At 44.8% G+C, this 126,958-nt stretch overlaps 1 protein-coding gene across 1 annotated transcript; it reads left to right on the forward strand.

Annotated features, from left to right (window-relative positions):
- Positions 1–14,761: 14,761 nt before the first annotated feature.
- LOC133346657 (A disintegrin and metalloproteinase with thrombospondin motifs 7-like) lies at positions 14,762–104,724 on the forward strand. Its single transcript, XM_061558397.1, is given in 26 exon segments — positions 14,762–15,523; positions 17,010–17,467; positions 31,700–31,856; positions 37,609–37,823; positions 40,997–41,080; positions 41,454–41,578; positions 46,271–46,420; positions 47,297–47,443; positions 49,244–49,394; positions 51,460–51,513; positions 51,515–51,553; positions 53,893–54,038; positions 55,193–55,362; positions 58,086–58,219; positions 60,885–61,005; positions 64,366–64,379; positions 64,381–64,611; positions 64,847–65,006; positions 77,914–78,040; positions 79,063–79,282; positions 80,976–82,607; positions 83,517–83,669; positions 84,593–84,772; positions 85,378–85,542; positions 86,406–86,562; positions 98,858–104,724. Coding segments are annotated over 26 exon segments (5,526 nt in total). The 5' UTR covers positions 14,762–15,372; the 3' UTR covers positions 99,043–104,724.
- The last annotated feature ends 22,234 nt before the right edge of the window (positions 104,725–126,958 follow it).

Genomic DNA, 126,958 nt, shown 5'->3' on the forward strand with positions numbered 1-126,958 from the left:
ACTTTACCGAAAGAACCAAGAAGCTCGGCTGAAGGTTGCTCGCGCTACGCGCGCGGGTAACGGGGTCACCCCTTTCTTTCATCAAGAGTGGAGGTGTGTGTGTGTGTATGGGTCTCGCTGAGATTTCGGCACCGCTTAGCTTTTCATTTTGCGGGAACATGGTGGTTGCGGGTTTGGATGACGGGGTGAACTCCCCTCTGGCTACGGATTTGTACAATGGTGCGCGAGCGTGCCGTGACAAAGACGATGAGAATTCTCGGGAACCGTTCGGGCACAAATGTCATTCGTGCTATCACACTCTCAACGCTCGCTCCCATCACTGCCTGCGTCCCTCGCTCCCTCTCCCAGGAATAGACGCAGATACCGATGCAAGTTTGGGTGAGCCCGAGGGACGGGTATTTGTGGATGTTGGCCGCTCTGGGGAGTGGTGCTGTAGCGGTTAGCGCTACGCTGCGCTATAAACCTGGCGACACGGGTTCGATTCCCGCTCACGGCCAACACCGGTGACGATTATCTGAACCGGTCCTGAGCCTCCCATAGGTCGACTCAGGCTCAAATTAGTACCTGGTGCGGTGTGTAAACATCGCCACTAGGGAGACAAAGGCGGTCGGACGTGGTGCTGGCCACCCACCCCCTCGTGTACCGTTCTGGCCTTCATATATGCTTGCTAACTGCACTTGTCCCTACAGTCTGTTAAGGCTATATGGGGGATCTCTGTCTTTGTTGACCGCTGCAGGAAAATTAATTTCTGTGTTTTAATGAGATAGCCAAGAGGTGGGTTTTTATGCAATGATGTTGGATAGAAGATGGCTTTGATGATCGTAAAAAAATTCTGATCCACAGTATTAAGTGATTTTATGAAGGTCTGCGGATTAATGTATACGCTGGTGCTCGCTAAACAGCGCTTGCCCCAACAGTCAGTTAAGGCTATACGGGGAATCTTTGTCTTGTTTTCGTATACGCTGGCTATCTAAGTCGGGAAAACCTTAACCGCTGGGTCTGTCCCATGACCCCCTGCTAACCAGAGAGCCTTCGACACTTCAAGCGGCCTGCAATGCACCTGCTGATTTGATTAATCATCGTGGTTCGGGGGTCACGATTCGATTTCATGATTATTTTATTTTTCTCAACATAAATACACATAATTTGTTACACACGGCATTTGATATGTGTATCATGGGCTTAAGAGTAGGTATACGTTTATGAAAAATGCATCGTTACACCTCTAGGACAGTACATTATATGCATTATATACTCCCGTACATTTCCGTGTATGCATTAATAACCAATTATCTTTATGTAATTCATTATTTCTTTAACACAAATCGAAGAAGAAAAACTTCCTTGATAATCTGGCCCACCACTGGCTATTTTACTAAACCCACCAAATCACGTGCATTTGTCTTTGTTAAGTAAAATAGTCGTGAGCGATAGTGTAGCGGTTAGCGCCCTGCGCTACGAACCCGGTGACCCGAGGTCGAATTTCGCTCACGGCCAACACCCAGTGACGATTATCTGCACCAGTCCTAGGCAGCCTCTAGGTCGACTCAGCCTCAAATTAGTACCTGGTGTGGTGTGTAAACATCACCTCTGGGGAGGTAAAAGTGGCCGGGCGTGTGCCATGCCGGCCTTCATAGGTGCTCGCTAACAGCGCTTGCCCCAACAGTCTGTTAAACAGTCTGTTAAGGCTATATGGGGATCATTGTCTTTGGTTAATAAAATCTACGCTTGGCTCAAACGACGTGAAATTGGTACAATGGGTAAATTGCGTGACCTTTCGAATGTTCTCTCATTCACGAACGCTTCAAGTGAAATTGTTTACCATAATCCCCACGGCCCAATCAGCCCACTCAAAACTGTTTGACGCACGCTGTTTATTAAAAGTGCCCCAGCAATTCGATTAGTGCGTGCATATCTCAAGATGCTTATAATGCCTGGTGTTTATCTCTTCCGTGGTCTGCAAGCTCGTCACGCGCCCATGTATGTTGAACTTTTTTCGCACCGTACGTAGCCAACCATGCTAATCGGATGTGCAGAGGTGTCAGACTGTAAGCGATTAGCGCGCTGCGCTACGAACCCGGCGATCCGAGTTCGAATCCCGCTCATGACCACCAGCACCAGTGTCGATCATCTGAACCGGTCCTGGGCCTAGCCCGAGATTGAGTACCTGGTGCGGTGTATAAACATCGCCACGAGGCAGACAAAGGCGGCCGGGCGTGGTACTAACCACCCATTCCGTTGTGTGCTGTGCCAGCCTCCATAGATGCATCGCTAACAGGACTTGCCCCAAAGTAGTTAAGGCTATACGGGGGGGGGGGGGGGGTCTTTGTCGTGGCTGAAGTTGCTGTGTGCCTCGTTGTTAACGTGCGATTTCGGTCTGGCTAATGTCTCGTTTAGACACTCTGAAGGTCCACCAAACGTCATTGAACACCCGCATTGGTGAAACGTTCGAACAAACGCAGCCGCATGTCTCGCCACCAGCAAAATACGCAGACAGGCCATGGCGCGTGATTGCGTCATTGTGTAATAGGTCAGCGACTAATTGACCGACGAGGTTTCCACCCCCACTCCCCCCTGCAAAATGCACCACCACCACCACCACGTCCGCCCAGCAATGGCTCAGCCTGGGTAATCACATTTGTAGGAGCAGCGGTGGAGGAGGATGTGAACCCAACGCGAAAGGGGCTCACAACCTCTCCCAATATCTCGTCGCAAAACACCGCCGCACCATATCTCCCGTGGCTTTGTGGGGGTTGTGGCGGGGTCGGGGGGTTTGGTGGTTGGGGGGAGGGTCTTGGACAGCAGGATAGTTTCCAGGTGGCCAAAGGGGAGAGGGGGGGGGCAGTCGATCACCGGGTCCCCACTGCAATGCCACCAGACGCGCGCTGCGCTAACCCTGTGACACCGCACGTCGGGAATGTGCGCGCTCCGTGCGTGCGTGTAGCGGCTGTTGGTCGGAGGGACGTGGGGTGAGGGATGGGGAGCGGTAGCTCAGGCGGGTTAGCTGCTACGCTGCGCTGCGAACCCGGCCACCCGAGTTAGATTCTCGCTCACGGCCACCAACACCAGTGATTATTATCGGAACCAGCCCTGGGCCTCCCCCGAGGTCGACCCAGCCTCAAATGAGCACCCGGTGTCAAGGGCGGTCGGGCGTGGTGCTGGACACCCACCCCCTCGTGTGCCGTGCCGGCCTTCACATGTGCTCGCAAACAGCACTTGCCCCGACAGTCTGTTAAGGCTAAACCGGGGGGGATTCTTTGTCTTTGCCTTTTGTTTTCTCTGGTGAAGTTATGACATTCGCGTGCGCAGGATTGCAATATGTCCCACGTGCCTGACCAGCAGGTGGCCTCCTGCGTTATGCACGCGATTCGAGCCTGCAAAGGGGCCCCTTTAAACTGAATGGACCGCCGTAGAGGAAGCCCCGTTGATATACATACACGCACGCATAATAATGATGTTGAGACGGTGCGCGTGGTGGACACTCTGGGACGCTTAACCAATGCAAGATAATGTTACGGGATGATTTTTTTCTCTCTCTTTCTCTCTCTCTCACGAAACAATACTATCGAGGGACGTCTCCCAGGAATGCCGGGATCGTTTGTTTCAAATGCAAGCCGATGAATGGGTTTAGGATGTCAGCCGTTATATCTCAATTTATCCCCATAATTGTAACCTTCACGATCAGCGTGCAGTAATGCAGTGGGGTCTAATGTGCGATGTAATAAATGGATACGGACACATTCGAGTCAGCTCGTATTGCGTTTTAAAGGACACGCACGATTCACAACGGCTTTCTCTCGCTCAGGTTTTTTCTAATATTTGTTCGCGAGAGACGAGTGCTGTGTGAACGCCTGTGCAGGTCCTTGGGCTGCTGCCTTAGTATCGGTGACAGACACGCCGCTAAGCTACTAACACGGTGATTACATTGCGGAATATTAATATTTGCCGTACATTTGTAACACTCAGGGGTTGTTTGTTCAATCAATCGGTGTCCTTGTATTTGGTACAGTGGTCTGCGTAGGGTCAGTGCTATGAATTAGGCAACCGGCTTGCCAAGTTAACCTACGGCAAAAAAATATTACAATGAATGCACCGCAAAACAATTAAGCCACCAGGGGTTGTCGATGCAGCGACGTGTCATCCGTAGCGAATGTCAGGCATTTGTCAGTAGACCCAAATGAAAAATGGAGCATCAAGGTGTGGCACTCCGAGGTAGTCTGGAGGCTCAGGGGGACAAAACTTTGTCCGGAGCACTCTGAGCTGGTACCACTGAAATCCCGAGTTCAAATGTGAGGTTTCAGTCGCTCATGACTAAACCAGGTTCTCCGGTGTAGCCCGTTGATGGAATCAGTCCAAATCACCAATTATTGCACGAAAAAATAACCCATCCCGCTAAATGTGGTATCTTACTTAACGCGGCTGTGATGGAGCGGTAGTCCAGTGGTTTGTGCACCGCGCTATGAATCTGCAAAGCTGATTTCCATTCCCGGCCTCGGCTAACACCAGTAGCGAGTGATATCAAAATCGGTCATGCACTCCGCCTTCACCAACCTTGCATTGAAGTACGAGCAATATCCCCTACGACTGGCAGTGTGCATGGAGAGGCCCTTCATCGAGAGGTGCATTGACGAAAAGGCAGCGGATCATTATTTATTTATTCGTCTTCGTCCCTTAAGCGCAGCGGCCTTGGGGAGGTCACTGTCAACTCTCAACTCCTTCACAGCCTTTGTCAGGTGTTGCGCTGGCTTATCAATTCATGTCATCACATTTGTCATCCAATTGATCTTGGGTCATCCTCTCTTTTTTTTTCCTTCTTCCCATGCCCTGTAAGATCGTGTTGGATATTCCCTCCTTTTTGCGTCATGTGTCCAAAACCATTGCAGAAGTCCTTTTTTTTCACCAACGATGCTGATCTCCCATCATCCGTGACGGCCGCCCCCATTGCATCGTCTGCACACCTGCACAGGTGTGCGTTTCCAGCTTCTCCTATTATCGTCAACTTGCTCTCTTGTGCGCGTATTTCCGGATCGTGAGATGCCGCCGTCCTTTTGAAATCTTTTACGATTGCTCTGCTCGTTCTTCCCCTATTCTTTGATGTGCTATGAAGAAGGTTCAGTGCCCGAAACGTTGCCTATTATATTTTATATTCAAGGCCATAGTGCTAGTGAATAATGTGTTGAGTTTTTGTTGTTAGTCAGTTTATATGCATGCTAATACACGACACCATGCAGAACGATTGTGTTTGTCATTACAGTCCTTGAGTTTGAGTTGCGCGTTCTCATTATTTCCCGTAGCCCCTTACCGCTAAGCAGGATCAAAGGCTTACTTGCAGTCAACGACGTTACGTTGTAATTATTTTTCGGTGGTCTCTGTATATCTATCGCATGTTAACCAACAGTTGAAGCAATGTTTGGTCGTGCTTTGCCCTCCTCCAAAATACTCTGTGTTCTTCAGCGCAAGTGCATCGTAGCTTTGAGGTCAGCCCTGCTCAAGAGGCTTGCGTAGCAGCCCCCTTGTGCTCGGGTGACGAACGAGACATTGGGCTCGCATAATGCGCATGCATAATGTACATTGATTCATTAATCCCCCTGCCGCCGCCCCACTTTGCACAAGAAGAGAGCACAAGTGTTGTCATCACATCCAGGCCTCTATATAAGGAACGAAACAGGTGGACTTCTCCATAAATCTGGCTGTCGCCTGATGAAGCTAGTTGTAATTACTGGCGAAACGTCGAACTCAGATTGTAAATGTTGTGGCTTGGCTCACCAACACACCGGTGTGCTGTACTAGTGACGAGTTGGCATGTTCTGTTAACGTGACAACACTTACTAGTTGGCTGTGTCGGGTGGTGGTGGGTTTAACGACACATTTATATATTTACGCGATATAATCTAAAGAAACGCTATTATAGACACCACTTCGTTGGCCATTGTCCTGTGTGCCAAATTATTGTTGCCTACTTTGTATCATTAATGTGGCTAAGTGCCAACTCTGAGGACTACAACGTATATCAGTTTGACTACCACACAATGCACATCCCAATGGTGGGATATGTGAAGAAGTCAGAAACGTGTGGCTGAGAGGCAATTGAAGGAATCTGAGAAGTAAGTTGTTCAACGTGAAGCCCTCTTAGACCTCTCTTTAACGTGGGGTGATGCTTCCTCTCCGAGTTACGCATGGAAACGTTTCCATTATGTGATGCTAATGAGCACAATTGGGAAATATTCAGGAAAAAAAGCGTAACTTATTGGAAGAAAAAAAAAAGGGTCCTTCGAAAAATTAGTAAACCGAGACGGGTCAAATCACTTCGAAATACTCTGGGGGTCTGGACATCACGTGGGGGGTTTGCATTGCCCTTCACAGCAACTGCATCTCAGAGCTACACAGTTGTCAACTGTGTAGTGTCACCTATATCTTTTAAATGTTAGTATTCTTGAAGGCTTTGTGCAAACAAAAAAATGTCCAGTCTACCATCGGTGATTCGCAAATACGGTGATGGGGGCGGGGTGGGCGGGGGGGTTGCGTGTTGACCGAGTCATCGACGAGCTCTGATTGCGGAGCTACTTAAGCGGATCGATCAGCGAGGAACTGACATCTGACTTTGCTGCGACGCCAAAATCAGGACGAGTGGTGTTGTTTTTAAATGCCCGCCACGCTGACTTTGTTTTTTTCTTTGCACGAAAACCTCCACAAAATCCGTAACCAATTTACACGCGTTCGTCGTTTTTTGGTTTACTTGCCTGTGACGGCGGCGATGAAAGCTTGGGAGGTACGGGTTGCGATCAATGGCTTAACGCCTAAAGCTCCCCGTCTCTGTTAATCTTGTGTAGCGCTCACCTTTTCGGGATTGGCGGATTGAGACTCAGTGTAGGAGACATGAAGATTGGGCTTTGAGCAGCTTCCGTGGATCACGATGTGCGCTTGTTGTTGTTGTTGCTGCAGGTGGCCAGCAATTGAATCCAGATCGCAAGGAGTACAATGCAGTAGTCCATTAGCCAGGATTCTTCTGCCCGCACTGAGCGGCTCTTACGTGAACCTATCCTGGTCATCCCTGCGGCCAAGTGGTGGCGTCAGGGACGTTGGGTACGGGGCAGGCAGAGCCCCACCTGTCATACTCCAATGAAAATAGCTGTTACGAAAAAAATGATGAATTAAGATTCTTCCACTGGTCTCTGTTATAAATGTCATTTCTGTATGATTCCAATCATTGCAGAGAGATAGGAACAGGCACGCGTCTTTGTTGCCCGCGCTACATCCAGTGTCTGAGGGGTTGCGCAATCACAGGGGAGGCTGAGCACGCCGTTTCTGCCTCCTCGCCTCCCGTCTCTCCCTGCATCTGCAGCTCCGTGAATTCGGCGATTTTGACTATAATAAGTATAACCCGTAAAAACAAAGTTTTTCACTATAAATCCTTTATATGCGTGGCGGCTAGAGTCCTCTCGTCCTCTGGCTTGAGATGGCTGCCACCTATGGGTCAGATGATTGTGTGCCAGTATTAAGCAATTGGTAATTAAATATTAAAAAAATTTCCCCTAAACAGTGTAAAATTTTGGAGAAAAAGATTTCACGAACATTAATTGTCTCGCACAACGAGGTTGTGTGCAAAATGTCAGCTCGATTGGATCACGGGAAGTGGGTTAAAAAACGACCGAAAGATTTGCACGGTCGTAAGCAAGCACGCAAGCACGCAAGCAAGCAAGCAAGCGAACTTAATATAAAGGATTTAAAAATGATTGGAATCATACGTAAATGATATAACACAGATCAGTGGGAAGAAAAAAAATCTTTCTTTTTTTTCGTTACAGCTATGTTCATTGGAGTATGGCAGGTGAGGCTGTGCCTCCCCCGTGCCTCCCCTGACCACGTGTCCCTGGGTGATGTGTTTAAACTTCGGCGCTGAGGAGACCATGGCAGACGTGCTTACTGTCAACTTCTGAAAAATAAGTTAATACCTCAGTGGGCTTTACCTGGTAAGCTAAAAAAAAACAATAAATTTGTATTTTGTATATTTTAAAGTCATTTGTTCACCTTTCCTATACTTTGAACTCCTATCGTGTTTTTGTCCTGTTTGTTGCTGAAATGTTTCTACCCGCCCCTAACTGGACATCTGTGAAAAAGAGGAAATATACATATTCTGATTCTGACTTTGTGCTGTGCCAGCCTCGGCGGAATGCTCGACAAACAGCGCTGTCCCCAAACGTAGCAACAGTGCAACGTCCAAAGCCACACGCCGCGACTGAAGCCGTGGCTAGCATCACCCGATTGAAGATTGCAGAGTGATGGCTACTGTGATCAAACTTGGCACAGGTAATGGGACTCATTCCAAAGGGCTCATCGGAGTACATTGCGCATATGAATGCAATATTCACGACAACACTGACAGTGATGTATGGAGAGCAATTTCCAGCGGGCTCATAATATGCTCGCAAAGTGCCGGAGATTTCATACCGTCTTTGGCTTTTAAATACCACCTTAGTGGAACAGGGCACGGGTTAAGAATACCCTTTGAGAGATATAATGAAAACTATAAACAGTGGTTGAATCAGAATAATATATATATACTCATAGACGCGCATTCGTTTTTATTTTAATCAGTACCCTATGCAGTTAACCCATACTTTGGATGAGCAAATTTAATTATTAGACCAATTTCCATGTTCAGCGTGTCTTATGATTCTCACGTATTGAATTGTGCACTATCTGTTGGGCTGGTGCATTATATGCACAGCAGTAAGTATAATAATAGATTAATTAATATAAAAAACACAGTCTTGATTTGAAGCTTTCGTGACTGCAGGAATCCATACTCTTTGGTTCTTTTGGTAAAGTCACGTAGGTAGAAAAATAATCATAGATCACGACGTTTCGATCGCCACACAAGCAACCACCTGAAGACGTGACTTTACCGAAAGAACCAAATATATATATTTTTAAATTAACCCGTAAAAACAAAGTTTTTCACTATAAATCCTTTATATGCGTGGCATCGGTTTTATTTTATTATTCATTTCTGTTTTTCTTGAGTAAGAGTTTCATTTTTATCACATTGGTATTTTAAATTAAATATGAAAAAAATGTTTCCTAAAAAGTGGAAAATATTGCAAAAAAATTTTCACAAAATAAATTGTCACGCACAACGAGTCTGTGTGCAAAATGTCAGCTCGATTGGATCACGGGAAGTGGGTTAAAAAACGACCGAAATATTTGCACGGTCGTAAGCGCGCAAGCAAGCAAGCAAGTGAACTTAATATAAAGGATTTTAAAACAGGTTTGTTTTACTGACTGAGATCTCCTCTCAGTTAAAGTGTAAACCCCTATTATTCTTATTTTACCTGCTGTTTCATGTGTAAGTGGATCTCACAGAGTACCTCCATTTATTTTCAATACGTTTATTTGCAAGAAGTTACTGCATTTTAGTGTTTGGCAAATTCTATTAATGGGTATTTTGTGTGTGTGTGTGGATGGACGCCCGAGTAATCCCACACACACACACCAGAGTGGATAGCTCTCAAAGCTCCATACAGATTTATTCAATTATAATCAATTGCTGTCCATTGTAACCAATATATACCTCGCCTGGAATTCAGCTCCGTTTCTGAGTTAGTAGGGCTCCCAATCATGAGTCCGTGAGTTCATGTTCCATCCAGGCGCAGCTTGATCTATCATGTATGAACACTCACAAATTGACAAAAAACATCATTACATATAGGACTACAGAACTTGGGAAAATGTTGGCACTGGCTCGCACCACCTGGCCACTACTTTCTCGCTTGTTTGTGGTTCCCCAGCGATTGTGAGATGCAATTTTCGTGAACGACGCAATACCAATCTATCATAGCAATAATTATTATTCCTCCAAGACCAGTAATATGGACACCACCGTCTTAAGAGGCTGCCCCACTTGGAGGGAAGTCAATTACCTCTGTTAATCCAAGGGATTGACTGTTCTCAGCCAACAGAAATCAACTACGAGCCAACCTAATTTAAACACACCTTGCAATTAAGGAATAGGGATGCTAAGTGAGATGTCAACGTCACGCACCTCCGATTAGCACGGTTGGCTACGTGCGGTGCGAAAGAAGTTCGCGACATACACACAATACATAGGTCACATGGAACGGCGCAAAATAGCCTCGTCGCTCAAATCCTGTCTGGCTGGGCGTAACACTCAACCGGTTTCTGATACGCGAGGCGAACGTCGAAATAGCCAGGGCGAAGAGGTGAGCTCGCGATGTAACATCTTTCGAAAATTGGTCAACACTAAGCGGAGAGCAAATGCATCTGCACTCAGGTCACCTGCGCTGGCTCCCTGCTACTAAGCAGCAGGGTACGCGTGCACTGCACGGGAGAGGTCCGTACATGCAAAGAAAATCGACCCGGTGTTAAACGAAAGCTGCAGGAGCATTACCGGCTGTCTCAAGCCGACCAATGTAGACAGCCTTAACCCCTTGGCTGCTATCGGCATCCTCAAACAGCATAGGAACGGTCACCATCCATGCAGAACGGTCACGCCACTGCGGGATCACGATACCAGCATATGCACTTCCTGCTGTCAGTCGACACAAATCATCGAAGGGTTTTAGCAAACGCCACGGAACCTCTCAGCTCATCTCCGGAGAGCACGCGGCTCCAACTGTGGAACGCGCCACTGCGGGCAGGCAACATCGGCAGCTTCTCAGATGAGACCGCAAGTAGCGTAGACTTGTGAGTGGTGAAGACTGCCATTAGGTACAGAGGGACATACGTTGGTTGGGGCATAGCGAGCCGGAGGAAGTGCGGCTATGTCGATCGTGACCAGAACACGAACATCTGCGGTCAAGAGTAGATGATGCCTCACTCATCTGCTCCAATGTCAGCCGCAAGGGGACCGGTGCAGAGCTGATGATTTTAGCTCCATTATTATCCGTGCTCAGACCTGTTGTGGCCACGAATGGGCATCATTGATCTAAGTCGGTATGATGGATACGAAATAAATGAATGGAACCGTAGAACTGTGAAATTTAATACTGCTTGCTCAATTCAGGACCTTACTACCCAGGATACTGACTTTTCACTGAGTGGTCATCGGAAAGACTTCAATCTTGGCACGGCGGTTACGGAAATTGTGCTTTTAACTAAGGCCCGTACAATCTTGGAAATTACTGTAGACGCACATTGGATTCCAAACTTCCTTTATTTCCTTTAAATAAATTCCGTACGTTGCGGGGAAGGGTGCGGAGGGGGGGGGAATGGGGGGGGGGGCAAGGAGATGACCCCCCCCCCCCCCACACCGGTGAAAGGTTACTTGTATCCCGTACCTCGGCTGTGAATTCCACTAAATATCAACATTCCAAAATCGAATCGTAGCCCTCGTCATTGGCTATCGTCTACATCTATGCAGAATATATTGTTTTGCACTCGACCGTCCCGAGAGGCAGCCAGAAATGTCAGTACCCTAATAGGAGCGGAATTCCTCTCCAAAGGCCAGCCCGCAACTCACGGAATTCCAAGCGAAGGTTTGTGTAAATACAGTACAACAGGCAGCAACGGGGCACAAACGCACCCCTTGTGTCGGCATTCAAAAACAAAAACTGAATGGGAGTCATGTTCTTGGTTCGTTCGGTTAAGTCACGTAGAAGAGAAACAATGAAATAACAACACAAGCAATCATCATCAGGTGTGAAAAACACAGCAAGAAAATATTCTTGCTGTTTTTCACACCTGATGATGATTGCTTGTGTTGCAGTCGAAACGTCGTGAGCATTTTATTGTTTTATATTTTTATTATTTCATTGTTTCCCTTCTACGTGACTTTACCGAAAGAACCAAGAATATGAATCCCTGCAGTCACGAAAGCTTTAAATAAAAAAAAATTAATGGGAGTCGTTCGCGGGGGTTATCTGTGACACCGCTCGCCAGAGAAACCTCCACGGCTCCAGCGAGGTTAAAGTCCTCGGTGTCCACGGGGCCTGGATTCTGTTCCTGCCACTTAATCGGAGCTGTCATTGCAGAGACTCAATACCCGGGCAAAACCCCAATTAACGCTGATACGTTGTCAGTGTTTTACGTGTGCAACTGCCACATCTGGCGGCATTGATGAATCAATTTAATTCAGGATTTAGGTCAACTATCTTGGTGAGCAATTTCCTGATCCATCGATGTAAGAAATCGTTTTTCTCCTAAAAGTGCAACATTTTCTCGGAGCCATTTAATTTGTCAAGCAATGGCAGTCGTACGTCGATTTATGGAGACGTGTATCTGGAAGCTCAATTCGAAGTTAATACATTTTTCATATGAAGGACAGGGGTGATGCAGTAATAAGCACATCGTGCCGACAACATAGCGACACAAGTTTATCAACTGAAACTATAAATTACTTCTTATTTTACCAGGTAAGGCCTGCTGAGCTATGTATCCTCCTTTTCAGAAGCAACCTAGCCCCAATTGATCGCTCAACGAAGTGGCTTATCACAGAAATGTTTCGCAGCCAAATACTCTAAACGCATGTTTATTATAATGTAGAGGGAACAACGGGAGGACTCAGAGACAAATCCACACAACCACGGGGAGAGCATGCAAACTCCAAATATTCAGGTGTCAGAATTGGAATCGAACCCACGACCTGATGTATACCAGGCAAGGTAGTAATCGTCTCGCCATCATGGCACCCTTATTGTCAACCATGGCTAACATTTGTTGCGAGGGAAATCTTAATTGGCCATGGGCTTGCCTTCCATCCAACCCGTAATAATCTATTACTGACAGGGGCATGGAAATACCTTTATCCAGCAGTGCATTGACATAAGAGCTGTAAGTAATCGTTTATTTTTGCTAATATTCAGTTCCCTCCATGTCTAAGAGAATGTTATTTAAATAATAAGCATCATTATCATCAGGCATGATTTATCCATGGCTGAAAGAAAGCTGTCGCCATCACTCATGGTGGTGTTGCGATGCAGCAATCCATTTATCTCCTGCACATGAGCCGATCTCATCGCTCCGTCTCTCTGGTGCGCATTCTCTAAGGAACTGTACCCTCCTCCTTCGACTGCCGCTACCCTGGATGCCCTTGCAAATGATTTTCCACCTCGTGTGATTTTCCAGTTTAAATATGTAAATAAATAGAAAACTCCATTGTTCGTCGCAAACACTGGCTATTGTTTGTTTTAGCAACTGGTTCTATTTTTAAGCAGTCAGTATGATATATGCAACTGGTGTACGTTCTCTGTCTCTCAATGTAATCCCAAGCATGCATCTCTGCCAGAGGTCGCAACCGGGTACCCGATACCCGTACCCTACCCGATACCCGGCTACCCGTGGTACGGGTACGGGTACCCGTTTGCGACCCTGGTGCGGCCCGGTACGGGTACAGGTAGGCCGTGAGTCACTGGTGAGTAACTGTTTGTCACTCATTTCCCAACGTCTTGTCTCTTCTCACAATTCAAGTTCCTAGAATCAACCCACCCGCGCCTGCAACATGGCTTCATCCCAGAGGTCGCAATCAGGTATCCGATACCTGTACCTTAACCGTACCCGGCCGGGTACGGGTAGGGTACGGGTACGGCCGGGTACGGGTACCCGTTTGCGACCCTGGTGCGGCCGGGTACGGGTAAGGAATCAGAACCTGTTTGCGACCTCTGATCTTTGCACGCGCATTTCATATTTTTCAGCTTATGTTCCGATTTAGGTCTGTGAATGTCCATGTTTCTAAACCACGTCACACCAGGTAGTACGCACCGAATGAACACGTTCTTTGGCCACGTTGGGGTGCTGCGTTTCATTATCTGCAGTTTTCCAAAAGCACTCCAACTCTGTCCTCTGTACATCATCATTTTTTAAAATTCTAAGTTGCCTTAAGGAATTGCGCCAAGTATACATACTCTCATTTGTTTCCAGTTGTGTTCCTCCAACAGATATGTTAGATTGAACACTCATTTCTTTAGAACTGCTTTTTGTGTTTAGTTTGTTGTTCATCACCCGCACCTCCCATGAGCACGGTTGGCTACGTACGGTGAGAAAGACGTTCAACACACACACATATGTTCAGTTAAGAAAACTGTATACCAATATATCTGTATATATTCATCATTGTCGTCATCATCATCAGCCATGGTCAACCCACTGCTGCACGAAAACCTCCCCAAAGCCATGCAAATGTTTTGTTTATTAGTAAAAAAATAAACAGAAAAATTAGACCGTGTGCGCGCAAAGGAATTGCACTCATGGAAGACGCTTGTTGTTGTTGTATTCAGCAGTGGTAACAACCACGGAGCTTTGCTGCAAAGCAGCTCACGAGAAACGGAAAAAAATAACACTTGTGCTAAAAAAAAACACTCCAAAGGGAATGAAAATATTCAGATCGGATTCTGCCGCTGTGTTTTTTCTCGACCCCCAACTCCCATCCGTCGGTATTACATGACGTCTGGCTTGTTAAGTTGGGCCAACTCGAACCGCAGACTGCACACACACACACGCACAGCCAAAGCCCTTCCCCAAGCCCAGCCCTGTTCTTCCCTTCCAAACAAACACACACCAGCTGCGGATTGCTCCGTTTCACAAAGCGGCACATTGAGGCTCCGAGCCTCCCAAAACATGAAGGGCACGCAAACCCCTCTCCCCTACCTCCTTCCCTCCCACACAAACGGCCACGCAAGCTCAACCCACTCACAAACAGCGCTCGCTCTCTTGATTTGTCCAGCCGCAACTCTACTTTCGGCACACACCCCTTGGTCTTCTCCTCACCCCACCCCCGGGTCCCGACTGACTGACGCCCTTCAGACAGCCACACTTATTAAACTTTTACTCTGTGAGTCTCGGGGCGACGTGCATAACTGCTTTTCAGAGTCTCGCAGAGAGATAGAGAGAGAAAAAGCCACCATCCCCGACATTCACCACCCCACCTCCAAGCAAGTCTGGCTCGTCTGGGTTATTTCAAGTTCGCTGCGTGAAAAAATTGTGGTCTGGCAAGAGACCTGATTCACGGAGCTCGCTTAATTAGTCTGGGAGTTCGGTTTGGGGGTTGCGCCCGTCAAGCCTCTGTGTGTACAGACCGTCTCAAACAGGAGATTCATCAGAGCCGTCGGGAAGGCGGAGAAGAAGAGGCAACAGCAGCAGGAGCAGCAGCAGCCGTTGTTAAACTTTTGAAAACAAAGACTGCTCACGCCATCCACCACTCCGCTCCGCTCCGCAAACCCAGCCACCCGAAACCCCACACCACTGCTCATCTAACATAGCCCCCCCCCCCCCACACACACACTTTCCCTCGTTGCACCGAGAGACCGACCGGCGGCAGCTGTTTTGTTTCCGGGCCGACCGACCGAGCGGACGGACGGTCAATAGGAGAACCGTGACCGACGAAAGGACACCCGAGGGAGGGTCGCGCGACCCGCAGGCATGCGGCCCGCGGGCCCCCGAGCTCACGAGACCGTCATGCCGCTGGTCGTGGCCCTTGTGGTCGCCCTGGGTGTCGGGGCGTTCGCTGCAGATGACCTCTCCGACAGCCACCCCTGGGACTCGGCCGACGCGACCTCGAGCCCAGGAACAGGTGTGCCCGACCCCCCCTTTGACCCTCGCGGAAACTCCGTGTGCGTTCTGGATTGAGGTGCGTTGCGTGCGTGCGTTGCGTGCGAGCTGACCGCCTGCAGTATGTGTGGAGTTTGCGTGTCTTCTCTCCCCGTGGTCGCGTGGATTTTTTTTTCCTCCGGGTCCCACCGGTTTTTCCCCTCCGCACTTAGAATCAATTAGAGTGTCTTGCTACTGCTGTTAATGTCCACGTGATGAGCCCACTCCGTTGAGCTATCATTTGTGGCCAGGTCGCTTCTGAAAAAATAGCTGTGTAGCTCAGTGGGGGCCTTACTTGGTGAAATAACAAATATATATGCGTGCTTTTCTTGTACTGTGATAGCAGTTCCCTTGTTTCTCTGTTAGTTTTTACTTAGGATGTGGGAGCGACTTCTCCCGAGGCGGCTGTGGGGAGTTAGTAATGGGCTTGTCATGGCACTCCGATAGCACCGAGCATCACGTGCCACTGAGATGCTGGATATCTAATCCGGGCAGCCACCTGTGTGATTAGCCTGGCTCTCAAGTGCGTTGATAAGTCTCAGTGCTGCCACTGCAAAGAAAGCAGACGAATTTTTTCTGGCTCTGAGGGTAAAAGTTTACAAGGTGGATATGAACTTTGGAATGCCAAATCACCAGGTAGTACAGATTTACGTATATTTGCATTGCTCTATGTGTTTAGTTCTCTGCTGTGTATGTATTGTATTACTTACTGGTCAGTCATGGACATAGAGTGAAATATCTGTCACGTTTGTCAAGCGACAAGTCAAACTGTTAGATGTGGGAAAACGTTATATCAGGGGACTGCTGGAATTGTGTCAACGGGGAATGTTTTTGAGACTTTCAAATGTGGTTTTAAATATAGAAAAATGCTCGAGAGTGGGAATGTCATGAGGTTTCCTGTTATTGAGAACCAGCTATTTGAGACAACAACTACAAAACGCATGGAAACATAAATAACGTAGAGCCAACTCACGTAACCTTAACAATAAATCATGAAAACGAGAAAAAATAGTTTTTTATTATCTGTAAAATAGCCACTGCATACTTCAAATAATATAAAAACATTTTATCAACAAAATTAAAATAATTAAACAACATTGCAAGTATCCTCTATGGTTGCCAGAATTATTAATAGGCATTGGCCAGCACTGGTGCCGTGTTGCATCATGATATGTATGTTGAACTTCTTTCACACCGTACATAGCCAACCTCACTAATCGGAGGTACGGGGCAAGGTCAACAATCTAAACACAAAAAAGAGTTCTCAACAAATTAGTTTTTAATCTCGATTATTTAACAGTTCATAGCTCCAGTGGCTTCCTAATATCGGAAGAAACAGCGTTCCAGACGGCCGCAGAAGCGCATCTGAAAGTGCGCGATGCGGCGATCGTCTTTGTTCTTTGCCTGTTGTTGACATCGTTAATCACAGCGCAACATTTCCCCTTCGCCCGCTCTCATTTCTCCTTCAGCGGCGCTGGGCGACTACGAGATCGTCCACCCTGTCCGCGTTGCCGCCTCGGGCTCCTTCCTGTCCCGCCGCGTGAGCCACCACGCCCGGCCACCCCACAACCGCAGCCCGCAGCGCCGGCACGCGCCCTCCGGCGATCAGCCAGCCGGCACGGACCCCCCAAACCCGCCGAGCCTGCCGAAACCCCCGGAGCCTCCGTCGGTCTTCTACAACCTGAGCGTGGGCGGGCAGCACCTCCACTTGCGTCTGGAGCTCAACCAAGGCCTGCTTGCGCCCGGGTTCCTGCTGGAGCGCCGGCTGGACGGGAGAACGGGGGGTCCGGCTGGCGTCATGACGAACCGGTCTGCGAGGGTCAGCCTGGAGCGGCCCCGCAAGGGGAACACGTGCCACTTCCTAGGCCGGGTGCTGGAGGGAGGCAAGGATCTGGGCCACGCCGCCATCAGCACCTGCGCTGGCCTGGTAACGTGGCACGTTGAGTGCATACTTGAATCTGTATGTGCAGAGCAATTAATCCATAATAGAGGTTTTTTGGGTTAGATCGCGTAAATGTATAAATGTGTCGTTAAAACCCGCCACCACCCGACACAGCTAACTAGTAAGGGTTGTCACGTAAACAGAACGTGGCCAAATCGTCACTAGTACAGCACACCGGTGTGTTGGAGAGCCAAGCCACAACATTTACAATCTGGCTGTCGCCTGATGAAACTAGTTGTAATTACTGGTCTACGCGTTAGACAGAGCGTGGTGGGGGTTTGCTTTAGCTACTCCGGTTTCCTCCCATCATCATAATCAGCCATGATACAACTATCTACCTCGCTCCTGCACACAAGGCGATTTCATCGCTCCCTGCTTAAACAAATGCTGCTGGAAAACTTTTGTACGCAAGCTTCATTGTCCAATGGAGTTAAATGTTGTTTGATTAAATATTTACGTGGTAAAACACAGTATCGTTTATTCGTCCAATTGCATTAAATAGCCTTATGACTTATACATATTCTGCTAGCATAATGCCGCGGTTTTCTCTGACCTCGTTAGTTTTGTTCCACATGCAAAAAACATATTATCGTTTAGAAATCTGAAAACGGGACCCACTTGACAAAAACCCCTGGAAGGCTCCGTGAGTTTTTTCTGGATTAAGCAGTCATATTATTATCATCTCATCACTCCGTTAATGAATCCCCCGCCTCTGCGTGATGTTTATTCATTACCTTGTACAATATAGGTTAATCCAAGCAAACATATCAATGCTCTTTGATCCTTTATACTTAAAGTAGCTAAACGGTAAGCTCGGTCCCTTTATTTAATGCAAAACACACAACATAATTTCCATATGAATGATTTATTATTGAGTTATCAATGGGGAGAGGCTTGCCCAAGCTGGTATTTCACATGGCCAGCGATGCCTTCGAGCAGAGAAAATTCTAATTTGGCTCTAGACAGCGGATGAGTTTAATTGGTTTGCGGGGCCAGACAGCACAACGATCTGATCCGCAGACTGTAGCAGGGCACCACTCAATACACCGTGGATTTATAAAGAATCAAAGTGCAATTGCATCTCGAGGATGCTATGCGACAGAGAGCGGAGCAACAGGTCAAGGGGAGGTGGGTGACCGTGCGACCGGGAAAATGTAACAGATGTTCTCTTCACGTTAACGGGATGTGTAGAGCAGAGGGATTTTGTGTAAACGATGGTCAAAACACGTTGCTATGTAATCAGAATAACGTCAGCAACAACATAAATCCACAGCCCTTTGCAAATCTGCTGCAAAGTATGGATGTCCAACTTCTTTCGCACCGCGCGTAGCCAACCGTGCGAATCGGAGGTGCCGTGTTTGTCTTTGAAGTTTTTGGCCGTGCTTCACCAAGCTGGTCAGCGTGGGCTGGTGAAGGAAGGAGGAGGAGAGGTGACCAGAACCGATTCTGATATCTCCTGTCACCGTTAGTTGGAAATTGAGCTCAAAAAAGAGATTGGTTCCATGGGCGAGCATGTATATCAAACACTATTTATTGATCCCGGAAAGTTTCATTGAGTCTTAGGTGCACACTGAATTTTTATGCTTGGCCAATTCCATTTGTGAGTAATTGGTTTGTGGGAGGAAACCGGAGTACCCGGAGAAACATCACACATATTAGGAGGTAGCACTCAATGCCTTGCACAGATAGATTTAATAATCCATTGCTGCATCGCCTACTCCTGATTACTTATCCGCCCAAGGGTACGTACGAAACGTGGTATTCCCCGGGCAGTCGCCCACACACAAGTACTCACCAGGCCCTATAACCTGCTTAGCTTTCTAGATCCGATGAGTTCGGGCGCATTCACAGTGATTTAATTTTCAGCGACCAAAGTGGTTGGCACGACCGCCAATGGCTGAGTTAATAAGGGTTTTGAAGGGTGCAATTTACGCCTACGAATCAAAGCTTAAAAGACCGAGACCCCCCCGACTGAGGCGGAACTCTCTCAAGGATTAATTTTCGGCAGGAGTGGCATTTCCTCTCCTGGGTCGGTCTAAACAAGGGGCTACGGCACTCGTTTCATGTTCATCAGAAAGGAGGGGAGGGGGGGGGGAGTGACCGCCCACTGAGCCGAGGGCATCAGGAGGAGGTCTGTGTTGGTCTGGCAATAACGAGAGAGATGTAGAGGCACAGCCAACGTGTGCGGCCCTTTGGATCGAGGCTCAGAAATGAGGAGGGGCTTGTTTGACTTTGATTCCCGAACTTCAGATGTGTTCGCACGAGGAGTGGGCATCTTTTGACAGCAGGAATCACATTTTTCTCGTTTTGCTTCACATAGAACGTTTATTTATTTTGTATCTGTGCCTTTGTGTAGTTTGCTTCAATGGTTCCAGATATGCTCCACCCTGGCTATTGCTCCATTAACCTGATGGGCTTTGTGTATTGTCCACAAGCAGCATCTTGAAGCCTCCAGGAATGACGGAACAATCCAAAAGTGGGTTATTCTTACTCTGACTGGCCTGATACATAACAGAACGCTCCTTTTGCCAAGCACAGTGCGCTGCTGACTATTGACAGGTCCTGTTAATATATATAGGGCTGAAAGCGGAGTTTGAAATGAAACTTTTCTATTGCTTCCACATATCTGGAATGCATCTAATTTAAATTTGCATGTTATATATTCCTGAAGTGTGCCAGACCGTTTGACCAAAAGAAAAAAAACACGTATGATTGTTTTCCTCATGTTTATTTAAATGTCTTGAAAATGCAGTGCCACGGGGAGAATACAGATAGGCATTGTGCCAGAATGAACGAGGGGTGGGGGGGCGATCCATCTTTGTAGACCGCCACCCGTTCCTCACCCCCAACCTCACTGCCAAGCCGCAAATATCTGGGTCAATCCCTGATACAGCGTGTCAGCTGTGTTGGTCTGTATAGTGCCACATGTCTTGATCTCAGGCCTGGCTGTCTCAACAGCCACTATCCTGGTCCCAGGAGATCCTTTAGTTACATAGAGCAACTTTCCTCGGTCATGTTTAATGTCACTCTTGCTTTTCCCAGCAGAACGGGGCTTTCTATGTACGACACTTTTTGTTCACAGAAAGCCAAAACAGTCTTTGCTGATGTCCCAATGGGTCCTCGTTCAGATTGCTGCCCCTTGCTGCCCCTGTGTGGTTCTTCAAATCCAACACTTTCTCTAAATGATGAGAGAACCCATCACGACAGGAAACTGCATGCAGGATGGAAACAAATATATTTAACAACATGCACACAAACGTGTGCTGATAATAACAATATAGATACATCTTTAGTTTTTTTTTTATATCGCGTGAATCACTCCGGTGCATCTCATGGAGTGTATTCGCAAACGGCAAGGAGGCACAACTCCCATCATGCCTTGCATTCACGTTACGTGACCACCACATTGCAAGGGTGAGAGCACTGTACATGCAATTTTGGTGGTCACATGACGTGTGTTGTGGTTCTGGGTTTCTCAAAGCCAATGTGTCCAGAGCTTCCCGTTTGCCTCGTTTCCATGGCAATCTGGGAGCGAGCTCTATTGTCCCACGAAGAGCCCAGAAATGACGCAGAGCAACTTGGCCAAGGCCCGGGTCTCTACACTCGACACGGAAATGCACAGGCATGTAACAAATACATCGATTCATTGAGTGAAACGGTATCTTATGCTTCAATTACACAGCTCTTTGAAGCCACGGGCCACATTCACCACAGTCATAACATAAGTAATTGATTCTTGAATCAAATGGTGACCCTGAACCATGACAATTCAATCACGGGGGTGGAGAATCATTTAGAGATCGAGCAATGAGGCCCATTCCTTCTGTTCCATCACGTGCTCTTCATCCGTCCCTCTCCAAACCCTCCACGGTTGAGTCATGACTGTAAATCAATTCTAAACACACGGTTAATAACGTATTTATTCAGACCCCTATATTATGTCTCCACGTACAATATAAAATACTTTTGATTTAAAGCGTTCGTGACTGCAGGGATTCATATTCTTGGTTCTTTCGGTAAAGTCACGTAGAAGGGGAATAATAAAATAATACAAATATAAAACAATCAAAATTATCACGACGTTTCGACTGCAACACAAGCAATCATCATAAGGTGTGAAATCCACAGCAAAAAAATTTCAAATTTTTTTTTTCAAATTTACAAACATAAAACAATAAAAATTCTCACGACGTTTCGACTGCAACACAAGCAATCATCATCAGGTGTGAAATCCACAGCAAGAAATTTTTAAATGTATGTAATATACAATACGTTGTAGTCATCCGCTTAGTGGCTCTCTAGACAAACGCTATCCAGCAGCATCTGTTGAAGCAAGCAAACGCTGGACCAGTTTCAGCATTCAGGGTCTGATCATCAGGCTTGCTAAACAGATGGTGTTGGGTTTCAGGTGTTATTGACAAGAGCATTCAGTGTAATACGACGTGGCTCTGTTCAACGCCAAAAGCAATTTTGGATACAAACTCATTATGTGTTATTATGGTACATTATAGGTAAGCCAATAGGAAGTCAATAGGCCGATGGACTAAAACATTTAATTTGTATGTGGACATAGAATGGAGGTCTGTTTATACGTTATTACTCGTAATTCTCCATGGCGATGCATAATGAGCTGATCGACGAAAAAATTATCAATTGCACTTTCATCATAGGCATGAGTTCGATTATAAACTGCTGCATTTTAAGTTATTTATGAAAACTATTTTGTCCGTGTTTTTTTATGAACTCAGCTGGGAAGGCTGTCTTTCTTTTTGCACGGAGTTTGAAAAGCCACTTTTTTACTGAAATTCTAACTGTGTGAGTTTGAAGCCATTCAGCGATGTACGGGGTTGCCAGGTGGATTCCAATTCTACTGCCTGCAAAAGCGCGCACGCGCGTGTGAGTGTGTTGGCAATGTATAGGACAACGTTACGCTCTTCCCCGTTACGCACCCAAAAACCGTAACAAACGTCAAATCGGCGACGCTCTAAGTTTGCGGCGGTGTGCAATGCGGGTTTTTCCACGCCGCGTGATGTCGCAAACGGTTGCGGGCTGGCCCAGGTATAAAGGTGAGTGGTGGGGTTTCTACAATCCATCGTGATCCGTACTAGCCAGAAAGGGCTGCTATGTAGACCCAGTAGCTTCGCTGTTCCCATTGGTTATGGAAACCAAGGAGTTGGTGACAAGGCTGCAGTCCGCACTGTCTCGAGTTTTTTGCATCCCACACCAGTCGAGGCTAACGATGGAGTGCAAGTGAAGTGATGGGAACAGTTCGCAGCGCGTTCAAATGCGAGAAGAGAGATGGTGGAAGGCTTAGGGAGGCCTTCATCCAGCAGCGGATAGAACGTGGCTTACGATCATGAGTGGAGGTGGAGAGGGGGGGTGAAGAAAAGATTTCCAGGCGTGTGCAGCTGGCCACATCAGGCTCCCCTCTCCACCATCACTCACCACCACCATCACCGCCGCCACCACGACCGCCACGAACACCCTAGTCCTCATCCTGCCGCCATGCAGCCACCGTGTGTTTACGTTAAAGAGCACTTCTGTTTGGTCTCGCCTGTTTATATATTTCCAGAACAGGGAGGAAAGCATTTTTTCGCCTTTTTTTCCATGCAAACACGTTTCATTTTTAAACAACCGTGTCCGCGGGCTTAACAAAAATATGTATTTCCGTATTGTGCGAGTGTTCCAAAAAAGTTCTGCGGGAAATTATTCCACGTGATTTGTAGTTGAAAGAAAGAACACGTTTTAAGATCTGATGCGCATAGCACGATAACATCACTGTTACGAGAAGCACCCTAGGGCTGCTAGACAAAGAAATACTGTAGCATTTGCAACCGCACAATGATAAAAACACGCGAAAAATAATGATGATGATGATGATGCGTCTGGTTTATGACCCAGTTTTCTAGCCAAAGATTTTAGAGTATGGGCAGATTTTAAACAGCAAGCATTTGGGATATGTCTTACGACAACAATTAGCAATGTTTTCGGTTAATATTTTTCTCCAAAACTAAGTCCATACTTTTCTTTATGCATATACATGACCTAGCAAAAATATGAAGCGTTAAAGGTGCAGCCGTGAAATGTCTTGCTCGTACAACTGCTGACTGGAAGAGCCTCCACTCACGGAAGCCCCAGAGAGCCCCTCTAAACGTTATTCTGGCCTTCCCTTCCATGCTGATCAGATATCTTGAGGTGGGAGTCCACACAATTCACCCCACCACACGTGGCCTGCCCGATCATAGACTGACTGTGTCCCCATTTAAAGGGTGGCGAGATGTTAACTACCTCGACTGGTATACAGGAGGTCGTGGGTTTGTCCCGATCCTGACGCCTATATATTTGGAGTTTGCATGTCTCTTTCCCTGTGGTCGCGTGGATTTTTCTCCGGGTCCTCCGGGTTTTCCCTCCACGTTTAGAATCAACATGCTTTTTAGAGTATTTGAATGCTATACATTTCCACGTGATAAGCCACTTCGTTAAACTATCATTTTGCGACCAGGTCGCTTAAAAAGAGCTATATAGCTCAGTGAGCCTTACCTGGTCAAATAAATATAGTTTAGTTTAATACCGCTGGGTGGATATGAGCGGCAGGAGATCGGACGAGCAACAAGTATGGTGACCATCACACCACGGCAGGATCCCGCAGAATCAAAACAGGCGATGAATGCATTTTCGGGCCAGAAAAGCTCCTTCAGTTAACGCGTTTTGTCGTTCCCTCTTACAAATGATTAAACTTCGCACACGTTTCGAAACGGCGCTCCTGCACGCCGTTTCGTTCATTTTCCAGTGGCACAAAAGTGGCATTTTTATTTTCTCCAAACATTTTCTGGAGCAGGCCCATTTCCAAGCGAGAGGCAAGCAACCCCAGGGGGGAGGGGGGGGGGGATATAATAAAAACAAATTGACGTAGTCGCTCTTTTTACAACCTTTGCTGGTGAATTGGTCTTAGTGTACTGTGAGAGGCTACCGTTGACGATGGGCCCACAGGAGTGTAGCTACGAGATGGGTTGCAGTCTATAGCCGTGATCAACCCACAATAAATCCTGCACTGGTTGCAGATTTGGTAATATCCAAATTTGGGCAACGTGTTTCTTCTTTCTTCTTCTTCTTCCCCTTTGTTATGTTAAAGTATATTTCCTCCTAACCACGTGGACGCCTACTTGGGCCGGCGCCAAGGTTGCGGGGAGCAGCGGTTGAGCAAGCCGCCTTGCAACAAAGAGTTGTGCAATTTGCTTTTCAACACAAAGGTGGGACAACTAGCTGTGTGCACTCATGGTGAGGAGCGGTTAGCGCTACGCTGCGCTACGAACCCGGCGACCCAAGTTCGTTTCCCGCTCATGCCCAACACCAGGGACGATTATCTGAACCGGTCATGGGCATCTTGTAAGTCGACTCAGCCTTAAATCAGTACCCGGTGCGGTGTGTATACACATCGCCGCTCGGGAGACAAAGGCGGACGGGCGTGGTGCTGGCCGCCCACTCCGTCATGTGCCGTGGCAACCTTCATAGTTGCTCGCTAACAACACTTGTACCAAAAAAGTCGATTATCACGACTGTGAATCCGTTTGTTTTTAATTACTCAGGGACTCCTCTACTTACGAACGCGTTAGGTTCTGGAGGTCTGTTCGTAAGCCGATTTGTTCGTAAGTCCAACTTTACTTCTGTCGATTACAAACATGTTGTACGGCGTGTACACTAAACACGGGGAACGGCTTTAAAAGTTGTATAATCTCCTGTAGATGTAGATTCCACTACTTCTTCATGTTCTGCAGGTGTAGATGCCACTGCTTCTTCATGTTCTGCAGATGTAGATGCCAATGGTTCTTCATGTGGCATCTACATGACATACAAACAGGTTTGTTCGTAAGTTCGTAAGTCGAATAATCGTAAGTAGAGGAGTCACAGAGCGCTACTGGGGCACAAGACAAATAAACATACTTGTGTAACTCCAGGGCATCGCCTCTTAACAAGGGTAGAGCGCTGCAAAGATGACAATAAGAACAATTGCTTTGCAATAGACCTCTCTCATCCAGCACTGAAGAGTGAACTTTCACGCTCTATGAGAGAGTTCCGTGTTCCAATTCAGCTAATTGCTGCAATTCAGGGTTGTGATTCATAAAGAAAAATCACGATTTAAAGCTTTCGTGACTGCAGGGATTCATCTTCTTGGTTCTTTCGGTAAAGTCACGTAGAATGGAAACAATAAAAATAATAAAATAGAACATAATAAAATAATTCTCACGACGTTTCGGCCACAACGCAAGCAGCCGTCATCAGGTGAAGACCAGGTCTATTATGTTTTATTTTATTATTTTTATTGTTTCCATTCTACGTGACTTTACCGAAAGAACCAAGAAGAAAAAAGAAAAATCAGTTCATGTAGCAGCCTCTAGCGGCTGCAGGGGTGATGTAAACTCGATTGCATACCGTTTGATGTGCGTATCGTGAGGTTAGAGGGTCTGCGTTCATTAAGAATCAAAGCTCATTGCGCCCCACTCTCAATGAGGTCATTGTGTTGCCTTCGCGGGAACTAAAAGTTGAATGAGCGCGGGCCGCAGTTCCCTTTGAATTTTTTTTATGGCAGATACATTTTTGGAATGGCCCAAATGTTAAGCAAAACCATCTTCTTGCATTAGAGCTTTTACTTTGCATGTATGTACGTTGAACTTCTTTCGCGCCGCACGTAGCCAACCGTGCTAATCTTACGGAGTCTCCGTATATTGTTACCTACTTTTACAATTCAAGTAACCGGGGCAATGAGTGTTTTCTTTAAGCGCGACAAAAAGCACGACGATTAAAACACGTGACGCTTTAACATCGCACATATTTATAGCCATGTTTAGAGAAAGAAGAAAAACCAAAAAAACTACCACCGGCAAATCGTATACAATTTCCCACCCCCACCTCAACGAAACGGCCGCACTAAATGTTTGTGGCTCGCTGTTAACATGTTATGAACCTGAAGTTCCTTTTGCATTTTTTTTGTAGGCTTCTAAACACCCCACCCACCACACACACACATTGTTTAGACTACGGGGGGTACATACTTTTATTTCTCTTCCCAAAAGAAAAAAATCCGATTTTATTAGTTTTTGGAAAAATATATCCGACCGGTTTATTGTGCCGCGTGTGTTGTGCGTTTGCTGCGTTTCCCGTCGTTGTTCGTGATGAAGAGCACTTGGTACGCCACGGCAGCTGGCGGTTTTGCAGGACACCCCTTGGCCGTGGCAACGCTCGGCACTCGCGGAGTTTGGCTTTGCGGAAAATACTGCGGATAAAAATAGGCGCGTGTCAGATATGCGAAGCGCCCGCGGGCATATAAACCGCTACGGGAGACATTCCACTTTTGCCTCCCATTAATTTTAGGCCACAGTTGTTGGCACGCTATGCCAGGCGCGCGTTTACCCGCACCCCCGTCTGTGGGATATCGCTCTATTTTGGACCGAGCGCAAGAGTACAGCGGTTAGTGATAACGCAAACGATAGTAATACCGAGGGAAGCAAAGCTTCGGCCAAAGTGAATGAATATAGCAAATCTTCTTGGTTCTTTCGGTAAAGTCACGTAGAAGGGAAGTAATAAAATAATAAAACATAATAAAATAATTCTCACGACGTTTCGGCCACAACGCAAGCAGCCGTCCTCAGGTGAAGAATGAAACACCACCAAGCTTGGAGCGTATATTTAAGCTGGGTTGGAGGGGGGGAGGTGGGAAGAAGAGCGCCTTCTTCCCACCTCCAACCCAGCTTAAATATACGCTCCAAGCTTGGTGGTGTTGCATTCTTCACCTGAGGACGGCTGCTTGCGTTGTGGCCGAAACGTCGTGAGAATTATTTTATTGTTTTATTTTTATTATTTTATTAATTCCTATCTACGTGACTTTACCGAAAGAACCAAAAAGATGAATCCCTGCAGTCACGAAAGCTTTAAATCGGAATATAGCAAATTGTGTACGAAAACGATTAAAGATGTGCTTGTGTTCAATAAACGACACATGTCGCTATTTTAATACGTGAGATGTAACGTCGCCAACGTGTGTTTCCGCAAAGCTTATTTCAGACCGTGTGTGTGTGTGTGTTAGCTAAATGCGTTGCGGTGATCGTTGCGTGCGGTTGCCTTCGAAGCGATAATTACCGCAGTGGTGCGTGATAAACAAAGTCAAGGCAACTTACAAAGGTCCCCGGGTCACAGAGTCATGGATGTGAATGCTCTCTCATTGAGCTTCTGCAATAAATGCTTTTCCACCACCGTTGTACTGTAACCCCCTTTAACCATGTACACAAAGCTACCTTTGTCTCCCCATTACTAATGCTCATATACTGCAGCAGCAGGTACTAATTTTAGGCTGAGATGTCTCGGGGAAATTCCCAGGCTGGGTTTAATTGTCGATTTGCCAGTTGTGTTACGAATGAGTAGAAACTTAACCCTGGCTTCTGGAATCCCGAGTGCAGCGCACTCAATTGCCGCCATATCACTACCCCGCAAATGAAAAAAAGATTCAGATAAAGATTTCCTGTACGGTATTAGGAATTCAGATTGCTGGGGCAAATTCTGTGAGCACACGAGAGGGTAATGTGGCCAGCACTGTACTTGATGTTCATTCACATCCCGCACCAGATAGTTATGGTTAAGTCAACTTAGTGCAAGCCCAGGACTAATTATGATACCACCAGCTACTCGTGTTAGCCAAGGCTGTGAAAAACATTTCCAGATTGCTGTGTTCATAGTGCGGTGTGCTAACAACTACACTACTGCTTACCATTCATACACTCACAAAGGCAAATATTCCCCCCCTATAGCCTGAACAGATAATTGGGGCAAGTGTTTTTAACGTGTAGCACCTATGAAGGCCATCACGGCACATGCCCGGCCGCTGTTATCTCCCCAGTGATGATTTTCAACACTCCGCACTCGGTCTATATTTACTGCTGAGTTGACCTCGTTGAGGTCCAGGTTTGGTTCAGATATTCGTCACTGGTGTTAGTGGCCGTGAGCGGGGATCGAACTCAGGTGGTAGAGCAGCACGTTAGCCGCTACGCTACAGCAGCCCACGTCACACATTTTCAGGTGTGTTATGTAACTTATAACGAGGACTGCCTGTTCATCCTGAAAGTGGTTATAATGAAGGTTCTTAACATTCGCTAATCTGTGCAATTTGAAACAACAACAATGCACGTCTGCAACATGTAACTTGTTTTATGCGCAAAATGTTTTATTCACACAATGATTTATGTAGCCATTAAGTGAGGAATGATCACTATTATGCAGAACAGACGATGTTTTACATTAATGCGATAAATCGAATTTCATAATATGTTCAAACAAAATAAAGGGAAATGCAATTTATACAATGTTTATGTAACGTTTTATAACGAGGGACTATTAACAGTGTAAAGTTAATTGTCCCACTTATATAATTAAATTTCTTTCACGGGTCCACGCATTTCAAAGTACGAATTAACTTCAGTAAAGCTTGATAGTTGTTATCTAGGTAATGCAGGGGATGTTTGCGCGTATTTAATTTCACGCCGTAGAATGTCTGAGCGGGCCCTGTTTAGCAAGCCACCCATTAAGGTGTGAAAATCAGACACGAGGACACATTTTGTCCTCATGAGAATTCATTTGCTTTCAAAGCGATGGGCAATTTTAACAGCATCACTTCCCATGTGTATTTTTCTTCTTCGAGTTGTGCTGAATGTTGTTGGGCGCGTTGTCTGGATGTCTCTCTCGACGTGCGCGCAAACATCTTCGAGAACTTCGGGTACTGAAGCGAAACGTAGAACATCGTGCTGAACGACGTGCTGCACAGTACAACCGATAAGTTCGCTCAACCAATAGTGACATTGGCCAGGAGAAAATATCAATTTTCTCTGGAAGAAAAAACAAAACATGTGCGCATCACAAAACCGCATTTCCAAAATGATATGATATTAATGCTAACATTTTCCAAGCCCTGTGTTCCTCTAAATATATTAAGATGCTTTCAGCCAATGAATGAGTAATTATACATGTGGGAGGAGCACACGGAGAAAATCCACGCATGTGATGGGACAGCAATATTCCCCATTACAGAAGAGACAGATAATATGAAGCTATGTTTTTGTGACATGCTTGACTTTTGTCCACTTTGCACTCCTATAGTTTTTTGTATCGTTTGTTATTGTAACTTGCTGACCCGCCCCGAATGGACAACTATGAAAAAGAGCGTCATAGCTCGTTGGATTCCTCCTGGATAAATACAGATTCTGATTCTGATATTATTTCACGCTTTCGCTTCACCGAATTATTCTGGCAAGCAATGCAGGGTGCGGCATCTCTCCACCCACGGGAAGGGAGTTTCACAACATCTGTGCGATCCACCGACGCTTGCCTGCCCAGTGCGTAGCCACCAGAGGTGGGACAAAGTCATTGTTATGCAAGTCCAAGTCGAGTCTGAAGTCATCAAATTCATGACTCGAGTCTGACTCGAGTCCAAGTCACATGACTCGAGTCCACATCTCAGAGGTGGGACAAAGTCATTGTTATGCAAGTCCAAGTCGAGTCTGAAGTCATCAAATTCATGACTCGAGTCTGACTCGAGTCCAAGTCACATGACTCGAGTCCACATCTCAGAGGTGGGACAAAGTCATTGTTATGCAAGTCCAAGTCGAGTCTGAAGTCATCAAATTCATGACTCGAGTCTGACTCGAGTCCAAGTCACATGACTCGAGTCCACACCTCTGGTAGCCACTACCGCCACAGTAGCCACCACAGCTCAGCTGTTGTTTAAACCATGAACCTCATCTTAGACGAGGCACTGTAAACGCCATGCACATCATTTTTATACAGTCTTCAGTCGCAAACATCACATGCATTTCGGTGCAGTATAAATAACTGATGCACAGTGCGCTAAAGGCCACATGAAGCCTTTTAAAACTTGAAGAAGCATGTTTTGCACGCGATTTTTACTTTCATTTTTAAGTGAATAAATATTTCACATTTGCTTCAAAATGTAATTCCCCTTCGGCGATGAAGGCCTCTCCACACCGTGGTCATGTGACTCGTTTGACCATACTTCACCACGCCCGTCAATGTGGATTTTAGTGAATTGGGGAACGGGGAGGGGGTTGACCAGAATCTGTTCAAATAAGACTATCCAATTTTTTAAAATGCTGCCTCTCCACCAATCTCCTTCATTTCTCCACACGGTCTCCCAGCCGACTCCTTATTTCCACTTAGTTTTCCCTGACGACCAATCCGATTTGAATGTTCTCCACATTCAAATCCAATTGGCCATGCCCGACGTCGGCTCCACCTGTGATTGCTCGTCACCAATAAGAATCGAGCACGCTCTTTGAACTCACGAACCGTTAGACGCTTTGGGTGTACATTTATTTGTCACCTAATAGAGTTTGCCTCTCGGCATCCCTTACATAAGGATTAGCATGGTGGACTTTCAAACCATAGTTTAACACGAAGTAGGCTTTCGCGACCAATTTCATCCACAATATAGGTTTTTTGGGTTAGATCGCCTAAATATAACGAGACATTTATATTTAGCGATCTAACCCCAAAAAAATATTGTGGATTTCAATCCAAAGATCGCTGGTCCGATTCGATCTCTCCGTGAAGCAGTTAAAACACATATTCTTAGGTTTTTTCGGTAAAGTCACGTAGGTAAAACATAAAAATTAATAAAAAAATACCTGAAGACGGAAGCTTGTGTTGCCTCCGAAACGTCGTGATTTTTTTTTTATTAATTTTTATGTTTTACCTACGTGACTTTACCGAAAAAAAACCTAAGAATATGAATCCTTGCAGTCACGATAGCTTCAAATCTAGAGTTAAAACACAGTTTCTTAAATGCCCTCTCTCTGTCCACCCAGCAGTATAAATGGGTGCACCACAGTTCATCCATTGCATCTATGTTGAACTTCTTTCGCACCGTACGTAGCCAACCATGCTAATCGGAGGTACGGAGGAAGGACAACTAAACTAAGCACGTAGCGGTACAGTGTGGGTACTCTCACTTCTTCCAAGATGTCAAATACCCTCTAGAGGGGCTCTCCAGAGCTCCCTACAGTGGAGGCCTTTCTACCAGTGGTGGGGTGAACAAAAATGTGCGGCTCTGCACCTTTGCCTTTACCCAGCGCTTTGTTGGCATGCGTCGGGGCTTCTTAGCCACGCCACCCAGCTCTCCCCTGTCCCTTACATCCTCGTGCTGTTGTGCGCCACCAGACGGGGCTGATCCGGCTGCCTCGGGGCGACTACTTCATCGAGCCTCTCACGGAGCCTCCCGGCCAAGGGACCGGCCAAGGGCGGCCACACGCCGTCTACCGCCGGCACGCCGGGGCCAGCAGCCGCCCGCGCGCCAACGGGACGTGCGCCGTGCCAGGTGACATCCTAAATGTGGAGATTTGTACATCCACTGCACCGCAGCTGTAGCTGTTGTCATCGGGTGAGCTCCTCACACCGTGACCACCGCCGGCCATGCTGCTCCTCCGCTCGCGAGCTGCCCACACTGTTGTGGCAGGTGAGCCGTCATGTCACCGCATAACGGATGGGTTGTCAAAGCGCGCGCCAAGTGAGCTCTTGAGACGTGTGTCTGGTGGGCTGCCGTGGCACACGCCGCGTGATCTCGTCGCTCTGCGTAGCAGGCGAGACGCGGCATCGCCGGTTTACGCGCACAATCGTTGAACGACGGTTGTGTTGAGTTTTAGTTAATTGTGCTTATGCACCGCTGCCAACGCAGTATCAGAACAGTTTTTGTGTAATTTAGAAGCGATGTAACTTCTCACATGAACATGTTGAATAATGTTGTTGTTTACGCACATGTCTATTTTAGGATGATGAGCTTTGAATTTAGAAATTTTGTGTCCCAATCGTGTAAACTGCGGGGGTGTTTTTTTTTTACTCTCTTAAACATTTTGATTTTTTCCAGACATTGTTTTGTCAAGGGTTTTGCATCTTTCAGCATCGTTGTTTAATGATGTGGAGGAGTGTGAGGGTACTCCGTATCTCCGTTTAATAACCCAGGCGGCGCGTCAACAACTCCTAATCAGGACCGGGAGCCAACATCGCAGCCCACATGGGTGTCCGAGACAAAGAAACTAAAGCCCAGCAGCCACGGGACAAACACTGCTTGCCCTCGGAAAGGAAATTAATAAACATTCCTCGGCCAAGAGTAATGGTGACATTGACCCAGTGAATTACAGGAAGTTGCCGCTCAGGCTACGAGTGATCATTCTGTGTCCGGATTATGGTGGGAGTGGGCTAATAGAGAGACACACAAACACATAGATAACTTATAAAAATTGTCAAACAAACATACTCTACAAAGCCTCCCACAAACCACCCAATTTTGATATTTTATTTGATCACTGCCCATAGAGGATTTTTATTCTAAAGATGTGGAAATTTAAATCACCCAAATAATCGAAACGCACGGTTTTAAATGTGGAGGTAAAAAACTGGAGGAGAAAAATCCTCACAACCACGGGGAGAACATGCACACTCCAAATATACAGGCGTCATGGTTAGGATTGAACCCACGGCCTCCTGTATACCAAGCGACTTAGTTAACATCTCGCCACCGTTCGTGTCCTTTGGTTTGAGCAGCAGGATCGATTCCTGACCAGGGGATAGCACAACCCATCATCATCATCATTATCCCAAAGAAGTTGGTGATGTAGACTTCGGCTGTTAGGTGGCCATGAGATGGCAGTACAGCAATACATTCTTAAATCTATCTGTGCCGAGCATTGAACCTTATCCTTTCATATCCGTGACATTTCTTCAGTTATCTCATTTCACTCCGACATGCCAAAACTCTTACAAATGGAACTTGGCCAAACATCCCATTGCAAGACTCTCCTGAAACTGGGTCTTGAGAACCCAGTCTGGCCCTTGCTCATTAAAGGACATTCATATTGCTGTTATTGTTATGACAAAATGAGGAATGCCTGTTGAGGTCGCACCATTTGGGGCAGGGTAGCCAACAGTGGTTTGTCCTGTTATAACAGCCAAATACTCTCAGCGGAGAAAAATCCACACCACCATGGGGAGAGAGACATGCAAACTCCAAATATACAGGCGTTTTGGTAGAGATCGAACCCACGATCTCCTGTATTCCAGGCGAGGTAATGAACATTTCGCCACCGCGGCTGCTTCTGGTGACATCGTGCAGATTACAACCCGAGAAACACACGAGAGCGCTATTCAGCACGACCTCAAAAAAACCTCCGGCGAGTTGTATCCCATCGTGTTGCTCGATCGAGCAATCGTTTTGTGCTAGCGTTTTACTGAAAACAACAACAACAACAACCGCCGGTTGATACGATGTCACGCTCCCCAAAACACACTTGGCCCCACTGTAAACATCCGTCGGGTTGCCTAACGGGCACTACGTCACGTCACGTTATTAGATAAACATGTGGATCTGTAAGTGCATAAATAATCACCACAGCCATGCTAAACAGCACAGGATGTTCTTGTTAAGAGACATGTTTCATTTTGCGAGTCTCCGAAAACAATTGTCACAATTATGATTTGCTTCATATGAAACCCATCAGACACCCCGTATACGGTCTCATTATCTTTGTATAAACAGTGCTTATGAGTTGCTATCAATTGAGATAAAAATATAAGCCTCAGCTTCACAACGTTTTTTTTAATAAAAACACAAGGTTGTTATTTTGCCTGGAAAATATATTTTTTATATCGATCATCCAAGAAAGCTTTGTTGTGCGCTCCGGATAAATTATTTTTACATTGTATGGTCGAGTGTGAGGCACCATTGATAGGGTGTGTGTGGCTTTTTTAGTGTGACAATAATTTGCTTGTCAATATAAATTTGTTGTGTCACTATCACAATGTCTGGGCCCCATTCTCGTGAAATTGCAAACAAATTACTATTATCCATTGAATTCAAACTTGTTATGATTGGCTGAGAAAGAGCACTCGCTGTGCAAGCCTGTGTCCATTCATCGACGTTAAATGGGAAAACTTCTTTGTATTACGTACATGAGACATGGCTAGCGGTAGCTGCTTGTTGCAGAGGTTCACGTTCGAATCCAGTGGCTGTCCTGGTTATCACTGCGGCGTAATTAACTGTAGAAATACTATGCTCTGTCTGCTTCCCAGTGGACGTTAAACATCCCGTGACGTCCTTCGCCAAGTGTAGGCCATTGTGTGCCATCGTCATGTTCCAAATTTTCCAATTAAAAAAAATCACACAAATTACCAAGTAATAGCCGGCGGCGGCCACTGAATTTGAACCGTGAGCCTCTGCAACGTGAAACCCCGTGCGGTTTTCCTGGGTAAACAAGCATGAACGAATAAATGACAATGAAATAAGATCACACTCAGCTGTAAACCTGGTGACCTGATGTCAATCACGGGTAGAGAGTTCAATCTGAACCGGTGCCTCCAATGATTCACAAGAAAGGTCAAACAGAATTTCATGCCCAAACCAGCAGTGGATTTACAAAAGAGTCGTACATCATTATCGGTTGCTTTCAGATGCGCTTCTGCGGTGGCCTGGAACGCTCTTCCGATATTAGGAAGTCACTGGAGCTATGCGCTTTTAAATCATCATGTAGATTGAAAACTCATTTCTTAAGAACAGCTTTTGTGCTCAGTTTGTTGTCGTTCCCCCCGCACCTCCGATTAGCACGGTTAGCTACATACAGTGCGAAAGAAGTTCAACATACATACAGACCTTTTTAACAGTATACAATTGTACATGTACAGGCCCTGCACTGCTGTTTTCTGTTGCCAAGCATTTAAAATCAAACCTCGTGTGGATGAGAGGCCACCTTTATGAGATCTAGAAGTAGTTCTCTGATGTCTGCTTCCGTGGATCATTCTCTTAACGCGAGACAGATGAACTGCCCTGCGAGAGTGCCAAATGGGTTCTTTCTCGTATGACGCAATGGCGATATCACAATCGGGATGAAGTTTCTGGACAAACCAAAAATAACGTTGCATGTTTAGCCACGGATTTCATAACTGCCAAGCGGTGTTGTAAGCGTCACGCACTGTTGGTGTTCATATCTGCGGGCATCGTGTGTCGCCGGTCGACTTCCATGAAAACTGCGCCACTCAAAACAACACCGGAGATGTTAGCGTGGACTTCAATAACAATCAAGTAATTTCCCACTCACTTGTTGGGTGTATTAAAGTGGCCACTTTACCCAGGGGAATTAAAAAATAAAACCCGGTGGCTGTAATTGGGGTAATTTAAGTGGAATCTGATCAAGTCAGCTGTTGATCCCCCCCCCCCCCCCAACTTCCAGCCTCCTTTTGTCAGTTTCCTTCAGGTCCTGTGTTTATTTTGTGGCACGAAAGGCAACCCCCCCCCCCTCCACCTTATTGCTAATGTGCTGCACATAAACACAATTACAGAGGTCCTCCCACATTACCCATATACGCTGTTGAGGCAAGTGCTGTTCGCGAACACATATTGAGGCCATCACGTCCGCACGAGGCGGTGATGTGGCCAGCCAGTGCTGACGCTAACATACTGCACTATGCACCGCTCCAAGTACTCGTTGTCGGCTGAGTCAAGCTCGAGGGAAAGTCCAGGACAGGTCCTGATGCCACTCGCCACTGGATAGTAGCCACGTCTTGAAATTGAACGCAAGTCACCGGGTTCGTGACTCCACTTGTGCCACCATGCCACGCAGACACAGCGACGCGGGCTATAGAAGTTTAATATTGGCAGCAGCAACAACCAAAAAAAATTCGATTTAAAGCTTTCGTGACTGCAGGGATTCATCTTCTTGGTTCTTTCGGTAAAGTCACGTAGAAGGGAAGTAATAAAATAATAAAAATAAAACATAATAAAATAATTCTGTTTTATTTTTATTATTTTATTACTTCCCTTCTACGTGACTTTACCGAAAGAACCAAGAAGGAAAAAATACATGTTGGCGGGAAATCGAGCTTTCAGCTTGGTTCCTCCCATATCATCACCTGCGATACCAACTTACCATTTTGTAGGGGGAAAAGTATGGGGAGGGGGGGAGGGATGAGGAAGAGGAGGGGGTGTCAAGACCGAACATTGGAAACAGCCAGAGGTTGAGTGAGTTTCTGAAGAGATCAGATCTCCCCACGAGACAAGAACCACCGCTGGGAATCCCCGTCTGGTAATGACACCGTGGGACAAAAAAAATGTGCAAAATCAACACTTCTGTTGCTTTTTACCGATCTCTTATCTGCTTTCATACAGATTGATTACAGCAGCTGCCATATCGGTCTATATTTTGCAATCCGAAGCCATCTTCACCTTTGGATTAGTGTCATGGCCACACCACAATGCGACGCTGTGGAGGTTACGTCACCGGAGTAGATAGCTACAGACTTCATTTAAATACATCTCTATGGAAGTGAACGGTTTTCGCTTTTAATTGAGAAGATCTCTATGAGAGTAAATGGCATTCTCTTTAACGACAGTGAATGATAGTTACTTTAACAGAACTTATAATAGAAATAAGCAACTTAACGTGGCTTTCACTTTAAATGTATGTATTTTTAGTGAAAGTGAATGAATGTCGCTTTAAACAAAATATCTAAAGACGTGAACGGAGATGGATTAGGATGCATCAAAATGTTGTGCGTATGTAGATGTCTGTGTTTGACCAAATCATCTGATCAAACCTTGGAAGCTAAGCAGGTTTCAGCCTGGCTATTGTTTGGATGGTTGTCCACTATCCATAAAACATAACAACTGTAATACTGCATTGGCAATGGTACACAAGCACAAATAAGAAATCTCAGCACAATCTTCCACACTCAGGATTCGGGTGCAGCTATTAAAACTAAACTATTACAACTAAACATTTTTTTTTACTTTACCAGGTAATCCCTACTGAGATATGTAGCTCTTTTTCAGAAGCGACCTGGCCACAAATGATAGCTCAACAAAGTGGCTTATCACGTGTAATTTAGAGTGGCCACCTATTCTAAACAGACGTTGATTCTAAATGTGGAGGACCCGTAGAATAATCCACACGACCACGAGAAGAGAGAGAGAGACACGCAAACTCCAATTATACAGCAGGCGTCATGGATCTGGATCGAACCCACGAGCTCCTGCATACCAGGCGAGGGAGTTAACATCTCGCCACGTTGTCCTCGTCCGCCAGACTCACCTGTGGAGGCGAGCCGGGTGGAGCTGCAACGCGAGCGCTGGGAGGAGCGGCGGAGGCGGGCGACGGTGCCGGGCAGGAAGATCGTGGGGCGCTCGCGTGAGGTCAGCCACGAGCGCTGGGTGGAGGTCCTCGTCGTCGCCGACGACAAAATGGTGGACTACCACCGTAAGGGCAGCACCGAGGCCTACGTCTTCACCGTCATGAATATGGTGCGGCGCCAGGAGCAAGGGCAATGTTGATCTGAGTGTTTTGTTTTTGTTTGGCAAGCGGAGGTCACATTCGTGTGTCTTGTGTGTATGTGCGTGTGAGATACATCCGGGCAGATGAGGTTGCGTTATCTGGGTCATATGAACCGAATGCGCGATCTCCACATGCCCGAGCAATTTCTGGCTGGATAGAGGGGGCTAAATAGGCACGACATGGGCAGGGAACGAGATGGGCTGATGTAGTACAGGAGGATGTGGAGCTGGGTGGACTTGCTGACGATTGGTACCAGCGGTGTCAAGATAGGCCTCTGTGGAGGAGGCTTATAAATGACACTAGTGGCTAGTTAGAGGCAGCTGCCATTTTGCCCTAAATAAATGCTTACTCAGATAATTGCCCCAAGAGTCTATTAAGGTCTATAGGGATCTCTGTCTTTTTGTTTCATACACCACTCCCTTGTGTGCCATACTGCCTTAATAGGTGCTTTATAAGAGCACTTTCCCCTCCCCGTCTCTAAATGGGGCATCAGTTTTTTTTATATTTCCCTGCCTTTCATCACACTTCACTCCCTGCTTGAGAAGAATTGCCATTGTTGTTTTTATATTTTTTTATCACTGCTCTGCAGTTGTGCATAAGTTATGATGCGCTGCCAAATTCGACTTTGAGAAAGATTTCAAAGGATTTTTGCCAATTTAATGAGGAATTTACATTTAAGAGACAGAAAAACAGCAATAAACATGAACGCCGACATACATAAAAGCCTAATATTTTAGTTTTTACGAATGCGATGGAACAAGGGAATTGAATTTTTGGGCTCGCTACATTGTAAATAGATAAAGTATACGTAACATAAACTAACTCTCACCATGTTTTGATCGCTCCTCCACGTTTTCTCATAAGTCACGCAAAGTTTCATATGGGCGTGGAATGCATTCACTCAGTCAGCTGAGCAGGTGCTTTGGTGAATCAAAGGCGCTAACAACGAAAACTTAACTTGAATGTCAGGAGCCTTGGTCGAATGCTAAGACCATGTTTAAAAACCTCACCCGCAAGGAGTCGGGGTCAAAGGCAAATTTGTAAATAACGAAAGGTTTCCCTTATCTGCTGGTGCTATTTTTCTACGACAGAAGCAAACGGCGCCTGCAGGCTGATACTGTGCGAGAGAACATTGCAATGTTCGTGGGGAACGTCAACACGAACGTCAACACCACGTTGTGACGACAACCACACTAATACACAACTGAAACAATTGCCTGCCTTGCTAACATCACTCCGACTGGAGGCGTACACAAGGGATCTTGCTGCACTGTGGACAAAGTAGCCTTAGTTGTGTTTTTTTTAGGTGTGGAGTTAAGTGGTCCTTTTTGGGGGATTGCCAGACCAAACAGGTTGAGAACCACTGCTCTTAACCCTCACCTCAAGAAAAACTGATACACTCATCCCCCAGCATAACTCAAACCAATCACCGTAAAATATTAAGCCTCTGCATTTTGAAAGCATTTATTTTAAATCCCTGCTGGACCACTGATCGAATCTTAGTGATCCATAGCTCGCTCCGTGGGTGGCATCGTAGCGAAGGTTTGGTTCATTTCACAAGCACTTAAAACAACACAGGAAACACCACAGGCCTCGTGATTTACGCTGCACCTGTGCAAACATACAATGGGTCACACGTGGCGGTGCTTTGTTGCAAAAAAAAAGGTTTAAAAGGCTGTTTTTCCTCCCACTCTTTCATATACATTCTTTGAACGATTACGGGGTTCATGGAGTGCTCACAATAGGATCAACCCTGTGAGGAAAACCGCGAGAACATATTCCATGAATTTCATTAAAAGTTGCTCAAATCGTACTGAACAATGACCTTCATGGGTATATATAGTTCTGATGTGTTGTATTGCTCATAGAGAAAAACATCACATAGAGCCACCTGATGGTCAAGTGCCCAGCTTATTGTCAACCATGCAGAGAAAGCAACAGATTGCCTCGGATTGATGGAAACTGCCAGAGCAGAGGTTTGGATCCTGACAGAGTTGTTTAAATTGGCCAACGTTTCTACAGACTAACAGTTGTACAGCTTGAGGGGCAAGATGAACCACCCATTACATTCCGTCAACGGCCTGGTAAGAGCCCTTTGTAGGCTCAAGGGCAGAATTAATATCACTAGTCCTAATAGTAATTTTGGCTTAGTCCATAAACTGCACACTATTACTTGTTATTAAAACCTGATATGAACTTATCTTGCCATTCGATTCTATCAATTGAGGTATGTAAGGACCTTCAGGTGTTTTGTGGTTAAAATGCGGGCGTGAGTCTGGGGGGGGGGGGCGTGCCATCGAGGGGCAGCTCGAACACCATTGATGGAGTGAAGCCGCTGGAATGAAGGCGGTGAATCTGCAAGCGAGCAACCCTGATCGGAATTCTGAGATGGATTTTCAATTTTCATCAGTGCGCCGCAATCTGAATAAGATGGATTTAATTAAAATTCCGCTTTACGTGCCTTTTTTGGTTCTCGATATGGCAGAAATACTTTTTTTGCTGTACTGTTCATTTCATCGTTGCACTTTTAATTACGCGTTCATGGTCGCCGTTTGCGTGAAACTTTTTGGGTCATTGCCCTGGGCAAATCCATAGATGTCATATCTAAATCGCACCCCCAATTACACCGCCGTGAGTGAATGTTTCAAGTGCTATTTCCACCGATAGTATTAAACTGCAGTGGAGTGATTTAATAATCCTTTGAGGCACGACACTGAAGCGGTATTTTATATCAGCGACGCTTACAAAAAATTACAGACGCAGGGATTTCACTTAAATATTGGAGGATGCCAAAAAAATATTATTTAGTGTTATGATCTGTCGTCACCCCAGCTGATGCCTTTTGCTGCCAGTTTCAATCGCATATTTTACGACACGGTTTGAATCCCTACCTCACCTTAGCTGAGACTCCATCCCAGGGAACATGTCATTGTAAAAAATCATTTTAATCAAAGTCAATCCTTGAAATTTCAGCTGCCCTCAGAAATTGTGAATCCTTGAGAGCGTGTAGCAGAACCGCTCTCTTGCCATTTGTCTTCTGCCGGGTGTGCCTATAGTGACGGCTGGCATACGGCACGGGAGGAGAGAGAGAGAGAGTTTTAATGAGACCGGTGATTGAGCGGAGCTGGGGCTGCCCCCGCAGGTCGCCGGATTGTTTCGTGAACCGAGCATCGGGAACCTCATCAAGGTGGTCCTGGTGCGAGTGATCCTTCTTGAGCAAGAGGAGGTGAGGCCCGGACGCAGAGTGACCAGTGGAGGCAAGAGGAGGGGAAATATTCTTCTCTTCGCACCAAAGACGACGGCCACTCGGATTTCCCAGAGGAAATTCCACCCCCCATCCCTTTTTCTCTCTCTCTCTCGCCACCACCCAATTACAAGCTTTTATTTATTTAATTTCTTCCTGTTCCACCTTTGCAAATCTGAACGGACGTGAAAGTGGGCGCGTGCTCTGTATTAAAATAATAATAATTAATTGGCCACTCTTTAATTTATTATCATGCAGTTTGGTAATACCGGTTGAACAAAAAAATATGTATTTTACCGGTTGGTGTTTTTTTATCCCCCTGTATTTCCCATGCCTCTCGTTTGTGTGCAATTAGCAAGACCTGAAGATCGTCACGAATGCTGAGAAAACTCTGGCCAGCTTTTGCAAGTGGCAGAAAAACATTAATGTCGGAGATGATTCACACCCAAACCATCACGATGTGGCCATTCTTCTCACCAGGTACAAAGACAAATATTTCCCCATGTAGCCTTTAACACACTGTTGGAGCAAGCACTGCTTGCGACCACTTGTTAATGGCAGTATACTCACATACACACACAAGCCCAATATCCCCGGTACATTGCATCGATGAAGATGATTACTGTTTGCGAGCACCTATTAAGGGCTGCACGTTGCATGATGGAGTCATGTAACTATCGTCATGCCTGACCTGTGTTGCCAAATTGTTGCACCGGATACTTATTTAAAGCTGAATGGACCTAGGGGAGGCACACGACTGGTTTAGATATCCCTCAACACTGATGTTAGCCGACACTGAGAAATTGGTACTCGGTTTGCCGGGTTCATAGCGCAGTGGCACAAAGCATCGGGCCATCACTGCCCACGCATAAACACACGCTCGTGAGGGACTCGTAACAAAAACCCCCCAAAAATGTGGTCAGCGTGGGTCAATGTGACCGTCGTTGTTAGTTGACTATGCAGTGGCTATGGGACAAATTATTGCGTGAGCTCAAGTGTAGAGTATTGCAATATGTAAGCAATGAAACGAATTGTATACCGTGTTCTCGGAATTATAAGACACACTTCCCTCCACCTCCCTCGGTATTTTAAAGCAAAAGTTGGGGGAGTGTGCTTTATAATCCTGCGCGTGTGCGCGTGTGACGTACATATGCGCACATAAAAACAGGGTACACCAACATCAAAGACGTAGGTTGTTAGGTGCAAGGGTTGTTAACGATTATGATTTCACGAAGTTACAATCCTTGAAAATCCACTGCAGGATGACGGCCTCCCCATGCCACATCAGCCATTGGAGTTGCTTTAACTGTACTGACTACGCTGGTCAATACGGGTTGCTAAAATGCAGGACCATAGATCTATTCAGATATCACTCACCACTGATGTTAGCCAAGGCCTCGACACAAAAGTGTGGCTTTCTCTGTGTGCCTATGTTTGTTCTCTCTCTCTATGTATCTCTGTGATATCTGTCTGCTTATATGTCTGTCTATATGTCTCTAGTTCTGTGTTGTATCTCTCTCTCAAATTTAGCATTCTCAGGAAGAACGTAATCAACCAGGTAGGGTGTTGACTGTTATGTTATCCGACTCTGTTGTATTACATTACATTTCTAAGTATACTAGATTTGTGTTTCTATTTCATTTATACCTGATGATGATTGCTTGTGTTGCAATCGAAACGTCGTATGCTAGTATTTAATTTATTATTTTATCTTTATACGTGACTTTACAGAAAGAACCAAAGAGTAATCGAACTGAGGTTGCTGGGTTCACAGCTTGCAGCTCTACACACCATGCCACCGCTTCTCACCCACTGATACATATTTGATACGTGAAATACACACACATTGTATTTGAGTGCTGCATTCAGTTGGCAAGATTGTTATTCGACTAAGCGGAAACAATAACTATTGTCGCGTTCAATGCTTGTTCAACGTGCTAATGAATTTGTTTGGCTGTGTCGGGTGGAGGGTATCTAATGACACAGGTTTGGTCAGATCGTTTGCTTGGCCTAGGCCAAAGATCAGTTATGAACGAGAACTTGAAGAGAAGAGGACAGAAAGTGTACGGTTATGTTCAGACAGCTGTACGCACTGTGCCCGCTGAAACCAAAGTTATAGATGCGACCAAACTCCATCATTCAGCTCCGTGCAAAGAGGCGCCTCACGATTCATTCCCAATCCAAATAGTGTGTTCTTGCCCAGATTACCGCCGCAAACGTACTCCTTAAAAAAAAAGTGTTTTTTGAAAAGTGTTCTTCTTATAATATATGCGGCAAATTTCCTCATGCAACATATACATGTGGACGGGTTGTCAGGACCGTTCTGGATCAGATTACGGGTTGCAATGTTTGTTCTCTGACACCTTCATGCAGACCTATTTATTTGTACAAGTCACTCACTCCCATGGCAATGGGATTATTTGCAGTGAAGGGCACTGATGTCCCGGCAAGCAAATCAAGATATTTTTTTTTTGCTGGAGGTGCTTGACTTGAAATACTTGACTGGAGGTACAGTAAAACCTTGGATTGCGAGTAACTTGGTCTGCGAGTGTTTTGCAAGACGAGCAATAAAAAAAAATATTCATTTGATAAACGAGCGAGGTTTTGCAATACGAGTAGCACGTGTATACGCTTTGTCTGCCGAGCGTCACGTGATCACAACTGATATACGAGTGCTTTGGATTACAAACACGTTTCCGGAACGAATTATGCTCGCAATCCAAGGTTTTACTGTACTATAGTGCAGCTCATATATTGCGTAGCGGAGGCTGAGCAATGCCTGTTGTGCTGAGCGACATGGTACAAAAAACAACCTCACTGAACATTTCTTGCCTCTGTCACCCAGTGCTCATAATCGCGCACGCCACTGGATAAGGTACTCATTTTTGGCTGGGTGAACTCCTGAGAGGCCCAAGCAGGTTTCGTATCCACCTGTTACGTGGCAGGACCATGAGAGAATAGTGACCATTGGCGAGGTCTTCAACCAAGAATATTTGAGCACTGGTCGAGATGTTTGCATGCTCAGAAAACTGAACTGAACCCCACAGGATCATTGTGTGGATCTTCTCACTACCACACCAGAGATGCGTATGTGATAGCTTCTACACAGATGCACACGAGTACAAAGGCGGCAAAGAATCCTCTCATAGCCTACATTGAGTGTTGGCGCAAGTGTTCCTTTGCAAGGCCGGCATGGCGCTCGAAGATGGAGTGTGGCAAGTACTAGGACTGAACGTTTTGGGGAAGATATCTATACTCTTTGGTTCTTTCGGTAAAGTCACGTAGGTGAAAAAAATATAATTAAAATAAATAAATTAAATCACGACGTTTCGGGCGCAACACAAGCGCCCGTCATCAGGTGGGACAACCACAGCAAGAAACAATTGCTGAAATGGTCAAGAGAGCTGCTGCAAAACTAGAGGTTATATATGAGTTGGGGGGGGGGAGGCAGGGAGGGGAGGCAGAGGTGGGGGGGGATGGTGAGGCTGCTCGCGTACGGAGGAAAGGAGAACAAAGGGGGACGGGAGGGAGAACGGCAACTGCAGGAGTGGAGGTGGGGGCGGGGAAGCAAGCGGGGCTGGGAAGCTGATTTTCTGACAGATATTGCGATTGCGATTTGCGATTACATTTTTTTAAGTCAAGCTTCAGTTCAATATTCACTGTGTAATAGATTTAAAACATGTGATGGAGCATTACCACGTGATACTATCAAAATATGAACTGCTCTATATATGCTAATGCAAGGATGAGAACTTAAACGGTATGAATTGCTTCCAACGTGTATTTATTTAAATGTGTAATAGGGAATAAAACAATCAAAGATAGAACGATTGTTAAGTTAAATAAATAAAGTTATTAATATCAATTTTTTTTAACAATTCCAATAAAAAAGTAATAGGACTTTTCAAATCGCAAAAAATCTCAGCCTTCGCGATTTGCTAATCGCATTGTTTCAAATTGCGACTTCGATTTGAAATCGATTAATCATTCAGCCCTAGCAAGTACCACGCCTGGCCGGCCATTGCCTCCCCAGTGCGAATGTTTACGATGCCACACCAAGGAGGTTCAGGGGCAATTCGAATATCACTCGCTACGAATGTTAGCCGTGGCTGGGAATTGAACTCACATTGTTGGGTGCACAGTTCCGTTCCCCGGCCCACCCCGGCCACCGCCTTATTTGAAATGAGGACAATTGTTTATATGAAAGGAAAAATAAACAACGCATAATGGTAGATTAGAAGACGAACCTATTTTTCTTTGAAGTAAGTTTCCCTGCAGCATGTAAAGCACTTCAAAGCAAAGACACGAAAAATGCTGTAAAATGCATAATAATACCATTTCAAAGATGATAATGGTGGTGCACGGGTAGCTCTGGAAGCTATCATTTTGTATATAATCTCAAAGAAGTGAGCCAAGATCAGTAAAATCGTGGATATGAATCTGGTTTTCAGCCATCGGTGATTAACCTGGGTTCTGAAGTGTAGCCATTTGATGTTTCTTGGTCCAGTCACAAACTGCTGTCTTGATTTTAATTATTCTAGTTCTGAGATTTACACTTTCTGAGTTGACAGGCGTGCAGCGAACACTATTCCGGGCATGTAAAGGTATAGCCACAGTGCAGGATTATGTTAGTGACTCACAATTAGGTCTTTGCCATCATCTGTCTGGGTCATACTTTGACTCGTAGTTGTACACAGCTAGTTGTCAGAGTTTTGAACAGATAGTTATTGTATCATGATGATGACACTGATGATGACAGTACTAACAGTTATGATAATGTTCATAATAATTATGAAGACGTCAGTGATAATCACGCTGATGAAAATTATGATGAGACATATTATGATGCAACGATGATAATGATGTGTTTGATTGATGATGATGATGATGATGATTCAATGATGACTGTGATCAATTTGCTGATGATCATGACACTTATGATGATGATAATGATGATGCAAACAATAAAATGCTGCTATCTGATGCTGATGTTAATACAATTATGATATTGATAATTTTTTACAATGATGCCGCCGATGATGACAAAGAGGATTATGACAGTGATGATGATGATGATGACGACGACGATGATGATGCTAAGAACAACGATGATTATGATGACGACGACGATAATAACGATGGTGACATGCGGTGCCGATCTTTCGCCCCAAGGAGGGAGCTGTGCGCGGGACGGGGTGAACCGTGCGGGACCCTGGGTCTGTCGCACCTCTCGGGGATGTGCGTCCCGCAGCGCAGCTGCAACGTGAACCAGGACATGGGCCTGCCCCTCGTCTACACGGTGGCGCACGAGCTGGGGCACAAGTGAGAAACGCCGCGATCACCCACACGGTTCCACCGCGCCTCGACCTTGCACCACCGCATTTGCTTGCCGGGCTCAACCTACCACCCTCCGTCCTGCGCTCACCACCCGCCACTCATCGTCTTTACTTTGGTTTTCCAAAAGCACTCCAACCTCCTCCTGTCCTCTGTATGTCATCATTTGTATTCAACGTTGCCTTAAGGAACTGCGCCAAGTATACATACTCTGGTTTGTTTACAGTTGTGTTCCTCCAACAGAAATGTTAGATTGCAAAGTAATTTTTTTATAACTGCTTGTTTGTGTTTAGTTTGTTGTCCCCCGCCTCCCAGTACCCCCGATTAGCACGGTTGGCTACGTACGGCATGAAAGAAGGTCAACATACATACATTTGAAGTTCAACAACATACATCACCCAACATCATCCACCACTCACTGATGCTGGTGTTAGTGTTGTTGGTGATGCGAGTAACTCTGGTGGTGGTGGTGGTTATAGTGGTGGTGACTGCTGCTGCTAGTGGTTACAGTTGTGGAAGTTGTAGTGGTGGTGGTAGTAGTGGCGGTGCTTCTGGTGGCGGTGTTAGTTTAAGTGATCTTGTTGGTGTTGGTGGTGATTGTGATGATGATGATGATGCTGATATCGCAGATTCTGGCGGCGGTCGTGACAACTTTGATGCCGGTGGCCGTGTTTGATGCCATACCGATTCTGCCAGTAGCGGTCGGTGCTGATTCCGGTCTCGGTGACACTTGCTGGCGGTTGCAGTCGCAGGTGGCGGCAGCGGCACCGGCACCGTTTCCGGCGGTTGTTGCAGCTCGGATTCTGCTGCCAGTGCTAATATTGGTTGTGGGTGACTCGCCACCGTGGTCATGTCGGCGTGCAGCCTGGGCATGCGCCACGACGGGCAGGGCAACGATTGCGAGCCCGGGGCCCTGGGCCACCCGCTCGTCATGGCGCCGCACATCGTCTACGACTCGGCCTCCCTGGGCTGGTCGAGCTGCAGCCGGCAGTACATCACGCGATTCCTCGAGTGAGAGCCCATCCTCCTCCCCCATGCCGCAGCGCAGGGCCCACTTCTGTCTGCTCCGATCGTTCGAAGGATTTTAATCCTCGGTCGCTGGGCCGTTGAGATGTCACGTCTCTTTTCCAAGAGAGATCTGGGTGTATATGTATTTATGTATGTCTGTTGGACTTCTTTCGCACCGTACGTAGCCAACCGTGTCAATCGCAGGTTGCTGAGCGAAAGCCCAAAGGCCGAAAAATAACGAGCGAACGGCAACAAACGGTGCCGTGGAAGTTGCAATCGATAATTAGTGAATACCGTTTATGAATTGAGCGAGGTGCTAAGAATTCGGGGAAAGAGACGATGGGATGGAAGCATGGAGAGTCGAGCAGCGCGTGGAAAGAAGCAGAAAGAGAAGTGGTGCGACCTGCAGTGCGGTGGTTGAACACTGTGTGGGTGAGATGAAACAGTGAGTGTCTGGTAGACCGAGATCCCAACATGGGCATTGGAAATGCGGAAAGTTCATAGAAACGGTAACCGTGGTAGTAGCGATAAATAAGTCAGAAGGATGTGACTGACCACTGCTGAGTAATTGACCAGAGTGAATCAATGTGCAGTGCTGGATCATCAGTGAACTATACATTTTGAAGGACAAAGCATTTACTGTACGTTCGTACGGTCTGAGGCAGTGAAATCCAGCAGTTTATTAAACCTGAAACGGGGGGGGGGGGGTACGGTTTTCATCTTTTCATTTAAAACAGATGCCATAACGTCTCGCGTACGATCCGCCGTATCAAACTTCAAAGGAGACACAATTTCGTGAACGTGAACAGTCATTTCCAGTGGAATAAAAAGAGGTACAGGTTGTGTGAAGCAGCTTTGGCCGATTTTAAAGGCTACGTGCAACACCGATGACAATAGACAACTGCTGCAACGGCAATTTAGACAGCTGGCTGTTATGCCTCGAAGGTAATTGTCCTTGGACAAAAATAAACCGACTTGAATCGTTCCAAGTAAACCCAATCCACCGGTGCTGTGTTTGTAGATACTGACAGGGCCGACATGCTCGGAGAATAAACAGGTGGCACGGAAATGTTATGCAGCATCCCGAAGGACTTCACTTCATTTCCCCTCTCTGTCTCCCCGGTCCCAAAATAATGACCATTATAAAAGCACATTAGTGCTAATATTAGCATTGATACATTAGCAGAGTATTGCTCTGGGGCCTAATTAACCCGTCAACGCCCTCACATCTGCTTATCGGGCGAATGCCAAACCGCCACAGCGAGTGTGAAGCATAATATAGCGTGAACTGCCTTTGACCACATCACCCAGAATCCGCCCGATTCTTGTCAGATCTTGGAAGACCACCAGGGTTGAGCGTGGATAGCGTCTGGCATGGGGTGACCATCATCTACAAAAACAGTTCATTCGGCGATGCTGCTGGCAGTGGTGCACGAGCGCAATAAAAAAAAAACACTCGCCGCCAATAACACCTTACCACCTTAAAATAAAAAATATGTTTTGGTGACGCATTGGACAATGGCCATTCATCATGCCCACAACAGGTTCCCATAGGGCTGCGAGTCTACGTGGTGGGTAGCAGAAAGGCAGATCAGCAAAATTCATTGTTGTTCTGGACTATGTTCCGACATAAATGCTCCCCGCATTAACCATCCTGCATTCACCAGCGTGGTAAAGTACGGTGATGGGGAAGCCCTCGTCCAGCAGTGGATTGGTGCATATGTAGATGCACAACAGTCAGTGCTTAGTGCACCACACACAATCAAAAATCTCTCGCTGTTTCACGCCTCTGTCCGACACCAGCCGGGGATGGGGCCACTGCCTGAACGACTGGCAGAGCCACCACTTTGTCCCCACGGGGATGCCCATGGTGCCACCCGGAGTTCTCTACGATGCCAACCACCAGTGCCGCCTGCAGTACGGCACCACCTCGGCCCACTGCCCCAGGATGGGGGTGAGTTTCCGGCGCAGCGCCTCGCTAATCGGCGGGGGGCCTCCCGCTCTGGCGTCGCGCCGCAACGCCGCGCCAGCCAGGGCTTAAATTTGTTACCTAATGTTTCTAGGGTTTCTTCTATGTATACATGTATGTATACTCTTAGTTCTTTCGGTAAAGTCACGTAGGTAAAAGATGAAATTAAAATTAATAAAAAATAAAATAATAAAATCACGACGTTTCGGAGGCAACACAAGTCTCCGTCATCGGGTGGGACCGTCACAGCCAGATTTGCTGCATCACAAATCACGACGTATGGAAATACTTGATGCAGCAAATCTGGCTGTGACGGTCCCACCCGATGACGGAGACTTGTGTTGCCTCCGAAACGTCGTGATTTTATTATTTTATTTTTTATTAATTTTAATTTAATTTTTTACCTACGTGACTTTACCGAAAGAACTAAGAGTATGAATCCTTGCAGTCACGAAAGCTTCAAATCTAGAACATGTATGTATGTTGAATTTATTTCGCACTTTATGTAGCCAACTGCGCTAATCGAAGGTGCGGGGAGGAAGGACAACAAACTAAACACAGTTTATTAAGAAAAGAGTTTTCAATCTAGACTTAAAAGTGCTTATCTCCAGTGGCGTCCTAATATAGGAAGGAAGAGCATTCCAGACGGCCATTATGTATGTATGTTGAACTTCTTTTGCACCGTACGTAGCCAACCGCGCTGATTTGAGGTGCCGACTGCAGTAAGCATATGATTCGTAGCCAGAGCCACTAGTGGAGAGGGACATCGGACGTGGTGTGCACGGTATGGAAATATCTTCCTCGTAAGAAGATCCGGACGGACCTATCTGAAATTAATTCCAGAGTAGCGCCAACTTAACCTCCAGAACACTTATGTTTACACCTCACGTCTTCCTAACCTTTGACCTCCCACCTTGTGACCGTTTTCAAATAACACGTAACCCTCTTAATGCTTCTTACTCTCCGGCCCGGTGTTAATGCAACTGGTGCCCTAGATTGAGAAAGAGCACCCTTTGAAAGGGTGATTGCCCTATGCTATTAATATAATCTACCGAATAGCAGTGGCACAGTGGTTCTCACACTGCACTATAAAAACAAATGTTCTCAATGCCAATACATTTTTGGCGTCACCCCCTTCACTGACTTATGCTCTGGGTAGTTGTCAAAGTGTCCTACCCCCTAAGGACAGGCCTGCATACAATTTGACCATCTACCCTATATGGCTCTTGCTGTTTTCTCAGCTGTATTTCCAATTCCTGACATGTGTCACCAGCACGCTGCCAAAGCTGACATATCCGAAAGTGCTGACATTTAAACGTCTGATTTTCACACGCAGTGTGCATAATAAATATTTAAAGACGATTTGTGAGATTAAGTCCTTCCTTTCATTGTAATATGTGAAATTTAATTTATTGTTCTTGAACTCGAATAATTTTCTAATCAACCCACCAGGCTTACTCGTAGGCTCATTATTTTATATCCTTGACCAATGAGATCACTATTTTTTGGCTGCAAGGCGTTAGGAGATAATAATCCAATAACCGGGTTTGATGGCATGAATGGACTGCGTGACTGAGCTGGTCTCTTCTTGTTCCCCTATCAATGTGACAATGAGAAATGGCCCTTTTATCTCACGTGTGCTACAGCGATATAGGATTGCTGAGCGTTATATCTCTGTGTGAAAGTCCACCTAGGGCAGTGTGTGGTTGATGGGTATGTGACTGTTGTTTACACTCAATCACAAGAGCTTCGGGGGCTTTGTCCCAAATTTATATGGCCCAAATTTATATGGCCCTATATATTCACGCAGAGATCCTGAAGTGTTGCCATTTGCACTAACAAGCTTTTGAAAACGAACCATAAATGAACGCTTGTGGCTGTAATTGCTCTTTGGTTTCCCATTTATTTTATTTTCCCAGCCCCCAAAGTTTCGTTGTTTGTTTTTCCCTTTTCCAGTTCACCTCTCCAGAGCCTTCCACACACCCCTTTGGCTTTTTTTCCCCACGCCATCTCCTCCCTCTCCCTCTCTTCCCCCTGCCCCCGCCGACAGGATGTCTGCCGTGCGCTGTGGTGCGAAGTGGGAACCGCGTGCTACTCCAAGTACTGACGCCCCGGTGGACGGCACGTGGTGCGGCGACAACAAGGTGTGCGGCTGCCCTGCACGGCACCCAGAGATGCGCGACGCGGGTCCCCATAATCACATGACCGGCGCCGCCAAAGGCTGTGCGGCACAGTCCGAGTTCGATTCCCAGCCACAGTCAACATCAGTGGCGAGGGAAACCTGAACTGGTCCCAGACCAACACATTCACCAACGCATACTGACTGGCAAGGTGAAGTACGGTCAAACAAGCCCCATAGGGCGCCACGGTGGTGAGATGTTAACTACCTCGCTTGGTATACAGGAGGTTGTGGGTTCGATCCCGACCCTGACGCCTGTTGTCAATTTAGGGTTTCCATGTTATCCCTGTGGTCGTGTGGATTTTTATGCGGGTCTGGTTTTTCCCTCCACATTTAGAAACACGTGTTTCTAAATGTGGAGGGAATTTGGCTGCTATAAATTTCCAGACGATAAGCCACATCATTGAGCTTTTATTTGTGGCCAGGTCACTTCTGAAAAAGAGTGATATAGCTCAGTGGGCCTGACCTGGTGAAATAAGAAAATGCCTTAAAATAAATAGTTATGATCGACATTCAGTGGGGAGGCCTTCATCAAGCAGTGGATTAACAAGGGGCAGCAGTGCGAAAGCACAACCTGAGGCTGAACAATAGGGCAGTAAGATCAACACTTCATAATATGCAGGGGCATTTGTATTCACACCCTCAGTGTAACGCCACGTGAGTAGGACGAGACTCAAAATAGCGGACTTTGGAGGTCAAGTTGGTGTCGGCCGTGTAATTGCTGCTTCTGTCAAATTGTTTTGACAGAGGGAAGGAAGTGATCGCAAGGCACGGTGGCATGCATGACATTAGTCACGATGACCTCTGTAATTCGTATTTTAGGGCCTCTTCTGCCAAAAGGAGAAGCTGTCTCTGAATAGGAAGGGAGGATTGCTATTCTTAGGGAAGCACGGATCCCTAGGTTACTTTATCATTGCTGCCTCCTAACTGAAAATCGTACACTGTAGTAAGCTAGCATTTCAGCAATTGTTCCTCCAATTTAATTGATGCGCGTAGTGCAAAAGCAATCAAATCGTAAAGTTACTTACATTATACATTTGTCAGGAAAAAAATAATCGGTAGATATACATTTAGCATAATCCGCCTGCGTGCATCTCGTGTCCGTGGTGCAACCTTTCACGTGAACATTTCCGCTAGATTATTCGCATGGCTCATCCATTTTTTTGAAGCAATATTATTTACATGTGTAATGCGGGCGTAAATGGGCGGGGCGGATATGACGATCCGAGAGGGAGGAGTCAGGGTGACGTGGGGGAGAAGTTATAGTGGGGAGACAGGAAGCCATCTGGGGCAGTCGGGGGAGTGAAGGGTGGTGAACACGTTGGGTGGTCGCCGTGCCTCAGCCTGGTGGCTGAGGGGCTCATGACGGCGCCAGCCAGCGGGGTGGAAGAGAGAGTGGAGGATTGAGGTAGGAAGTGGCGAGATAGCCACAGAGGCCACGAAGGGCTGAGGTAGGAAATGGCGAGATAGCCACAGAGGCCACGAAGGGCTGAGGTAGGAAATGGCGAGATAGCCATAGAGGCCACGAAGGGCTGACATTGGGAGGTGGCGAGATCGCCACGCACGGAGGAACAGGGAGCAGAGATGGAGCTGCTGTGGGAGCAGCCAGAGGGCTGCACCAAGAGCCTGCAGCGGAGCTGCAGGAGCGTGGAAGGCTACGGGAGCGAAGGCAGATGTGGGGCTGCCAGGGAGAGAGTCTCAGGAGGAGTGCCGTGTGGGAAGGAGAACGCGAACCCCAAATAAAGGACACGGAGTCAGCAAGAAGTGTCTGAGTCCTTTTATTACACATGGAAACATTCAATTAAAAACTCACTTCCCAACCGAAACACTCAGTTGTTCCTGAATCAACGCCCGTTAATATACAGTGTTATAAGCCAATGAGATATTACAGAACAGTTTATGTCTTTCCACTCTCACCACCACTCCAACTCTCAATGTACATCCATATGTGTGTGGTTGCGTGGGTGTGTTGGTCCATGTGTGTGTGTGCATGTGTGCTTGTGGGGAGCGGTGGTGTAGTGGTTAGCGAACTGCGTTCTATTCCCGCTCACAGCCAGCATCGGTGACAAATAACTAAACCGATCCGGGCCTCCCCTAGGTCAACTCAGACTTAAAATGAGTACCTGGTGCGGTTAGTAAACATCATTGGGGAGTCAAAGCCAGCCCGGCGTGGCGCTGGATACCCACCCGCTCGCGTGCCAATACCAGCCTTAATAGTTGCTACACGCTACCAGCACCTGCCCCCCAACAGTGTCAAACGTGATACATGATACGGGGGGGATATTTGCCTTTGTGCGATGCCAGTGGTGCGTGGGAGGAGAGTGCGTGGCGGCGGGGACGTGGCCCATCCACGTGCGCGGCGCGTGGGGTCCCTGGAGCTCCTGGTCGGTGTGCTCGCGAACGTGCGGCGCCGGCGCCCAGAGCATGGAGCGGCATTGCAACAACCCCACGTGAGATTTGCTCCTCACCCCCCCCCCCACCTCACATCCCCCCCGTCCACCCACCCACCTCCCCCAACTCCCCCGATTCCATCAGCTTCCGGCGGCAGTCAGTGACCACAGAGATTTACACCATTGGAACCTCATTTGCCAGTAAAAAATTATGATAATTAGTTTTTTAGCCTTCTATCTGGCGCCTTTTGGCGTCATCTGGTCCAACCCATGTGAGACTAGGCTCTAAGGAAAGCTGTCTCGGGTGTGGACCAATCAACTTCAAGGACAGTGCATTATGAATACAGGTATTGTGGTCTATGCAAACATGACTCCTTGTAAAAAAAGGTGTCAGTTTTGTTGCCAGATAGAAGGGTAAAAAACAATTATCACCACAGAGATGTCGCGAAGCAAGACGACAGAGTTAGTGCATGCCACACACGGCGAGGTTTGTTGGGTGCCTGGCTGATTGTTGACTCCGAACGCTCCTTATCCCCTCACCAATGGAGCCGATTTCGTTTGTCGATTTTTGTTTTTGTCCCGATCGCTTTACCACATTGCTGTAATTTAGTTTTTTGTAATTTTGGCGGTCAAGATCACTCTTGCAAATGAGACTCCTCTCCCGGTCTCTTGAGTTCTCACCTGGTTACACGAATTGAACTTGAAACTTGATTACGTCCCTCTCTTGAACGTGCATTTGTATCAATTGAAGGGGCCACACTGAATGTCAATGTTGGCGGAATTTTCACTGAAGCCTGCGGCCGTTTGTCTCTCAGTTGCAGAATTGTGGCTTTGGACAAAAAAAAAACAACACGATGTTATTTACTGTCAGAATGTGGATAAACACGTTGTAGTGATTTTTGAAATTAATTACTTCCATGAAAGTGATGAATACATGAAATGCCACTGGGCGACCGAAATAGACCAGCTAAATTCAGGCGTGAAACTTTGTCAATGCGTCACGGGGGTAATTTTCTCCTTCTGGCTGCTTGTTGCTGACAACAGGCAATTTTGATTCTTTGGGCCTGTGCTCAGCAACCGTGATAAAAAAAAAAGTTAATAAAAATAAAAAAACACACAGTGACGTGTTCCACCGCAGCGGCGACGTTTGACGGCATCGGTGTCAGTGGCGGGGGGGTCGTAAATGCGACGTGCGGGTGCCGTGTGCCACGCAGCCCGCGATTCGGAGGAGAATACTGCACGGGCGACTGGCGCCGGTACCGCGTGTGCAACACCGAGGCCTGCCCCCTCAACGGCACCTCCTTCCGCCAGCTGCAATGCAGCGAGTTCGACAAGGTTCCCTACAGGCGGCAGATGTACACCTGGCTGTCCGTGCCGTACCCCGGTATGTTGATGGCGTGACGGTCTCCCGACAACTTGGAGCTGCGCATTTTTAAATCTGGTACTACTCTTCGTGTTTAGTTCGTCGTCCTTCTTCCCCCTCCCGCACCTCCGGTTAGCACGAGTGTCTACGTATGGCGCGAAAGAAGTTCAAATTTTCTTGCTGTGGATTTCACACCTGATGACGATTGCTTGTGTTGCAGTCGAAACGTCGCGAGAATTTTTATTGTTTTATATTATTTTATTTCTCTTCTACGTGACTTTACCGAAAGAACCAAGAATATAAGTTCAACATATGTACATACATCTCTGCCAATGAACTGCACGTGGCAGTTTTTTTCTTTTCTTCCAAAAAAGTTCGCCAAGCCGAGATTCGTCATTTACGTTTCACACTTTGGTTCCATCTGGTCTCATGCAGTCTGTTCACGTGCATTTTAAATAATTGAATACCTCAGGTGAGATTTGCTGGAACTGAACGATGTAGAGTTTGAGTAAAGAATAAGTGATTTCACGCGATGCTCATCTTTTGTTAACACCTTTAACCCAGCGCTGGAAATTCCATATTCCCATGGTGGGGGGGGGGGGGGGCATTTATTCCATATAACAACCGCTGTTGACTTCCTCATAAAGTGGTCATTTTTTTATTGGCTCCAGAGAGATGACGAAGGGATGAGTTATTCCACTACCCCGAGATTTTAACTCAAAATTTCCCGAGCGCGAGCTACACACGCTACCGCTTCACCACTTGTTCGAAATGTGGAGTAAGATAATACAAAAAAAAACAGTCAGCACATTTCCAATTTATATCCTTCTTGAGTTTCCCCATCCTTGATTCAGCCAATTCTACGGTCGCACTTCAAATAATCGGCTTATTTAAATTGTACATTTACCACGTTTTATTTTTTAATGCATAAAGTTTCGTGGCTAACAGCGGAAAGAGCCGCGAAATGCGACATTCATGCAATGTTCCTTCCAATCGTTGGCACGGAGTCACGTTGAATTGCGTTGAGAAACGATTATTGGCGAAGCTTTGGCAGTGATAGGATGCGCCCACCAGCTTCCCGTCAGCCAGTGATGGATAAAACTACGGACGTCCTTGATTTAAAGCCATTATGGGACCCTCCTTTTCAGCTCAGGCTCCCTTAAAAAGTATTTATGATTGAACAGGAATCAGTTCGTCGAGTTGTAACGTAGTAACTTGTGCACAGTCGTTAAGCAATCTAAAATTGCAAAGTCAGTTTCGCAAATGACGAAATCTCGTATTCATAAGTTCAAAATCATTCGACCAGTATATACGGGGTATAATTTCGAAGATAATGATAGTTTGAGAGGAATTTGGCTTATTTATGAATTATGTCAATGGTTTGACACGTACATGAAACTGAATGTACGATCCCTATCACATCGGGGATGAAAAATGTCATCTTCTCAGTACGTTCTGCACCACTGTATCTTCTGAGAATTTCTCCTTTATTTTCGAAAGGTGAACAGAATGTGAATCGCATTGACAATTGGTTGGCATACTATACCCACGTAAAATTCCACCTTATGATTATACCAAAATTGCGGAAGTACCACGAGGAAAAATAGACAGTTTTCCCCTAGGCAAAAGAAGTAAAGCATACAATTGCTGGGCATACTCTTAGTTCTTTCAGTAAAGTCACGTAAGTAAAAAATGAAATAAAAATTAATAAAAATAAAAACAATAAAATCACGACGTTTCGGAGGCAACACGAGCTTCCGTCTTCAGGTGAAACTGTCACAGCTTGTGTTGCCTCCGAAACGTCGTGATTTTATTGTTTTTATTTTTTATTAATTTAAATTTCATTTTTTACCTACGTGACTTTACCGAAAGAACTAAGAGTATGAATCCTTGCAGTCACGAAAGCTTCAAATCTAGAATTACTGGGCATTGGAATAATTGAGATGAGATGTCACGTGAGACGCTTTGTATTTTTGGGGCATCTAAGTGCATGATAAATTAAAATCCTTATCCTTTATTCTAATGTTGACTAAACTAAAAAAAAAATCTTATCTTACCAGGTAAGGCCCACTGAGCTATATAACTCTTTCTCAGACGTGACTTGGCCACAAATGATAGCTCAACAGAAGCAGCTTATCATGTGGACATTTATAACAGCCAAATACTCTAAATGCATGTTTCTAAATGTGGAGAGAAACATTCGAGGACCCAGAGAAAAATCCACACGACCACGGGGAGAAGATGCAAACTTTAAATATTCAGGCGTCAGGGTCGGGATTAAACCCACGACCTCCTGAAAACCAGGCAAGGTAGTTAACATCTCGCCTCAGCCACAGTGCCATGCAACCCAAACTTTGGACCACATAGTAAACCGCTGTCAGCTGCGCTCTTTCAACAGACGAGGAATAGCAAAACGACACACACTCTCTCTTGACCCCGACATTTGGCATTCATCTCCCGAACACATTGCTGCCACACACTCATAGAGTAATGGAATAGAATTCCTCGGCGAGCGTGTGAGTGGGACGGTGCCACGAGCTGCGTTAGTAGTCGTAGCCATCGTTCACCCACCTATCACCGGTGCTTAGACACCAGTTGACCTTGGCGAAAACAAATGCAAAAAGGTGGTGGACTCCGTTGGTTTCAGGTCAGGCTTGAAATATCCCCCGTCGCTGTGCGCAAAGTGGAGCCCCTTGATCCCCTTGTTCCCCGTGTTCCCTGCCGACCGTTTCCATGGCGAGCAGATAACCCCTGCGAGCTGCACTGCCGCCCCAAGGATGGCCGCTTTTCAGAGCGGCTGAGAGACTCGGCTGCCGACGGCACGCCGTGCGGCCTGCCCTCGGAAGGCCTGAGCATCTGCATAAACGGTATCTGTAAGGTATCGCCACGTCCGCAACCGTCTGTCCTCACTCTCTCGCTGTTGTTAAGATATAAAAATAATGTTTTTTTTTTACTTTCACGTTCCAAATATCGATTCCTCGGTTTGCGTGCATCGCTTTGCGTTTTTATACGCGTGGCGAATGTCCTCTCCGAAGTAGGACATCATGGTGCTGCTCTGTGCCACCGAAGTGGACGCTGATAATGTCGTAGTCCGGTGGTATAGGGGGGGGGGGGAAGGGAAAAACAAAATTAAAACACCTCCGTTGGTCTCATCGCACAATAAATATATTTTATTAGCCTGGCAGCCAATTGGTCTTCCAGACCAATGTGGTCCGGCAGCATTTGTTTAAAGTATGCACACCATGGATTGGTTGTCAAACTTATGATGAGCAGAGCCATTCTCGTGACACACACACTGCCGCATTGCGGCTGTTGTCGGTGAGAGCACTCCTCTAACTGTGCAGGGTGTCACATCCAGGCAGTATGTCTCCTCTAGATTCCTTCCACATGCAAAACTATTTAAGAAAACATTTATTCAAGCACGACCCTCCTGAAACGGTTTTGACATCCATTCATGCATTTTGGGGTAAACATCGGTCCAGAAGACCCATTGGCTGATGGACTAGAATGGAGTATTTTTTTTACGCAGCGAGACAGATTTTAGTCACTTGTTGCCCACACTGGAGGGCAGCGGCACCATCGTGGTTCGTGCCAAGCGCAGCTCCAACTCCTGTTATAGTAGCTGTTGTGTGTGAGCTACCAGTAGCAGTGATATACCACCAAGGAGATTGAACTTGGGTTGCCCAAAGGGACACTTTAGGTGATGCAGGACCCATCCCAGCAGCCCTCTAGTGCCAGTCCTGCTCAGCACGCTGCGCCATGAACCTGGCTATCTGAGTTTGATTTCCTGCCACGGCCAACATCAGTGGCACAGTGACATTTAAACCGGTCCTGGGCCTCCTCCCCACCTTTACTGACCCGCACTGACCAGAATGGTGAATTACGGTCAAAACAACCTCTAAGACCGAGAGGGCCTGGGGAGGCATACATCCAGCAGTAGATAAACAAGCGGCTGTGTATTATCACAACAGGACCCACACTGCTCCGCAGCAGCATAATGCGTGTTTTTTCCTGGGTAAACAGAGATACACTATCTATACACTATCTGGCGGTTGCAAATGAGCTCCGCTCTCTTTGCCTGTCCGATTGCCGTTGCCACTGACGTGTAATTGCAGGCTTTTGGGCCGTGTTGACTTCATGTGTATGCTCAGTGATCGTCAATATTCCCGGCGTTTAAGGAACAAGCGTTCATTTGGCACAATTTGACCAGTTAAACTGCAATAACGTGCGTGCCATTCAATGCAACACAAGAACATCCGTAGACTGTATCAAGAAGGTTCTGAGATTATAGTCAGGACCATGAGGTCATCTGCATGGTATTTTGTGTTGTGCAAATACTCGTTATAAGTGCAGCGCCAACTCGTGCTCATTCTTCGTAGCATCATTCGTCAAGGATGTTTCCTTTCATCACGTGTGTATGATAATCATTACAATAATTTTGATTGGCACAATAATATTAAAGCAAGTGTATGCCATGTCCGTCGTTGACAAATCGCACCAGTTCGTTTTGCAACACCGGAAGACGGAATCTCGGGAATTATTAATTCACACAATATCCAGCGGCTGCCCACACTGAAAACTAGAAAGGGTCTCCGTGCACAAATGAGCAGCATGGTGACAATAGTCATTCGTCTCTCCCCAGGACGACCACGGTTGACTTTCCACAGGGTGGTAATCTGGTTTTTTTTTCTATCAATCTTGAAGGCACTATGGGACGAATCAACCCTTGACTATGTTGAAATTCACCCTCATGATGCATTTAATACAATGACGCACGCTATGCATATGCCTCCTCCTCCTCCTCATAAGATGCACGAGCAACCTGTGATGAGGTGCCGCAGGGATTGAGATCTGCTCGGCAAATCCGTTTTTGCCCTTGCACTTAACACCCACGCGAGCCGCGCACACGCAAAGGCTCTACTCAGTATAATATGCTGATTATTTTCTGCACATTTTAATTTAGTTTTTCACACAAGCCCCGTTTTTGTAACGAAGGATAAACGACACGTAATGCTGTTAACGCACGGAGTGATGGTGTTTTGGTTCATGCACTACACCATACAGCCGTCGGAGATTAATTTCCAGGCACGGCTTACATCAGTGGCAAGTGATATCTCAACAGGTCTTGGGTCACCCTTTCACCAACCACCGCCGTTTAGCTTAGGTTTAGTATAGCTCAACAACCCCCCAGCGGTGGATTGATTGAGAGCTTTAAATTACAGCTTGTATTATTGTTGTAATAACAGGCCATCGGTTTTTACATGGTGTCATCACACGATGTAATTGCGATCTGAAAAGGTGGCGCTTGTGTTTTATAAGGTGACGCGCAATGAAAATGTAGGGGAAAATTATCGGTCAATTGGTTGCAAAATAACATCAATTCACCTATCTTCTTGCCACAAATGTGTTGGTTAAATCTTTCGCTTTGAGTGCCGGTCAATTCAATGCAAAATAAATAATTGTCTGCCCGTATTACTCTTCAAATAAGACGTCAAGGGGTGAGAAATCAAATGAGTGTTTTTTTCTTTTTTTCCTGCCTGTAGAAGCTGGGATGTGACTTTGTGATCAGCTCCCTGGCCACGGAAGACCGCTGTGGCGTCTGCAAAGGCGATAATTCCACCTGCAGAACCATCTCGCGAAACTTTGATCTACAGGAGGGATTTGGTAAGCCTCAACTCTTTATCCGTTATTCGTGGGGCTTTCGTATATCTCACGGTTAATGGCCACCTGTGAACGACGTCAGCATTAATTCTGTTTTGGCAGTTAACGATTTTGATTATGCATTTTTTTTTATGTGATTTGTTTTCGTTCATCTATTGGTGCAAATCTTACCGGGAGTTCGATAAACGATGCTTGGCTTGTACTAATTTCCCGGAAACATCTCTGAAATTGACTCTGCATCCCGCAAAGCTCTCGGCTAGATGTAAAAAGATTTAAAACCTTAACTTCAAATCGTTAAATATTGTATATATATAATGTACACTATTCAATACAGTATCAAGTCACAATGAAAATAAATGTGTTTTTTTAAAAGTACTTTTTACATTTCATCAGAAAGCAGAGGGCACAAACACTTACAGAAAATTGACCTCAACACAGCCATGAATCAATAGACAGTTAAGATCAATGCCAGGCATCAGAAAATATAAATTGGCCGTGAAAGTGGTCTGAAGTTCTCTTTATTAGTGGTGCAGCACTAAATCATTGTAAGCAACCCTGAGCCACCGGTGAATGAGTGGAGGCAAGTGGAGCCCTTGGAATAAACGATCAGTCTTGAAGCCGGGAAGGATCGTGGGAGGAGACCTTGCCGAACGAATGAGCCTATTCAAGGCCCCCGAATAAATGGTGAATACAACTGTAGTTTCGCCGGAATGCGTTTTTATTTTACAGCAGTAGACTCTGTTAACTTTAAGTGTGAGCAAAAATGAGTGAGTCACCATTATGCCGCACTTCTTCTTGAAAAGCCACTCACGGCAGCACTACAATGCCACGTATCCTTCACACATTTTCCAATACACCCTCGGCTGCCGGTCATGCAAAATTTCTCACGTATTGCGTTTTAACCACTCACCACATGCGCACGCTTCTCATAATCTGTGCCCAGGTTGATACTTTTTTTTTAATGAAAGAGCCGTGATTTGAGACACGGATTAAGATCAGACATATAAATTCATAACGAAAACTGTAATAGAAGATGATTATATGCAGTCAGCAGAACCTGCTAGGAAATAAGGGTCAGCTGAGTGCTCAAGGTGGGTTGTATCACGTGATGAATTCAGTAAGATATGCAGTTGCAAGTCCATGGGATGCCTTAAATATAATCATGACAATCACAATAATGCCCTTTGTCTATACCGGAAGGCCTCACTGAGTCTGAAAAACTCTTTCAGGAGGCTCGTTAATGAGTCTTTCGGAATGGGGGAGAAAAGCAGAGCACCTCGAGAAAGCCCACACGTATGAAGGAATAACGAAGTGCTGCACAGATAGATTTAAGAATCAATTTCGTTTATTGACACCACCTGGCAAATTTGGAGCCCCAAGCCTACAACAAACTGGTTATCCCCAGGCAGCCTACGACCCAAGACTTGGCTTCTGAAATCTGACAAGATTCAGAATAATTTTGCTCTGGGTCTCGGCTCTCAGGATATGCAATGTACAATCATGATGTACAAGGCCCTTCCTGTTTCCTATGCAATTAAAGTAGAGGAAGAGCTTGTCAAATTACACAGTTGACGTCGTGCTATTGCATGCACATATTTCCCGCTTAATTCACGTAAACAGGTTATCCGTCAACTGGGTACATAGTTCATGTTTTTGTCGCAGACGCTAGCTGATGTCACGTAACACAAGAGTAAAAAAGAAAATGCTTCACCGAGCTCACCGCCCTGATATTGACACTTCTTGATTTTGCAATCCAAATGGAGTAGAAAGAAAATGTGAAAGCGAACGTGATATAAATAGGCACCACAACTAGCCGTGGAGAAATTATATATTTTTTTTTATCTCCTGCGAAAGAAAATGTGGCTGAAAAAGACGCGAACCAGTGCCCTAATTAACAAACATTTATGTCCCTTCCATCAGATGGCCGTTGCTTTAAAATGTAGTTAAAATGGAAATGAAATATGGTAAATGTGTCGTCCATTATCATTTGGGGGTTCAGAGGTAGGTTTTTTTTTCCCTTTTCAGCAGTGGGATATCTGCATTTACGAAGGTCAAGCATAAATTGTCTGAAATGCTAAACACCGGTAGCACATGTTCCCCAAGCTAATGGGATGGAAAGCCTTTGCTGAGCATGCTTGCCAATGGGCAGGTGTTCTTCGGGTCGACGGTTCATCTGTCATCATGGCCGTTTGGTAATTCTGCAGGGAAACACCAAAGCGAGCCTTGGTTTCATGGATGTTAAAGACCGTCAGCGGGTGTGATTTTACAAGTCAAATCGGAACTTTGAAAAATCACCCGCAAATGTTTGTTCTTATCAATTTAACAACCACCACCTTCAAAATTGAGCTACTTTAGCTCAATTGGCTCTCATACAGTTAAACCCATTTTTTTTGTGGGACGGAGCGGTGGCACGGTAGTTAGCGCATTGTACTCTCAATCTGAGTTAGATTCCTTGCCACGGATAATATCCATGGGGATATCTGCATTGTCCTTCGCCCCCCTGCCCCCAGCCCCCCACTTCTTACCCCTGCCCCTCACTTCTTACCCATGAAAAAGCACTTGTATTCTCACTTACATTTTCCAGGTTTCTGGTAGACTGGAGTAGGTGGCGGCACTCCGGTTCGCACGGTTGGCTATGTACTGTGCAAAAGAAGTTCAACATGCATACCGTACATACGTGACGAGTAGCCACAGCCATAGCAAGATAGTATACTGGATGTGGTGTGCTGTGTGCAAAACATATTTTCGGGGTTGCTGGTAAAATGGTGTAAGCATAAATGTGTCGTTAAACCCGCCACCACCCGACAGCCAATCAGTAGTTTGTCACATAAACAAAACGTGTCAATTAGTTACTACTTCAGAGGGTAAAACCACAACATTTGCAATTCCAGTACGACGTTCCACTGGTGACTACATCCAGCTTTACGTGATCTAAACCAAAAAAACTTTATTATGAATAATATTGGTCACGAAAGCCTACTACGTGTTGAACTGTTGTAGGCACGTGACTAGTAGCCATAGCCAAAGCGAGAGGAAAACTGGATGTGGCGCGCTGGTTGTGGATATAGTGTCTGGGCCGCTCACCGTTGCAAAGTGCTTGTCACAAATGAACCACAGTACCCTGCTGATCTCGTCAAGGAGCATAATCCATCACGCGAACTCCGGTCATTCTCACAGCGGCTTCTGGCAAGCCATTGAACATAGACGGCAGCCGTCTGCTTTTCGTGTTTAATTTGTTGTCATTCCCCCGCAACTCCAATTAGCACGTTTGGCTACATACGGTGCAAAAGAAGTTCAACACACGTACGTGTGTGGTCACAATGACGGACACGGCTCTGCTCTACCCCCTCGCCGCCGCTGCAGGGTACGTGGACGTAGGGCCTCATTCCCGTGGGCGCGCACGACGTGCTGGTGGAGGAGCTAGCCGAGGCCGGCAACTTCCTGGCACTGCGAACCGCCGAGGGCGGGCGGCCGCTGCTTAACGCTGGCTGGGTCATCCAGTGGAGTGGCGTCTACCCGCTGGCCGGAACCACCTTCACGTACCAGCGGCATCAGAACCACGAGAGGCTGAGCGCGCCGGGACCGACGCAAGAGCGCATCTGGATACAGGTGGGTGGAAGCAATTTGTCTCTCTGGCGTACCGTAAAACATGACCACTTCTCCTAAATATAACCTGACATTATCTCCCAACCTGTGTCACCTATTTGGGAACAAAAGATCTCCCGACTATTCTTTTTTCTTTGTCGATGTGTTTTCGTCCCGATCGTTCGCAATCCGTGAAAATCCTCCCACGCCCCTCCCTCCTACTGGCTCGTCTGACTGGCCAAATGGCAAACCGCGCCAGCTCCTGTACCAGGCGAGGAACCCCGGCGTTCGCTTCCAGTACACAGTAAACAGCCCGTGGGCAGTGCGCGGCGGAGGCGCTGCGGGAGCCTCAAATTCGCGTCCAAGCTTCTCCTGGCTCTACGGCTCCTGGACCGAATGCTCAAGCACCTGTGGATCAGGTAATGTGCGACGCAATGCAATCAAATCGGGGAAAGGGTTGCAGCCGTGCACATTTCTTTTTTACGCACTGAAAACTATCTTTTTTTATTTTACCAGGTGAGACCCACTCTTTTTTTTCAGATGCAACCTGGCCACAAATGATAGCTCAACAAAATGACTTATCATGTGGAAATTTAGAGCAGTCAAATACTCTAAATCAGGGGGTCCCCAACCCCCAGGCCGTGGACCGGTACTGGTCCGTGGCCTGTTAGGAACCGGGCCGCACAGCAGGAGGTGAGAGCGGTGAGTCTGTGAGTGGCCCGCCCCCATTATTTTATTATTGACCACTTCCATCCGCGCCTCTTTCCCGCACTGCGCACTTGTCACAGTCACAGTGTTGGTGACCCCACAAGCTGCTAACCCCTAGTAGCCACAATGAGTAAAAAACAAACGTCGCTGGAGAGCTTCTTTGAAAAGGGGAAAAGACCCAATGATGAACCCTCCCCCCGGTCCATGATAAAATTGGCTTCCACGAAACGGGTCCCTGGTGCCAAAAAGGTTGGGGACCGCTACTCTAGATGCATGCTGATTCTAAATGTGGAGGGAAAAACCGGAGGAAGCAAAGAAAAATCCACGCGACCACGGGGATAGAGAACATGCAAACTCCAGACATATAGGCGTCAGGGTCAGGATCGAACCCACGATTTCCTGTATACTAGGCGAGGTAGTTAGCATCCCATAACGCCACTGCTGGCAGAAGGTTATTTTCCACAGGCAGTTATAGAGGAGCCACACTTTAGCCCACCACACATGACCTGCCAATCGGCCGACTTTTGGTGGTGAACCTATTTATACTGCAGGTACCACTTGATACAGTAAATCTAGCTGTGACGGTCCCACCTGATGACTTGTGTTGCCTCCGAAACGTCGTGATTTATTATTTTAATTATTTCTATTATTACTTTTTATTAATTTCAATTTTATTTTTTTACCTATGGGACTTTACCGAAAAAACCTAAGAGTATGAATCCTTGCAGTCACGAAAGCTTCAAATCTAGATAGGTACAAGGATATCGAATTAAAGTAGGATTTTCGGTATTGCAAGTCCAGCGTGTGCTAACCATTGCACCACAACAGCATCTGTTCCAGAAGATCGCGACCAAATCATCCAAATAATTTATCAAACGCTGTTGTTGAGCTAAAACATGATGCATGGGAGGATTTTGTCCTTTTGCGCGTTTATTAATAATAATTATTGCATTTATATAGCGCTTTTCATTGAGGGTCTCAAAGTGCTGTACAGGACACAGCAGCAGCAGCAGACACTCAGCATAAAAATAAATATATGTTAAGTATCATTTACTAAATGAACTAAAAGTTGAACAAGCGGAAGCGTATAAATAGGTTTTAAGACGCAAAAATATCCACCGACTCAGAGATCCCTCTGATATCTCGTAGAAGAGCGTTCCATAGCCTGGGGGCTACAAAAGGGGAGCATTTTGGTCACCCTGAGACTGAAACCTCGACCTGGGAATGCAGATCTTAGGGACCTTGAGGGGACACGTGGGTGCAGCATGTCAATGATGTAGGCTGGGGCAAGATGATTTACTGCTTTGTTAGTTAACAATAGGATTTTAAACTGTATTCTATGTGAAACTGGAAGCCAGTGCAGGGAGGCCAATACGGATGTAATATGATGTGAAGAAGGTGCTGCGAATTGGTTGTTGATTGATGTCTTTATTTAACCCTAGCCAAGGGGGGAAGCCCGTTTACTTTCATAAATTTTTTTAACAATATAGTATTGGTTATTCAGAGTAACATAGCATGCTTTAATAATGGAACCTTTTTAAATGCGCAAAATCTTGTTAAAATTTGAAGGTGGGCTAAGACGCCAGCAAACTGTGTTCTAATCTATCTTGTGAATTACGTCCCCAGCATGTTAACAGCCACTCTTCAGCAACTGCTGATCATTGTTAATCCCTTGGAAAATGACTGGGTAGCAGCAGGGATTGAATTACCTTCAAACATTGCTGATCATGGCAACAGCTGGGATATATTTGCCCCTTTCATTGTTTTAGTTCCAAGAAAAGACCTGTCACAAATTTATGAAGCTTATAGCACCCATCTGTGAGTTGCAGATGTGATTGGGTTTTTTATCCATAAATCTGACCAATTTCTTATCTCTAATCTTCGAGAATAGTGTGTAATTTTGTTTATTGCTGCGAGATTCTTCACAGGTGTCTCTTATTTCTCATTTAAAAAAAACCTGTGGATTAGAATTCCGTTGAATAATGTTGCACAGAAGTGTTTGGACAAATGCAGTTAGCGAGTGCGTGTTAAGACGACCAGTATGTCACATACTGGGGGGGGCGCCGTGGTGGGGGGGGGGAGGCAGCATTGGGCAATCACCGTGTTTGTCTGGCTACGTTTGTCTCTCTGTTGCTGATGCTGGCAAACCACTCCCTGGTACTTACTTTAAACTGAGTAAATCTAGGGGAGGCGCAGACCACTTTCCGATAACAACTGCCACTCTCGTCGCAATTGGCCACGCACTGAACCGTGTTCGAAACGGAATCCTTGCGCTACACACGGACCACTTTGCAACACCCATCACTGCCTGTACACAAACAGGGCTTGGGAACAACAAGATGAATCAGCCAGATCATTTGGTGAAAGGTTTAAGTTTGTTGTTGCTACGTTTGTCTTGTTCGCATGCCATACATATCATAAGCCTTCAAAAGGCACGTCATTAAATAAATTATAACGCTATTTATAACGTGCACAATATTTGACGGACATGAATGACCATGACTCTGGTGGTGTGGTCTCGGAGGAATTCTCCGCTATAACATACATGCAAACATACATACATATAGATTAGCCGATTATTATGTAGATGTAAAGTGGCTGCGGGCCTCATCATTAGGTTCCCAACGGGGGGGGGGGGCTCCAAGTTCTTCTGCATTTGACCTTGATATCATTCAATTATAGATGCAAATTCTCTACGGCTAAAAACATAATTTTGGGGAGGGTGCAAGAGTTGGCCAACTGAGCTACGAATCCGACGGGCTGAGTTCGATTCCCGACAGTGGCAGGTGATATCTGAACATGTTCTGGGCCTTTCTGCCCCCCTCCCCTTTACCAGCTTGCACCGACCGGCGTAGTGAAGTACTTTCAAAACAACCCCCACGATTGAAACGACACGGGGAGGCCTAACATCCAGCAGCGGATGAACAAACGGCCGTGTGTTATCACACAATGCGACCCACATCATTCCGCAAAAACAACCGAACACGTGTGTTTTCCTTGGCAAACCGATAACGCGTCTGGGGTTGCAAACGAGCCCACGGGTAAATAGCAGGCCGCTGGCTGTGTACGCTTGATCAAGCGACGTCGATGACCACCACGGCATGGGGTGGGCCTTCATCTTGCATCAGATTGACGACAAAGGGTCGCAAATTGTCCTTTTCTAATTGTACACGAGGAGGTTCACCCCCCAACTTGCCTTTCCTCACTGCATTGTCACCCCATCAACTTTAAACACCACTTTGATGTCGAATTTTAAGACCCGAGATCCATGAAACTCAAATGCATAATTGATAACCGGCTTCTTCCAGCACATATTTATTTTACCAGGTCAGGCCCACTGAGCTGTATAGCTCTTTTTTTTAGAAACAACCTGGCCACAAATGATAGCTCAACCAAGTGGCTCATCGTCATGTGGAGATTTATAGCAGCCTAATACTCTAAAGGCGTGATGTTGATTATAAATGTGGAGGGAAAACCCGAAGAACCCAGAGAAAAATCCACGTGACCACGGGGAGAGAGAGAAAACACGCAAAATCCAAATATACAGCAGCAGGCGTCAGGGTTGGGGTCGGGATCGAACCCACGACTTCCTGCAAACCAGGCGAGGCAGTTAACATCTCGCCACTGCGGCGCCCTGTATATTTTTAACGGCTTTGGGTGTTCTCATACATGGTGCAGCACCCACGCTGCTTCCTTCTCTCTTTCCTCTCACGTTTCTAATTCGCGCGACACCCTGCGTGGTGGCTTCGCAGCGAGCAGTGGCAGCTCGCCATTTAGGGGTCGGAGAGGCTGGCGTCCCAAAAACACAAAACACAACAAAAGGAAAAACCCTTTAAAAAACTGTACGCTATTCACCTGCTCATTATACTGTACACTTTACACACTCCCACGCTTTCCCCCACCTCCCCCCGCCCGTGGGCATCCGTGGATCACCCTCCCTACTGCCACTGGAGGTAAGGCCATGTCCCATCGCTTAGAGGATAGACCACCATCACTCTTTAGCCGTCTTCTAGCTCACATTACCTTGCCTGTCAAGAGCGTTAGGGGGTTATTGATATATGCTTAGCGAGTACAGGGATAGAGAATTCCAAAAAGACAGGGGCATGGTATTGAGCTAAAAGGGTTTTTTTTCTCTCTTTTTGTTTCTTTGTTGTTTTTTGCCCCGGTGGCTTGCGGGAGAATTCCGCTCCGAATGTTTTTTTTTCCATGGTTCTTAGTCTCTTTGGCCACAAAAAAATCAACGATTTGTCATCCCGCCCCGACACCAAACCAGACAGCAAGCAGACAGGCGATGTATAATGTATTTGCGACTGAAATGGTGGAAAGTTTTCTCGCGTATAATTACAATTTGCAAACAATGTTATTGAAATGTTCATAATAACGTTGCATTTATTTAAGTATTTAACTTGGCATACTGGCTCATAGCAGTTCTTTTTTTACTCGTGTAATTTTTGGCTTTTATAACGGAATGTTCTTTTATTCTTGGCAGGGAAAATGGAATTCTCTACATTTGGTTTTTATATTATTTCTTTGTGAAATAATATAATGCAACATTGTTTCATAATTTCCGTTTTCGTTTATAACAGAAAATAATAATGAACCTTCACTAGATTTTACAAGTCGTTCACAATTAATTCTTGTTTTTAAATGTTATTTTCGAAAGTGATGTTTTCTTTGTTACAATGTCATGGTGACCAGGCCGAGCCCACCATCAACCTGTCCAACAACATTTATTTGTGCGTGTGGCCACCAATTGTATTTAAACTCTTTGAGTGTTCTTTGGGTCTTTCGGTATTACATTAACATTGGCTGCTGACATTTGGGCTACGCCCATTTCAAACCTTTATAAACAGTTTACCTTAAGAAGCTTGTGTTGCGATCGAAACATCGTAGTTTTTTGTTATTTTTTTGTTATTTCCTTTGAACCTATCTACGTGACTTTACCGAAAGACCCAAAGAATATGAATTCCTGCAGTCACGAAAGCTTTAAGTCAAGATTTTTACTCTTTCAGTGGTTTATCAAAACTAGACATCCCATTTTCAGCATTTTCCATCATACACAATAAATTCCAGCATTGGCAGAAATCTCCCAAGCCTCCTGCCCACGGAGCTAACTAGAGGGAATTTGGATGTGTGTGTGCAGCCTTTTCTCAATCCACTGCTGGCCACCCCATGCCAAGTGAGACGTTTTTTGTGTTAATTCAGAACTCAATTTCTTCACAACATCACGCAGAGATTTCATGTATTACCACCACAGTTGTCATATCTGTTGAATAACTAACAAAAATATAAATCCCCTGCCCTATGGTTATTCACCTGCTGGATAAAAGCCCTTCCTACTTCTTGTCGATCATGGGCATGCTTGACCATACTTCACCACGCTTGTCAGTGAGGGCTGGTAAAGAAGGGGCCCACCAGATATAACTCACTACTGATATTAGCCATGGCCATGAATTTAACTCAAGTTGTCTAGTTAATAATGCAGTGCCCTCATCACTGCGCAACTGCTCTCATCCCATTTATCCATATTCTCAGGTCGCCAGTTTCATGTCGCTATGCACTGATCGCTGCGCCACCACTCCAATTTATCCACAGGAATGTTGTTAAGAAGTAAAAAAGAAAGTGTGTCGGAGCTCAGTATGTCTGGGACAAATGGCTTGTGGCTAAGGCTGACCGATTGTCAATACCGTGAAGGCCACGCCCACTGCTCTCTTTCTTGCTCTTCCGCCAACCATTCCACACACAAACTACCCCCACAATGAAACACACGAAAAGGGGGGTCAGTGGCCAGGAGCTGAAACAAACAAATGAACATAATAACAAGCGCAATGCTTATTTATCGATGTCAAATTATCCGCGGGGCTTTGTAACGCCGCCTGCAATGTAGGCTGATGAGCAGTGGCTGCTGGGAAGATTGCGGTTCTCCTCCGGAAAGGCTGCCCTCTTTTTGCTGGTGGCCTCCTCCGCGATGAACTCCCACGAGCAGTGGGGGCTTCTGGCAGTTTGCTTTGATCGTTATTCCGATGCTTAGTATGCCGCAAACATCAGAGGACTGCATTTTAACTAACGCGCCAATTGCATTCGGCCTCAGCTCATGTTTTAGCGAGCGCAGGTTGTGTTTTTGAAGGAGATTGGTTTTTTTTTGGTTTTTGCCAGTAAATGTTGTTGACCTTCAAGTATTGGCTTCGAAGTTTCAATGACTGGTTTCACAAATTGTTCTGAAATTGAGCAAAAAGCGTGGCTTGTGCTTATCCAGTAATCAAAATACAAATGTGTCCTGCTTTCTGGCAAGGAATGTTGGTTGTTTCTTTAATGACATTTTTAAAAGGTTAACTGTAATATGTGTTTTTTTCTCCCTATAAAAAAATATTGTATTTTGGTGCAAAATTTCAATTCGGTAATTTGTAAAAGACATTTGTTGAAATGGGAATACATCAAACTCGTAGAAAAATACACTCCACTCAAATAAGTGATGATAGTTATCGTAATTATGTGTAGCCCTTTGTGAATATAATAATGACAAACTTGTTTATATAGTAGGCAAACTGAATCTCACAACGCAACACAAATCGTAACGCACACACACACAGTCGCATGTAGATTAAGGAATTTTCAGCAGATTAATGAGTGTTTATACACGCAAGAGGAAACTAGAGCGCCTGGAGAAAATCCACGAGTGCTAGGGAGAAACACTCTACCCATACAGATGGGATATGATATCAGTTCCGCACTCTGCTGTACCATGGTGTGGCACCTCAACGCCCACAGGAATGGGGTTTCCCAACATTTGTGTGTTCCACAAACCTTTGCCTCCACAGTGCTGGATTGCAGGCACACACCACAACCATCGCCCATATAGATCTACTGCAGGATGAAGGCCTCCGCATGCTGTTATAGGTCATAGGAGTTGTTTGACCCGTTCATTACCACGCTGGTATAGATATCGTTTTCAGTGGTGTTAGTCGTGGCTTTAAATCAAAATTCAGGTCACTGGGTTCATGGTGCAGTGCACCAGCCACTGCAATGCCACTTCACCACCAAAAGAAAGCCAATCAAATAAATAATGTATACTAAATAAAATATTTACGTCGTAAAGTATTTATGGAGAAATGTGCTGAGTGAATGTATCACCGTGACGCCACCGGCTAGAGTTGTGGGTCAAAAATGAACGCAATGTGTTATCAGAATTAGGTAACTGTCAGAATTTGTTTAACCAGAGCAGAAAGGTTTTTTTTAAGTGACATTTTCAATCATCGCAATTTTTACTCTGGATGGGGGGATGGCAAAGAGGCGTTGTAAACCAGAGCAGGCCATTCATTTAAAGGAGCCGTGCTCCCTTGCGTTGTCATTAGATGCCATTGTTCCACTTCTATCAAGTGACCGAAGCAGTAAGCTCTCTTAATGGGCAGTCAATAATTGCACTTGTGCGTAAACACTGTGCCTTCACAAGCTACAGCAAAATACGTGGCCATTCACAATGCTCGCAAAAACGTGGCCAAAATGCATTCGTAATAATTTAATCGTTTTTTTTATATAATTAATATAGAATTGAGGCGTATTTTGAAATGTTAAGAAGTTGCACTCGCATGATATGAGGGCTTGATTTGAACGCCAATCTGTGCACGTGCGAATCGTATGCCAGGCTGAGTATTGCCGTTAAGGGAAATTACATTATATTCTTGGTTATTTCGGTAAAGTCACGTAGAAGGGAAACAATAAAATAATAAAAAATATAAAACAATACAATTCTCACGACGTTTCGACTGCAACACAAGCAATCATCATCAGGTGTGAAATCCACAGCAAGAAGATTTGCAAAAGCGCAGGTTCATCCGTAGCTTCGAAAACATGATCGTGAATTTCGATTTAAAGCTTTCGTGACTGCAGGGATTCATATTATTGGTTCTTTCGGTAAAGTCATGTCGAAGGGAAATAATGAAATGATAAGATAATACAATAAGAACCAAGAACATGATCGTGAATGTTCACGAGCACTCTGGAAACAAGTTGCAGGCCTCAGATGTAGGGTTGCCACCTGTGAGGAACAAAAGCAAGCCATAAAAATGGGAAATAGAATATCTCAGAACATCAGCAGAAGGGAGAAGTGCATGTCCGTACGTCGCATTGTGTTTTAGTCCCAGACAGTTGTGGAACAACGGGGGCTTATTCACTCATCAGCACCGCACTTAAGGACCTTCATCAGGGGTGAACACACAACCCAGCTGCCCTCTGAGCCAATTCTTACAGGGCAGCTGCTGCTGCTGCTTAAGGGAATGATGATTCCTCATGATCAACCACACATGTAGAACCACTCTGAGTAGCCTAGTACAGGCGTTTAAGTATGTGTAAAACATTTTGACCACCCTTTTACAAGAAATACAATGGTGTCTGTTTTAATCCATCCTGTAGGTAAAAACAAACCACACGAGTTACATTCACAATATACGCAGACGCTCTTGAAAAACATTAATACATTTATTTATGCATAAATGTAATTTAATCTCCTAGCACACGAACCTTTCGGTAAGCTCCGCAAGCTGCCTGTGTTGCATTTGCATCGCACGAAGCACAGCCGATGTCGTTCCCAGTAAGCAGAAGCTGCGTTCACGACATCGGCGCAGGGAAAATTTGACGCCGCCTGCGGAGTGCGGACGACGCGCACGTTGGCAAAATGACGTCTTCTCGAAGCACTCGGACAAAGCCCGAGTGTGACGGTTTTCACCAGCCTTGTTACGAGTGGCTCACATTGTGCGCCGCTGAAAAAAAACAACACGAGTAAGAAGAGGAGGAAGAGGAAGAATTCCTGTCAAATCTGCTGAGGTTTATTTTTTCTTCTTCTCCCCGCTGAGCAACTACCATGGGAGGAATAAACCCCAAGTGCTCAGCCCAACGATGACTGCCGTCCTGTCCTCTTGTCATGTTCAAAAGCGTGGACAGGTGACCTTGTAGCCTCGTGGACAGCACACGTGTGCCACTGAGGCTATATATATATATATATCTATTTGTTTTTAAATAACTGTTGCTGAGCAGATCAGAGGCCCAAAGGCCCACGATGCTGAGCGGGCAGCCAAAAAACAGCACTGTTCAATCTGTACAAGGTGATTTCATTACTTTCTTGAATTCAGAATGGTTATAAGGACTTGGTAAAAAACGAGATTGTGGGTGGGAATTCCAAAGTGGAGCAAGTGTGATGGAAGAAGCCCCAAAGAGAGAAGTGTTCTGCCCCTGCAGTGTGGTGGTTGATTGCGGTGAATCGATCCTGGCGTGTTCCGGCGTGACCTCCACAGCAGTGTGGATGAGACAAAGAGAGTAAGTCTGCCTGGTAGTCCTCAGTATGGGTCGGAGGAATCAATGAGAGAGAGTGAATTACTCTACCTGACATGAATAAGAGTACCACATCCTCCAGGTTATAGCATGCTCCGGAAAGTAAGACGCATTCCAAATGTGTGCCTATTGTCAATAAAGTTATACAGATATTGTCACACACAGCAGCTGGATCATAAGAGGCAGCCAAACTTTTATTTGAAAACACACGGGGGGGGGGAAGTGCATCTTATAGTTAGTCCAGAGATTATGGCACTGAAAAAAACTGTAATACATTTTAATATAGACTGTATATTTATATTAGTAACATGCTTAACCCCACTTACAATTGTAAACCCAGGAAATTAATCTTCTAAAATCCTTTTCGCAGCATTTTGCATTGCTTTCATAATCGCACAGCGACCTGGATGTATTGTTGCATCGCGAGACCCAGAGAGACGGTGGCGGCTTGCGGAAAGGAAGCCTTCATGCAGTCGTAGGTACATCGTGGCTAATGATGATAATGATATTTTAATTTATAGCATAATCTATTTTAGTTTAGGACGCAAATTAATTCATCTGAAACATTTAAAAAAACATTCCTGGAATAAAGTGCACTCATTAGAGAGGCATGGTGTAATTGGAAATTAATCATTGTACATGGGCCAACGTCATAACCAAAAGTGCAGGAGTTAATAGATAACCCTACATGATTATAGCTACCCGTGTTTGCCTTGAATGCAGTTTAATGATTTTTCACCTGTTTAAATGAAGAACTTTGATTGCTTGATTGATGGAACCATTATGCGCCTCTTTAACCTCTATCCTTTCATTGCCCTCCCCCCGTTTCACTTTCCTCGTGTGGCATGGTGGTGAGCGCACTGCGCTATAAATCCAGTGACATCAGAATCAAGGCCTGGGATATTTTCAATGACGAGTGAAAATTCAACCAGATTCCGGACCACCTCTTTAAGCAGCCTGCACTGACCAGTGCGGTCAAGTATGGTCAGGTAACGACCCCCCTTGACCTATAAAAGCATAGCAAGGCATTCATCCAGCAGTGGAGTGACAAAGTATTGTAGATAATCATAATTGAATTCAGAATTGCACCGATAAACACATTCACGTTTTCTTCTGCCAACATTGCCTGACTGAAGAACACAAGCTCGTGGCTCTTGACATGTTATGTGCATTCTGTTTTTTTTACTTTAAAACATTTTTGAACGTCAGTTGCTAATCCCGAGCCCGCGAGTCTATAATGCAAAGCAGCCAGCAACCAAAACTAATAAAAGAACATCTCACCAGAGTCAACTGCCCCGGCATATCAAGACACGTACAAGAGAACACACGTGATGCCCACAGCTAGACCAGAGAGCAGTCTCAACTCCAGTCCTCGCGGACAACCACTTGTTATACCGGGTGCTTCAAAAAAATGCTAACATTTACACGGGATCCATACTCTTTGGTTCTTTCGGTAAAGTCACGTAGGTATAAAATAAATTAAATCACGACGTTTCGATCGCAACACAAGCGGCCGTCATCAGGTGGAACAGATACAGCGGGAGAACTGCTGACGTAGGAGAAAGAGCTGCTGCAACAAGAGTTCATATCGGATTTTGGTGGGCTCAACCTAATGGTGGGCTCGACCCAACTTACATGGGACTATCGTTTTTAATGGAAAAAGAACGGACAATACACTGTAATCGAATAACAAATGTATGTTAAATCTTGATTTGAAGTTTTCGTGACTGCAGGAATCCATACTCTTTGGTTCTTTCGGTAAAGTCACGTAGGTAGGAAAAATGTATAATAAATCACGACGTTTCGATCGCAACACAAGCAATCGTCATCAGGTGGAAAGATACAGCAGTAGAACTGCTGAACAAGAAAGGGCTGCTGCAACAAGAGGTTATATATACTGTATAGGTTTGAGGTGGGTGTCACCCAAGGGAAAGTAGGCGGGGTCAGAGATGGAAAGGAGTCCCGTCGCGTGTCTGTGTCAGAGGACCGGGCATAGCGCCACCTCGCCGGCAACACACGCTGCGGCGTTGAGAGGCCAGAGTATCAACGCAAGAGAACCATCGTAACGGTGGCCGTGCCAGTGAGACATGCAGCCTATTCTACAGTTACATCGAGGCAAAAGGGAGCAGCGGTGGCTATGTTAATAGCTTCAAAAAGTCAAAGAGTCTCCACTTGTTCGCCATCGTTGTCAACACGCGCCTGGAATCTTCTCCAGGTGGTCTCCAGAGCCCGGAGGCACATTTCTCGTGGTATTGTTGCAAATTCTTAGAAGTGTTAAAAAAAAATGTTAAGCACCCCGTATACGTATACATGTATGTGCAAAGTAAGGCAATGGACAACTGCACACACCTGATGCTTTGCAATCGCACACATCCGTAAGCGTGGTGGTAGGCTCTCGTCTTGAGCTCTTGCAACCAGACAAACGACATCTGCGCGGGGCACAACAAACTTCAGTATGCCGACAGCAGGATGTGGTGGTAATCTTCCCCGAGCAGAATCAAAGTCAGCGGTGTAGCCATCGAGTGCGTAGACGATGCGACTGCATCAGGGGATCACGGGCCATTTGCAAGTGCCAGGCAATGAAGAGGGAGGGAATTTGACAGGGGACCACATTTCATTCCATATGCCAGGGCACATGACAACTATGCTACACCACCGATCAAAGACGAGACACGTTGCTACTACTGCACATTCGATGAGCATGGTTGGCTACTTAGGCTGCAAAAGAAGTTCAACATACGTGCGTAGGTTTTCACGATTGTGCTGTAGAGCTGTCCAGTGTGGGTTTTTTCTGGGTTGTGCCCTCGTGTTCAGCATGATGCCCGACGTTTCTCTCCACATGCCGGGGGCTTCTTGAGGAACTGAAGCTATTTCCTAAAGAGAAACTGAATTCACTGACCTATACAAGACACATGTTTGACGAGACACTTTGCCCTTGATGACCTACGCCTTGTATTTGGACTCGTGCGTATGTGCGTGCGCCTGTTTGTGTGTGTGTGTGCAAACACGTAGTGGGGAGTGGTCGTGTAGCGGTTAGCACGCTGCGCTAAGAAACCGGCGACACGGGTTCGATACCCGCTCACGACCAACACCAGTGACGATTATCTGAACCGGTCCTGGGCCTCCCCTAGGTTGACTCAGGCTCAAATGAGTACCTGGTGCGGTGTGTAAACATCGCCGCTGGGGAGACAAAGGCCCCCACTTGTGCCGTGTCGGGCCTTCATAGGTAACTTACTCGCTAACGCCACTTGCCCCAGCGGTCTGTTGAGGCTATACGGGTCTTTGTCTTTGTAGGTGTGCAGTACAGGGAGCCGCACTGCACGGAGGCGTCGCTGGGAATTGTCGAGAAAAGGTTCTGTGACCCCGCCACGTTGCCCAATGACACGCGGAAGGAATGCAACACGCAGGACTGCCCGGCACGGTGAGGCTCTGCGTGGCATTGAATCATTTTTTCGTGCCTTTGCCAAATATTACAAGCGCGCGTGCTCGCTTAGCATCAATCATAGTGTTTGCGTCAATCCATTTATCAGGAGGTACCGAAATTTTTAAATTGACGATTAATGCTCATTTGTTTTTTTAATGTAATTTTTCAATTTATACAACTGAGTGCTGTGCTTTGTTCGACGTAAAGCAATCAATTCGGTTGACCAAATTGGTTTTACAATTAGGAGCTACTTCACACAAAAAATTTGTACTGGATTCGTGCTTCTTTGTTATTTATTTTTTATTTACTTCTCTCATTTGTGGAAAAATATCTAAAGTACTAAAGTAAAGCTTTTAGACCATGCAATGGGTGGGGGGGGGGAGACCAGAATGAATACGCGGTAATTTTATTGTTTTATTTTATTTTATTATAGAATACCCCATTGGCCAATGAAGGCTGCAAATAACACGTATTGGCCCTAATTACCGACATATACCTTCGTAAAGTCACGTAGAAGGGAAGTAATAAATGAATAAAAATAAAACATAATAAAATAATTCTCACGACGTTTCGGCCACAACGCAAGCAGCCGTCCTCAGGTGAAGAATGAAACACCACCAAGCTTGGAGTGTATATTTACGTATATTTACGCTCCAAGCTTTGTGGTGTTTCATTCTTCACATGAGGACGGCTGCTTGCGTTGTGGCCGAAACGTCGTGAGAATTATTTTATTATGTTTTATTTTTATTATTTTATTACTTCCCTTCTACGTGACTTTACCGAAAGAACCAAGAAGATGAATCCCTGCAGTCACGAAAGCTTTAAACCTTCGTAATAATGGTTCAGGGGGGGAAATCTACAACATTCTCTGGTTAGCCTTTGTTTCCATCACAAAACTGACACGTTTCATCGTGTCAAAAAAGTTTAAAAGAGCACATCTTACAGACAATCAGCGGCTGACCTCTGCAACTTTTTAATTTGCATCGTGGGCGTTTTTTTCCCCTCCACGAGGAGCACAGTTGGTGGACGGGAGAGTGGCAGGAGTGTTCGACCAGCTGCGGGGAGCTGGGCGTCAGCAAGCGGAGCGTGCGGTGTGAGCGTGGCGGCAGAGCAGCTGGGCCCCACGAGCCCAGCCTCCCAGACTCCCACTGCTACCAAAGGCCCAAGCCGAAGACGCGCACTCCGTGCAACCGAGGGATGCCCTGCCCTGCCCGCTGGCTCGTCGGCGACTGGTCCCAGGTGCTGGAAATATTGCAGCGATTTAACAAAAAAAATGTGCTGTCTTTTGTTTGATGGAGAAGTAGAAGTGGTTTTAGTAATTTTATGAGAATCATGTCCCTGGTTGGATACATTACTGTGGCTCGGTAATAATGCCTTGACCTTATAACCCAACCTTAACCTTACTTCTAGATTTGAAGCTTTTGTGACTGCAAGGATTCATATTCTTGGGTTTTTTCGGTAAAGTCACGTAGGTAAAAAATCACGACGTTTCGGAGGCAACACAAGCCTCCGTCTTCAGGAGGAACCGTCACAGCACGCTCGCTGTATCAAAAAATTGAATACCTGGCCTGGTTTTATATTGCCTTACTAAATGCATGCAAACTTCATGTACAGGAATTGGAATGTTCCAGCGCTTAATTGTTAATTTTGGAGTTATTTAATTTGAAGATGTTTCCTATTGGTGACATCTTCTCTCCAGGTTAAACATGAGGCGTGTGACAATTCATCGATGCATAGATCAATTTCGATTCTTATGCCTGCAATATGTTCTTCCAACTGTGCATGTAAGATTAAATACTTTTCAACGCTTACATGTTGCATGTAATTTGTTCATGTGGACCCCAGCAGCAATATAAAGCTGTTTAATTTGAGCAAACCACCACATTTATGAACCTTATATTGTCTTCTTTGCACCTTAATTACTTGTTTAAAATGTCTCGATTTTTTTTTATTCATAGGCCAAGCATGCACCTTTCCTTTCCTCTATCCCCTGCCAGACACGCTCAGCCGGTTTGCTCAGGCAAGCGTGGAGGATGGGGTCTGGGGTTCTCAACCTTTGCCTAATTAATGATTATAGACATGGGGCACGATTGAGTTCAACGGGCTCGGCAATGTGCCACTGTGTTTCAAAACCAATAGCGTGCGAATTTCTGAGCGTTTAACGTGGGATGTGTTTAATGTGGCAAGTTACGGCGTAAGAAAGATCATCATTATCATCATCAGCCATGATCATATCCACTGCAGGATGAAAGCCTGCCCAAGCTGCCACCACCTCTAATGAACTTGCGATACATCAACCCACCCAGGGCATGCAGACGAACTGATTTCATCGCTCCATCTTCGAGGTGGATGTTTTAATTAGGTCAGCTATGTTCAGATGAAGCTGCAGGTTCTGTGCTCGAGGCTGAGCTCCGTGAGCTACCCAGCCTCTGCCTCTCCCAATCTCTCACTGAACTGTGAATGTGTACGCCGGGGAGGCAAATAGGGAGGCAAATATAATTATTGACTGTGCTAATGAATGCTGATGAAATCTCTGAGAGGGAATGTGCCATTTTTAATAACCATTTTTAATCATGTACGCATTTATAAAAACGTTAATCTCTCTTGATGAAAATTCATTTTTGCTTCCAACCACAATGGTTATTATTAAAATAACTCTAAATTGTTCCTGGTGCCATAAATGTGCGAATTTGTTAAATATTTTTAGTTGTATTCAGAGACCCAAATTGTTACATTTCCCCGAAAGATGCCTCCTTTATCAACGACACTGCATATACACCAGGGTTATCATTGTTACTTTCATCGACGCATTTATTTTCTGTAAACGAAAAGTGATAAATGGCACAAAAGGCCAACTTTTAATTCACATGACCCATTTTTAACAAAGGTGAAAAATCGGTGACGCCAACCTCTGTGTTTGTTTCCCCCCCAGTGCTCCGTGTCCTGCGGTGGGGGCCACAGGACGCGTGCCACCTACTGCGACAATCGCCGAAACAGGACAGCCTGCGAGGGCAAGGCCCGGCCTGCCGCTATGGAAGAATGCAATCTCACCGAGTGCCCACCCGCCAGTGACAGGCACCAAAGCGTGCCAAAGCATGGCGTCAAAGGGCGTCATCGGGACATGTCCAACGAGCTGCAACCGCGCCCACATTTTGTCCCACCACTAGACCAGCTGCTGCCCAGTGGCAACGGCGGACCCCTCGATAGTTTCGGCAAACCGGTGAGCACCGGCCAGGGTCATGGGTCGGGGGAAATTCACGAGAGGAACCAGCTGCCTTCTGCCGAACCGGAGTCTTCGGGAGACAAGGGCGACAACTCCATCAAAGGAAGGCTTTACCACCAGCATCAAAAGGGAATTGGGAAAAACAAGTTTAAGAACAACATGCTGGTGGACCTCTTCGATTATGACTACAACTTCATTGGTTTTCACGAAGATCTGCTCATCAAAGACTTTTATAAGAACGGACCCGGGGCCGGCACGGCCTTGCAGTTGACACCGTTGAAAGGCTTCCAGTCAGATGCGCCATTAATGCTGTTGAGAGATGAAGCCGTATCACCCACTGGGGATTCTGGTCCTGTTCCCAAGCCAGACCACTTAGAGCGAAACCAGAGAAATGGTTTTCAGGAGCAGTTCATTATCAGCAGCACTCCGGATGATATGTTCATCTTGGAAGAAAGGCTCGGAGCATCTGGAACTGCGCCGCCCGACATAGTGACAAATGTAGCGCGAAAATCCCAAAAAACAAGCTCTACCGTCCGTATTATTAACGATGAATATACCGCTCAGTCCCACTTCAGTGACTCTGCCACTGCGAAGACTTTATTAGAGAGCCCCAGCCGCATGCATTCCCATGGTTACCTTCCAGCATCGCCCACTCAGACCACGGCAGAGAAAAGCTCAGGCGCACACACCTTTGAGATGGCGTCACCGAGCAGCACACCGATAGCCAGAAGTAAAAGGCTACCAGCCCTTGACGTTTCTCGAAGCGTTGCCGTTAAGAGTACAGGGAAAGAAGCCACGACAGTGGCAGGGCTGCACGATGTGGCCACATCGGCGCCTGACGGCAACAGTTTCAGGTCAGCTGCATCACAAAGGCCCGGACAAATCGAAGCACCGGGCGCCTTGCCGATGGCAGAGAGCGTGGACGATGAGAGCACAGATGAAACCCACACAACAGGAAGGTCAAATTCACGTCTCGCAGTGGGGCCCAAGGAACCAGCGGAAAACTTCAATGAAGTCACGCTCACTAACGCAAGTGTGGATGTTGGTGCAACTAAAGATTCTTTAAACCAAAAAAGTATATTTGATGACATCATCGGCTATGATGATGATGAGGGTGCTGGTGGTGGTGGTGATGGCACTGACATTGATCAAATTGATGGTGATTCTAGTCCTCCAGAAAGAGACTGGTGGATGGAAATGGACTCGGATGAATTTACCACATCCACAACGTCGCCCTTGGCCACCAAGCAACCTTCCGCTACCTCCTCGTTTGAGAAGTCCAATAGTGCAAACGAAAGTCCTGGTTTGCCTGGACACTGGTTCGTGGGTGTCTGGAGTGAGGTAAAAACAACACACGTGTGTGTGTGTTTTTTTTTTTACGAACTATATTGTCAAGAGTGAAATATTTCCCGCAACTAGTGAAAAAGATATTGGCTTTTATGCAATTGGTGTAGAGGGAAAAAAAAACACGTTTTAAGTATGCGTTTCCAGAGTACAAGATAAGAAACACATTACATCTCAAAGGAATAACGTATTTCCATATTTTTCAAATTAAATTTTTGCACGAGTATTTTTAAAATTTATTTCAAGGACTTTAGGGGCTATTAGATCATTTATTTTTGTTACATTCATTTTAGACTTCCAATATATTTGACAACAAACTCCACTAAATAATATGTTGAGTGTAGTTATTTGTGCAATAGCGTGAGTTTAGTGAGAGTGACAATTTCTATTCCTAGATAATTGGTAGCAGTTAAACAGCAGCCTGAAAAGCACAGTAGTTTTATTATAGTTCATTATATTGACATTAAAACAAGTTCAGAAAAATCATGCACGGTTTATGCTTTCCAATATGCATTTGTCCTCGAAAATACTTAAGAAAGCTGACAGAGCATCTGTTATGGCATATTGCGTTTGCACATATGTAAAATGTTCTTTTAGCTCCAGTTTATATCTCCAAGTTTAAGAAACCCCTTTGATAATTCTGTCCAGATTTCAGTGCCCTCAAAGAAATATAACGCTACAGTAATGTTTTGTTCATATTGAATCACGTTTACAAGAGTTGATTTTGCCTTCGCACAACAGACAGACAGATGGATCGAATGCATAAACGATATACATTTTAAAGTGTTAAGAACCCCCAAATCTCCAGTCATCTTGTATACTGTATTGCTGAATGAAGCTGTGTTTGGGGAGCCTGCATTGCAAAGGCCTAATGCTACTGATGCTGCTTCCCTGCGTCTCGCTCAGTGCTCCGTGAGCTGCGGGCTGGGAGCCATGTGGAGAGCCGTGCGGTGCAGCTCTGGCCGGCTCGACGATTGCGACGCTGCCAAGCGGCCGGAGCCGGCACGCCGATGCCACGTTCGCCCCTGCGCCGTTTGGATCGCGGGCAACTGGAGCAAGGCGAGTCGTGCAAAACGACATGATAAAAGGGTGGAACAGAACAGTCAGTTATCAAATCGAATCACGACCGTGAAGAGTTACAATTCATCTAATCTTTGCGGCGGGGGGGGGGGTGGTGATTTTTTACAATCCTTCTCATTAGAGATTCTTGAGCCAGCACCACTGAGATCATGGCTATGAATGTGGGCGGCCACCCAAGGTTTAACAAGGTCCTAAAGTGATGTGAGTTTACTTTCTCAGCACAGTTATTCACGAGCAAAACAAATGTCGTAACAAACGCGGTGCTCTCATAGGGATTTGTGGAGAGGAAAATGTGTCGCAGTGTGCCAAGATGCCCAAAGCATGGGTCATTTGTGCAGCTCTGATTTTTTTTAAATATATCCGCATGCGCATGGTGTTTTTTGCGTGGTGCTCAATTAAATTGGCAGCCTTGAGCCAGTGGTGGAAATTCTCATCTGGTCTTGGAGGCTAATCGACATTTCCCGCCCCTCCGATTAGCATGGTTGGCTACGTACGGCGCCAAAGAAGTTCAATATATATACACACACGTAAAATATTGAGCCTAGTTTAGTACTTAGATGGGAAACTTTCTGAGAAGAGCAGGTATTGTAGAGTTGGGCTGCGAGGTGGCCAAGAAATGTAAATCATCATCATCATCATCCATGATCAATCCACTGCTGGATGAAGGCCTTCCCTAAGCCACCACCGCCGCCTTTTTACAATGGTTGCAATGCAAAAATCTATGCAGTGCCTGCACGTGAACTGATGACATGGTCACGTGGCGATGGATTCTATAATCTATTCTGCGGGGAGTCTCAAGCCACGGCGGCATATGGCATGGGGTAGAAAGCTTCGGCGAGGTGCGGTGCGGTGGCATCAACCGCTTTGGTCTTGACGGCATCTCGGTCTCGATCGAAGCGCAGTGCTCGGAGGAGTGCGGCGACGGCGGGGTGAAGATACGTGTGGTGCAGTGCGTGGATGCGCACAAGCCCGGCCGGGCCTTGCGTCCGTTCCACTGCCACTCACGGGGATACACACCGCCCACCAGCCTCGCCTGCAACTCACATCCCTGCCCCGAGTCGAGCACCGGCAATTGGAGCCAAGTATGGAATTGGTTTTTCCACCATTGATTTTTTTTAACGAGTTTTGTCTTTGCTGTTTCTGTTGTTTTTGTCTGTCTGTCTGTCTGTCCATCTGCCTGTCATCCTGCGGATGCTGTATTAGTAAAATCTGTGCAGGGGTTAAACAGGGGCACAGTGGTTTGTTTTGGGTGCCACAGTGGCGAGATGTTAACTATCTCGCCTAGTATACAGGACCTTGTGGGTTCAATCCCGACATCTCGCCACCTTGCCGAGATGTTAACTGTGTGTTTACTGTGTGCTGATCAAGCGGCACCCTGCGGTGGTGCCGGAATTATTTGGGAAGAGGAATTATTCTTGTGTCGGTGAATATTGAATTTGAAGTGGGTGTATCCTATGAAACGTACATTAGTTTATTGTGGTCACTGCTTTGTTTTTTCTTACCTCTTGTGTTCGATCCCAAGCTTGCTTGTTTCGTCTCATACGATCTCACTTTACAAATCTGATGCATTATCTCGGCGGGTCTGTTTGCCGAAGGACGTGATTGATTTTTTTTTTTAGCACCCGTGTCTTCTTTTGCTTAAGCAACGCTACGCCTTTCCTCGCTTTTCTCCGCTGCCGTGGCCCAGTGCTCGCGTGAGTGCGGCGGAGGTTGGCAGCACAGGTCGGTGACGTGCCCCCCGGGACGTCGGTGTGACGATGACGGCGACGCAAGGCCCAAGCTCCCCCCAATTGCCCTCCGCCCCTGCAATCCGCAACCGTGTCTCGAGTGGATGGTCGGGCGGTGGGGAGAGGTGAGCTCTGGCGCAAGGGAGTAAAATATATATATAGGATGTCGCGGATCAATCTTCGCACGTCAAAGGGCATTGGCCATCCAACCACGTGAGTTTAACCAAAGTGGTTAAGAGAGGTCGCTAAGTGCAGAAGACAAATGGCACTTGAAGGCGGTTCATGGAGCAACGATATGTGGTGGCTGTAAATGCTTCTGTGCTTCATCTGCCCTCTCCGCCATGCTGACTCGATTTTCTCGATTGCGCTGCGAGAGATGCCGGTGCCGTGTCGTTGGCGCTTGAGGCATCCGTCTGTTGAGAGACCCGCGAGCGTTTTGTCAAGAGAGCCTGAGTGGGGAGTGCTATTGACGGATGTGTTGAGTTTTTTTTGCGCGTGTGGAGTAGATGGTTAACTGGATGAGTTTCTCTTTTGAGTTTTGCCGAGAGCCGCTGGCGTCGTTTTGCCCGGTCCACACAGCGGCACACATTTACACGTGGGGTTACGTGTTGACAAATGTAATCTGCTAAATTTCCCATGCAAGCTGAAAGGCAAATCGAAGTATTAAAAATGTATTGGCACAGATTGTAAATATGCATTAAATAATGTATGTGGGATATGGGTTATGATGTTGGTTAAATACTATACAATACAGGGACTCCTCTACTTATGAACGGATTAGGTTCCAGAGGTCTATTCGGACGCTGTCTTTCCGACAGACCTGTTCTTCACCTGAGGACGGCTGCTTGCGTTGTGGCCGAAACGTCGTGAGAATTATTTTATTATGTTTTATTTTTATTATTTTATTATTTCCCTTCTACGTGACTTTACCGAAAGAACCAAGAAGATTTCCTGATTCGTTTATGTTTTGTGTTTTTTTTTATTGCAGTGCAGCGTCTCCTGCGATGGAGGTGTCCAGCATCGGATGGTGCAGTGTGTGATTGCGGCGACGCGGCAGCCAGGAGGAAACGGGACGCGGTGCGGAACTCTGCCGCGTCCGGAGACGATCCGAGCCTGCGGCACGCACGCCTGCGACACGATACCTGGTCAGTGTGATATATTTTGTGTGTTAGATATATTGCACTCCCCCCCCCCCCTCTAATGAAATGAGGTGGTGTCCTGGACAAGCTCAATCACTGACAGAATCTCATTTGCCCCGAAAATAGGCTTTTGTTGAACATAGGCTTATTAAGTGTATGAAAAAAGTGAATTATTCAGTTCATTGTTGCGGCCATCTGGGAGGAGATGATATCATTGAAAGTATCAAAAGTGGACTGTAAAGTGTTGCAATGAAGCTGGCCTGTGTTCTCTTAAGGGAAATAAGATTTGCAAACCCAAAAGACCAATGAGTGCAGATTCTTTTTTTGTCAACTTGTACGAGCCACAATTGTACATCGACTGTATTAGTTTAGATGTATACACTTGTGGTGTAGCATGTGTGAATGTTGAACTTGTTTCACACTGTGCATCGCCAACCATGCTAATCGTTGGTGCAGGGAAACTAATCACACGGCATGGCCCTCAGGTGGAAGGAATGAAAGCGTCCCCCCTCCTTGTTCACCTTTGCCGCTCTTTGTAGCCCAGCTCCTAGGCCTGTCGAGCCTGTGGGCAGCCCTGGGGCAGTTACACCGCCTGCACACGTGATACCTACAGCATTTAAAAATAACCCTAAGATGAGGCTTAAGATGAGGCTTAGGCACGGGTGGCTACGTACGGTGCGGAACACGTTCAACATACATGCATATATGTATACTCTTTGGTTCTTTCGGTAAAGTCACGTGGATAGAATAATAGATCTATTATTTTTCTACCTACGTGACTTTACCGAAAGAACCAAAGGGTATGGATTCCTGCAGTCACGAAAGCTTCAACATATATGTATCTTGCACATTTCACAGTGACAATCCAATATCCTAAATTCATCTTAAGTGACTCGACAATTACATCTTTATCAATGGTGACCGAGAAAGCCGTCTAGTTGCACGACTGACAATTGTCAGTGAAGTACAGGGATGCATTGACACGTGAGCAAATGTATCACAATTTATTGCAGCTCCATTTAGCCGCAAGTCGCTCTCTGATGGTGAACTATGGTCATCTTAAGAGTGCAGCTCCCTGTGACGAAACGGTCAACTTACAACTCTTGCACGACAGCGACGGGTGTGGCAGCGTTCTGATGTATAAATCATTTGTTTGTTCTGTGGGGGGAAAGCCTTACGCTGTGATCAGTACACACAGTACACACGCAGTTAACATTTTCGCCACGGTGGCGAGATGTTAACTACCTCCCCTGCCACAAGAGGTCGTGGGTTTGATCCCGACCCTGACGCCTGTATATTTGGAGTTAGCATTTTCTCCCCATGGTCGCATGGATTTTTATCCAGGTCCTCCGGGTTTTCCCTCCACATTTATAATCAACGTGCGTCTAGACCTTTTGGCTGCTGCTCTAAATGTCCACATGCTAAGCCACTTCGTTGAGCTATCATTTCTGATGGCCGTTGGCTTCTGAAAAAGACCTATGTAGCTCAGTGGGACTTACCTGGTGAAATAAAACAGAGGTCACATTTCGATTTAAAGCTTTCGTGACTGCAGGGATTCATCTTCTTGGTTCTTTCGGTAAAGTCACGTAGAAGGGAAATAATAAAATACTAAAAATAAAACATAATAAAATAATTCTCACGACGTTTCGGCCACAACGCAAGCAGCCGTCCTCAACGCAAGCAGCCGGAGGACGGCTGCTTGTGTTGTGGCCGAAACGTCGTGAGAATTGTATCTTATAATGTTTTATTTTATTATTTTATTATTTCCCTTCTACGTGACTTTACCGAAAGAACCAAGAAGATGAAAACAGAGGTTAGTTTATAGTTTGTAGACGCTGAGGCTTAGATGGCTGGCAGAGTTGGTGGCTGGGCAGCTGTGTGGCTGCGCAATGCACGGTGTGCCCACCCCCTCGAGGAAAGTGCCTACACGGGCGTGCTCGCGTAAGTGATTTTATCATTAGAATGTGCTGCGGAAGAAATGTTAACACCTGTGCTTTATTATTTAATCACCATTTAAAGAGGACAAATCAGCACTGAACGTTCCGACAAATTGGATGCTTGAAATCTCACTCTGCCACGTGTGGTATTTACACTTTGTTTACATTCATGGATTTGCCAGGCCCAGTGTGTAGACAAAGTAACGGCACGTGGTTGTTCATCTGCGAGCTGTTATTTTGGCTCTTGTAGATCTTGAGAAAAATTGGATGCTCATCAGTGCTGATTCCTGCCTAATTATGAGAGACACGAAGAGGCTGCGCTCGCTTGAAAAGGGACACAGAAACGTAAACATGCAGCCAATGTAAGCGGACCGGAATTTAATGCAATGCAATGATTGTTTTCATATTGAAAAGACGCGTAGATTTTACCCAGAGTTTTTTTTTGTTTTTTTGCCGTCGCATGTTGACAGAGAATCTCGGAGAACTATCTCTTCTCTGGGAGAATCATAAATATTCACAATTTCCCACGCACACCTCTCCACCCACGCCTCACAAATGACAGATAATTGGACGAAACCTAAAGACGTCATCGAACGAGCATGTGAAATATATCATTTGGAATGTTTTACTCGTCATTGCGACGACGCTTATTTTGATTCATCCTCTATTTGTCTCACTTTCGCACATTCACAGCGACGGCAAAGGGGAAGCCACTGCCTGCCACACACTTTGCTGGCGTTTTGAATTATTACACGCAATTTTAAATCCATCGACATTTTTACGCAATACTCTGCCTTTTGGTCGATACATTGTTGTCTCAAACTCTATTAACAAAAGAGCCCAGTGCTGGAGGTGCGGTAGGCGGCTGTGTGGGATCATAATAGCCGGGTGAGATAGAGAAAGCACAGCTGAGCCAGCACTGCTCACGTGCCGGGTTCAGATCGGGGCAGTCGCTCATGAACACATTGTCCTGCTGCGGAGGGAGCTGCAGGTAGGAACACGTTGGCTTACTCGGTCAATGGCCTGCAGGGTCAACGGCGGCGTGGTGTATTCCGCAAATATGGCTGACTGTGAGGGCGGGCACAAGCCGGCGTGAGTAGGTTAAACGTTGAGTTTTATAAGGGCACCACGGGGTGACCAGCTCCTCCCCACCCAGCCCCACCCCTCCCACCCCCGACCCAGCCCCACCCTCCCCCACCCTCCCCACCCAGCCCCACTCAGCCCCTCCCCACCCTCCCCTCCCCACCCAGCCCCTCCCTCCCCATCCAGCCCCTCCCTGCACGACGGACACAATAATCCCCTGTGGGCTGGTGTAACCAGGAGGTTCCTACCAGTATCAAGTGCAACAGGTTGATGGTCTCAACTTGATCGTCAGTAAAACTGCAAACGAATAATCGCGTGTTGTCTTCACGTCATTCCAATGCACCTGCCTGTGGGCAGCAAAGTTGCAGCTCACAGGCAGGTGCATTGACTCACGGGATTGCACCAGGCATCTCTCAGCCAACACGACAGCGCATGATTGCTTTCTCGTGTTGCCTGAGAGATGCCTGGTGACGGAGTGAGATCTGACATCGTCCCGTGGTGACATCTTCCAAGCGCCGTCGTCTCATGCTGACACGAGGCGATGTGCTTCCGACTGGAGGAGTTCTGAAATGATGTTTATTGCATCGTGACATGATCCCGATGGCAAACATTGCGATGTAATTGTCAAAGATAACCTAATGTTGCAAACGTCAGTCTCTTACCCGTCATGTGACCGAGCAGGACATTTTTTGTTATACTTTATTCTCGAAACACCTCTCTGAATTGAGGTGGTATCATGACCTTTTTAACAGTTTCATTGTTAAAATCGATGAGCATGGTTAGATATGTACGGTGCGAAAGAAGTTCAATGTACATACGTTAATATACGATTTTTTTTATATATACACTAAATATATGGCCCTCTGTCAATCTACTCTCATATGAAATCCTCCCCAATGTAGTGTTGCTCTTGGGGGTTTTTTGACCATATTATCTATCACTTCTCGTGGAGTTTATTTTGCAGTTGTTTCATTTTTCCACGTCACTAAATAATGTATGTTTAAAACATACCTAACCCAAAGAGTGACCGCCGTAGAGGGAAGTAAAAGGTTGCACGTAGAAGAAGAATACTCTGATGATGTGGGCAGTGATTAAAAGGAAGGCTGGCACTATGTGGACACATACATTGGATTGACAACAACAGGGCCATGGAAAGTGTGTTGTTCGGACAAAATGGAAGGAACAAGAAAAGTGATGAAGACCAAACAGAGAACGGCTTGACGAAATCAGAGATCGGTGCCAGAAAGATGTGGCACTACTTGCGCATATTGGCACAAGGCAGAGGCAAGTGGAAACAAACTACAATGTGTGCAGTGGATTCCTCGGGGCTCTCTGTCCATGGATTGTGACGATGATGATTAAAATAACTTCATTGTACAGATAATTGGGGTTTTACCCTTTTATCTGGCAACAAAACTGACACCTTTTTTTTTACAAGGAGTCATGTTTGCATAGACCACAATACCTGCGGTCGGAATGCAAAAAAAATACAACTCTGATAATGTATGCAATGTCCTTGAAATTGATTGGTCCACACCCAAGACAGCTTTTTCTAGAGCCTAGACTAGCCTAGACTCCTTGTAAAAAAAGGTGTCAGTTTTGTTGCCAGATAAAAGGGTAAAAACCGAATTATCATATTTTGCTACTGGCAAAGGAGGTTCCAATGGTGTTCATTGTACAGCTTTGTAGAACCTCGGACCTCCCATTAGGTGGACGTTCTCCCTGTGTTGCATTCGCTCACAAGGTGGGTCCCGAGCGCGAACAATTCCAACGTTACTGGCAACCCTTCCTAAATTGTCCTTCAAGGCGTTCCGATGTGATTGAGTGTGAGTTTCAGCGCGCCGCTGATGTATTGATTAGAGCCACGAATGTGACTTGACCTTAAAGAGGTAATTGTAGAAATGTTGATAAACATTGACACTTGGTTTACACTTATTCGGTGGCAGACGATTTGTCACGTCGCTGTATTTAAACCGCTGGCACATTTCACTATCATGGGGAGAAAAACATCATAAGCATTAATAAAAGCTGACCGATTAGATGTCCGCGTACGGTAATGATGGAGGGGAAACAATGAGTTATCATTTTCAAAAGCAGAACGGATGCTGTGCCTAATTGTACGTAATTGGGTTGTGGTTCTCAAGAGTGCGAGTGGTGGAGAGTGGAAATACATTTGGCTGATTTGCCTAAAGTCACACCCATCCTTGTTGAATTTCATTTAACGTAAAAAAAAATATCGTGTTAAAATGTCTTCATTTGGATCATTAGTGTGAAGGCTCTGTCCGTGGCGTGTGCAGTTACGGGGAGCGCAGGGAGGGATTGGAGTCTGCAGGATGTTACAAAACGTCCCCTGCCAGTTTTCTCATTTGCGTGCACGTGGTGATTTTCCAGCGTGTGATGGACAGGCCCTCGGGGGTTGTGCCAAGGCAGCTCGTATGCGTCGTGCTGCAACTTCCTATGACTTATCCACCTTTTGATTCGTGGCCAAACACAATGCCCATTGTAATTGTGATTTTTAATTAATCCTGTGCGTGACCTGGGTCAACTCAGCCTAAAATCGATGCTTGGCATTGTATGGTTAACATTGCCACTCGGGGGAACAAACAAGGCCAGACAGGTGTTGTGCTCTCCGTGCCAGCCTTAATAGGCGCTTGTTAACAGCAATTGTCCTTACGTTCTATATGGTTAAATGGAAGATGTTTGTTCTTTAGTGGGTGTTTTTGACAAGTGCCCTCTTGCAGGGCCAAGTGATATCATTGAGCATCTCCTGAGGCCAGAACAGCATCCACACCAACACACAAAACACACAAGCACACATCATCAGTCGTATGCTATTCAGATTACAGAGATATAAAAAAAAGTACAAGTTGGTTTTACAGAGTGTCCAAATATGAAATTTCTTGTTGAATGGGTTAGATTTCCTACTCAATATTTTGCTGTCTTTTCTTGGATTTTCTGTTTGCACTTAGTCACATTCACTTTAAGATGTTTTTTGTTCATGTTTTTTTGTTTGTTGCGGTTGCACCCGATTAAAGAGCCGAATGGCTCACAGGGCTACACCTAATAAATAAACTTGAACTTGAACTAATATCCGTGGACTACAAGCATCTACTGTATCCACACTATGACGGAGATGGCACTTCCCAATAACATTTGAATTTGTTTAGCACATGCGACTGCTGACGAGCACCACAAGAGCAAAACGTCGGCCAAAGGTTTACGTTGTTCAAAATAAATTCTGCTGGTTAACTCGGGTCTGATTGGCCGAGAAGCCAATGGACTAAAATACATTTCATCTTAATACTGCGATGACTTGGCATCACGCCAAGCGGGCAGTGAACCTCGGGCTTTTCCAGCGAATAATTTCACTCGGCCTCACAAGGATCACAGGTCTGGCAGCAGCCAACTAGTTTTCTGGAACGCTCTTCCTTTCCGATTTTAGGAAGCCACTGGAGCTATGGACGAGGTTGAAAACTCATTTCTTCAGAAGTGCTTTTTTGTTGTTAAGTTTCTTGTTTTTTGGCCAACACCTCCGATTGGCATGCTTGGCTGTGTACAGTGCGAAAGAAGTTCAACAGACATACATAGTTAATTAAACATTGCAACAGCTTTTCTATTCATGCTATTAATTTATAAACCCACTCATGTAACCTGGAATTACAAACCTCAAGGTGGGGTTCACTGCCTGCCTAATTTGGAGCTACAGCATGACCTCTCTGTCCAATTCCTGTAAATAATTGCATCAAAAGCAGCAGATGAGAGTTTATTACAAACGTTTGGATATGACACAAGTTACACAGAAAAAGAATTCTGGCATATCTGATGTGTGCAAGTATTATAAATGCAATTGATAAATCGTTGGAACGTAAATGTGATTTATGGTTCAAAATTGACTCCAAGATGTATTGATGACAAGAATACAACAGATAGCAAAATCGATGCTTACATATTTAACTTTAAAATGTAATTCATTGGGCCTTTGGTCAATTGTGACTGCAGAGGAATGGGAAATAACAGAACATGCAAATGTAATTGCTGTTTTTTTCTATTTGGGAAATTGTTATAATATAGCTTCAATAAAAAAGCAATGCTTACAGAACTGCAAAAAAAAATATTTTCATGACTTGAAAAAACATTTTGTCAGTATCAATGTGTGCATGAAAAGCACAAATCCTGTGAAATATTTACACTCGGGCAAATGGACTCGCAATCATTTTCAACGCAGTACTTCGAAGCAACGGTAGAACTTCGTACTATATTCTCTATATCTGGAATTGAAATTGCCCAAGAAATGTGATAGCAGGTAGAAATAACATTCACGAGGGCGTATGACTACTTTACGAACGTTGTATATTACTGCTACTGCGTACATTTCCGTGCGGTTGTGCTCTACAGCTCTCTGATGTGTTTTTGGACTGCACCGCATGTTGTGGGGTGTGATGTCTGGGACCGTTGTTAGTTTTGCTGCCTTGCCCATCCTTGTATTTATTGTTGAAAAATCGTCAGGAATTGACATACTTTTGCAATTTGTACTCATAGACTTTATTTATTTTCCGTATTTATTTTTAGTGATTTGATTACCTTTCCTATACGTTGCACTCCAACCGTTTTTGTTTGTATTGTTTGTTACTTTAACTTTCTGACCCACTCCTACTGTGAAAAAAAGCTTCATAGCTCATCGGATTTATCCAGGATAAATAAAGATTTAGATTTTGATGTCACTGCACGCACGGGGCAAGCATCCTCGGGAACGAAACGACTCCCGTTGGTCCATTCACATCCTGACTCAGTCGGTTCTGATTTAGTTCTCGAAGACGCCTCCCGTAACCGTGGAGCGAATCATCAGAACACGTGCCGAACGACACGCGACACGACCGTGAAACACATGGGAGAGGAGCTCTCACAGCATTTGCTATCGTTGTCAGCGGGTCTCTCTCTCTCTCTCTCTTTGCCCAGTAGCATTTGCAATTCCTGGCCACTCACTGATAAGTACAATTCCCACGGGTGGTGCGGTGAGCGCTGCTACTCTTGGTCCGAAGCCAAGCTGTGTTCACGGAGGGGCCCTTTGGGTCGCAGTTGCAGCTGGTAATGATGGAGGCGACAGCAGCAAGTCTCATTCTGCGCGTCGTGCGTTCATTCATCTTGGCGGTGGGCGAACCACACGCAACGTCGGAAAGTACCCGGTTGACCCAGCGAACTTTGCGGCAACGTGCACGTTTGTGCAGGGGAGATGAATTGGAACGGTATGTTCGTGAGCTCTAATAAGAGCGAGAGGAAAAACATGTCCTGCCGTCGACTGTCAGATTTCCTTTCGGGATGTTGTTTGGCTGAGACATTAAGCACCATTTGCCAACGGACATTTATATTAAAACACGTGTACATTTACTGTGTTTGAAGTGGCACTCAAGCGCACAAAAAGAATACGTAAAAAAAAAAACTTTCGGTGTAATGGCCTTGACTCAAGAGCGGTGAGAGTGGGCAGAGATGTTGACTGACTTGAGTGTTTTGGAGATTGAGCTGTGCACGGTGGGACCCTGACACAAGTGGGACAATAGAATGAAGTTGCAAAAGGCGATTTTAAATTAGCATACGAGCAACTGTGTATTAATAGACAGAGTGCTCAAGCACAACAATGGCATGTTCCATGGGCAGCATTGACTGCTGTAACATCTAAACAATGACTGCCCAGTTCGGTCAAAGTGACAGAACGGAGAGTCAATGGGTTCGCACACGCGGCCGATGAGTCCAATCCTGGCTGCACCTGCACTCTGGAGAGATGTGCCTCGATTATCGCGTCACATCGCTCCATCGAGACCAGTGGCGTGGCTGTTGCCAATCGCATGGGCCCGAGTTATTAAATGTTTGTGTTTAGACTGTTGTCCCTGCCCCCGCACCTCCTACGTATGGTAAGAAAGACGTTGAACCTACATACATATTCTTTGGTTCTTTCGGTAAAGTCACGTAGGTATAAAATAAAATACATTTTATGTGATTTAATTTCTTTCATTTAATTTTCTACCTACGTGACTTTACCGAAGGAACCAAAGAGTATGGATCCCTGCAGTCACGAAAACTTCAAATCTACATACATATGTCAGCATACTTTGTGGGACACCTGGAAGAACAAAGCGATGCAACAATTCTAGATTTTAAGTTTTCGTGACTGCAAGGATTCGTGACTGCAAGGATTCATACTCTATGGTTTTTTTTACCTACGTGACTTTACCGAAAAAACCAAAGAGTACGATGCAACAATGTCCAAGCACCAAGCCTCATTCTTTTGGGAGATAAATAGATATACGGATGACTGTGTAGGCATTGTTTCTTGCTCGAAAAACAAGTTCAAGTCTGTGGGCCATGAGATGGCAGGTTGGCACAATGGGCTCAGTCCACAAAATAATTCGCATCTATTGGGTCCGTTAATTCAATCTACGTGGAGGTTTGAGTGTTATCCGCTCGCGTGTTTGTATTTGTGTGGGGTTTATCTGGGTACTCCCACGTTTCTCCCACGTGAAAGCCGCTCGTTAATGGAAATGGCCAAACATTTCGATGTAGCATGACCCTTTGAAAAAGTATTGTACCTCCAATTGTGTTCAGGAGCTCAATGAAATACTCAATGTATGGATGGCATCGTCATCATCGTGGTCACGGTCATCGGTCATTTTTAATCCACTGCTACAGGAAGGAATTTCCATCCCTCACAGTCCTGCGATGCCACAATCCATCTAACTCTTGCCGATCAATTTTCCAAAAGCTGTCCATCCAACTCGTTTCTCTTTTTGTTTCATCTAGGCTTACGTAATCTGCTATGTTTTACAGTTGTATCCCTCCAACAAATCATTGTTTGATAATTGTTTTTTTACCCTTCTATCTGGCAACAAACTGACACCTTTTTACAAGGAGTCATGTTTGCATAGACCACAATACCTGCCGTCATAATGCAAACAAAAAACATAACTCTGATAATGTGCACTGTCCTTGAAGTTGATTGGTCCACACCCGAGACAGCTTTCCTTAGAGCCTAGTCTCACATGGGTTGGACCAGATGACGCCAAAAGGCGCACGATGACGGCAGGTATTGTGGTCTATGCAAACATGACTCCTTGTAAAAAGGTGTCAGTTTTGTTGCCAGATAGAAGGGTAAAAAACCAATTATCATATTTTTACTGGCAAATGAGGTTCCCATAGTGTAAATCATTGTTTCTCAACACTAGTTGTGTATCATTTTTATTTAACTTATATTTATCTTGAGTCCAAAGTTACAGCCTTGTTTGTTAAGTTATTCGATCATGTGTTTATACTTTAGGAATGCAAATTACTTGTTTGGTTTTCAAATTTACATGGATATTGCAAAAGTTAAAATATAATTCTGCGTGTGAGCTGTTAAATAATTTTCTGATTCACAATACGAATATGGCAAATGCATGTCCAAAACAATTCAGTCGCACAGCATGCATGCACCTATAAATACAAAGCTCCCCGATATAGCCTGTTGGGGAAAATGTTGTGAGTGACCACCTCTGAAGGCCAGCACGGTACATAAGGTGGCCATCACCATGCACGGCTGCCTTTGTCTCCTGAGTGGCAATATGTGTACATCACATCAGGTACTCAGTTGAAGCTGAGTCACGAGCACGCACAACCACATCAGCCGCAAAAACGTTATTCTGCTGCTTCTCTAATGGTTTTACGCTCCTGAAAAAAAAATCACGCGATGTTTTTATAACCATTTTATATATATATATGACATATACGTTCCCCGAGCGTGCAATATTTCTCATGAAAACTGCATAAAGGTAATACATTAAATACAATTGAGTCGATAATGAGAAAGTAAATTGCTCTTGAAAAAATAACGGTCGAAGAGAGGTACAGACTGCTCTCGAGAGTAGCAATGAGTCACACTGCCCAAAAAAAATTTGCCGCTTGTAAATTCGTCATCACGGACAGATTATACGCATTTACAAGGCCCCTTTGTCTTCCACAATCCCTATCTTTTGACAGCTTTCTCTGTAATGCCTTTATTTTTCTCCGCTTGTGAATGTAAAGCAGGTGAAATCATCTGCTTCTCCTCATCGTTTTCATGGTTTATGATGAAGTTGTAATGACCCGTATACAGCACAAATCATAGTGCGATGTCGCGTCAGCACGAGCACAAATGACAAAAACATTCCAATACGTTCGTCAACAACACTTTCCCAAAAAATAATGCAATAGTCGAATTCCTCAGGCAATGTGCCCACCCATCCCGCCCTTTAAATCAGAGAGCCAAAATAGATTTTCCTCTGGTGAATGCATGCAGCACAGGTATTGCAAACTGTGCCAAAGGCGTGTGTCAAAACATCAATTGCTCACGTTACATTTCTTCTCTGGTGACGATAATAATGATGAACCGAGGCCAACGCTGAGGGGTGTAAATCATGTCCCTTGTATTGCTTCCAAATTTAAAAATAACTAAAATTAACAGAGCTTGATTTTAATGCGAAACTCTCTAAAATCATCCCAGAACATCGAAAGTCCCCACATTGTCAGTTGCATCATGATTCACCACTCAAGGCAATGCACTGGCATGTCGTTCTCCCATCTTCCGGTGTCGTGCGTTATTCTCTTTCCCATGACATCTCTTTTGTACTTTTCGAGGTGGCAACCCCATTGTCCGTACAGTACGCATGTATGTTGAACTTCTTTCGCGCCGTACGTAGCCGATCACGCTCGTCGTAGGTGGATGGGAAGGACAACAAAGTAGACACAAAAAGCAGTTCTAAAGAAATGAGTTTTCAATCGAGGTTTTAAAGTGCACAGCTCCGCAGTGGCTTCCTAATATCGGAAGGAAGAGCGCTCCAGACGGCCGCAGAAGCGCATCTGAAAGCGCGCGATGCGGCGGCAACCGCCTTTGTTCGATGGCCAGCCCAAAAGTTCAATGGCTAGCCCAAAAATTAAAAACCAGGAAAGTGCGTACTGTATTCCCGTCCTTCAAAAAATAAGTAATATTAAAAAAAAAAATTTTTTAAAACGCTGCCAAGCTTAGCAGTGTTCATGAGGATGCTGTCTTTCCGATAGCTCTGTTCTTCACCTGAAAACGGCTGCTTGCGTTGTGGCCGAAACGTCGTGAGAATTTTTGTAACGTTTAATTTTCATTATTTCCCTTCTACGTGACTCTACCGAAAGAACCAAGAACATGAATCCCTGCAGTCACGAAAGCTTTAAATCGAAAAATAAAAGCGCGTAATAAAAATGTGAACTTTCAACGGGCCCCGCGTAACGGGACGTTTTGTGTGCAGAGTCCACGTGCCACGAGGACGCGATGCCGCCCGTGTACTGCGGGCTGCTCGCGACCACCGGAGGCTGCGTCGCGCCGGGCGGGCGCTCTGAGTGCTGCAGGACGTGCCGCCGGTTCGCGGTCGCCGGCCCGCACGGAGACGCCGGCGGGGAGCCCTCCCCGAGGGTGGCAATGGGCACGGTTTGACACCGGTGGTGGTGGTGGTGATGATGGAGCAGTGTGTGTGTACGTATAAAAATCTACGTGTCCTCCATCACCATGTACACAAGCATCTCCTAAAACTAGTGTTGGCCAATTTGTTGTTAATTTTTCAACTTGACTTTTTGCAATTAAATATCGGTTCGATGATGATGATGTGACTACCAACGCAGTCGATAGTCAAATTCGGTAATCTTATCAAACGAACGATCGCTGGCCCACAGAGGGCCTTCTTACTGCTGCTCCTGGCCGTTCGGATAAATTGGACATGAGACCTCTGGACACATCGCATTCAAACCTCCTCCTCCACAAGCGAGCCGCTCACTCACAGTCCACCGGCACTCGCTATTCGCTGCCCGTTGAGATGTTAGTTTGAATCGATCAATCGATTTAGTCAAAAGTCGATCAATTCCATTGGACGGCTGCTCGTTGCGGAACGCCGCTCGTCACGCTGGAAGGAAGGCGCACAGTCAGGCAGTGCTGCCACACGGGTGCACATCGCGTTGTACACATGGGGGACCTTTGAATTTACATCGTCGGGATTTGGAAATTCATCACAAACATATTGCGTACAAAAGAGCACACCGTATGGTGTGTACTCTAATCGTACTGGCAAGCTGTTTTATTGTTTTTTTTTTATAGCTTCACGATTATACAAGTGCACCGATGCATTGTCGTCCATTGCAAAGAGCGTTAGCAGTAAGCAATCATAAAAGCAACCTCAGAAGTGTTTATTAACAGTTTGTGCACATCCAGACATTGCTTTGCATATCCATTATATGATACATGCAGTGGAACAATGCACCATATTTATTTCACGGGTTGGTAGGTATTCATTTGCATTCAAACAACGATGACCTTTTTTTTTTTAAACCGTCACATTGAGTTTGTTTTTCAGGTCTACAACAATCAGGCGAAATAAATTGGTTTGCTTTAAAAAAAATACTGCTTATTGCTGAAACACAACATACAGTGATACCATTAATTAATTTTCAGCGGAATCTGCCTAATATCATTGTGGTCTCAAAGCTCGTAACATTAATCAACAGTGACCCTCGATGGACGGGGGCCAAACAAACAATATTAGTGTGCACCAGCATGTAACATTTAATTGTTTCCTCAGTGTCTAAATACACGTTTGCGTACCATTTAATTTTTCCATAGAGCAAAAAAAAACCGGTCGTGGTGGATTCACTGCACCCGGAATATTATTCGTAGGTTTAAAGCAATGCCACCTGTTTGTCATGCACGATGCAGCCTCTTCCGCTGACAGATTAAGACAAGCACAGAAGCCAAGCCCATTCCTCCACGGTGCATCCTCGCAGTCTAGCTGTTAATTTCAACAACGAACCGCTGCGAGCGAGCTAGCAGTGAGTACGTACGTTGAACTTCTTTCGCACCGTACGTTAGCCGACCGCACTAATCGGAGGTGCGGGGGCAGGACAACAATACTAAACACAAAAAGCAGTTCTCGAGAAATTCGTTTTAAATCCAGATTTTTTAAACAGCTCCAGTGGCTCCCTTATATCATGCCGGGTGTTATTTGGGATTTGTTTTCAGCGATGACACAAAATAACTATTCTCGTCAAAATATAATCAGAATCTTTATTTATCCTGGAGAAATCCGATTAGCTATGAAGCTCCTTTTTCCCATAGATGTCTAGTAGGGGGCGGCTCAGACCGATACAACAACAACCCCCGCTAGGAGTGTAAAGTATCGTAAAGGTAAGCAAATCACTGAAAATAAATTAATAAGTAGCAAATAAACTATTTTTATTTTACGAGGTAATGCCCATTGAGCTATTTGTTCTTTTTCAGAAGCAACCTGGTCCCAAATGATAGCTCAATGAAGTGGCTTATGTGCAAATTTATATCAGTCGAAAAAATCTAAATGCATGTTTCTAAATGTGGAGTGAAAAAACAGAGGACCCAGAGAAGAAAACCCACGCGATCACAGTGAGAACACGTACAACTCCAAAAATACAGCAGGCGCCAGGGTCGGGATTGAACTGACGGCATCCTGCATACCAGACGAGAAAGATAACATCAAATAGAACAGTTTATAATCTGTCAAAACACAAGATGAATAACGTGAAGCTGAAAAACTGTGACAACCGAGACATTGGCCAGTCACCAGTCTGGCTTAAAAAAAATCCAACAGCTGGTGACATCGTAACTTCAGTCTGAGAGGAGAGAGGGTTGCTGAGAGCATAATCATTCTCATGCGAAACGTGTGGATTATGGGAGTGAGACTACATCGATTAGTATAGATTCCTAAGGCTCACGTTCCATGAGAAATTGTGCACATAAGAATTAATGTTCATTTGGTTTATGCTAATTACCTTGAAATTATAATCTAATATCTCAATTCGGCAAATGGTGTGAACAAAACTCTACAAACGTCATAAAAATTATAATTGAAAAACAATACAAACGAGACCGTAAAAAACGAGATACAAAAATTATACCTTCTTGATTCAAATTATGCCCTGAATCTGCATGATCCATCGACTCATTACACCCCCAATGCAGGAAGGAGTTTAATTAACTACAGTAATTAGAAGCAGGAACAAGGATTAAGAATGCACCGGTGCTGGATTTACACCAGATGGGAACTCTTGAGGAAGCTGCATCGATTAGTGGAGCCAATCTGCTGGGGGAAACGCTCAGAGGCCACTTCCTACAAATTCCAATTATTGAATTAACAAAATTATTTGGTGGTACAGGAGCACAAATGCAATAAAAAAAACCTAAACACATGCGTCAATAACACTGTTGCCCTAAAAGGGAAAAAAATATAATGGGTAATGCTTCAGGCGATGGTCCTTCTTCATAGAACCTGTGCCATGTTTTACGCGCTATGACGAAGGTCCATTGTCCAAAGCATCGCCCTATTATAGAGTTCCCATTTAAGGCCACACAGCCTGATTGACGAATGTTGACCATTTTTGCGATTCAGAGTATCGAGTTGACACCACCTGGGCTGAGTTTGTTTCCCTGTTCGAAGGCCAGAGCCCACGAATCGCCACCACCAAATCTCGACACAGACACGATCGTTCTTCCCGAGCCGCTTCGCTGTTCTCGAAGGTCAAAGTTCTACCTGTGTGGTCTCAGAGATGTTTGATTTCCGAGGTGGGTGCCGAGCTGAGTGCTCTCTCGTTTTTGCTGCACCTTAATATTGTTGCTATCTCTTCAGGCCCATCGGTGGCGGTTACTAAATTTTTTTGCGGGAAGCACAGCCCGGAGGCGTTGATGTCAAGACTGCGGTAACATTTGTGGCCTTGAAGGAGATAAGTGACGTGCACACGTGTCTGTGTATACACTCGTCCACAAACAAACAAAGGTTCCTCACATAGCGTACATAGGCTATTTGGGGCAAGTGCTGTTAGTGCAATGGATAAGGGGATGGTGTGGTCAGAACAACACCTGACCGTCTTTGTCTCTCCCTGTGATGTTTGCGCATCACGTAATATGCTCACGTACTAAGGGGAGGCGCGGGATTGCTTTAGATATTCACCACTGATACTGGCCATGGACTGGAATCAAACTCGGGTTGCCGAGTACATAGCGTAGTGCAATCACCACGACGCCACTGATCCACCCATACAAAGATCCCCCGTGTGGGCTACAGAGACTTGGAGCAAGTGTTGTTAGCTAGCACCTATGCCAGACACACAACATGCTCATACTTAGGGCATGTATGCATACGTCGCAGGGACCATAATACTGCCAAGTGAGGAGAAACTAAAATATAGCAATTTGTAAAATATGTGAACAAATGCCTTTCATGCACAGAGTGTGACTGACATTTGTTTGATGTTGCTCATCACGTTTGTTTTTCTGTTCGTCACCATTTTAATTACCTTATAATCGCTTTAATCTTTTTAAATATGTCAATGCAAAAGCTATGCACATAATGTATAATTCGTTGTGCTACTGTTTTGGGGTTGTTATTTTGGTGGGGGGGGGGGAGTGGGAATACGTTCATCTATTGCACAAATGGTACAAAGGTACTGTTTCGTTTGTAGACATGAATGTGATGTGTGCTGTGCAAGACGCTGGCAGGCCAGCACTGATCAATGGAATTATATATCCTAAACAAGAATCATTCTATAGCAGAGAATTGTGGAACCGTGTCCTTACTGCGAGCCGAATAGGACTTTCAAATTCTAGATTTGAAGCTTTCGTGACTGCAAGGATTCAAACTCTTAGTTTTTTCGGTAAAGTCACGTGACTTACCGAAAAAACTAAGAGTAGGACTTTCAAACTCATTTGGTGGGCCCGCACGTTAGTTGGCACCAAACAGCTAGGACTGTATGCATCGAATGGGTCTGCACGGCACATCTTGAAAGACAACAGAGCGGCTGAACGTGCTAAAACTAGAAAGTTGTTCTAGATTTGAAGCTTTCGTGACTGCAAGGATTCATATTCTTAAGTTTTTTCAGTAAAGTCACGTAGGTAAAAAAATGTTAATTAATAAAAGTAAAATAAAAATAAAATAAAAATCACGACGTTTCGGAGGCAACACAAGCTTCCGTCTTCAGGTGGAACCGTCACAGCACGATAGCTGTATCAATAGCTGTATGAAAACGGAAGCTTGTGTTGCCTCCGAAACGTCGTGATTTTTATTTTATTTTTATTTTACTTATATTATTTTTTATTATGTTTTTTACCTACGTGACTTTACCGAAAAAACCTAAGTATAGAAACTTGTTGCTTTTTCCGGGTCAAAAATATGCCCCTCTAACATCTGATTAGTGTGGCTAAAATCCTTGGAGTGGTGGATAATTATTGTTTGTGCGGCCTTTGCGCAGTGGTAGGCCTGTCCACATGAAATAAATTCACTGGTACTATTCAATACGCAGGGCCATAGGTTCCCAACTTCTGTTCTATAGGTGAATATCATCAGCCTTAGGGCCACTTATATTTTGGTGCTATTCAGCCATTTAAATGTTTGGTCATAGTGTCTATGAGGACGTTGTAAATTACATGTTTTTTTGGAATCTGTGTTTTTCAACAGAATGCAATTATTCTGTCCGTGTGCTTTAATTCCCGTACAGATAATGTTTCATTTATTTTAAATTATGTAACTGCAACGGCCTAATTGGTTTGTATGTTAAAATATATATGCACACTTTTGAAGTAAGTATGGCATGCAAATTAAATGTAATGACTTTAATCTGGTGATATTCATGCCAGTGATGATGTTTAAAAAAAAAAGTAAACTTTTATGTCAACCATCATTTATCATTTTAATCAACTAAACATTTTTTTACATTTTTTAAAACTTACCGTTCACATACTTGAGGCCTTGTTATCAATCTACTCTGGATATTTTCGTTTTAGTTTTATCGAACACCAATAATCTTTTGCATTCACACGCGTATATTGCATCCGCAAAGCAATTCTTTAAAAGATGTTTTTGTATTCCTGACATACTATTTTGCACTGTACTTTACGTAAAATCATGGTGCTAGCACTGTTTGAAATAAAACTTGTCATGCAAAAATAAAGAAATAAACGCTACAACGTTGTATGTGTCATCTATTGTCCTCTCTTAATAGACAGTTCTTTGATATTATCTCCAGCCTTTGTGTCTTGGGATCTCCCCGAATCCACCGAATCCAATCACGGGGCAATCCTTCTAACCCTAAGAATATTATTTCCAAATAATAAACGTACTGGATCATCTAATCATTCCTATGAATGTGAGCGTGTGATCTCCTGACAAATCTGCCAAGACATCATGTTCACCCATGCTCTTTATTTATTTGCATAATAATTTGAAACCCGAGTTGGCAGACATCAGCAATGTAATGGCCAGAAAATAGTCAACAAAAAGTCACATTGTCCGACTTATTCCTCGTTCACTGACAATCTAGCAGAAATGACGAGTGCTCTAATGACATTTGTTTTTTTTCTTCTTGGTTCTTTCGGTAAAGTCACGTAGAATGGAAATAATAAAATAATAAAAACATAACATAATAAAATACAAAAATGTTTTATTTGTATTACTTTATTATTTACATTCTACGTGACTTTACCGAAAGAACCAAGAAGATGACTCCCTGCAGTCACGAAAGCTTTAAATCGACATTTGTTTTATTTGCCGCTGCCCGCGTGAAATCTACCTGTCACCGTGGGCTCACTCAAGGCGTGTGCACACCTGGGCCCTGTACGGCGCCCGTTTTCACTTTCGCTTGTGTCCGTTTCAGCCTGGCCCTGTAACATAACATTGTTGATCAACGACCCTCGGTCATTGTCAGTCGTGGGGTTTGTTTTGACCATAGGGCCCGTCCATAAATGACGTCACACGATTTTGGACGATTTTTGACCCCCCCCCCCCCCCCCATCGTCACACGGCGTCACAAAAATTCAGACCCCCCCCCTCAAATATGACGTCACAAAGCTCTGCCCCCCCCCCAAAATAAAACATGCTTCAAAGCGCTTTAAACTACAGTATTGTCATTGTAGTGCGTATTTAATGTGGCGCTGCACTCTGATGTTGCAGGAGAAAACATTCATTAAAAAGTCGATTTAATTAAGTAGAACGTGTTGTCTATATTTATTTAAAGTTGCGCATTTTGATGTGACGTCACATTTTTCAAACCCCCTCCCCCCCTCTTCACACATCTTCACAAATGTCTGACCCCCCCCCCCCCAGGTGCGTGACGTCATTTATGGACGGCCTCATACTTGACCACGCTTGTCAGTATGGGTTGGTGAAGGGGGAGCCTAATACTAGTTCCAATACCACTTTCCGTTGATGTTAACCGTGGCCGAGAACTAAACTCAGGTCACCGTGTTCATGGCACAGCGGTGAGCACACGTTCTGCGTCCACAGTTGTCATCCATTCGCCACATGAAATAATACAGTGAGGGAAAAAAGTATTTGATCCCCATGGGTTTTTCTGGATTTTTTTGTTGTTATTCTGTCTCTCACTGTTCAAATAAACCTACCATTAAAATTATAGACTGATCATTTGTCAGTGGGCAAACACACAAAATCAGCAGGGGATCAAATACTTTTTTCACTCACTGTAACTACAGTGCTTTGTCAATCCATTGCTTAGAATATATATGTAATATATGAATGCCTCCCCACGCCACACCGGTTAACGGGGTTAATTGACCATACTTCGCCTCACCGGCCAATGCGGGTTGGGGAAAGGGGAGACTACCAAGGACTCAAATATATATAAACAAATCAGAATTAATTTCAAATATAATTGGAAATACAGTATGTCCATAACACGGATAATATGGCATTAACAATTTAAAAGCTCTTATATTGAAATGAATGCAGTTTTTATCATTCATCACAACAGTCTATTATGAACTATTTGTTCATACACATACTAAACTTCTTACCAGAACCGTCTGTTATTTAAATTTATAATAATTGTTGATGCACATCCATGATTAATGTTTGCCACTTACGATGATGTGCAGGGTCGCTCAACACATACTTTTTGCATTCAGAATTCCCTCGTTATTCACGAACTTGCTATCTGCTATTTTGGCTATCCGGGAATCGCATCTGGAGCTCCACACGACTGCATCGAGCGAGAGAGAGCAAGTGATTAGCTAAAGTGATGAGAGAAAGAATATGATGGAACAAACTGATGAAATAAAAATATGAGAGAGATAGATAACTTCTCGAAGCTTTAGAAGCATCTGCAGACGTGTAGTGACGGCTATCGGGTCACTACGGCGTTTAGCGCCAGTTACTGAGAGAAGGGTGCAACTGTGCGTCTCTCTGGCACTAGAGTACGTATGGCATGGAAGGGGGCCCTAGGGGGCATGGTTCTGGTGACAGTGAAGGCAGTTGAGGATGTGGCAGTCTGGGTGAACCCAAGAGGGCCACGTGATCAGTCCAGGATAATGAGGGGGGCCAAAAGGTGGCGAAAGGGACACGTGATGTATGGCCCAGAACCTTCTAGTAGGATCTAGAAGGGGGCGTGACCGAGGGCGGAGCCAGGCCACGCTCAGGCTGTTGAAATGGAACCCGTTGGTGCTACGTCTCTTCGATCCTCGGTCTTCGGTCTTTACGCTTGGCATCGTGGGTCAGGCAGTGTGTTACTGACTGACCCAGTTATGTAGTTACCCCGTTGTGGTGTAGTTACCAGTTGTGATGTAGTTAACCTGTGTACGTTTATGTAGTTACCAATGTTGGGGTGTGAGGATAAGCGTGCTGCCTCCAAGTTCAAGTGTGTGCCTCCGTGGAAGCCACTACACATGTGTAGAATGTTTGTCAGCCAATATCATCCGCGAAATTTTCTTTTCACAAGCATCTCCGGAATGTATCCCTCGCAAATAACGAGGGAACACTGTCGTCCACAATCATCCCTACGTCTACCCATTACACATCAGGAGCATTATGCAAAAATCTACAGACAAGGAAGAAAAGGTATGCAAAAGCATGAACTCTGCAATGCTTTACAATATACATTGGTCCTCGCAAATGTTTTATTTATAAATGAACGAATACTTCTTGTTCTGACATACAGATACTAAATTATGACGTTAATGGACACAACGGAAAGTGTGAAAATAAGAATTTTAAATAGGTAACGTTCTTAAGAGGAACTCTGCTTGATACTAAAATGTCGTAAATATTGGCTCACCTTTACAATAATTATCATGACCACCCGCACGCAACAGGCAGACAGACTGACCGAAAGAGAGCTGGAGGTTGAGCGGGTGCAAAAATCCTTTCAACTTTAGATGGAACGCGTTATATAACACTGGTCAACAAACAAACAAAAAATTTCTGGCCTGGACTTTTGCAGCTGTTTTAGACTAATTTCAGGGTGCTGATTCCAAATCTGATCTCAGATTTGCTCTATCACATCTCATTTTATGCTATCGGCATACCCCATTTTCATTGATTTTACCTGAAATTAACTCTGCCACTTATGATTGCAAGTTGTTGCGAGTCAGTGACTGCTTTAGTGTTAAAATATGGTGCTGTATTTTTAGGATAGTGTGTTTATAATATAATTTTATGTAGATATCCACATTTATTTAATATTTTTCTTCAGCAGCTTTTATTGAAAATGCAATATTTAATATCTCAAAAACCTGATGTGATATTCAAAAACCGATGCCATATTTGGAATCAGCACCCCAAAATTACCTTAAAACCGTTGGAATACCTTATGCCAGAAAAAGTGTGTTGACCAGTGTTATAAAACCGTTGGAATACCTTATGCCAGAAAAAGTGTGCTGACCAGTGTTATAAAACCGTTGGAATACCTTATGCCAGAAAAAGTGTGTTGACCAGTGTTATAAAACCGTTGGAATACCTTATGCCAGAAAAAGTGTGCTGACCAGTGTTATAAAACCGTTGGAATACCTTATGCCAGAAAAAGTGTGCTGACCAGTGTTATAAAACCGTTGGAATACCTTATGCCAGAAAAAGTGTGTTGACCAGTGTTATAAAACCGTTGAAATACCTTATGCCAGAAAAAGTGTGCTGACCAGTGTTATAAAACCGTTGAAATACCTTATGCCAGAAAAAGTGTGTTGACCAGTGTAATAAAACCGTTGAAATACCTTATGCCAGAAAAAGTGTGTTGACCAGTGTAATAAAACCGTTGGAATACCTTATGCCAGAAAAATTGTGCTGACCAGTGTTATAAAACCGTTGGAATACCTTATGCCAGAAAAAGTGTGTTGACCAGTGTTATAAAACCGTTGAAATACCTTATGCCAGAAAAAGTGTGTTGACCAGTGTTATAAAACCGTTGAAATACCTTATGCCAGAAAAAGTGTGTTGACCGGTGTTATAAAACTGTTGGAATACCTTATGCCAGAAAAAGTGTGCTGACCAGTGTTATAAAACCGTTGGAATACCTTATGCCAGAAAAAGTGTGTTGACCAGTGTTATAAAACCGTTGGAATACCTTATGCCAGAAAAAGTGTGTTGACCAGTGTTATAAAACCGTTGGAATACCTTATGCCAGAAAAAGTGTGTTGACCAGTGTTATAAAACCGTTGGAATACCTTATGCCAGAAAAAGTGTGTTGACCAGTGTTATAAAACCGTTGGAATACCTTATGCCAGAAAAAAGTGTGTTGACCAGTGTTATAAAACCGTTGGAATACCTTATGCCAGAAAAAGTGTGTTGACCAGTGTTATAAAACCGTTGGAATACCTTATGCCAGAAAAAGTGTGTTGACCAGTGTTATAAAACCGTTGGAATACCTTATGCCAGAAAAAGTGTGTTGACCAGTGTTATAAAACCGTTGGAATACCTTATGCCAGAAAAAGTGTGTTGACCAGTGTTATAAAACCGTTGGAATACCTTATGCCAGAAAAAGTGTGTTGACCAGTGTTATAAAACCGTTGGAATACCTTATGCCAGAAAAAGTGTGTTGACCAGTGTTATAAAACCGTTGGAATACCTTATGCCAGAAAAAGTGTGCTGACCAGTGTTATAAAACCGTTGGAATACCTTATGCCAGAAAAAGTGTGTTGACCAGTGTTATAAAACCGTTGGAATACCTTATGCCAGAAAAAGTGTGTTGACCAGTGTTATAAAACCGTTGGAATACCTTATGCCAGAAAAAGTGTGTTGACCAGTGTTATAAAACCGTTGGAATACCTTATGCCAGAAAAAGTGTGCTGACCAGTGTTATAAAACCGTTGGAATACCTTATGCCAGAAAAAGTGTGCTGACCAGTGTTATAAAACCGTTGGAATACCTTATGCCAGAAAAAGTGTGTTGACCAGTGTTATAAAACCGTTGGAATACCTTATGCCAGAAAAAGTGTGCTGACCAGTGTTATAAAACCGTTGGAATACCTTATGCCAGAAAAAGTGTGTTGATCAGTGTTATAAAACCGTTGGAATACCTTATGCCAGAAAAAGTGTGTTGACCAGTGTTATAAAACCGTTGGAATACCTTATGCCAGAAAAAGTGTGTTGACCAGTGTTATAAAACCGTTGGAATACCTTATGCCAGAAAAAGTGTGTTGACCAGTGTAATGGTGAAGCGGTGGCACACCGTGCTGTCCTCGACCCGACTGCACACCAACCCACACTGACCAGTGTGGTGAAGTATGGTCAAACGACCCCCACAAATGACACTATGTGGGAAGATTTTCATGCAGAAGTTGATTGGATAAGCATCCATATTATATCATTAGTTATTCTAGATATGAATATGAAAATCCAATTTGCATTCATTGTAAAGCATGTCAGTGCCAATTGTGTGATTTGAATAATAAATAAACATTGGGGTCATCAGCTGCCTAATATTAATTGTGCTTTTAGCGTTCCTGTAATTGCATTCATGGCATTGCGGGAGTGAAAAGTGGCTTTGCTCTATAAATCAGATATAAAAAAAATAACAAACCGCCACGTCGAATAAGCGTTCAATCATTTCTGGTGCTGTCAATCCATGTACGTTGCACACCATTATCTGCTGCCACATCACATTTATCGTCATGCCTGCCATGCAAAACATTCAAAAGACAGAGGGATGCCTCGTGATCGTCTCGGGAACAAATGGCAGATACACTTGTGGGACACTGCCACGTTGGCGGGATGTTAATTACCTCGCCTGGTATACAGGAGGTCGTGGGTTTGACCCCGACCCTGACGCCTGTATATTTGGAGTTTTTATTTTATCCCCGTGATTGCATGGATTTTTCTAAGGGTCCTCCGGTTTTTGCTTCCACATTTAGAATCAACATGCCTTAAGAGTATTTGGCTGCTATATATTTCAACATGATAAGCCACTTCCTTGAGCTATCATTTGTGGCCAGGTCACTTCTGAAAGATTACTACTATAATGAGCCAAGAATGTTTGTGTGTCACGCGCGTGACGTCACTCCACATGCCGAACCCCCCCCCTCCCCCCGTCATTAATATTCATGAGCGGGTGGATTTTTACACTCACGCAGAAGAAGGTCGAGCGGAAAGGACAATTTTTTTCGCAAATTCGCTTTAAGTTTGGCGTTTCTAAATTGAAAGTGAATCTAATAAATAATTATACACAGCAACAAAATGTATTTGGTGTCTTTATTTATTTGTTCAGCACTTGAGACAAAAGGTAAGTCTAATTTATGCTTCTACATTATGGTAAATAGACATTTCTCGGTGATTTGCCAGATATTGTATCGATTTCTTATTTTTTTCAACCCCAGCAACCCAAAGCAGAAGTGAATAAAGTATCAGAGCAGTGAATTTGAACAAGGTCAAATTATATACAGTGTTACAGTGACATGAAGTGAGGTGTTTTATGACTTAATTTTATGCCAAATTCACTGCCATTAAATTTACACAAGATACAATTATACTCTGCTCAATTTTTTCGTAAATATTACAGATACCTATATATAGTTCAGTGGGTCTTACCTGGTAAAAAAAATAGTTTTATCGTTTTTAGTAATAGTTTATCTGAAGAGTGCTGCTGCCTAAGTTTCCTCCAAACTGCCAGAGCAATCACTGCTGGTGTTAAGTCACTGCTGGTTGCCATTCTGCGCTTTTCTCCAAGGCCAACAACAGCATCTGGCCAGAGGTCGCAAACGGTGTTTGATTCCTTACCCGTACCCGGCCGCACCAGGGTCGCAAACGGGTACCCGTACCCGGCCGTATCGGGTACCTGATTGAGACCTCTGGGATGAAGCCATGTTGCAGGCGCGGGTGGGTTGATTCTAGGAACTTGAATTGTGAGAAGAGACAAGATGTTGGGAAATGAGTGACAAACGGTTACTCACCAGTGACTCACGGCCTACCCGTACCCGGCCGCACCAGGGTCGCAAACAGGTACCCATACCCGGCCGGGTACGGGTAGCCGGGTATCGGGTAGGGTACGGGTATCGGGTACCCGGTTGCGACCTCTGCATCTGGCACAGCGTATTGAGTTGGCGTGGAGCAATTTCCTCCCCTTTTCGCGATCCGAGTCACAATTCGATTCAAGAATTGATTCTATACATATATTTTTGTACATTTTGATAAATGTGGCGGCCTTTTAGTGGCTATAAGGGGGTCAAGTGAACCCCATCACGTATCAGGTAAATGAAATCGAAAAAAATGATTGTTACACGTGTGGATTTGATGCATGGTATTGGGAACAGAAGAATAGATACTAATCGATGTATCATTAGCACCCATAGTTTTGAGAATTCTGGGAATTGGCCTTTGCATTCACTTTGTACAAATATATTTGGATGGCATTGTTTATTTTTAATTGGCCTTACTTTAAACTGAAGTAAACTATATATGCAAGTTGACATTGCAGACAATGAATCTTTCTTGTCTGTTCTAGGCTTGTAACATAATTTTCAGCTAAAAGGCAAATTAGTTCATCACAATTTCAGGAAAAAATGTTCGGCCCTTTTCAGACAAAACAAAGATGCCCCACATAGCCGTCACAGACTTAAGGCAAGTGCTGTTAACGGCACCACAATACGAGGGGGTGGATGGCCAGCATCACGCCTGACCGTTTTTGTTTCCCTAGTGGCGATGTACATTCTAGAATGTAATTTTTTTTTATTCCAATCAGTACATAATGTTTTTAATGGTTTACTTAATGGGATCTCCCTTGCCAGTTTAAAACTATAACAATAGGTTTAACCATTTCTTGGAAAAAAACAGGTGTTAAGATGTTATAAACACCAAACAGAAACCTTTTGCAAATAATCATGTCTTAATTAACCGCATATACTTGTGGTGAACATGCAAACAAAAACATACTCTGGTAGTATATGCATTGTCTTTGAAACCGATTGGTCCACACCAAAGACAGCTTTCTTTAGAGCCTAGTCTCAAACAGTGTATAGTGTAAATTAATAAAATTATACAGGCAAAAGTATCAATCAGATAAAATTGACAGCAAAATTAACAGCATTAGAGAACCATTTTTCCAGCTGTATACATTTCCATTTTTAAAAAAAACATCTTAAGAAAAAGTTTTTTTTCTTAAATTGTATTTTTGTTGCAAAGCTTAACATCAACCACAATATAATATTATTTCACCTTTCCAGTCTACTATACTGTACTCTTTTTATCCTGTGATATACACTGTTCCCTAACCTGTGAATTACTGCCTCTGTGACTCTATATTTTAAAATAATTACTCTGTCTCTCTAAACGCTGAAATAGAATATTATTCGTCTGTGATTTGTATGTGGGTTCCATGCCTACATAGCAATAAGCACATTTGTGGTCAAATTGAAAAACCTGAACTCTGGCCTAAATAAGCTGCATCTAAAGATTGTTGGTGATCGCTTCATATGTTTACTTTGAATTGTCTTTAACATCAGCCACCAGGATAGTATAAGGTTTGGAATTTGATACACATATGCCCAACTCTGGAGATGCAAGTTCATCATAAAATATTTTGCAGCCACGGAAAATATGAATTCTGCAACCTTACATATATATAAAATACATAATAAAAATATTTTTCTGCATCTGGGTCTAATATCATTTTGCTGGGAATACACAATCGATATGGAGCTATCAAAACAACCATCTGATTTCAATGTACCATGCATAGTTTGTGCATTTCAGAAAGGTATCTCTCAAAATAGCTCACTGTAAAAAAACCCATATACAACCTGAAAACGACCTAATACCAATAAAGATATGTTATATTCTTAGGTTTTTTTCGGTAAAGTCACGTAGATTAAAAATAAATATATTTTACTTATATTATTTTTTATTTTTTTTACCTACGTGACTTTACCGAAAAAACCTAAGAATATGAATCCTTACAGTCACGAAAGCTTCAAATCTAGAAAGATATGTTACTTTGCATTTCTGTTATGTTTTACTGTCAATGAATGTAGAATTATATAGGGTGTCAATTTACTAACGTACAAAAAGCCATGGCCATTCGATTAATTACCTGAAATCGCGATAATTTGGAGTGAGATTTTTTTTCATTATTTGTGCGGGAAGAAAAATCCAAGTGACTGTGAAAAAATTAACCCGTAAAAACAAAGTTTTTCACTATAAATCCTTTATATGCGTGGCGGCTAGAGTCCTCTCGTCCTCTGGCTTGAAATGGCTGCCACCTATGGGTCAGATGATTGTCTGCCAGCATTAAGCAATTGGTAATTAAATATTACATTTTTTTCCCCTAAACAGTGTAAAATTTTGGAATTTCACGAAAATTAATTGTCACGCACAACGAGTCTGTGTGGAAAATGTCAGCTCGATTGGATCACGGGAAGTGGGTTAAAAAACGACCGAAAGATTTGCACGGTCGTAAGCAAGCAAGCAAGCACGCAAGCAAGCAAGCGAACTTAATATAAAGGATTTAAAAATAAAGGGTATACTGCACAACCTTTCCTTCAGGAGTGTAAATCTCCACCGGTGGCAGAAATAAGTAAAGATTCACTGATGATGATGTTGTTAGCCAGAATGAATATAATTTGCAATCACATGACAGACCGGTACCTACAGCATGATTTAGCTCAGGCACTATTAGCCTTGTCACATACATTTTTTACTGCTGAACTGAACCTGTACACAGTGTTTTATATTAAATACCAACTTATTATTACGTGATGGAAGTACCTCTGGACAGCCGTAGTAAGCTTTGTATTAAGCCTCTGTTTTTTTATGTTTTACAATCAGTTATTTGTTTATCCAATGGACAGCAAAAAGAATCAGTACAGATGTAGTAGAAGATACTGGTGAAAAAAAACTAGATTAATACCAAGTTAGAAATATGGAAACTAAAGTATGTTGGACACAAAGCTATAGAAGTAATGGTAAAAAAGTAGAAATGATTGATGATTGGTAAGTGGAGAGAGACAAAGGTGGACAGTGTTATAAAATTAACACTATAACAGCGTTATAGCAAAGCCCAATATTGTAGAGAGAAGTTTTATTATCAAGATCATGCTCAGAAATTAGTAGAACGACTATAAGTATATTTTAACCATTGAGAGTGATTTTCGAAACGAAAAGCAATTCAATTGTTGATAAGACTTTAGCAGGGGTACAATATCAGCCATTCAAAAACCTTGTAAAAGTGCTTGATTTACACAAATCCGTATACATAAGTAAATAAAAATGTCTGCAATACAATGCAGATCGGGTTCATAAAGCGACTGCATCTCAAGACACTGTATACAAAAGGGCGATATTTTTTTTTGCTTTTTAATAAATCATATTCCAATTGTGTTATTGCTAGATAGGCAGGGAATTATGCACACTTTTTTTTATCAGAAACCTCTGCAAGAATATTGTTAATACAGCCAGTGTCGGTGTGTCACTCTCGGCTGAAAAACCAAAAAAGTTCACCTTGGCTTTTCGAGCCTTATCTTCTTCCTCGACTGTATTCATTGAGAAATTGGAATGAGCTGGCAAGTGGCTTCACCATCAGCGCTTCCTCCACCGGACAGGCGCAGGAACAGCCCACGCAACTTCCCAGGATGACCGGTCCGGTGGGAGCCCAGCAATGGTGCAGCATTATCACCAGATGCTGCCTCTGTGGTACAATTATCAATGAATGCACCTGCGCACATTAGCACCTGAAACTGAAATCCCGAGACGGACGTTTGTTGCCTCTACAGCCGAGGGCAACGAACTGCCACTAAATATGTACATCACAACATGCAACGATCCAAAAGTGACATCAGTATTTTTCTGACATTTGAATGGCCTAGCTTACCATAGCTTCTAAAATGTGTTCTATAGGTGTGCATGATCTGAGCCTGTCAAACAAACACTCGACGTTTGGAAATTTCAAACGAAGCAATTTCTTGTATTTTTTGTGTGCAGTTATCATTTCACTGGAGATATTTGCAGGTGGCTGCCGAGATGAGAACCCAGGCATTTAAGTCTCACAAGTAAAGAAGTATTACAGTGAGTCCTTTGAAAAGTATCAGGCCTGCAAGCATTGTAAACCAGGATCACGTGTATAACGTACAGCCCATTTCTCAACGCCGTGTTGGTCATGGTGGTTGTTTGACCATACTTCACGTGATGGTCATTGTAGGATCGTGAAGGCGGGGACCACAGACTCAGAATCAATCTTTATTATTACCGCAGGAATGCGATGAGCTGTGAAACTCTTTTTCACGGTGTTCAGTATGGTCACAGTGCAGTGCGACAACTAATTTGCTGCACTGCGATGGCATCGCTCGCCGCTGATGTTAGTCCCTGGCCAAAAATCTAAGTGAGTTCGTTGGGTTCGTAATGCAGTCCACTTACCACTGTGCCACCACTCCAACCCAAACTCGTACAGATGGCACGTAATAGCATGTGAGGATATGAACACATCAAGACTCTGGCAGCAGGCATTTGAAATGCTGATCTTTTGCAGCTTTTTGATTCCGCTTACCTTCCCAGGAGGACTTTAAAAACCAAGCAGAACCCTTTGATAAAAGAACAGGATATTCACCCGTGTGCCTTCGCTAAACCACACCAGTGAATGTACCTGGCCTGCCCTAATTACCTTTTGTGGTTTATTCATTAGGTAATTGTTTTCCCATGAGGCTTAGCTATTATCATATGTAGGATTAGGAACGCTCAGTGGCTATATTTATGACGCGTGTTCCAGATATTGTAAATATGTTGTAAATTCCGCTCATTCTCCGCTGCTGTCAAGATAGTCTGAAACTCTTTGCCCGTGTTAAAGGAAGACCTCTACTCCTCTGCCTACGTATGGCGGTCTCTTTCTTTCTTCACTGTTGCTGCACGGTGTCTTAAGATGTGGTTGCATTTAGACACTATATCTATGTTTTGATTTAAAGCTTTCGTGACTGCAGAGATTCAAATTCTTGTTTTTTCGATAAAGTCACGTAGAAGGGAAATAATAAAATAATATAAGAACATTTTCTTTCTGTGGATTTCGCACCTGATGATGATTGCTTGTGTTGCAGTCGAAACGTCGTGAGAATTTTTATTGTTTTATATATTTTTTATTTTATTATTTCCCTTCTACGTGACTTTACCGAAAGAACCAAGAATATATATCTATGTTGTAACCATAATTATAATGAAATGTTAACCACACTTTCACGATATACAATACTGTATGTTTCATAACAGAAGGGTGCATGCGTGCAAACCATTGTGATGTTAATAATAATAACGTGAAGCCCTTGCCAATCCACTGCTGGATGAAGGCCTGCTCATGCCTTGTCTGACCATATTTCACCATGCTACTTCGCATGTTTGTGAAGTGAGTGGCCCAGAAGCAGTTCAGATATCACTTGCCGTAATTTAATATCATAATGTCCACTGTCCCACACCATACCATTCCTCTGATATTGTGACACGGGTTTCACTACAGGACAACGTGTCTATATGAGTGACCTTCACATAGCACACGAACATCTTGCATACTGCCAAAGCCACAGCAAATATGACGGTTTGACTACTAGATTGAAGAGACTCGCAAAGTCTTCATCCTTTATGCTGTCCAACGGTTATACGTGGCTTGTCATTTCTAACAGCATAATTTTACAACTGAACAAAAAATCCAAACCGCATTCCGAAAAAAGTACATTTTTTTAAAGAATTGTATGTTGTGGAAAATTATGTTCCACTCTTAATGTTTTCAGTCTGACTGGATTCTTCAGCACCGAAAATTGCGAGCGAGCACAATAGGAACTGCAGTGCTTTTCCATATCCCCCCCACCACCCATCTCCCGAAATGCACGTGCCACACCACAATAGCCGAGATGCGAATATCACGAGATAAAGGCCTTGTTAAGATGATGCCACTTGTTCAACTGCATCTGATACCCCTTGTGCATTTCCTTTGATTTCATTCTAAGGAGGAAAAACAAGGATGACATGTGTAGTGTCGTGTAGATAGTCGGACACGTTGTTCCAAGTCACCTTCCTACACGTTATTACTCTCTCGCGCCAGTTGTAGGCACTCCAATCTCTGTCTATACGGTCCCTTTGTTAACCAACTTCCCCTATATACTTTACACCTCGCTGACCTGCCTGCGGCAGCTCTTCCTCTCAGCAGCTCAGCACTCACAGCTCCGCACACAGACAGCAGCTCACACAGAGGCTCGCACACAGCAGCGCTCACACAGAGCTCGCACACAGCAGCGCTCACACAGAGCTCGCACACAGCAGCGCTCACACAGAGGCTTGCACACAGCAGCGCTCACACAAAGCTTGCAAACAGCAGTGCTCACACAGAGCTCGCACACAGCAGCGCTCACACAGAGCTCGCACACAGCAGCGCTCACACAGAGCTCGCACACAGCAGCGCTCACACAGAGCTCGCACACAGCAGCGCTCACACAGAGCTCGCACACAGCAGCGCTCACTCAGAGCTCGCACACAGCAGCGCTCACTCAGAGCTCGCACACAGCAGCGCTCACTCAGAGCTCGCACACAGCAGCGCTCACTCAGAGCTTGCACACAGCAGCGCTCACTCAGAGCTTGCACACAGCAGCGCTCACTCAGAGCTCGCACACAGCAGCGCTCACTCAGAGCTCGCACACAGCAGCGCTCACTCAGAGCTCGCACACAGCAGTGCTCACACAGAGCTCGCACACAGCAGCGCTCACTCAGAGCTCGCACACAGCAGCGCTCACACAGAGCTCGCACACAGCAATGCTCACTCAGAGCTCGCACACAGCAGTGCTCACACAGAGCTCGCACACAGCAGCGCTCACACAGAGCTCGCACACAGCAGCGCTCACACAGAGGCTTGCACACAGCAGCGCTTACACAGAGGCTTGCACACAGCAGCGCTCACACAGAGCTCGCACACAGCAGCGCTCACACAGAGCTCGCACACAGCAGTGCTCACTCAGAGCTCGCACACAGCAGCGCTCACACAGAGCTCGCACACAGCAGCGCTCACACAGAGCTCGCACACAGCAGCGCTCACTCAGAGCTCGCACACAGCAGCGCTCACTCAGAGCTCGCACACAGCGGCGCTCACACAGAGCTCGCACATAGCAGCGCTCACTCAGAGCTCGCACACAGCAGCGCTCACACAGAGCTCGCACACAGCAGCGCTCACTCAGAGCTTGCACACAGCAGCGCTCACTCAGAGCTCGCACACAGCAGCGCTCACACAGAGCTCGCACACAGCAGCGCTCACACAGAGCTCGCACACAGCAGCGCTCACACAGAGCTCGCACACAGCAGCGCTCACTCAGAGCTCGCACGCAGCAGCGCTCACACAGAGCTCGCACGCAGCAGCGCTCACACAGAGCTCGCACACAGCAGCGCTCACACAGAGCTCGCACGCAGCAGCGCTCACACAGAGCTCGCACACAGCAGCGCTCACACAGAGCTCGCACACAGCAGCGCTCACACAGAGCTTGTACACAGCAGCGCTCACACAGAGCTCGCACACAGCAGCGCTCACACAGAGGCTCCCACACAGCAGCGCTCACACAGAGCTTGTACACAGCAGCGCTCACACAGAGCTCGGACACAGCAGTGCTCACGCAGAAGCTTTGCTTGCACAGAGGCTTCGCTCACACAAAGCTTGCACGCAGCTGCTCTCCCTCTGCACCGCTGCCCTCGCCTACGTTCACTCAGACCCACTCACTCGTCCGATCCGGGCGGGGAGATCAACCATCACCCGCCCGTCGACTCGTGAGAGTTGAGGTCCATCCCAGAACCCGAACTCCCGCTCCGCTCTCACACACTCACTTATATCCTCCTCCCTATTATCCAGCTCCTCCCTTGTGTCTCTTTATCAATCACTTCTTATCGCATGTCTCCAAGGCGACACCTGAATCACCCGTTAAAGAGGCAGCGGTTTGCAGGTGCAACTTTACGTTGCACACGTGCACCTGCCTGCCCTCGGTTGCCCTCGGGCAGCAAGTGCGCACCGGGTATTTTTCCACACTATACATTAAACCGTGACATTTCGAAAACAATTTTGACGTTATTAATTTGCAAACACAGACTTTAATAAGAAAATACAAATAAATGCACCATTGACATTTGTCATATCGCTGCACTGGTTTACGAGGGGTAGATTGATGATAATTTTTGTTCTTTAAAAAAATCTATTGGTGTAAATGTTTTACCTCTCGTGTTTGCAAGTGTGATAGGAACGCATTCCCAACAATCTTAAAACGTGTTTTTATTACACATAATGAATGAACAAACACCTCCTTCAAATATCTGTCTCTATATACAAAAATATTGACACAACTCATCAGCCATACGGCCTTCTGGGAGTTCGTCATTTCAGCGGCATTGATTGAAGACAAGCAGAATTTACACCAGTTTCGACATGCAATGCCTCATCAGAAGTCAGGCCTATTTGAATTGATGCTCGTGAATTTCCAATCTAAGAGGCAAAAATTCTTGATATTAATGACGAACATATGCATTGTTACAACTTTCCTGCTTACACAGGGGAGGGAATGTGCTAATCCCAGTGAGAATCTATATATTAAACTAGCTTGTTTGCCCATCCTAGGACGGAAGCTGTAATATTTACGGAAAAAAATGAGCAAAGTATAATTGTATCTTGTGTAAATTTAATGGCAGTGAATTTGGCACTAAATTAAGTCATAAAACACCTCACTTCATGTCACTGTAGCACTGTATATAACTGACCTTCAATTTGTTCAAATTCACTGCTCTGATACTTTATCCTCTTCTGCTTTCGGTCGCTGGGGTTGAAATAAATTGGAATCCGATACAATATCTGGAAAATCACTAAGAAATGTCTATTTTACCATAATGTAGAAGCATAAATTAGACTTACCTTTTGTCTCAAGTGCTGAAAAAATAAATAAAGACACCAAATACTTTTTTTGCTGCGTAGAATTATTTATTAGATTCACTTTAAATTTAAAAACGCCAAATTTAAAGCGAATTTGCGGGAAAAAAAAATCTTTCCACTCGGCCTTCTTTTGCGTGAGTGTAAAAATCCACCTGCTCATGAATATTAATGACGGGGGGTGTGGCATGTGGAGTGACGTCATGCGCGTTACACACAGACATTCTTGGCTCATTATAGTAGTAATAATGAAATGGCAAATAGTATTAATGAAATAATGAATCATGTAGTGCTGGGAAAAAAATCCCGATATTCACAGTGTTATATTTCATTAGGTAAGAAATGGTGTGTGCTACTTGTACAGTGTATAAGAGGAGTTGGATTAAAAAATATATACAATTAGAGCCTGCCAACAAAGTTAGTAAAAAAACTATTGGTGGAGGCTTGGCCCAACAGGGGGTTGATACAGGCTAATTGTAAAAATACACACACACATTATGGACCATGCCAAACAAACGTGTGTGTTAATGTTTACCACTACAGCGTAGATGTACAATAAAAACTTGCGGTCGCAATGTCGCAGAGGTCGTATCAATTAGTGCTCAACCCAAGTGATTATTCTTTTCCTGGAGAAAAGGAGGATGTTCGACCTTCAACTGAAACAAAAGTACAAAGGTCAAAAACGGCCATCTGCGTAACAATTTGCCGCCTAGCATGCGGTACACACCTTTGATTGATTTTGTTTTTGTAACGCGTGCACGTTACGATCGCAATAGCGCGCTTGGGTCGGCTTGCCCACAGGAATTTTGGGAAATGTTACTTCGGGGAAACACGGGTACATTTAGCAAAGGCTCCTATGTACATTTCTCAAAATCTATACTCTGCTCCCTTCTACTTCCATATTCTTGGTTCTTTCGGTAAAGTCACGTAGAAAGGAAATAATAAAATAATACAAATAATAAATTATACAATTCTCACGACGTTTCGACTGCAACACAAGCATTTCACACCTGATGATAATTGCTTGTGTTGCAGTCGAAACGTCGTGAGAATTTTTATTGTTTTATATTTTTATTATTTTATTATTTCCCTTCTACGTGACTTTACCGAAAGAACCAAGAATATGAATCCCTGCAGTCACGAAAGCTTTAAATCAAAATTTAGTGTAAACCCCCTTACTAATTTCTGAGCTTTCGAAACACCCATCTGACGAGAATATACCCGACGTGGCTTTTTTTGCATTTCATAAATGTATTTCTCGAAATAGCTCGAAGGACCACGATCATCATCGGTAGGCATGAGCAATCCATGACTGGATGAGGGCCTCCACAAGGGATGGACCTACATCCCACACAGCCACACGATTTAACAATGCATCGCAACACCTGCGCACCAGGCTGCTTTCATTCTGAATCGGAGCCCTCTGTGCTCTGCAGCATTCATAATCCTTAGTCACGCTCTATCCTTTGCAGCATTACTATACATTATTCGCGCTCTAATAAGTGCAGCACTTACATTTATAGGGCCTCTAAAATGAGTGGAAAACTCAACTACTGCAGAAGGTAGATTGCTTGTGTTTTTACTGCACTGGGAAATAGTTCCAATGATGAGGCATTACAGAAATTGGACATATTTTGGATTGTGACATTACATTAAATAAAAAACAATAAAAATTAAATCTGTTTAACTTTTTATATTTTATACCTATGTTGAAATTAAAATTTAAAAACACTCAACTGCTATATGTTAACAGTCAGAGCATGTTTTGCAATAGGCATGCAACGATGCATACATTCGTTGATTAAAATCGATTTTAATTCAAACTCATTGTGTTTGTGAGAATAAATAATTTGCAATGCATGAAAATCTTACGCAAATTATATGCTCTTATATTTAGGCTAATGGAGCGAACACCATTGAACAAACGAGATATAAATTGCATTTAAATAACAGTAGATATTAGACAAAAAAATATATTAATAGAGCAGTCATCCTGAATTGTGACAATTCGTGCAATTTTTGGCAGGAGTAATCGTTACATAGCTAATTTAATAGCCAGAGCAAATGAAAGGATGTCTGCAGCTCATTTGATGGCCAGCATTGTTTGGAAACAAGCGTGCACACAAAGATAAAATTATCCCCCGTTTGTAGCTTTTAAAGGACTGTTGGGGCAAATTAATTATTGAGCGGTGGCCTGCACCACAAAGACAAAGTTTCCCCTTATAACCTCAAGCCACTGTTGGGGCAAGTACTGTTAGCGAACAGGCCGGGACAAAATACGAGGGAATGGGGTCGCCAGGACCATGCCCGGCCGCCTTTGTCTCCCTCGTGGCGATGTTTACACACCGCACGGTAATATATACACAGTTGGCTGGGGGGCCCTCATCCTGCAAAAGAAAAGAAAATAATCTAGATTTGAAGTTTTCGTGACTGTAGGGATCCATACTCGTTGGTTCTTTCGGTAAAGTCACGTTGGTATAAAATAAATTAAATCACGACGTTTTGATTGCAACACAAGCAATCATCATCAGGTGGGAAAACCACGGCAAGAAAAAAAAAATTCTCTCCCACTTCAGCAAAAAATGTTCTTGCTGTGGTTTTCCCACCTGATGATGATTGTGTTGCAATCGAAACGTCGTGATTTAATTTATTTTCTTTGATACCTACGTGACTTTACCGAAAGAACCAAAGAATATGAAAAGAAATTAGTAATTTTCGGGGGTCCACCATGCCGTTTTGGTCCTAATAGGAGTTGTACTCCCTCACCAAGCATGCACACACACATCGTGTACACACAACACACATCATGTACACGCACAGACATCATGTACACACACATCATCTACACATACACCAAAGACAAACACACACATTTAGGTCCTCTATATATTGTACTCCCTAACTCCTAGGGACTCCTCTTTATCCACCGATAAGCCTATGAGCGCTAACTTTTGGCACAGCTGACTAAAAAGAACAAAGAGTTTAACAATTTGTAATGAGGCATGAACAATAGCATTTTAATTTAATGACTGGGAATAATAGAAGTGGGCCAAACTCGGTAAAATGTAATTATGTGTACAGATAAACTCTCATATGACCCCAATGGAAAGCTTTGTACGGCAATATTATCAGCGAGGACATTGCAATGCTTTTTGTATTTTTTTGACAATTCATTGCTATAAAACGTGTACACGTTTACTATAAAGCATTAGACAACGGGATGTAAACTACTGTGTAGAATTCGATGCATACATGTGTAGTGACATCGCGGATGTCACTGTGTAATGCCGGCCCTACAGAGAGAGGCACGGCGTGCCATGTATTGACATCGCGGGCACCACGTGGATGTGGGTACATTATCGGCCCAAGAGGGGCACGGGCAGTACTGACTGACAGTGATTGATGGCACCACGCTCGGCGTGCAGTGCCAGCCCCTCCAGGATAGGGGGCCGAGAGCAGAGGTCGCAACCGGGTACCCGATACCCGTACCCTACACGATACCCGACTACCCGTACCCGGCCGGGTACCCGTACCCGGCCGGGTACGGGTACCCGTTTGCGACCCTGGTGCGGCCGGGTACGGGTACGGGTAGGCCGTGAGTCACTGGTGAGTCACCGTTTGTCACTCATTTCCCAACGTCTTGTCTCTTCTCACAATTCAAGTTCCTAGAATCAACCCACCCGCGCCTGCAACATGGCTTCATCCCAGAATGTCGCAATCGGGTACCCGTACCCTACCCGATACCCAGCCGGTACGGGTGGCCGGGTATCGGGTAGGGTACGGGTACCCGTTTGCGACCCTGGTGCGGCCGGGTACGGGTAAGAAATCAAAACCCGTTTGCGACCTCTGTGTGAGAGTGCCGGCCTCGGAACAGGGTTGCAAGGGGCCATGGCACTCTGGTTGACCCCGGAGGACACGTGACCGGAGATGTCTAAGGGGGGAGGGGGGACCACGTGTGGAGGGGAGAACCTCCTCGAGGGTTCGAGAAGGGGGTCGAGAGGATAAAAGCCGGCTCCCCAGTGGGACGGGGGTTGTGATCCTGAAGATTTTCGAGTTACGTTCGGCATCGTCCCAAAGAAGTCACCAACACGTGCAGTTACCCCAGTGCGTCTGCAACTCAGTTGAACTCACTACACATGGCATCACACGTCGGTCGATGATGCACACACGTTTATTCAACAATCAACAAAAGCCAAATGTAAAATGTGAAGAAAGCACCTTTGTAACTGAACTTGATTTCATAAGAGGATTTGTTTTGGGTTAGATCGCGTAAATATATAAATGTGTCGTTAAAACCACACTTCAGCACTCTTGCGCAAAGTGAGGGGGGGGGGGTATTAATGAGTCAATAATGAGGATTCATGAATTCATGTTTACTCATAAACCCCCCCCCCCCCCCCCACTTTGTGCAAGAGCGCTGAAGTGTGGTTTTAATGACACATTTATATATTTATGCGATCTAACCCAAAAAAAACTTATGGCTATTGGTCGCGAAAGCCTACGTGTTAAACTGAACTTGATTTGTTCAAATGCAAATGTACTTTCGTAACAGTATATTTGAAAGAAAAACAATTGTACATCCTGTATGCAATTATCTATCTTAAACAATATTGCCCATGCCTCAGCGTTTATGTGAGTGAACAAATTAGCACTCAATGCTGTCATAGAAATGAGTTTGGACCTAGTTTTCACTTAGTCTTGCAATTTATTCTTAATTATAAATACATATTATTCCATCATCAGCCATGAACTTCTCGCTCAAAGCCAGTCAGGCCACTTCTGAAAAAGAGCTCATAGCTCAGTGGGCTTTACCTTAATTAAAACAATGTTATGTACTCCATGTTTAAGTCTACATCCCACACGGATATTTTTATGAGTACTGCAATTCACAAATCGTTCCTGTAATTTCTGACAGTGACTGACAATGGTGCAATGGGTTTCTTTTTGTGGAAGAATCACACCACATTGCTAAACTGGCATCTCCACAAGTCGCTGTTATGTGGTTCTTATCACCAGTAGCCAGGTTTTTTTTTAATGCTTATTTAAATTCTATTTTCGTAAGTTTTGCTTGAGGTAATTTGAAATGCACATTTGTCCGTGTCGTGTAGGTTTATGTTTTATATAATTTATATTATGCATCGTAAGGGCACATTGTACACTATGTACGTATCATTGTGTTCTCTAAAACGTGCTATTGGGACTTGGGTACTGAAATTGTACTATTGTTTACTCACATTGATACTGAAATGTATCCGAATACTGTAGCCTCATCACAATGCACAATTGACTCATTTTGACCAACCATTTATCTATTCTCTGTTCCTTCTCAATTAAGTTTCATCGTTAAATTTGATAACGCTTTTAAAATGTATTTAGATGCCCATTTTGATGTTTTTTTTCTTTCATCCACTTTCACATTTGACCCCAACGCATTACACGCATTACTATCTCCAATAACACATATCCAGTTTCTTGTTTTATCCAGCTTCCATTCCAATAGTCTTTATCTAGTTTCTCATTCGATCAAATACCTTTTTCGATTTTGATGTTACTTTAAAATCCGGTATTATAACCTCGGCCAGTATTACCAATTCTTGGTTCAGTACCTTATCCAGGTAATGTTTTTGATACCCTTCCAACGTATTTTTTGATTCTATACAATTTGGTATCCTACCCAGCTCTAGTATTATACGGACTCAAATCAAGCTCAATTCTAAGTAAAATATGTTTTAAGTAAACTGTTGTCTTCAAAAAAAGTGTTTAAAATGTCTTACCTATGATCTGTGTCAATGAGGAAATGTCAATGTGTTTGATCCAATTTCCTATTTGCTTTAGCTCCTAAAATCCAATCCCACTTCATTCTATTTGTTTGAATCTGCTCCAGCTATACAGGGTAAACCAATCCACCTACTGTAAATCCATTTTGCTATCCAATATAGCTCTATAAATTACAATTTCTAATCAATGTTATTTTAACCGTGAGTTTTCCGATTGAAGTAGAGTAGCTACCACCATGGATTTAGGTTTTGCCCTCAGTAAATGCCATCAAGTCATGATAAATCCACTGCTGGATAAAAGCCACCCCCCGAAGGCACATGCTACTGTAAAGTTTTATTCCACCTCCTCGGTCGGCATTCATCAAAGTTAAATGGGGCATAAAATCAGGGGTCCTTGCCTGAAACGTCAACCTTTTGTTAATGTTTGTCAGTT

Source organism: Lethenteron reissneri, chromosome 24, assembly GCF_015708825.2.
Source record: "Lethenteron reissneri isolate LAM-NWPU_2019-01 chromosome 24, ASM1570882v1, whole genome shotgun sequence".
Taxonomy (NCBI): domain Eukaryota; kingdom Metazoa; phylum Chordata; class Hyperoartia; order Petromyzontiformes; family Petromyzontidae; genus Lethenteron; species Lethenteron reissneri.